Source organism: Leptopilina heterotoma, unplaced genomic scaffold, assembly GCF_015476425.1.
Source record: "Leptopilina heterotoma isolate Lh14 unplaced genomic scaffold, ASM1547642v1 Lhet_68, whole genome shotgun sequence".
In the NCBI taxonomy this organism is placed as follows: Eukaryota; Metazoa; Arthropoda; class Insecta; order Hymenoptera; family Figitidae; genus Leptopilina; species Leptopilina heterotoma.
This window is the reverse complement of record NW_025111157.1, coordinates 3181326-3313776: the sequence shown is the minus strand read 5'-3', so window position 1 is coordinate 3313776 and position 132451 is coordinate 3181326. Positions and strand designations below refer to the sequence as shown.

General features: G+C 24.6%; 10 protein-coding genes across 16 annotated transcripts in view; 6 read left to right on the top strand and 4 right to left on the bottom strand.

The window, feature by feature from the left end:
- The first annotated feature begins 6980 nt into the window (after nt 1–6980).
- Nucleotides 6981–8837, top strand: LOC122510299 (odorant receptor 67c-like). 2 transcript variants are annotated; one of them, XM_043624832.1, is made up of 4 exons: nt 6981–7310; nt 7539–7653; nt 7959–8114; nt 8411–8837. In XM_043624832.1, exons 1-4 carry the CDS (start codon nt 6988–6990, stop codon nt 8459–8461), a joined length of 645 nt encoding a protein of 214 aa, XP_043480767.1. In that variant the 5' UTR covers nt 6981–6987; the 3' UTR covers nt 8462–8837. The 2 variants fall into 2 exon arrangements, with proteins under 2 accessions (XP_043480767.1, XP_043480766.1); XM_043624831.1 differs by having other exon boundaries at nt 7449–7653; nt 8411–8834.
- A 2597-nt stretch (nt 8838–11434) lies between these two features.
- LOC122510249 lies at nt 11435–13893 on the top strand. The gene is made up of 5 exons (XM_043624744.1): nt 11435–11884; nt 11968–12169; nt 12257–12294; nt 12434–12510; nt 12922–13893. Exons 1-5 carry the CDS (start codon nt 11830–11832, stop codon nt 13093–13095), a joined length of 546 nt encoding a protein of 181 aa, XP_043480679.1. The 5' UTR covers nt 11435–11829; the 3' UTR covers nt 13096–13893.
- Nucleotides 13894–14963: 1070 nt separating this feature from the next.
- Nucleotides 14964–23597, bottom strand: LOC122510306. 3 transcript variants are annotated; one of them, XM_043624843.1, is made up of 9 exons: nt 23466–23597; nt 22622–22709; nt 21146–21303; nt 20350–20607; nt 20197–20252; nt 18685–19621; nt 17626–17788; nt 17376–17514; nt 14964–16974 (listed from the first exon to the last, which is right to left on the bottom strand). In XM_043624843.1, exons 2-9 carry the CDS (start codon nt 22700–22702, stop codon nt 16175–16177), a joined length of 2592 nt encoding a protein of 863 aa, XP_043480778.1. In that variant the 5' UTR covers nt 22703–22709; nt 23466–23597; the 3' UTR covers nt 14964–16174. The 3 variants fall into 3 exon arrangements, with proteins under 3 accessions (XP_043480778.1, XP_043480777.1, XP_043480779.1); XM_043624842.1 differs by having other exon boundaries at nt 22622–22714; nt 23466–23592; XM_043624844.1 differs by having other exon boundaries at nt 22622–22736; nt 23466–23505.
- Nucleotides 23598–23959: 362 nt separating this feature from the next.
- On the top strand, nt 23960–30119 carry LOC122510153 (centrosome-associated zinc finger protein CP190). Its single transcript, XM_043624596.1, has 5 exons — nt 23960–24146; nt 24573–24909; nt 24993–25132; nt 25202–25459; nt 28137–30119. The coding sequence occupies exons 2-5, from the start codon at nt 24727–24729 to the stop codon at nt 30049–30051; spliced, it is 2496 nt and encodes an 831-aa protein (XP_043480531.1). The 5' UTR covers nt 23960–24146; nt 24573–24726; the 3' UTR covers nt 30052–30119.
- A 1987-nt stretch (nt 30120–32106) lies between these two features.
- On the bottom strand, nt 32107–41061 carry LOC122510151 (tubulin-specific chaperone cofactor E-like protein). Its single transcript, XM_043624591.1, has 6 exons — nt 40726–41061; nt 37624–38643; nt 37366–37535; nt 34572–34680; nt 34385–34489; nt 32107–32646 (listed from the first exon to the last, which is right to left on the bottom strand). The coding sequence occupies exons 2-6, from the start codon at nt 38629–38631 to the stop codon at nt 32494–32496; spliced, it is 1545 nt and encodes a 514-aa protein (XP_043480526.1). The 5' UTR covers nt 38632–38643; nt 40726–41061; the 3' UTR covers nt 32107–32493.
- An 878-nt stretch (nt 41062–41939) lies between these two features.
- LOC122510152 (plasminogen activator inhibitor 1 RNA-binding protein-like) lies at nt 41940–53647 on the top strand. Of its 3 annotated transcripts, none has more exons than XM_043624595.1 (6): nt 41940–42320; nt 44395–44545; nt 45217–45489; nt 48373–48456; nt 48540–49050; nt 51958–53647. In XM_043624595.1, the coding sequence occupies exons 1-6, from the start codon at nt 42065–42067 to the stop codon at nt 52042–52044; spliced, it is 1362 nt and encodes a 453-aa protein (XP_043480530.1). In that variant the 5' UTR covers nt 41940–42064; the 3' UTR covers nt 52045–53647. The 3 variants fall into 3 exon arrangements, with proteins under 3 accessions (XP_043480530.1, XP_043480529.1, XP_043480528.1); XM_043624594.1 differs by having other exon boundaries at nt 41941–42320; nt 48385–48456; nt 48540–49062; XM_043624593.1 differs by having other exon boundaries at nt 41941–42320; nt 48540–49062.
- Nucleotides 53648–56352: 2705 nt separating this feature from the next.
- Nucleotides 56353–120606, top strand: LOC122510420 (plexin-B). The gene is made up of 8 exons (XM_043625053.1): nt 56353–56723; nt 100000–100602; nt 100676–101592; nt 104742–105145; nt 105835–106333; nt 109695–110924; nt 113635–116142; nt 119519–120606. The coding sequence occupies exons 2-8, from the start codon at nt 100194–100196 to the stop codon at nt 119624–119626; spliced, it is 6075 nt and encodes a 2024-aa protein (XP_043480988.1). The 5' UTR covers nt 56353–56723; nt 100000–100193; the 3' UTR covers nt 119627–120606.
- Nucleotides 62465–73717, bottom strand: LOC122510421. Its single transcript, XM_043625054.1, has 6 exons — nt 72906–73717; nt 70906–71109; nt 67102–67444; nt 66212–66409; nt 65397–65733; nt 62465–63651 (listed from the first exon to the last, which is right to left on the bottom strand). Exons 1-6 carry the CDS (start codon nt 72995–72997, stop codon nt 63419–63421), a joined length of 1407 nt encoding a protein of 468 aa, XP_043480989.1. The 5' UTR covers nt 72998–73717; the 3' UTR covers nt 62465–63418.
- On the top strand, nt 76214–90825 carry LOC122510422. 2 transcript variants are annotated; one of them, XM_043625057.1, is made up of 7 exons: nt 76214–76331; nt 77896–78102; nt 81270–81615; nt 85484–85681; nt 87458–87797; nt 90213–90524; nt 90664–90825. In XM_043625057.1, exons 3-7 carry the CDS (start codon nt 81319–81321, stop codon nt 90771–90773), a joined length of 1257 nt encoding a protein of 418 aa, XP_043480992.1. In that variant the 5' UTR covers nt 76214–76331; nt 77896–78102; nt 81270–81318; the 3' UTR covers nt 90774–90825. The 2 variants fall into 2 exon arrangements, with proteins under 2 accessions (XP_043480992.1, XP_043480990.1); XM_043625055.1 differs by lacking the exon at nt 76214–76331 and adding an exon at nt 76357–76417.
- A 9444-nt stretch (nt 120607–130050) lies between the features above and the next one.
- The window catches only part of LOC122510419 (integrator complex subunit 12-like), a 4443-nt gene continuing 2042 nt past the window's right edge, over nt 130051–132451 (bottom strand). Inside the window, exons 3-5 of the mRNA XM_043625052.1 lie at nt 131639–132001; nt 131400–131472; nt 130051–130800 (exon numbers count right to left, since the gene is read on the bottom strand). Coding sequence (XP_043480987.1) covers nt 130514–130800; nt 131400–131472; nt 131639–132001 — 723 coding nt within the window. The 3' untranslated portion in view covers nt 130051–130513. The remainder of the gene's footprint in view (nt 130801–131399; nt 131473–131638; nt 132002–132451) is intronic.

The following is a 132451-nucleotide window of genomic DNA, read 5'->3' as shown; positions in this document are numbered from 1 at the left end:
ATATATTGAGACTGTAATTGAATTTTCTTTTTATATATTCTCCTTTATTCTGACTTTCTCAAATTATTTCGAGAAATTATTAACTAACGAGAAATATGGCACAAGTTTCGCAAAGAAACTACGCAGAAATATTTAAAAAAAAAAAAGAAAAACTACGAGATCAAAATTATTCTGAACTGAATATTAAATAGAAGAAGCTCAAAGAGTTTAAAATATTTTTATTTAATTCGCCTCGCTCTGAAAGAGTAATTTATTTTTAAAAAATTTATATTCAAACTTTCTTTCAAAAATTTAATTTCTAAAAATTTTTTTCAACGTAAAGATTAATTTTTCTTTCCAATATAAGAAAGTTTAACTGTCCACAAGTATATATAATTGTTTACGGAAATGTTGGACGAAAATATAAAAGCAATTTACATCGGTGAATATTCGTTGAAACTTTTTGAAATTTCTGGTCTCTGGACACCAGTCGAGTGGACGGAAAATTGGAAATTATTCTTCTATCGAATTTATTCTATTTTTATGATAACCGTATTTTCAGTATTCACCTTTATAGTTTGTGTCCGTCTATTTCAAGAGCACGATAATATTCAATCATTATCGCACAGTTTGTTCTCTTGCACAATAGCAATAATGACAATTGTGAAAATAATACTTGTATGTAATAGACGTGAAATATTTATGAAAACACAAGAAATGCTCGCGTCTGATATATGTCAACCAGAAGATTTTTACGAGTATGAAATTTTAAATAGTTACTCTACAAAAGGAAGGTGATCTATTTTTTCTATTTTTTAAAAATATTTGCTTATTTATTTTTATGTTAATTTATACTGTATTATTTATTTATTTATTTATTTATTTTATTTCATTTCTTTATTGAGTTTATTTACTTTATTTTTAAGCTCATATAAATGTAATAAAATTCAAACTCAAAAGATTTAAATTATAATTTCTGCAAATATTTTAATTTTCATTCTTATGTTTCTAATAATGGTTGGGATACAGTTTTTCTAAATCGTATTTTCAAAAATATTTTTTTTTCTAATAAAGGTGAAGAATTTCTAAAAAACTTTTTTCTATAATAAAGGTGATTTTTAAATTTTCTGTCTTCTAATAAAGCTAATTTTCTAAAAATTTATTTTTCTAATAAAGGTAATTTTCAAAATTTTTCTTTTTTCTAACAATATTCTATTTTTGTAATCACGATCAATAAATACATAATTATATGATTAAAAAATAAAATTTACGAAAATTTGTTAATTCTTTAAAAAAAATACTTGATATTTCGTTAAAAAAAATTATAATAAAAAATAGAAATTAATGCAAATTACTTAACAAAATTTTTAAATATTTTTTATTTTTAAATTTTTAAATAATGTTGTATCAAACTGCTTATTTTAAACAATTTAAACTCCATTTTATTTTAAAAAATGTTTAAAGAAATAATTATTATTACCTAACAAAAAGTTTGAAATAATTAAAAGTGGAAAAAGTTAACAATTATAGAGAATTAAATTTTCATTTTATATTATTTTGAAACTTTAAAGTTTACAAAAAAAATTTAAGAACTTCGAACTTCTAATTTTTTTTAAATTCAAATACTTTCACTTAATGGTCTCAATTTAAATAGAATTTACATTACTGGACCTGAACTATGGCTAGACATGGTGGCCACTGGTCAGGGAAAAGTCAGGGAATTTTTTAATTAGTCAGGGAAATTGTAAAGATTATAAAAAGAAAAAAAAATTTATATAAGGGAGACTAGGGCTAAATATTAAACAGCCAAAACAGTCAAATTGCATTATCTTTCTAACGGAAATAGTTAGATATAAATATCAAATAATTTTTATTTATATCAAATATCCAATTAATTGAGTGAAATAAATAAATAAATTGTTTCAAATAACTAATTATTTGCATTAAATAAATTCGTTTATTAGAATCAATTAATTATTTAATTGATCCAATTAAGATTTATTTGAGTTAAACAAATGTGATTCAAATAATTCAAGTTATTTGAAGCAAATAAATATTTATTAGATCCAAATAAAATTTTTGCAAATAATTCGAATTAATTGAATCAAATAATTTTTTTCAGTGTATTTATGTCATTAGGCAAGTACACGGCCGAAAAACGAAACCGCCCACGACAATTAAACCCATAATTTTGTTTTTTATTTATAAATAAATTTTAGTTTATTAAATTTATAATTGTTAAATGTTACAAAATCAAAGTTTTGAAAAAAGAGCAAAACATTTATTTTACGCTAAAATATTAGAAGCTTTTTTATTAAATGTTGGTGAGGACAATTGGCCTATACAAGATTGATCTATTTATATATTTTTGCATCTAAACGGATTTATTGACTAAAAAACATCTTTTCAAAATTTAAGTTTTAGCCGCAGTCTCAGCTACTTTAAGATTAAAGATTTAATTTTAAAAATAAAGAATTTTATCTACTTCTACAAATTGATTCAAAAATCCTTAAAACATCCTTCTCAACTGTTTGAAATGAATAGTAGTTATTAATAATAATTTGAGAGATATATTTCTTATTTAAATTATTGTTCATTAGAAACCAAGTTAAAAACACCCAGAATATTGGTCAGGGAAAGTCGGGAAAAAGTCAGGGAAATTTTTTTACTGTTTTTAGTGGCCACCATGCTAGAAAAATTCCAATTAGTATCTGGGTCATAAAAATTAATTTAATTCACAATTAATAAAAAAATAGCCACAGCCGGTAACCAGCAGGAGGTGAAAAATTATTTTTTGAGCAAATTTTATCTTTTACATTGCTTATTTTAAACAATATAAAGCCATTTTAATTTAAATATACTTTTTAAAGTATTAATTGAAGCACTGAAAAATTTCGCTAATAAAGTGAAATCTGTAGTTTATCCAGGTAAATGTTTTTTGTCGTGCATAACGAAAAAATAATTAAATTAACATCAGATTTTCTAAATTCAAAATAACGAATTCAACATAGAAATTAATCATTTTAGAACTTTACCAAATTCACCCCAGAAATCACTGAGTCCGATAAATTAGAAGAAAGTCAGACAAATGGAAGTTCTATTTTGAATTTCTAAATTTTAATGTCATATTTAACGTATTAGAAACGAATTTTAAGTGAATCCTATAAATTTTGTTAAAATACTATTACTGCTGTTAAACTTTCATGTTGTACGAAGAAAATTGAATCTCGCAAAAATTGTTACATATTTTATACTTTTATTTTCAAAATAATTTTGATTACGAAAATTTTAATTACTCCAAAAATTAAAAAAATAATTATTCATTTAGCTTTTTAAACAAAAAATTCCGTATCTTTTGAAACTACCATAACTGCAAAAAATTAAATTAATTGAAAAATAATAAAGTTAACAACTTTTAATTCTAATTTCTTTGGAAAACAAAATATCTATAGTATAAATACAAACTATAACTTGCATTAATTATTTAATTACAAGATGTAATATAATATTATAATGAAGCATAAAAAAAATATTCTAAATTCGTTTTTAGAAACAAAGAAAAAAAAATTTCAGATAAATTTTAGGCGTATGATAGCCCCTACATTTTAATTCTATATATTGGTTGTTTAATTGAATTTTTAACTTTATAATTATTATTATTTACTCGGCAGGTATGTGTCCATAATTTAATGTTAACATTATTTAAATATTGGGAATAGATATTTGATGTAATATATTTTTAATTGAAAAAATTGACAATATATTTTCATTGATTTGTTGAATATTCTATAAATCACGTATTAATTAAAAACATATGAAAATTAAGACACGTTAAAAGTTCATAAAATAAACATGACATTAGACAATATTTTTATGTAATAAAAAATATAAATATAAAACTTGTATTAAATTACTATTTTATAAAATATACTTTGATAATTTAAATTTATGTTGTAGTCTTTAATAATATAGTAATTATTTTAAATTATTATGAAAATAATTAATAATTTTAAATTATGAAAAATAAATATTATATTTTTAACAATTACATTATTTAGAGTTTTGCAAGTTAAAAATTTATTAAAAAGTTAAAAAATTAAATATTCTGCATTAAGAAATTTATAAAAATAAAATTCAATTGAATGTAAATTATATCAAATAACTTTTTTCAATATATTGAAATAATGTTTAACATTAAATTATAGAAAAGTATTTACCTTTAGAGTAAATGATAGTTGTAAAGCTAAAAATTGAATCAAACACTATAACAGTACTGCCAGATGATTGAAACGACAAATCTTCAGAATTTTCTTATTTATCTTCAGAAATCTTTAAATTAATCAAAAAACTTTCTTCAGATTTTGGTTATAATTTTTTCTAGAATATGATAAAAGAAAATAAATTTCACAAAGAATTATAAAGAAATAAATTAATATTGCTGTGTTTGAATCTGTTCGCAATTTGAAAGTAAAAGTTTTCAATGTTTTTAATTTTAAAAATTAATGCACTGAAAATGACTAAAATCTTGCAAAGTTTTTATTGAAAAATTTGGAAATAATTAGTCATTTGATTTTTATAAAAATTTTTTTTTACATAATTAAATTCTTTCGAAAACTCTTATTAACATTTTTGAAAATAATAAACAAGAATAGTTAATTATGTAGTTAATCTGAAATTAAAAAATTAATGTTTATATTTGAAAATATAACATTTTTTGATTTGCAAAATAATAAATGGAACAGTAACAATTACTTTAGTAATTAATAATTATTACATTTATTATTATAATCATAAAAACGTAAAGACCAAAAATTATAATTTATCTTTAAAAAATGGTTTATTTATATTATTTAAATGTTTATAAATATTTTCATAATTACTTGATATATACACAGCCTTCACAACATTTTCAAACAATCTTCAAGTTTTTACTATATTTCTTCCAATCTGGCAGCACTGTACAATAATAACATAAACATTGAAAAATTTGACATTTAAAAATATAAAAAATGCTAATACTTAACCCACAAAAATTAATTTTCAAAACAAACGTATAAAAAACAAAAGAATAACCATAACTAACTTCAAGTGTGGACAGAGATCCGGAAATCTGGAATCACGACGATTATTATTAACAAATTATAGGGATTTTTTCCCTAAAGATATTTAAAATTTTCTAAAAAATTTTTTTATAAATATATTAACCTTGACAGTTCAGGGTTGCTACAATTTTTCTCGAATGAAATTCCCTGACTTTTCCAGGTTTTCCAGGTCTCAAACAATATTTTTCCATACACATTATAAGTGTGATTTATATAAAAAGTAATTAATTAAAAAGCAAAATTTATGCAAACATAGCATATTTTATTGTTATATTAATCACTTCTAGAAAAATAACTCGCAGTTTTAAACATTTTTTCATTGGCGAAAATAAAATATTTCAAAATTTTATGGTTTTCAGGGTGTTTATTATTTAAATCTACAAATGACTTTAAAATTTTTTTTTATTTTTTATGAATAATTAAATTCTTTTGACGAATTTCTTAAAATTTTTGAGAATAATGTTTTTTTAATAATTTTAATTGAAAATTTGGAAAATAATTAAGTTAGACAAAGAATTTTTTTAACTTTATAAAAAATAATCTTGTCTGTTTATAATTATAATTGAAAATTTTATTTTTCAATTTTATTAAAAAAATGTTTTTTTTAAATTCTATGAAAGAATTGAATAATTATTTTCAAAAATTTAATAAAATTGTTCGAATGAAATTAATTGTTTTAAATACAATTTTAATTAAATTTTTTTGAAATAATTCAATTTTTTTAAATTTTAATAACATTTTTTCTAAGAATTCAATTATTTACACAAATAATTTTTCGAAAGAATTCAATTATTAAAGATAAATAAAAAAATTACTCCCAAAAATTCAATATTATTTTGAGGTATTTTAATAAAATTTTTTTCAAAATTCAATTATTTTCATAAAGAACAATATTATTCATCACAATAATTCAATTATTTTTAAAAATAATAAATTTCTTTTCGAAAATTCCATTATTTTAAAAAGTTCTAGTAAATCGTTTGCAAGAATTAAATTATTTTCATAAATAATAAAATGTTTTTTAGAAATTTAATTATTTTCAACAAAATTTAATCAAATAAATTTGTCCTGAAAACATTGAAAATTTTTAAGGTCCTGAAAACATTCTAAGTTAAAAAAATTTAATAAAATTTTCCACAGACATTCAATTATTGACAAATTTTTTAATAAAATTCTTTGTAAAATTTAATTATCTTTAAACAATTTTCGCAATTCAATGATTTTAAATATCTACTATTTTCATAAAATTTCCAAATAGAATTCAATTATTTAAAAAATGGTTTGTAAAAATCCAATTCTTTTCATGAATAATAAAAATTTTCATCAATTCAATTATTTAAATTATTAAATTAGAATTTGCATAAAATTATTTGAAAGAAATGACTTATTTAAAAATTTTTATAAAATTCTTCGCAAGAATTAAATTATTTTAAATTTCATGAATAATAAAATTCGTAGCAGAAATTCAATTTATAAGCAGGATAAGAAAAAAGTAAATATTTTTGATGAAAATTAGGAAAAAGTCAGGAAAATAAAAAATATGAAATGGAAATTTTGTCAATTTTGTGAAGTGAATAAAACGAGTTTTTTTTCGTTTTTTTGACATTAAAAAAAATAAAAATAACCCACAAAAATTAATATTCAAAACAAATGAATGAATGCAGATAATTTGCTAACGGGAAGGAAACTTACGATTATTATAATGTATTGAGTTTAGTTATTTTATTTATTTTACTTATTTTATTGAATTAATGCTGATTAAATTTAAAATCAAATTTTCGGTATAAAAATTAATTGTATCAATATTATAAAAAAAAAGTTTGTTTTGAGATTAAATTGAATTATTTTCGTAAATTATAGGAAGTATTCTTTGTGTTTTTTTGTGGCAGTATGTATGACTGCAACAATGATCATTATAGCACCATTTGCATCAAAATCAACTAGAACATTACCATATCCAGCATGGACACCATTTTCTCTTGAATCTGATGTCGTATTCTGTTTACAATATTTACATGAAGGAATTAGTTTATTATTGATTGTGAAAGTTAACGTGGCACTTGAAACATTGGCAATAGCAGTTTTATTACAATTGTGCGGTCATTTGGAAATAGTGATGTACCGTTTGAATTTACTTTCGAAAATACCCGAAAATATTAATGAAGTGAAATACAATCAGGAACTTGAAATTTTGAAGCAATGTTTAAAAAAGCATCTTCATTTGCTTGCGTAAGTTATTATATAATTTATTTATTTATTTGTGAAACACTGAACAATTTAAGCCTTTTTTCTATATAATATAATATTTTTTATACAAAGAAGTAAATAGAAAAACAAAAAAAGGAAAAAAGAAAATATTTTTTACAGTATCGGCGACAATGTAAATAAACAATTTGGAATTTCGATTTTTATGCAATTTTTCGCCTCAACGATAAGTCTTTGTACAATTATTTTTAGCTTATCGAATATGAATTTAAATAGTCATCACAGTTGGTTAATGATATTTTGCGCAAATTCATATACAATACAAATTTTTATCTACTGTTATTTTGGTCAACAAATCACTGAAAAGGTATATAAAAAATGATCCACAAGTTTTGAACGTTCAAATGAACGAAACACTTTTTATTAGAAATGTTTTTATAATTTATTGTTTGCAATAAAAATTAAAAACTTAAATTTCACACTTAGAAACTTTATATTTCATTTATTTTATATCGACAAAAAATTATTGTAATAAATATTTAAATTAAAGAAGAAAATAAATAAATTTTGTTCATTTGAACGTTCAGAACTTTAGGATCATTATAAAAAAGGAGAAAAAATGACAAATTTTCCCCTCCTAATTAATAAAAAAAAATTTTATTTTGTGTTTAGAGTACGGAAATTGGGACAGCAGCATATTTTCTAAATTGGAATTCATTAACAATAAGAACAAAGAAAAGCTTGATTATTTTAATGATGCGAACTGTACAACCAATAAAATTGTCTGCTGCTTCTATTATCGTCATGTCATTAGAAACTTTCATGAAAGTGTGTATCAATTTTTTGTCAATTAATTTTTGCTTCAATTTAATTTGATAGAAAAAAAATTCAATTCGTATTTGTGAATATTATGTGAATATTAATATTTTTTTGAAAATAATAAAATTATTAATAACTTCTGTCAAACGATAAATAAATTAATTAAATAAATTTAATTTAAATAAGTATATAAAAGATATATTTTTATATATTAATTTTTCATTTTTTTAATTGATTTTTTCTGTAAAAATAATAATTTTGTAATATATTTTTACAAATTTTTGATATAATTCTTTTAATTTCAGATATTAAAAGCATCCTATTCGACATATAATTTATTGAAGAATAGTTCATAGATAAAGAATGGCTGAAAATAAATCGAAATATAATAGATATATATATATATATATATAGATATATATTAATAATAATAATAAATAAATAATTTTTTTGAGTAAAAATTATGTAAAGTGTACCGATAATTTTCTTAGAATATTATATCTTTCATTCGTCACATATTTTTATTTTAATTTCTCCTTTCAACAAAGTCGTATCTTATTCTTATACTAGTACTAATAAATTGTTAAATTTATAATAAATTTGTTAAATGAAGTTCAATCTAACTGATGTGATTTAAATGTATAGAGAATTAATACTACTATTTATAAGATATTTTAAATTTAAGTATTGCGGGAAAGTATATTGTAAAACTTATGTAAAGTGTACAATGGAGAAATAAAATTAAATTAAATTAAATTATTAAACTATTCACAAAATTTTTTAATAAAATCCTTCCTAAGAATTCATATATTTTTACAAAAATAATAAAATTTTTCCCATGCTTTCAATTATTTATTTTCATAGAAATAATACAATTTTTCATAGGATTTCAATTATTTTTAATACAATTTTTAAATAAATTCCTCAAAAAATTTAATTATCATCAAAAATTTCTTGGCAAGAATTCAATTACATTTCACAAATAATGAAATTATTTTAAAAGTTTACAGATAAAAAAAAACTTTAACAAAAATTTTAATATTAATTTCAAATTTGACATCAGATTTTCAAAATTGATAATAATTAAACTTTCTTGTACAAGGAAAATTGAATTTCCCAAAAATTGTTATTTGTTACAGAAAAAATAAAAAATAATCTTCAGTACGAAAATTTTAATTATTTTGAAGAATAGAGAAGGTAAAAAAATTATTATATATTCAATTTTTTGAACAAAGAATATAAATAATATTTTTTTTAGAGAATTTCCACTACTTTTAATTCGTTAATTTTCAAAAAAAAAATTTCGAAAAAATCAATTATTTTAGAAAATGTTATGCAATTTTTTTTTTTTAATAATTCAAATTACTTTTACTAATAATAAAATTTTTCATGAAAATACAATTTTTTTTAAAAAATTTTTTGATTAAATTCTATAAGCATAAGAATTTAATGATTTTCATGATTAATAAAGACTCATCGAAGAATTTCAATTATTTTTAAAACTATATATTATTATTAAATTAATTAATCGAAAAAGTCCAATTATTTTCACAAATAAAGTTTTCCACAAGAATTCAATTATTTAAAATAAAATTTCCATTAATATTTATTATATTTATAGACAAAAAAAATTAATTATTTATAACAATGCTCATAAAATTCATATATGAAAAATTTAATTACTTTCAAAAATAATAAAATTTTTCACAGAACTTCAATTAATTATTTTTAAACATTCTAATAAACGTTCAATTATTTTTAAAAATAATAAAATTCTTCTCTGTAATTTAATTATTTTTTTTTAAATTTTAATTAAATTTTTTCTATAAGAATTCAATTATTTACACAAATAATTTTTCGAAAAAATTCAATTATTAAAGATAAATAACAAAATTAATCACGAAAATTCAATTATTAAAGATAAATAACAAAATTAATCACGAAAATTCAATTATTTTGAGGTATTTTAATAAAATTCTTCTCAAAATTCAATTATTTTTATAAATAACAATATTCATCTCGATAATTCAATTATTTTTAAAAGTAATACATTTCTTCTTGAAAATTCCATTAATTTTAAAAAATTCTAATAAAATCTTTCGCAAGAATTCAATTATTTTCAAAAAATCAAGTATTTAAAAATTTTTTCATAAAATTTTTTGAAAGAATCTAATGATTTCTAAAATTTTAATATAATTCTTCGCAAAAATAAATTCTTGGAAATAATTCAATTACTTCTTTTACATTTTTTAATTAATTCAATTCAATTTCTTGAAAAAAAATTAAATTATTTTTAAAAGTTTTAAAATAAAACTTTCCTAAATAATTAAATTATTTTCCTCAAATTTTGATAAATTTTATTTTCAAGAATTTAATTATTATTTTAAATATAATTTAAAAAAAAAAAATTCTTCGAAACAATTTAATTATTATTTTTGAAAAACTTTTTAATACAATTTTTCTCAAAAATTCAATTATTTTCATAAATAATTAAAAATCTTGGCAAGAATTCAATTATTTTTATAAAGAATTGAATTCTTCGCAGAATTTTAATTACTTTTTAAAGTTTCAATAAAATTCTTCGAAGAAATTATAAATTATTTTTTAAATATAATTTCAATAAAATTTTTCGCAAAAATTTTTTAATAAAATTCTTAAAAAAAATTCAATTATTTTCGAAAATTATTGTATTAAAAATTCTTCGGAAAAATTCAATTATTTTAAATAGAATTTTTTGAATGAAAAAAATTCTTCTGAGGAATTCAATTATTTTCAATTTAATTCTTACAAATTTTCCTCGAAAGAATTTAATTTTTTTCAAAATTATTCAAAAACTTTCTTGAAGAAAATTCAATTATAATTTTTTAATTTTAAAAAAATTATTTCTAAGAATCTATAATTATTTACACAAATAATTTTTCGAAAGAATTCAATTATTAAAGATAAATAATAAAATTATTTCCGAAAATTCAATTATTTTGAGGTATTTTAATAAAATTCTTTTCAAAATTTAATTATTTTCATAAATAACAATATTCATCTCAATAATTCAATTATTTTTTAAAAGTAATACATTATTTCTTCTTGGAAATTCCATTATTTTAAAAAATTGTAATAAATCGTTCGCAAGAATTCAATTATTTTCAAAAAAAATTTAATAAAATTTCCCAAAGACATTTAATTATTGACAAATTTTTTCATTATTTATATTAAATCAGTATTTTATATTATAACAATTATTGTTACTGTAAATTTGAATTTTAGCGCTATTATCTGAGTAAAGGCGAATGCGCAGTCGCAAAAACTAGCAGAAGCTTTTATCTTAAAAGTTTATTGTTAAATATCTATTGGATCTATTGTTATCAAATTGTTGTCTTGTCCCCGTTATCCCTTTAATTAGTAGTTCCAAATTGGAACATTTTTCTTATTTTTTTTCTGTGAAACGGTGTTTTTCAAGAAAGTGAAGAAAGTTAATAAAAATATTCTAAAACATATATACGAGACTCGTAAAGTTTAATAATATCCAAAATAAACACACATGTATACTTACGTATTTATAAGACACTAATTATAAATTCAGTGTTTTGACATATTTACTCATGCGATAAAAAGTATTAATTAATATTTCAACATTTTGGATGATTTTGTTACATTTCTTGTAACTTGATAAATCTAATTAATATACATACGATACGTGGACAATTGTACAATTCTTATCGTCAACATGGGAATTAGTGAAATTAATTTATGGGTTTTAATTCGTAGATACGATCAACTTGGTAAGTTTACTGACAAAGAAAACATTACAATTTAAATTGAAAATTACAAATTACAAATTCAAGGCACATTAATTTATGTTCAGAATCTGAGGAAGATGTGACAGATTTAGAATCTACTTTACGTCGTGTTACATTGCCTTCTGGGTCAACATTAGATGAATTGAAATCGTCAATTTATTCCTGGATTGGTGTCGAGGAGGATTCAACTAGGGTTTTAAAAATTAGACGTCACGACAATAATCTTATTCCACTTTCCAGTTTACTTAGTGGATCATCAAAAGACAAGTTTGTATTTTCATTATGTTCATTATGTTTTTAATCACTTGTTCTTTGTTTAGAAAATTCGAAAATGATTTTTTTTTATTCTTCCAGGCCTTTTATTATTGACATTGTTCGTGTTCACCAATTTTGTAAGTATCCAACTCTTATTTTTCTCATTTTTTTTTATTTTCAGTTCTATTTATCCAAGTATTTAAAACAAAGACTAACGTAATGCAGATACAAATTTTTCGTTATTATCATCATCTATAGTTTCTATTTTCTCAACAGGTCCAGTGGAAAAGCGAACTATTCCACCAGGATATATTGATGCCTTGAAATCAAAATTGGCAAATTTAGAAAAAAGGGTAAGAAAAGAAAATTTATTCATTTGACATTTAGATGATTACTCTTCATAGAGAATGAAAATTATTTTCCGAATACAGGTAATACAAAACGATGCGAGAAAAAATTAATATTCAAAGTAACTAATTTGGATTTAAATAATTAAAATATAATTAAAGTTCAAAGAGTTTAGAATTTGGATAATTTTACCTTCGAATCGATTAATTTTCTAACAAATAAAAACGATAAATTTTTAGTTTAGTAGATTTAATTTCCATTAAAATTAAAATCAGTTGAAATTTAGATAAATTAAAATTTTGATGAACTTAAAAGTAACTAATTTGAATTTAAATAATTAAAATATAATAATTCAAAATGAATTCTAATTTTTAAGAGAATAAATGAAAAGAAAAAAAAATTGAAATATTTTTCAGGTAATGGCTGCTGAGTGCGCATTACCGGAAGTTGCTTCAGCTCATATTCAAGCAGTTGAGGAAGCTGCTTCTCAATTAGCAACGTGTGTAGGATTTTTAGATCGAAGATTAGACGAATTAGTGCCAGCCGATTGGAAATATCAAATTGGTACTGTTCATTCCGTTGCATCATAGAACTTAAAAAAATGGCGAATTTTTTTTAACTTCTGAGATCTGATTATATAATAAAACTTGTGCAATACTATAATCGGCAAGAGAGAAAAAAAATGAAAAAGAAAACAATATAAAATTTAGAAGAAAAATTTTAAGGCAGTATTATAGGTAATATAATTTATTTAATTATCTTACATATTTTATCGCTTAGGCACTGCCTCAACAACAACAACAAAATAAAATAATTTTAAAGTGTTAAAAACACTCGATATTTAAAATTTAATTCAATGCAGTATAGTCTATATATCAAGTTTCGAAAAGACTTTTTCCACTTTTTATATAAACAACACTAAATGCAATTATATTGTATTGAATCTCCCAAGCAAGTATGAATGACAGTGACAATTATTTCGAGAAAAGAAAAATTTAGATCTGTTTTATGTATTCAAAATGTTATTGTTATTACGTAAATTATTGTATTCGTAATAATCAGGTAAATTTACAGGAATCGTTAAATATTTAAAAATTATCAAATATTTATTATTTAGAAAAGTTTGATTAAAAAGAAAAGTGTATTTAAATTTTAAAAGTTAAATTTGTAATACTTTTTATTAACAATTGAAACAAATTTTAAATTTTACTCAAAAAGCCATTGTCTTTACAGGGTTTCTACAAATTTCTTCTTATAAAAGTCCATGATTTCCAGATGATAAATGATAAAATTTCCATGACACATTAAAACAAAATTTTTGTCAGTTAAGTCAGATAAATGTCATGAAAAAAAAATTTTGTCAGGGAAATTAAGAAAATTGAGGCTTTTTCGACTTATTTTCAAAAATTGTGACTTTTCTTCCCCACATTGCAACAAAATACCTCAATTTTTAGTAAAAAAGTGCAACTTATTTTGATTTTTATAAAGCGAAAAATAACTATAAACAAATCCTTCAAAAATTGTTTTTCAATAGTTAAAATTTTGTAAAATTTAATTGAAAAAAATTCATTTACTTCAAGTATTTTGTTACAATTTTTAAAAATCAACTTTTGAAGAATTTTAATTGCAAATTTTGTAAATAATTGAATTTTCAAAAATTTTAATGAAAAATCTTTTTAGGCAAACTAAAAAATGAAAATTCAATTATTTTTAAAAGATTTTAATTGTTTGGAAATTTTTCAAAATTGAAAAACTATTATCGTTCAAAAATTATTTCAAAATATTTTTAAAAAATTAATTGTAAGAATTTCTTTATTAAAATTTTTTGAAAATATTATACCTTAATAACTTAAAAAAAAACTATGGAGAGTCACAATTTATTATAAAAAATTTAGTCTTTGTATTTAAATAATTGAATTCTAGAAGAACTTTTGGAAAATTATTTAAATTAATTGATTCAGAGATGAAGTTCAGTTGAAAATTGTAGAAAATAATTAAATTCAGGAAGAATTATAATTGTAATTTTTAGAAATTATTTAAATTTACAAATTTTACTCATTTTCCGTAAAAATTAATATTTTCCTCTGTAAAAAGAATTTCGTTAGGGAAAGTAATTTTAATGTCAGTAAATTGTCAGGGAAATTGATAAATTTCCAGATTTTCCATGACTTGTAGAAACCCTGCTTTAATTTCTAGGCAAATGAATAAACTAATTAAAAGCCAAATTCTAAAAAATTGATTTTGTTCTCTTTATGTTTTAACAATGAATTACGCAAGCCAAAGTTAAACCAAACTTGTAAAATACATTCAAATAAAAACTTAATTCCACTAAAACATTTGTAAATTATTTCCAAAATAGACCACAAAAAAAGAAATTTATTGATTTTTCAGAAATTATTTTTAATTTGTCTTTTTTAAAGATATTTTTTTTTCAAATTCACATTTTTTTCACAAAAGAAATAGAAGTAATTTTTTTTTACAATAAGTACGGGAAATATATCATTGAAAATAAATAATTTTCAAAACATATTTCATTACGCAGAATACAATTTGTCCACTCTTAAAAAGTAATAAAAGACATATAATTGTAATTTGTTCGTGAAATCAATTAAATATACAACGAATTTTCTCTTTTTTTTGGTTAAATATTTTTGTTTTCTTAACTTTAATTTTTTCATTAAATAATTTTTTTTGTCTTCTGAAAGTTTTACAGGTATTCAAAAATATATAAGTTATTTCTGTACAAAATGGAGTACAATTTTATATAGAAAATAAAAATTATGTATATCACGAATTTTCTGGTAATTTGTTTTTTATCTACATTTTAAATAATCTATTTAAAACTAATTAACTTGTGCAAATACAATTTTTCGGTCTATAACTCCTGTGTTTCATGCATAAAATTGACATTAAATTATTTTTCACCTTTTACAATAATATATGAAAAATTATATGATTATTAAGAAGTAAAATTATATAATTATTTATCACTTCTATTGGAATTAATAAAGTATTATTATTCGATACAATTAGGTAAAATTTTCTACAATTATTAAATTATAGTCAATTACTTAAAAATTTTAAAAAAATCGAAATAGAATTAAAAAATATTCTAGTATTTTAATGTTCAACATCTTTATTTTCTTTGGTAATTTACGTATTTTTGTTACATAACTTTTTTTTTAATTTGTATTAAATTAAATATTTATCTTTTTTAATAAATTAGAATAGTTGACGAAAATGTTGAAACATTAAAAATTCTATTTTTCATATCGAATAATAAACTTTGGACAATAGTGATAAAAAAATTAATTTATAATAATTAATGAAAAAGTGCATTCTAATTTCTAACACATGAATTAAAAAATAAATATAAAGACGAAAAGAAATGCCTAACGTGTATATATTAAATATAATTTTGTACTTATAAAGTACTTAACTTTTTTTTTGTCTAAAGACGTGCATTTTTAAATTTGTGTTAATTACCGGGAGAAAAATTCACCATGAATCACAATATTTTCGTTTTTAAAGATTTGTTTTTTTTTGTCATAAATAGTATGACACAACCGCGAGATAAATAATTTTTTATATATCAAGTATTATAAACTGTACATGATATCGGTATCACTATTTTCTTTTTTTTTAAAGCACGTTGAAATTAAATATTTCTCATGCTAAATGTTTAGAAGATTTTTTCTTTTTCGATCTCGATACTTCGGGTGTTTCACAAGAGATTTCATGTCGAGTTAAATCATTATTAAGAAGTGTTAATTGAATATCGGTGTTTTTCTCACTTGTCTTAATATCGACATTATAAGTATTTGCTAATTGTAATGCAGCTGAAAAATAACGTGCAGCTTCACCGGGCGATTGATCAACAATCAATTGTTCAAAAGGAATTTCACGTTCCATTGTTTCCTCCAATTTTTTGATAATTAAATCACTGTATTCGTGAATATTAAATTGTGGTCTTCTCTCAATTTCCTCGAGTTTTGGCCTAATCATTTCATGCCATCGAGCAACATTCTGCTCTAAATCAGTTCTCACGTCGAATTCTTGATGTATTTCCTTCATTCGCGATTCAATGATTTTTTGATAATTCAATGTTGAATGGAGAGGCGATTCTTCATCGAGGTCAAAATTTTCAGTCTCAAATGTTTCGGCCTCGTATGTTTCTGAGACGCGTGGCGAATCGGGTGGTGTATTTGTTGTGTCGAAAATAACAATTTCCGGCGATGATGGACGTGGTGAGAAACCAGCATCACTGCCACTTGTTGAGATATGCTCGGGTGTTGGTGCAAGTGTTTTGAAGCCCGTTGTATGTAAGAGGGGATCTTTTTTTGTGAATGTTGGAAAAAAACCGAGAAGATCCATTGTAATTGTTGTTGCCGCCTCGTAATGAAAGACATCGTAACATTGTCTACTCTTGAAACAGTCTTCGAATGATTTTTGAAAATCACTCAATTCCTCTGTAATTAAAATTAAAATAATTATTGATTTCTTTCAAATTAATTTCTAAACTTTATTTTTACAGATCTTGTAACTTTTTCAACTCTAAATTTCATATCCAAACAGAAGATAAAATAAATTTTAAGTATCTTATAATTAATTTATAATTTATAATAATTAAATTTAATTTCGTATCCAAACAAAAGATAAATTAAATTTTAATTTTGTTTGGATATGAAATTTAAAATGTATTTTCTAATTAAAAATTTCATTATTTCAAAGAATTTCAAAATATTAACAGAGTTACCACAAAAAATTATTTTGCATTCCTCTGACTTTTCCCTGATTTTCAAACAGAATTTTTGACTTTTGCCCTGATTTCTAAAATGTAAATTAAATAAAAAATTAGTGATCCCCTTACCTGTCTTTAGAGGCATAAATGGTCTCGATGGTGAATACATATTCAATTTTTTTAACGGCGATTCGGGAGATTCGTTTGTCAAAAATCCCAATAAATTCCGTTTCCTCTTCTTTTCCTCGGTTGGAAGCTTTCGCTTACGCTGCAGTAAAAAATTTCTCATTATTTTAAATTGAATTAAAAAATTGCATCTACAGTCAAAAATATTGAATTATTTAAAATACTTTTCAAAATTATTTATTTGTAAACTCACCGAATTTGGTTTCGATTTTAACAGAGATATATGACAGGGAAGTTTGAATTTTGTTCTGGACTTTGGTAATTTCTGTGGAATACCTTGATCGAAAGGTATTGGCTTCCAGACATTTTCATTTAAATCCTTAGCGACACAAACCATATTCTCAGTTCGTTTACTCCTGAAAATTATAAAATTTCTGTAATATTTATAAAAGAAAAAGAAAAAATTTATTAAAAAAATCTTTAACGTTCGAGTTGATTTTATAACAAAATTTTTCACAGAAATTCAATTCTTTTTAAACTTTTTAATAAAATTTTTCGCAATAATTCAATTATTTTCATAAATAATAAAATTCTTCTCAGGAATTCAATTATTTTTGAAAATTTTAATAAAATACTTTGCAACTATTCAATTATTTTCATAAATACTAGAAATCATCGCAGGATTTCAATTATTTTGAATATAATTTTACTTTGTAAAATTTAATTATTTTTAAAAACTTTTCGTAATTCAATGATTTTCAATATCTACTATTTTCATAGAATTTCCAAACAGAATTCAATTATTTAACAAATTTTTTGTAAAAATCTTCGCAAGAATTTAATTCTTTTCATGAATAATAAAAATTTCTCAGGAATTCAATTATTTAAATTAGAATTTGCATAAAATTAGTTGAAAGAAATCAATTATTCCCAATTTTTTTATAAATAAATTCTTCGCAAGAATTAAATTATTTTTATAAATATTTAAATTATTTCATGAATATAATAAAATTCGTTGCAGAAATTCAATTTATTAGCATTTTTGATGAAAATTAGAAAAAAAATCAGGAAAATAAAATATAAAATGTAATTTTTGTCAGTTTTGTAAAGTTTCTAAATCGAGTTTTTTTTTGGTCGTCAAGTTTAATTTTTTTAATAACTACTTTTTTAGTTTGAAAACTACTTTTTGCTACTTTTTTAAAATACTTATCGAGTGCGAAGTCTGCAAAGATTTTCCGAGTAGTCATAAGAAAATAGCGTTTGTAAGATTCGATAGTGAGTGAATTCATTTTTTATTAAATTATTAAAATACCTTCTGCGTGGAATCTCGAAATCTTCTGATTCACCCGAACGATAACCAGAATCAGTTTCATTACTTTCAATTAACTCTTTTTGATTTTCTTCGGTTAATTTTGATTTTTCATTTGAACATTCAGTCCGAGTTTTACCGTTCTCCAATTTTTCGGAATTTCCCACTTCTTCATTAACATCGTCTTCATCATCATCGCGATCCATTTCGGCATCATCAAAATGAGATGGTTCATCAGACAAATCTTCAGTGCGATCCACTTCCATATTTGTCTCTGTATTCTCTTGAACAGTTTCTAAAATATCCTTGTTCGTTTTTAATTTTTCGCTTAGTTCAATTGTACTTTCTTCATTTCGGGTAGTGTTCAAAGTTTCTGACAGTGTTTCACTAGTTTCCTGTGATTTTTCTTGTTCAATTTCTGTTACAGTTTCATTCTCCTGAATAGTTGAAGAAACTTCTTCGCTTGATTCCTGCTGAATTGTTGATTCATTCTGAATTGTTGATTCCTCTTGAACAGCAGATTCATTTACAGCAGTTTCATTACTCCCTTGAAGATTAGTGGAACATTCATTTGCAGTTTCTTCATTTCGAGTCTCCTCGATGGTTTCGGAAAATGTTGCGGACAATTCATGGGATTTATTCTGTTCGTCTGCTGCTATTTCTGTTTGATTCTCTTGAATATTTTCTGATATTTCTTGAATTGATTCGAGCGTTGTGTTTCTCTCAATTACGGAAGTTTCATGATTGTCAAGAAGAGAATTTTGAATATCACTTTGATCATTGCTTGTACTGTTAATTAGTGAAAAGTAGCCAGTGTCTTCTTGGGTACTTTCATTCACTTGGGTTGTTATATCAGGTAAACTCAAATCTGAAACTTCAATTTGAAGCGTCGGCGTACTACGAGCCAAATCAGAAATACGTACAATCTCCGTATCAAAATCTGTAAATAAAATAAATAAAATTGTAAAATTTCTCAAAATTCTTCATTTATTGAAATAAAATCAGGTTTGCCACAAAAATTTAATTTTCTTTTTCCCTGTTTTCCAGACAAAATTTTGACTATTTCCCTGACCCAAAAGAATATTCTGATTCACTCTAGAAATTATTATAGAGTCAAAAAAATGTTCTATTACATTTATTTACGAATTTCTTGTAAAATTATTCGAAAACATCAAAAACTTCTTTTTTAAATAAATATTTAACTCAAGAATAAAGCTATTTAAAAAGAAATTATTATCAGAAATAGAAAAAATTGAAGGTTTTGTATTAGAATTCGTATTAAATTCATAGTTTATAAGGCAAACAAAAAAGGCTAAAAAATTCAGAATTTTCTTATAAATTCTATAGATTAAATTTTTTCCAGTACTTTTAATACAATTTCCTAACTCTTCCCTCATTCCCTGACCAATTTTATTTTTCCTGACACTTTTCCCTGAATTCCCTGACTTGTGACAACCCTGAAAATAGAATTTATAATTAATTTTTATTTTTCTGTTCGGGAATTTGAATACTCACCACTAGGTGTGCATTCATCCACTAACATTCCATTTATAGTTAATTGTTGATTACATCTAAAAATTAAATTAAAATTAAAAATTGTTTTTAAACTCTAAATCTTTACTCTTTCAAAAAAAAAGAAAAGAAAAAATATGTAAACAATGTATTCACCGGAAGTCGTATTTTTTCCCTATAATTTCTCCATGAACATCGTAAATATCAACAGGATTTTGAAGTTGTGTCGTCGCTATTTCCAACTGTGGAAATCTTCGATTCAACAATTTCACTGGTTTCTGTGAGGAAGGCTTTAAATTAATATTCTTTCCAATTTCCTTATGAAAATCAATAAGTTCAAAGTTGTCGAAATTAATAGCAGTTTTTCTACTTCTTCTTTCTTTGCTTTTCAACTTGGATTTTTCTTCTTCAGCTCTATTAATGGAAATTAATTATTAACATACATATTAATTTACCAATTTGTCATCACATTACCTATTTTCCCGTATTAAAATAGGTAAAAAAATTTCTGCCAAATAAAATTAATTGGAAATAATCACAAAATGAGAATTGAATATATTTGTAATTTTTCCAAAATTAGTAAAAAAAAAAAATATAAATTATTAATATGTCGATATAGAAAATTTAAGAATTTTTAATAATACATATCAGAAAAATTACTATAGAAATATTTCACATTCTCATTTATAATAGGAATTTATGAAATTTTGCTTTGAATTGTTTTCAATTCAAATTAATTTGTTTGCCAAATAAGAAAAAAGTTGCAAAAAAGACGAGGAATCTTCGAAATAGGTGGGGAAATCTAAAATAGAAGAAAAATAAATTAATGGATAATATGTGATGACTCAATTAAATAAAAACAGTAAAAATTAATAAATAAAAGATAAAATAAAAAAAAAGATAAATAAAAGAAAAGCAGTAAATTAACAAATAAAATCATTAAATATCTTACTCATGTTGTAGGAAATTTTCACTGAGAACACAAACTTCTTTTCCTAAACAATCAACTCTTTTCGTAAATACTTCCGTGGAATTCTGCACAACATACGCGGCTTCTCCGTAATTAATCTCTCCAGGATTCTCCAATAGGGCATAATACTTTCCCAATATCTAAAACGATTGTAATTATTTATTATTTTAATTATTCAGTGAATGATAAATCAAAAATAATTGAATTACATTAGTAATTGGCAAAATTTACCAAAAAAAACACAAATTTCAAAATTTGGTTGCTTTTAGTGTTAAAAAGTAATTAATAATCAATTATTAATTAACTTTATTAATCTTCATATTCTTTTATTTTGGGAAAAAAAACATTACATATTTCCGTTTCTTAATATTTTTGTAGAAAATTTTCAATTTTCATAAGGAAATAATTTACATCATTTCTATTTCTTAATTACAATTGTTTTAATAAAATTCAAAGTTTTTTAAAAATAAAGGAATAATTCTACTCCAAAAAAATGTTCTGTTACATTTATTTACAAATTTCTTTAATTGCGAAATTATTCAAAAACATAAATAACATCATTTTTAAATAAATTGTTTTATTAAAAAAATAACTCGGATTTATCGCTTTCTTCATTTTTTATAATAAAAAATTGAATTTTTAAAATTGAACTCTCATTTAAATAATTTTATCAACAAATTTTTAAAGACAGGTCATTAAAATTCTTTTGACGAATTTCAATAAAATTTTTAAGAATAATTTCATTTTTTGAGAAATTAGATTAAAATTGTATTAAAAATAATTGACATTCTGCGATGAGTTTTATTATATTTATGAAAATAATTAAATTATTTGCGTACAATTTTATTAAAATTGATTTTAATTAAATGAATTTTTCTTGGTAATTTTATTAAAATAGTAGATTGTATTAAAATTGAAAATCATAGACAAGAATTTTATTAAAACTTTTGAAAATAATTGAATTTTGAAGAATTTTTTTATTTATAAAGATAATAATTGGAATTTTGTTGAGATTTTTTTGTAAATTTTAAACGTAATTGAATTTTGTGATTAGAATTTTATTACCTACTTTTTAAAATAATTGAATTTCTGCAATCATTTGCAACATCTTCAAAATTCAATTTTTTTGAGTGTTTTTAACTAAAATTCTTTTATAAATCCATTATTTTTAATAATTAATTTAATATACCTATATTGACAAATTTAACTAATTTTAGAAGATTTTAAATTATTAAAATTTTTCAAAAATTTAAATTTTATAAAATTTTAAATCAAAACCTTTTGGAGTTCAATTATTTATGAAAATTGTAAACGCAACTCTTTTAAAACTGAATTAATTAGTTGCTAGTTTTTGCTAGTTAATGAAATTAATATTAATAATAATAATAATAATAATTGAATTATAATTTATTACAATTTACATATAATTTTGAATTAATTTACAAAAAAATTAATTACCTCAGACAATGGGTACTCCCAGTCTGCGAGTTCTTTCACGGGTTTCATTAGCTGATTAGTCACTTCTTCCAATGAAGACATATTTATTCTGATCTTACAAAAAGAAAAACCAAATCTAGATTTTGGACAAAATACTTTTGTTATTTCAATTTGTTAATAAAAGAAAAAAATAAAATAGGAAACTTAGTGTGATTGTCAACAACGTTGGATGATTATTTTTTTCTCAATTAAACCTCAAAAACAAATTTTTATCTTTTTTAGTTAATTAGTCAAAATTTTCTTAATTTTCGATAAGAGGACAGGTGAATATTATAATATAATTAATACTGTCGATCGTTACAATTATAAGTTGATATTCGCAAATTCTTGAAAGTGATGACAACGTCAATTCTAAAAACAAGTCTTTTGTAAACATAAGAAGGAGCCACTTGGCAACAGCACATTACTTTTTTTACGCAATCATAAAAATATTACATGAACGATAACAATTTTGCGAAAAAAAAGATTAATATAAAGTGCAAGCATATGTATTGAGGGTAAAGATGAAAGTATACACAACAATAAGATAAATATCAACAAAGGGTAAAATTCAATTCAATTTTACAAAAAACGGTTATGATTGAAAACAACTACTAAATTTCAATGAAAAAAAATTAAATAATTCGCCAAATTAAAATTTCTACTGTTGACAAGAGTTGTAAAAAAATTTCTAGATTTTTTATTTATTAGAAAACGTGCGTAACTCATGAAATTAGAAAGGCAACGCTAAATTGCAAATATTATCACTTAATACAAAAGTAATTTAATACAACGACTAATGGAAATTTTAGAAAAATATTCTTACCTATTGTACACAATAGATTTATTGTACAACGATAATAGGATATTATATGAAATCGAAGAAAATTAAATTGTTTAGCATTGTCGCCATTTTCTCGCTTTTATTATCAACAAGGCTCGAAGGAATGAACGCAATTTCGATAGAAGGTCATGTACTCGTTTTAAGTGTTCGCCTTGAGGATTAAATTGTCTCATGAAAATTCACCCTAACGTTTGCTAAAAGAGATTCGAAATTAATTTAAATAAATTTTAAATTAATTTAATTTAAAATTAATTAAAAATTAAATTAAATTTTTCAAATTTTTAACCATTTGACGTTTTGTTCATTCGATTATTTGTCCTTTTCTTTTTAGGGAAAAGCATGCGTCTCGTTTTCTTTTGCAAATTGTGAACTCGACCTAAGCACCTTTATCCTAAGGTTCAGTTCACAATAGACAAGTTACACCTACAGTTAAGTTAACGAACTATTACTCACAAATTGCAATGTCACATCTTATTTGTTGTTATGTCTATGTTGATTTACAGTGAGGTTAGTTGTGTATGTAAGACTTTAATTAATTAATTAATAAAGTTTAATTATTAGCGTCAATCATTTGTATGTGTGAAAAATTAGTGAATATTTTTGAAAAAGAAATTTTACCAAAATGGAAGAATGTGTTTTTTCACTGTATAAATTAAATGTATGGTAAGTATATACATAAAATTGAATACCCGCTTGGACTTATTTAACGATATTTAACGATATTTTTTAAAGAAATTCACTATTTATGCTACAATTTTTAAAATTGATAATACCTACTTAATTTTCATTAAAAATTTGTAATTTTATTACTTTATTCTAATAATGATTGAAAAAAGATTCTAAACTTCTAATGAAAGTTATTTTTTCTAATTTGGTTATTGGGGCGTCTAGAAATAGAAAGTATAATTCGTATAATTTATAGTTTTTTTAAAATAAAATACAATTCTTTTTTTAAACAACCTTTTCTTGAAAATTAGTTGATTTTTCACTTTTATGTAATCGATAATTCTTTCCAATCGAACAGGAAGTTTAAATCTTGAATTTCTTCTTTTTATAACAAATAATTAAAAATATTTGATATTTTTTCAGAAATACCAAGAAAATTAAGTTTGACGAGATTTCAAACCAGTTTTGGTTTTATTTATGAGAAAATGACACTCTCGTACATAATGTTCTAGTTTAGGACAAAAGAAGAGAAAAAAAAATTGAAGTTGCTTAATTGTTTGAAATAATAAAAGCGTACATGAAGTTATTCAAAATGCAATCAGAAAGTCATCTCATTAAAGAAATTCCCCAACCAGGATTGAAGCAAGTTAAAGTTGACAATTGGGGAACATTTTTTCTTCAGAGACTTCAACAATTATATTTCGAGGAACAATTACTTGATCTTACTATTAAATTTCCCACCAGTGATATCACAGTACAAGTAAATATATTTGGCTTCTTTTCCTCTTCATTGTAAATAGTTTCAAGTATTTACAATTTTTATCATATTTTAAATATTCACAGGCTCATCGACTTGTAATCACAACATGTACAGACTACTTTACACTACTTGAACAGCAACAAATACAAAATAATCCATCGTATGATGGCGTTCTTATAATGCCGCCAGACATGCCATACGAATGCGTAAAATCAATTATAAGGTAAATATTTGAATATTTACTGAGGGCAATAAATAGATAAATAATAATTAATAAAAAATGTTTTCTCAGTTTTATGTATACTGGACAATTGGAGTACTGGACTTCAGAACAAAATGCACTATATCGCACTGCCCAGAAAATGAAAATGACAGTTCTGACGAAATTACTTGACGCACAATCATATTCGAGCAATTCACAAACAAATGTACAAACAAATGAAAGTACAAGTCCAGTTAGTGGATCTTATAAAGAAAGTCCACGCGTAAAAAAATCTAAGTCTGAAATTAATAACTCTTCATTACCAACTCAAGTTTTACCTGGAAGAAAGTAAGTTGAATTATTTTAATTGTAAAAGTAATTACCGGATTGCTACATGTCAGGAAAACCAGGGAAAAGTCAGGAAATTTTATCAAAAGTACTGGAAAAAAATGAAATATTAATTCAGGGTGTCTACTATTTTCGTTTGACAAAATTCCCGGCTTTGGCATAATTTTCTCGGTTTTCTTCTCTTTTCAAATTTAAATTTATTTGATTTCGAACATAAATAAATCTACAAATGGCTTTCAAATTTTTCATTAAAGTTTTTATGAATAATTTAATTCTTTTGACGAGTTTCTTTAAATCTTTGGAAAATGTTTTTTTAATAATTTTAATTAAAAATTTGGAAAATAATTGAATTGAACAAAGAATTTTTTCAATTTTTCAAAATAATCTTGTCTCTTTATAATTGTAATTGAAAATTTGATGAATTCAATTGTATTAAAATGTAATGATACTAATTGAATTTCTACAAAGAATTTTACTATTTATAAAAGTAATTGAATCCATCCAAAGAATGTTATTATTTATGAAAATAATTAAATGTTTGTGTAGAACTTTATTAAAAGTTTTGATAAGAATTGAATTCTAGAGAACAATTTAATTATTTATAAAGATAATTGAAATTTCGAGGAGAATTTAAAAATAATTTTTAACCATAATTGAATTTCTGCGAAAAATTTTATTACTTTCGAAAATAATTGAATTGTTTTTTAGAATTTTATGGAAATTTATGAAAATATTTAAATTCTTGTAAAGAATTTTTTTTAAAAATAATATTCAAAAGAATTTAGTAAATCTAAAAAATTTTGCTATTTATAGAAATAATTGAATTCTTGAGAAAAATTTTTATTACAGTTTCTAGAAATAATTGAATTCTTTCGACGAATTTTAATAAAATTTTTAAGAATAATTACATTTCATTAATTTTCGAGGAATTTGATTAAAATTGTATTCAAAATAATTGAAATTCTGCAATGAGTTTTACTATTTATAAAAATAATTGAATATATTGCAAAGAAATTTTTAAAAATAAAATTATAATTACGGTGACTAACTTCCCTTGATTATTTTCAAAAAATTGAAATAAAATTCTTTAAAAAAATTTAATTATTTTTTAGATAATTCAAATTTAGAGAACAGTATAAATATCTATAAAAATGGAAATAGAAAGCGATTTTTTAAAAACAAATTAAAATAATAAAACTTTTTTAATTCGCTAAAAAAACCATAATTAATTTTTTAATATAATTCAATTATTTTAAAAGTTTCAACGCAATTATCTTGATAAATAACAAAATTCTTCTCAGAAATTCAATTATTTTCAAGAATTTTAATAAAATTATTTTCGAAATTCAATTATTTTTAGAGATTTTAATAAAATTCTTTACCAAATTCAATTATTTTCAGGGATTATTAATAAAATTCTTTACCAAATTGAATTATTTTCAGGAATTCTAATAAAATTCTTTGCCAAATTCAATTATTTTCAGGAATTTTAATAAAATTCTTTACCAAATTAAATTATTTTCATGGATTTTAATAATATTCTTTACAAAATCAAATTATTTACAGGAATTTTAATTAAATTCTTTACAAAATTCAATTATTTACAGGAATTTTAATTAAATTCATTGCAAAATCCAATTATTTTCAGGAATTTCCATAAAATTCTTTTCAAAGTTCATTTGTTTTCAGGAACATTAATAAAATTCTTTGCAAAATTCTATTATTTTCATGAATAATAATATTCATCGCAGGAATTCAATTATTTTCAAAAATTTTAAAGAAAATCTCGTGAAGAATTCAATTATCTTTTTATATAGCAAAATTCTTCGCTAAAATTCAATTATTTTGAAAAGTTTTTCGTAATTCAATGATTTTCAATATCTACTATTTTAATAAAATTACCCAAAAGAATTCAATTAGTTAAAAAAAATGTTCATAAAATTCTACGCAAACATTTAATTTTTTTCATAAATAACAAAAATTCCACAGAAATTCAATTATTTAAAATAAGATTTACATACAATGTTTCAAATTTAATCATTTATTAAAAAAATCCTTATAAAATTCTTCGCAAGAATTTAATTATTTGCACAATAGGTATTAAAACTTCTCACTCGAATTCAATTATTTTTATCGTAGAATTTTAAATATTTTAAATACAATTTTTAATAAATTCCTCGAATTTATGAATGAATTTTTTGATGAATTTTAATTAAAAATTTTGAACATTATTGTTTTCTCCTAAATTTCAATTAAATTTTACAAAATTTTAACTATTCAAAAACAATTTTTGAAATATTTGTTTATAATTATTTTTTGCATTGTAAAAATCAAAATAAGTTGCACTTTTTTTTACTAAAAATTGTGGTATTTTGTTGCAATGTTTGGAAGAAAAGTCGAAAAAGTCTCAATTTTCTTAATTTCCCTGATAAAAAATTTTTTTCATGACATTTACCTGACTTAACTGACAAAAATTTTGTTTTAATGTATCATTGAAATTTTATTATTTATCTCTTGGAAATCATGGAAAAATCATGAAATTTTATAAGGAGAAATTTTGTAGAAACCCTGATTTGTGGCAACCCTGAATTATATATTTTAATTATAATTATTTAAAGTATTTAATTATATCTTTTAATTATAAAAGTAATTGTAATCAAATTAATGAAATTTTTAGACTTCCAATTTGGAAAAGAAAATTAGACACAAGTCCAGAATTAATGCAAACGAATTATGATTTGGGATCGTTTCGCGGAACGTCATTGAGTCATCCAATTGAAACAACATCCGGTCCATCGAGATTCGATCTTCCAGAAGTTGAGGACTATGCTCTCGGTGTATTCTCTTCATTCGACGACATCACATACGATACAAAACCAATAGTTCAAGCTCCCGAAAATAGTAATCACACGAATTCAAATATACACGACATAGACGATGATCGTAGGAATTCAATTGTCAGTGAAATGATACACAAACAACGAAATTCAAATGATTTTTCCGACGACGAATGGACAGGACCAAAGTCAATAATGAAACATCAAGACGACGAATCATCGTCGTCATCGAAAAAAGTGCGTTTTGACTTTGAGGAAAAGGAGAATATCGAAAAAACGGCAAATCCACCGGAATCAATGGACAATCATGCGAAAATAATAAAAGAAGTTTTAAAAAAATATCCTCATTTAGTGAAGAATAACAAGAATATTCGTTTGAAAATAATGCAAAAAGAATCAAAATCATCGAAGCAACCAAGTGTTTCGGCAAAGACAAAAGTTTCGTACGTTGTTTTAAAGTCGGATAATTTAATAACAAATCCCGACGAATCGAGATCGGTGAATTCCGATGGCGCCGCAATTGGTCCATGGAAATGCAGTAAATGCGATCTCGAGGAGGAATATACAAATTATTACATGTACAGAAGGCACATGCAAGATGTGCACGAGCAAAAATTTGATCCTCGTGTTTGCGAGCATTGCGGCTATAAAGCGACGAAACGTAATATTTTAATGTATCATCTCTACACAAAACATAATGTGCCTCCACCGAAGAATATGTGCTTTCCCAAATGTCCCGGTTGTTCATACGTTGCACTCTCCGAGACACTATTAGTGAAACATCAAATAAATCACAAACATCGTCCATCATCATCATCATCATCATCTGTCCATCAATCATCGTCATCATCGACCAACGAAGGCAGCATTCACTGTATGCAATGCTCACAAACATTTAAAGACGTCGCCGAACTCGCGAGTCATGAAATCAGTACCGGACACGGTACAAATAACGACAAAGAAAAAACACACCGTTGTCCCCATTGTGGAAAAACATTCGTTCGCATGACAAATTTACACGTTCATCTCGATTGTGCTCATAAGGAGTTACGCGATTCAACCACGACCCAATCGCTGATTACTTTGAAACCATCGACCGAAGCCGAAGCTCTGAGCAATGTTGTCAGTGGTATTGCCACGTCACTAGGCGTCAATGATCAGGAACAATCGCAATTGGTCGTGAGAACCGAGGGCAATGAATATATTGTACCCGAAATGTCGAATGCCAACTCGCAGAGTTTTCAGGAACAGGAGATGTTGATGTTGATCGATGGCGATACTTATGAGCAAGAAGAAGAAGAGGAGGAGGAAGAAATAGAAGAAGAAGAGGAGGATAATCGTCAACAGAATACAGATGGCGATATGATTGTCTACATTCAGGAGAATGATGTCCATCATGAGAAACTTGGTTACACGACGTATCATTCGATGGAAATGGTTCCGTGTCAGGAAGAAATTGTCGAGGAGGTTGTTGAGGAACTGGAAGAATTGGAGGAGGAAGTAATTGAAGGTAATTCGAATATCCTTAATGAACAAAGTGATAGTCACATGGAGGATGAAATACAATATGTTGAGGAGGAAACAGAAATTGTTGAATATAATGAGGATAATGCTCCAAATAGCGATAATATTGATTCACAAGAAGCAATTATGATAATTGAGGAGGAACAATTAGATGAGGAGATTGATAGTAATGCAAAGTACAATGATAAAAATATTGCTTCTGAATGGAACGTTGATAAACGAATTGTATGAAATAGCCTTTTTTTTCTTCTAAATGTATAAAAAAAAAAATGAGAAAAGGGATTTTTATCAATCATTTACACGTTGTTTTTTTACATTCGGGAATTATCAATCTATTAAATTCCTTTTATCGTATTTGGAAAAACAGTCACTTTTCCTTTTGGTGCAATTATTTCCCATAAAGAATTCTTCTTCTTCTTCTTCTTTTGCTTCTTCATGAAGAAAACAACTTCTTTTGCTTTTCATTCATAATTTTTACTGACAGTCGCATGAAATTGCAGAAAAAAATTTTTACTCTTTTTTTTCTTACAAAAAAGTAAAACGTACTTTTTTTTTCTTTTTCCGAGATAAAAATTCGAAAGTTGTGATTATTACCGAGAATAAATTGTGTAAATGATAATTTTTCCGTATTTTCGTTCATCACAAATCCTTCAATAATTAATTACTTTTTTTTTTATTTTATTGATTGTCAAAAAATTTATGTTTATTCTAATTTATACTTCAGTAGAATTATAAATAGAGAATAGAACTAAAATTATTAAATAAAACTTCTATGAAATTAAAAATTTAAATCTTCAGTATTATGGAATTGCTTTCAATTATTTAATTTCTAGATATTAGAATATTTAAATTGTATTTTTAAATATTAAAATATTTGAAATCAATTTTTCGATCGTGAAATTAATTGTATAGTTTAAAAAGTGCATTTAGTCTTTAAAAGTTATAAATTATCGATGGATGGAATTTTCATTATTAAAAAAATTTCTTATAAACTAAGATTAAAAATTAAAACAGTTAATTCAATAAACAAAATTACTAAGTTATTAATTTTAATTTACAAAATTAGAATAATTAAAAATAAATAATAAACATCACATTGAAGAGAAAAATATGTCAGTTGATAGAAATTAAAAATTGAAATATAATCTGATTTATTGGATTTTTTTTAAAAAGAAAATGTGTTGGGTGAAAATTCGGAAAAATTCACTTTATTTGTCCCGGGACAAAGTATGTATCGCGAGCGGAAAATAACTTTTTTAAGTCTTTAGAAAAAAATTCTTTATATTGAGAATTTTCTTATACAAATTTATATTTCCGTTTCATATTCATGCAAATGTTTATAAATTATAAATTGAAAATTTTTAAAAATATCGTAAAGATAAAAAAGAAAAATTGACCAAATCGAGTGATTTTTTAATGTTTTAACTTGCCACGTTTAATTAAATTGTAAAATGTAGAATGCTCGACTAGTTAAAAAAAAACTGGTAAAAATTTTAAAAATATTTTTCCTTTTACAAACTTTTGTTTATTCTATTAACAAATAATTTTGTCTATTTGTAATTTTTTTCCTTAAATTAACAGTATTTAAATATTATTATAAAAAAAGACAATATTTCTACAAGCAAAATAAAAAAAAAAAACAAAAAAGGTCAATTTTTTAAATTATTTGTTACTTAAGGCGACTTTCCTAAAAAAAAAATTAAAAAATTATAATACTTTTTTTTAAATAAATTGACAATTATACAGGAGAATGTGTTTCGGAAAATATTTTTTTTTCTCGAATAAAAGAAATAAATGAATAAAATTTTATTTACTTAGTTAATAATTTTGAATTTTCTGCATAATTTAAGCCTTGTGTGTATAATTATTAGTAGAAACATTTACTGTACGCAATATTTCAATTATTTTTATGAAATTATTATTGTAAGCTTTCTATTGTAAACTTTTTATTTTATTTTGTCTTATAAAATATTATATTCACAAAAAGAAATTAATTTTCTTCTATGTGAATTTATTCGCGAAACATATGTTTCCTGTACATGTAAAATTAGCCTTCGTGACAGAGAAATAAAATTTAAAAATGAAAACTACAAATAAAATAATTTATTTTCAAAGTTGTTTTTTTGCAATATTTGCATAAAATTAATAAATTGAAAAATTGGAATTATATTCTAATTAAGATAATTGATTTTTTTGCGTTTGTTAATATGATAAAAAGGTTTAAAAAAATTCATTTGTATAAAAAATATAGTAATTATAATTAAGGGATAAAATAATGAAAGCATCTTATTAAAAACTGTATTTTAATTGAATTCATAGTTATTAATTGGATGGGTTAGTATAATGTAGTAAGTAAATTTATGGCGTATAATCTATAGAGATTCGACGAACGTCAAAGCCGTATACATATATAATAATATATGCATTAATATTATTTTCTTTTTTCTTTAAAACAATAAAATTAATGTTAAATTAATGATTTTTAAACTTAAATTCCTTAATTAATAATTTTTTTTTAAAGATTTCTCTAAATCTGTATTTATAATTATTAGTTTGATCCATCAAAAATGATTGTGCATTTTGAAAGTTCAGACTAAGCCATTTGAATTAAATTCCATGGTCTTCGGAATCTTTTTTTTTAATCACCTCTGGCGTTATTTTTGTTTTCTCTTTTTAAGAACGAACAGAACACGTACTTGAGGTTGACGATGTAAAGCGATTTAATTTGCTATCAATAATAATCTCATCTCCATTTCTGATGTTGTATCGATAAAGTTGTTTGTTTGGAAAGAGCATTTCTTCCGGGCCGTGTTGTGTTTTCATCACCTAAAAATTGAAAGGTATTTTATTACATTATTAGCCTCATTCAATTTTAGTTTAATTTAATTTAATTTTAATAGTTATTAAAAAATATTAATTTTATTATCTATCTTCTATATTAATAATCATTATAATCTGTTCGCATTTTAAAATTAGTTGCTGTTTTCTTTTTTGTTTTCTAACTTTTTAATCATAATTATTCTTTTAAAAAATTTTCAAATTTAAAATAATGTACTGAAAATCATTGAATTCTTGTACAGTATTTTTAAATAATTGATTTCATTTCAAGAGTTTTATCAACATTTTTTCAATAATTAAATTCTTTCGAGAAAATGTAATTAAATATGAAATATAAATGAAAATAATTTAATTCATAGCAAGATTTTTATTAAAATTCTTTAAAATAAATTGAATTAATTTGAAGAATTTATTACAATATTCTTGAAAATAGTGGGTTTTTTTTAAATAATTTTTACTAAAAGTTTTGAAAGTAATTAAATTTTATGAAGAATTGAATTATTTTTAATAATTGTAATAAAATTCTTTGCAAAAAGTCAATTTATAAATAAAAATTTGTATTTTTTAAAGTAATTTTAATTAAAAATTTTGAAAATAATTGAATTGAATAATTTTTAAAAATAATTGAACCTGTTAGAGAAATTTTATTAAAATTATCTTGAATATAATTGAATTATTATTATTATGCAAATTACAAAATTTTTTATTTTTAAGTATTAATTTTTTGAATACATAATTTCAGATTCAAAATTTAAAAAAATTCAATTATTAACTAATTTTCTAATTAATTATTCATATTTATTAATTTCAAAAATTTTAATAAAATTCTTCGCAAGAATTCAATTATTTTCATGAATAATAACATTCTTCCTAAGCATCCAATTATTTTTATGAATAGTAAAATTTTTTGCAAAAATTCAATTATTTTTAAACAAAATTTTAATAAAATTTCACGAACGAATACAATTTCTTTCTAAAATTTTAATAAATTCTTCGAAACAATTTAATTATTTTTTTAAATAGTAAAATCTTTGCAAAATATAATTATTTTTAAAAACAATTTCACGAATCAATTCAATTTTTTTTCTTAATTCGTTATAAAATTTTTGAAAAGAATTCAATTATTTTCTAAAATTTTAATAAATTCTTCAAAAAAATTCTATTATTTTTAATACAATTTTAATTAAATTTCATGAAAGAATTCAATTTTTTTAATTCGTTATAAAATTTTTCAAAAGAATTTAATTATTTTCTAAAATTTTAATAGAATTCAATAATTAAATGTTTACTTTCAATTATTAACAAAAACGATTATTTTAAGAACTTGAAAGAAATTATTCATAAAATTCAAGTACTCTGAAAATTTCCAATTAAAATTATTAAAGAAACTCCATTATTTAAAAAAAATCAAAGTAATTCTTTAAAATAAAAGAATTTAATTGGAATTTTCAAAAATTTTAACAAAATTCTTCGCGAGAAATTGTATTGAAAATAATTGAATTCCACCGAAACATTTTCTTATTTATGAAAATTGTTGAAACTGAATTGAATTTATATTAAAATTCTTGAAAATAGTCGAATTTGATTAATATTTATTTATTTAATTAATTTAATTAATTAATAATTGGCAATTTTGTCGAAGGCGTCAAATGTTTCGGAAAAAAATTAAATTTCTGGGCAAAAGTATTTTGGTAAAGAAAAAGTAGAATTATTTGAAGGATTTTACTTGGTCAACATAGAAAAGTCTCATTTTGTTTGCTGATATTTTCACCATAGATTCGAGTTTTGTTTTCAACTCGAAAACGGTTCGGTAGACGTCCACAGATCGAACCTGAAAAGAAATAAATTCGATTTAAAGAAATTACCGTTTTTTTGAAAATACAAATGGTAATAAATATTTAAAGACTGTTTACCTCAACAAGATCTCCGTATATAAAAGTAACTTTCACTCTTTTTTCCGGTGTTAAGTCAACTTGCACCAGTGGATCTAACTTCCCGTGAATGCCGATGAGTTCAGCGTACCTAAAATAGGAAAGCAATATTAGATGTCTATTTTCGTTTTTTAATTTTTTTAAAAAAACCTAGAAAATAATTGTGTATTTTATTAGGTTGAATTAAAAAGTTGTCTTTCTATTTTTGATAAAACCATTTTCTTTCTCTCTACATTTGTAGTTCTTTTTCTGCATCACAATTTTGCGCCTGGTTAGAATCGCCTAGTCACTTTATACTATGATGCAAATTTATCTGCGTGCGAAAGGTGTCTTCGATTCAGTCAAACGATTGAAACTGAACCAAAGTAACCGCGACACTTGGCGTGAAAAATATTTTGCCGGAAATGATCTCTACGGTCTTTATTGTATATTTTTTCCAAAAGACCGCAAAGCGTTCTTGACTGATCCTTCGGCATAATTCCAAATATACCAAGAATTGACCTACCCCCGGAAATTTTTGATCCTCTGCTACCGGTAGACGCAAACTCCGATCTTCTCAATTTTCACAAACTTAAACACCGAGTGAACGATCGGATTTATTTTATACCTTCTTTTTTTTAGTAAACATTCAGCAGAAAAAAGCCGTCCTCTCTATCTAAATTAGTATTTATTTTATTTTCAATAAGAAAAAATTCTGTAAAACTATAAACAAAATTATATATTCAATTACGTAATTAGAAAATTTTGAATAAAATTCTTTTCAAACTTGTAAAAGTTTGATTCATAAAAGAAAAATCATTATATAAAAAAATAATCATAATATAAGAAAAATAATTAAACAAGGTTGCCACAAAAATTTAATTTTATGTTTCCCTAATTTGTAGAAAGAATTTTGACCATAACGAAAATTTTATTTTACTCTAAAAATAATTACAGAAAAAAATGTACGCAATACATTTATTTCCGAATTATTCAAAATATCAATAGTTTTTTTTTTACTCTACACCATTCTTTAAAATTATTTTCAACATTTCAATTCAATCGTTTTTTCGAATTTTTAAATAAAATTCTTCTATAAATTATTTTGTAAAAAATTTTGAGAAAGTTCCTTGAGATTTCAATAATAATTTATTCAATAAAAAAAAGTTTAAATGAATTATTTCTGAAATCCACTTATTTACGATTCAATTTAATGAAATTTCAAAACAATTTGAAATTCTTTTTATTAAATATGCGTATTCAAAATTTCAACTACCTAATTTCAAAAAAATAAACAAATTTTTCAAAAAACTAACATCTTCAAAATTTTTAATTAAAATTAAAATTTTCTAGAACTTTAGTCTCAAACCATTTAAATTTTTTATATTACTCTTTGTAAATTTTTTTTATAATCTTGAATGAAAAATAATTTAATTCTTGCATTGAATTTTATCAAAATTAAAAATTTTTGAAAATAATTAAATTGTTTTGAAGAATTTTATGTAAATTTTCATAAATAAGTAAATTCTTTCAAACAATTTAATTATAATTATATTGACAATAATTGAATTCTTATAAAAAATTTTCTAAAAGTTTTTTTTTAATAATTGAAAATTCCTCTGAAGAATTTTATTATTTATGAAAAAAATAATTGACTAATTGTAATTTTTTTTGACAAATTTAATTAAAATTGCTTTAAAAATAATTCAATTTTGGTATAAAATTTTATTAAACTTTTTGAAAATAATTCAATTCCTGCAAAGAATTTTATTAAAATTATATTCAAAATAATTGAATTCATCTGAAGAATTTAATATTATTAACAAAAATATTTTAATTTTTACAAAGAATTTAGTAAAATTTGAAAAGAAAATTAAATTCTTTCCAAAAATTTTATTATAATTAAATTTTTGTGAAGACTTTTATTATTTATGAAAATAATTGACTTTTTGCAATTTTTTTTTGACAAATTTAATTAAAATTGTTTTAAAAATAATTCAATTTTTGTATAAAATTTTATTAAAGTTTTTGAAAATAATTGAATTTTTTTAAGGAATTTTGTGCAAATTTTCATAAATAATTCAATTCTTTTGAGCAATTCAATTTTAATTGTATCTATAGTTGAATTTTTATATAGAATTTTATAAAAAATTATTGAATATAATTGAATATTCCTGCGAAGAATTTTATTATTTATGAGAATAATTGAATTCCTGCAAAGAATTTTATTAAAATTATATTCAAATTAATTGAATTCATCTGAAGAATTTAATATTATTAACAAAAATATTTTAATTTTTACAAAGAATTTATTAAAATTTGAAAAAAATATTAAATTCTTTCGAGAAATTTTATTAATAATTGAATTTTTGCGAAGACTTTTATTATTTATGAAAATAATTTACTTTTTTTGCAAATTTCTTCCAAGAATTTAATTAAAATTGTAAACGCAAATTTTATAAAGTTCAATTATTTTTTGAATTTTGAATAAAATAATTCGCTAATTATATAATTAGTTTATGATAGTTCTTTAAGAACTAAATTATTTAAAAGAAAATCAATATTAATTCTGTAAATTTTAATTTTTTGTTAAAAATAGAAAGAATTTAAAGTTGAATTGAACATTATTTTTTTTTAATGCTTTTGGACAATGAAATTGGGAATTTTCTTACGAATTCTAGAAATTTAATATGTTTCCAGTGCTTTTGATAAAATTTTCTCACATTTCACTGTGGCAACCCTGTTAAAGTTGAAAAAAGGGAAAATAAAGTTGAATTTTGAAAAATAAAAAGTCTACCTTTCCGGTCGATCAGCTTCCGGTTTTTCCATATAATATCTAATGAACGCTCTTTCCGCATCTTCGCGCTCTTGAGATGAAATCACTCCACCTCCATTTAGTGTTTCGACATTTGGCAATCTCGCGATCAACAATTGTCTTCTTTCATGTTCCGTGTACTCTTGAGGACTCTAAGATTTACAGAAAATTAAAAAATTACAAACATTTTCTAATTTAATTATTAAATTCAATGTTGGAAAAAATTAAGAGATTTAATACCTCGAACAGAGGACAATTTTGCATTCTGAGAGATTTGAGTGCGGGAAATTTGGCTAATTTCTCAACGTCATTCCACGTGGCGAGAAGAGTATTATTGACATTAAGAAATTTTAGCATTCTAAAAGAATCATGAGATGCTTTATCGAGAGAACTAAAATTTCTCTCCTGCTCAATATTATTATATGTTGAATTTTGAACAAACGGCGCATTCTCCAATAAATATTGTTGATTATAGTCTGATTTTGCCGATTGATTCATATTTGTTTCATCTTCACTGACATCGAGAACCGGTTGCTCTTGTTTGGAACTATTTTTCTCATCAATTAAATTACAACATTCGTGTGATATATTTAATGACGCAATTGGACATTCGGCTAGGACAAGACTCTCTAAATGTGGAAAGCTATAGCCGAGTTTCAATATTTCCGACCAATGTTCAATTGGATTACCGGTGAAATGTAATTTTTTCACTAATGAATTTTGATTCTCTTGATTGTCATGTTCGAGATGGACATTTTTATATTCATTTAGTGATAAATGGAGTTCTTCTAAATTTTTCAGGAGTTTAATAAGGCCTTGAACTGTGGTCCAAGATGCGCGTGTTCCATTGAGAACGAGATTTTTCAAATGCTCATAATTACCGTCTTTGATTTCTAATTCTTTTGATAAATAGTTGAAACTCAAATTGACGAATTTTATTTTCGGCATGTGTTGTAATATTCCAAAGACTTCGTTCCATTGGGAGAATTTATTTTGAGCGAGGTCAAGTTCTTCGACATTTTTACATTTATTGCGTAGCTTTTCATCATCATTGCCGGCAGATTCAATATCGCAATCTTGCAATACCAATAGAGCAGGCACCGTATGACGTGGTGATTTTTTTGGAATAAAAATACTGACGGAGAGTGCAGTTTTCGGCGAACCAGATTCCGCCTCTTCGTCTGTCAATGAACATTCTGCCGTTGAACTACCGTATTTCAGTTCCAGTGCCTCTAGTAATGACGGCATGTTCAGGACATTCTGCAAAAAAGAAAATTACTATTAATATTTTGCTTTATTATTCAAATTAAATTTAATTCTTGTAAAGAATTTTATTAAAAATTTTTAAATAATTGAATTCTTTGACGAATTTTAATAACATTATGATAATTCGATAATTTCGTCGAAAGACAACAAAATTAAAAAGAAAATTCGTCCAAAACAAACAATTAAAGCAGATTGATAAAAAAAAAGAGTAACTTTTGGATAAATTTATTTAATAGAACGCGAATAAATGTTTCTTATTGTTTAGAGGAAACGATTTTTTTAAGAAATAAATTTAACAATAATTTTTCCTGTCAATCTGATAATTGTATAAAAATGACATGCGGATGAGGAAAAGCGAACCCGATTTCCTATAAATCTAAATAAAGAATGGGGTCATGTGACGTCTCAAGGTGGATCCAATGTCTTATGTGAAACTATTTCGAAAAAAGATACATTTTTTTCTATGACCGATTTTGCAGATAATAGTAAATTGTAAATAATTAAAAAAAACTATGCTCTCAGTTCAATCACAAATTACATAATTAGTTCACAAAAATCTCCGACGAATTCCCAACCCTGAAAAACAATAATTAATTTTAAAAAATTAATTTAATATTATAATAAAAAATTAGAATGTAATAAATAGTTAATTGTTGAATTAATTCAATTGCTAAAAAAGAAAACAAACAAAATAAATAAAAGCAAACAAAACTGAATGAATAAAAAATTAAATAAAAAAAAAATAACTCGTAAAAAACAGGAAAAATGTGACAGAAATATTGATTTCTCTCGTCGATAAAAATAAACAAAATTTCGACAAATTTAATGCGTATTTTTCCAATGATAAAATGAATAATAATATAATAAAGGGAATTGAATTGTATAGCTTTATACGCATTCTATAGAGAAAAGGTCTACCTTTCAAGGTCATAGCTCATGACCTGATGGGGGTTACAACATTACTTTTACAATTTACGTGAAATTAAGTCTATTGCATTTTCCATTGTCAATAATTATCACTTGGAAGGAAAACCGGTTTTATTATTTAGAAGGACGTTTTATAAACATTCAAACAAAAATTTTTGTGATTTCTTTTTGCGCACAATTTTATTCATTGACACTTTCCTACACGTTAGATACTTTTTTCCTTTTATTCTTTTTTTTTCAAAACAAAAATATCATAACAAAACATCTATAATTTATTTCTAAAAAATGGGTCAAAATCACTTACACAACTTGTTGCTTAAGTTTGAATATTTTTCCACTATTAATTAGAAGAAAAAAGAAGAAGAGGAGAAATGAAAATCAAAATTGAATCATCGTTTAATTATAATTGAAAAAAGTGTGAATAGAAAAAGAATTTAAATAAAAATATTCTTCAATTTCAAAGAAATTCGCCCAAATTAAAAAAAAAGAGAAAATAGAAATAAATTTGATAAACTAAATAAATTTCTATAAAAAGTAATTAAATATTTCAAGTTAAATACAAGATACAAATTTGCATTCATTTTCGAATTCGACAAGTAAAAAAATATAATTTATAATTAGATAAAAAATTAGTATGACGACAAACTGAATCTATAATTTTTAAATGTCAAATTTCGGATGTTGACATATAGTAATTATTAATTATGAAAGTTTTATTATTGTTTGCAAGAATTTTTACAAATGTTGAAATTCGTTATTTGATATCTAATCTCTATTACGTGAAATATTTATAGTGACTTTCTTTGTGCACATGACAGGTTTAATTTAAAATTATGTAATATAGCTATATTCACACACACACACACACACACAACACAACAATATAGAAATAAAGTATTTTTATAACAATAGATTGTAATAATTGATTCAACATTATTTCGTATCTTGTGAAGGAAAAACACTTGATGATTTCAAGGTATGTTATAAACGAGATCAATGACTTTATACTTTTATTCTGACAAAAAAAATGTGTAAACACTCATAGGTGCGCGTACCTGTTTCTTGCGAATATTGCTCGCGCCTTTTATAATAAATTTTACGATATGACATTAATTCTTTGTGATTGAAATTTATAAATAAATTACTTACTGCTGTGATTTAAATGAAAGAATTCCTTTTTTGCACTCCGAAATTTTCGTTATAAAATCATTCGTTAAAAATACACACTCTAGTAGAGAAAACTAGCAGATGGATAAATGGAAGTAAAATATTGTTCTCTTTGCGCATTGACATTTATCAAAATAACTTATAATATTATTCAGAAACAATGTCAATTGAAATTCATTTATTTCTAATGAATAAATCTGAATAAGATGGAAAAGATTGACAATTATTTTTTCTGGTACTGTGTACACGTCGTGAACGTTTTACAACATAATGAACGAACACCAGCTCGTCTAAATACTGACTGGTTTCTTTGTTTGGTAAACAGAATCAGCTGTGTGGCTGTGTGTCTGTGAGATAAACAAGAGAGCTATCTTATCTTTTGCCGATTGAAAATTTTTAATTTCATTACTCGATACTTTTATTTACTTAACGAAATTGTTTTCTCTTTTGCTACTTATCGAGAAATTTCACAAATTCCAATAATGTAATTGACCAAAATTGAGTCACTTTTTCTTGAAAATTATTTGAATTCGAAAAATATTTAAATCTAAATATTTTAATTAAAGTAATTGGATTTGATATTTTAAACGTTTAAAACGTTTTAAACAAATTCGTTAGACAAATTTTCTATTTTGGAAAAAAATACTTTTAGGAGAAAATCGAAAAAAATAAAAATCTTTTTTGCGAAATTTAAAAGTAGCGGAAGTTCATTATCATTTTCCCGCTCTTTATCTTGACGCTGATTGGCTAGTTATTTTGTGTCCAGATGGCGCTGGTGTATTAAGGAAAAAAGCCGCTTTATATTCAATAATTTCTCTTTATTTATGTTTTGATTGTCTTTAATTATCAATTTTCTTGAATTATTATATGTCACTATAATTCCCGAAGGTTTATAAAATAAATTTAATTTGATGCACCTTTGGAAATCGCGCATTCGACAAACAAAGAATCGCTTTACAAAAAGCCTTCCGGATGTTCGTCTTCCTAGCTAACTTTAAAAATAAAGTAATAATTCAAGAAAATTGTTAATTATTTTGAAAAATTAACCTGGGGAAAAATTCTGATCGATTTTATTAATTCGAATTATCATCGAATTGTAGTTAATTTTCATAAGGGTGATTGGAATTGAAAAATAAAAAGTGGGGAATGATCGCTGGGTGCAAGACGATTACGCGGTACCTCCCTGAGCGCCGACCTCGTGGTGGACGAAGTATCATCGACTCAGCCATATTGGATTATTGGATGTCTCTGTTACACAAGGGCTCAAAAGTAGCCGTGAAATTTTCTCATAATCCTCGACGAAAAGAGGATACAGGACGCAATGGAGGCCACGTATAGTATCACTGTTCATAATAAGTACAGCTTGGCCCTGGATGAGGATGAAGATCCCCTAGAAGTGCTGAAAATTCGCGAAGCAGAAAAGGAGGCGAAGAAAAAGGAGAAGCTCTCTGAAAAGGAGAATAAGTCGAAGCAACCTGAGACCCAGAAGAGTGCCGGCACCAAGACTCAGAAAATTCGCGTTATTAAAGATGTTCAGCAACAAGCTCCGAAAATCCAGGAAACCAAGAAGGACCAAGGTTGGTGGAATTTTTTTTTTCTCTTTTCTACTGATGAAAAACTCATGCGCTTTATTATGGCCGACCAAGTCGACCTCGTGCTTCATTCCCGCTTCTTGATAGCTATTTTATCCATTTATCTTTATATTCCAATCGTTTTTTTTTTCATTGTTTCGCATAATTTTACAGATATAGATTCTTGTATTATAGTTGGGAATTTGCGTTGTTTTTTTGTTGAATTTCGAGTATTGCAAGTGTGCATTGTCGAAAAAGCACGTTTCCACGCGGTCAATTTGCGAATTTCACTTTGGGTCCGATTCTTTTGCAGTTTGGGGGAATTTTCATTGAAATATGAGAAGTACTTTTATTGTTTAACAAGTAGGGGTATTTTTGATAATCAAATAATGAAAATTTCATTATATTAACTGAGTAGCGTCTTTTATCTCTAATAAATTATTGACTGGTATCGATTTTTGCGAGGCTTTCCTCGTGTTAGTCATTATGTTATCAGATGTTAGATTTTAATTGGGTATTTTTTTTGTATATAAATAATTTTTTTCCGAAAATGTTGAACAATGATAAATCGATGTCATGTGCTAACCTAATATGTCTGCTGGAAAGCATGATAAAAATAACATCCCATGGCCAAGCATGGTAATAGTCAAAACCATTTAGAATACTTTTTTAAGAGTTTCACACTTGAAATACAAGTGTGTTTATCATTCGGGTTTCTTGGTGTTAACCAAAGGAATTTTCCACTTTATTGTAATTAGGAGTTTCTTTTTTTTTATTTCTTTGTTACTTTTTTCTTTCTTTGTTACATTTTTTTGATAAATTAAGAATCTATAATTCAAGTTGGTATATGAATTTTTCGTTTACTTCACAATAGATGTATCTCTTATCTTATCCAACGCAAGTAATTAGAGAAGTCGAGAAATGAATTTGAGAATTGATTGTTTTTTAACGACATAAACACTTTGCGGGGCATAAAATTTATCTACTTTATTAATGTAGAAAAAAAGCAATATTTCTATCTAAAATAATATAATTTCTTTTATTCTTTGTAATCAAGTCAGTTTTTTTAATAATCAAGAGAAAATTATTTACAGGGTTGCCACGCAACCTGGAAAACCTGGAAATGTCAGGGAATTTTTATAAACATTGAAAAAACCTGGAAAAGTCAGGGAATTTTGATTGGAATCCTGGAAAATTATTGTTTTCTAAAGTTATTGTGCTTATTCTTGAAATTTAATTTTTCTTTATTTTATATTTTAATTTTCTTAATTCAATTTTAAAATACATTATTTACACTTTTTTTTTTTTTTTTATTATTTACACTTTTTCTTCGCAATAATTCAATTATTTTCATAAATAATAAAACTCATCGTCGAAATTTCAATTATCTTTATAAATATTAAAATTTTTCTCTAAAATTCAATTATTTTCAAAAATTTCAATAAAATACTTGGCAATATTTTAATTATTTAAAAAAATTTTAATAAAATTCTTGACAAATTTTCAATTATTTTCAAAAACTTTTCTCAATTCAATGTAATTTTTTTTACAGAGATTCAATTATTTGTAATACATTTTTAATCTAATTTCTCGAAAAATGAAATTGTTCTTAAAAATTTTATTGAAATTCGTCAAAAGAATTTTAATAACCTTTTTAAAAATTTGTTGATAAAATTCTTTAAATGAGAGTTGAATTTTAAAAAACATTCAATTCTTCAATCAATAAATTATTTTTTTTTGTATTTAAATAATTGAATTGTCGTAGAATTTTCTAATAATAATTGATTCAAATATGAATTTCAGTTAAAACTTTAGATAATAATTGAGTTTTGAAAAGCAGGTCTCAATTTATAATCTTTGAATGTTTGAATTTTTCATACTTTTAACTTAAAATTGTGTAGGTTTAATTTTTTTGTAAAAGTTGAATTGAATTTTTTTGAAGTTATTTCAAGTTTTTATTTTCTAAAAAGCGTGGCAACCCTGATTTACTTTTTTTTTAAATATATAAAGAATATGATAATTTTGGGTGAATATGGCAATTTTTTGCGGTAAATTGCATTGCAAAAATTATAATTTACAGCTGAAAAGAAGCCTTCTCAACCGAGAACCGGAGGCGATCGTAACTTGAAGTCCTCTGGTGAATCGAGAGAAGAGCGCAACAACAGGCGTAATCGTGAAGATGGTGAAAGACCACAGCGCAATCAAATGGACAATAGACGTGGACCTCCTGGGTGAGTTTGCTTTAATCTTGACAATTTTATTTATAAATAAAAGAACTAAAGTTCATTTCCTTATTTTTAAATTAAAATTTAATTTACAAAGTTATTATTAAAAGATAATTTTTTTTTATTTTTTTTTATAATTATTTATTTATGAACAATTTCAGGATGGTCATTTACATTATTTTTGCAGACAAAATTCTTCTTACAGGAAAATATAAAAGTTTACTGAAAAATGAGAAAAATTTATGAATTTTAATAATTTCTAAAAATTACAATTATAACCCTTCCTGAATTAAATTATTTTCTATATTTTTCAACTAAACTTCATCTAAAAATCAATTATTTTAAATAATTTTCCAAAAGTACTTCTTTAAAGATTTTTCATTAAAATTTTTGATAATTCAATTATTTTCAAAAGGACGACGCACAAAATGTACATAAATTGGTTCCCGGTCAAATTTATTAATATTTATTAATTATATTTGTTCCAAATTACTTTAACTCAAACATAAATCCAAAACAAATTTCACCGGGAACCAAATTATGTACTTTTTGTGCGGGGTCCTTTGCAATTAAAATTCTTCAAAAGTTGATTTCCAAAAATTCTAACAAAATACTTTTAAAAAAAATGAATTATTTTCATTAAAATTTATAAATATTTGTTGGTGTTTTTTTTACAGCGAACATCGTGAGCCGCGTGAACAACGCGAGTTCCGTGAGCCTCGCGAACCGCGCGAACCACGCGAACCACGTGAACCACGTGAGCCTCGTGAATTTCGTGGTCCTGGAGATCATTCGCGCCCTGATTTTGGTGACCGTCGCGGAGGACGAGGAGGAGGCGGTTCTCGTGGAAGTGGAATGAATCGCGGACGCGGAGGATCACGTGGAGGACGTGGTGGCTTCGACAATCGCGGTAAACGAGAATTCGATCGGCAATCTGGTTCAGACAAAACGTATGTATAATTCATAGTTTACTTTTAATACACATTATTACATATTCAGAAAAAAAAGACATTTCGTGTTACGAATTACCTTTCTCTGTAGCAAGTTAATAAGGGCTTTTTTTTTATTTCACATTCACTGTAATTAATAATTAATAATTACTCAACTTTGAATTATTTTTGCAATTTTTTTCTCCGAAACCATATTTAGATTTTTTTTTAGTCAATTTATTGAATGAAAACGATTAAAACAATTTGCAATAGGTAAATTTATAATTTTTTACAGTTATCTAAGAACACAACGTGAGACTAACAATTTTATTTTATTTTTTGTCAATGCCCATAAACAGGCTGCCGAGGTAAGGATTTTGACTTGTAACACATTTCGCTTTTTTATTTATTGCGCACATTTGTCTATTATTTTATCATCGCTTTCAAAATCAAGTTTCAATTTTTCAAGTTTGACAAAAATTCTTTTTTCTATTTCTTTCTTCTAACAAGTAAATTTTAATTAAATCGAAACTTAATCAGGGTTGCTACGCAACATGGAAAACCTGAAAATGTCAGGGAATTTTATAAACCTTGAAAAAACTTGGAAAAGTCAGGGAATTTTGATCGAAATCCTGGAAAATTGTTGTTTTCTAAAGTTATTGTGTTTATTCTTGAAATCTAATTTCACTTAAATATTTCAAAATTAATTCAATTTTAAAAGAATTGCGTTTACAATTTTCATAAGTAGGTGAACTTTAAAAGATTTTTATTTAAAATTTTGTAAAATTTCAATTTTAAATGAATTTAATTAGAAATATATAAAAAAAAATTTTTAATTTAAAAAAAAAATGTAAAACTATTCTTCTGAAATTAGTTAAATTTGTTAATACATATTTAACCAGTTTTATTAAAAATAATGGATTTATAGAAGAATTTTAGTTAAAAACACTAAAACAACTTGAATTTTGAAGCAATTACAAATTATTGGAGAAACTCAATTATTTTCAAAAGCAGTAAAATTCTTCTCAGAAATTCAATTATTTTCAAAAATTTTAATAAAATTCTTGGCAAAATTTTAATTATTTTCAAAAACTCCTAAAAAGAATTCAATTAGTTAACAAAAATTTTAATAAAATTCTATGCAAAAATTTTATTATTTTCCAAAATAATAAAAATTTCACATGAATTAAATTATTTACAAATTATTTTCATTTTTTATTCAATTATTTTTATAAATAATAACATTTTTTACAGGGATTCAATTATTTTCATAAATAATAAAACTCAATGCTGAATTTCAATTATTTTTAATACAATTTTAATGGAATTCCTCAAAAAAAAGTTATTCTTAAAATTTTTATTAAAATTTATCAAAGAAATTTAATTATTTTAATAACTTTTGCTATAATTTATTTATTAGAATTCAAGTATTATTTTCAATACATTTTTAATTAAATTTCTTTAAAGAATAAAATTATTTTCAAAAATTTCATAAAATTCTTCGCAGAAATTCAATTATTTTCAACACTTTCAAATAAAGTTCTTGGAAAGAATTCAATTATCTTTTCATAAATAACAGAATTCTTCCCAAAAATTCAATTCTTTTTAAAAAATAACATTTTAAGCAGAAATTCAATAATTTTTTTAAAATTTCTATAAAATTCTTCGCAGAAATTCAATTATTTTTAAAACTTTCAAATAAAGAGTTCTTGACAGGAATTCAATTTTTTTTTGCAAATAACAAAATTCTTCGTAAGAATTCAATTATTTCTATAAAGGACAAAATTCTTCGTAGAAATTCAATTATTTTTATAATTTCATAATTATAATTTCCTTCGCAGATATTCAATTATTATAGAAAAATGTAATACAATTCTAGGCAAGAATTCAATTATCATTATAAATAACAAAATTCTTTGCAAAAATTCAATTATTTTCAAAAATAACGAATTTTTTAGTAGGAATTCAAAAATTTCAAAAAATTCATAAAATCCTTCGTAGAAATTCAATTATTTTCAAAACTTTTAATAAAATTCTTGGCAGAATTTCAATTATTTTTAATACAATTTTCATCAAATTTCTCGAAAAATACAATTATTCTTAAAAATTTTATTAAAATTTGTTGATAAAATTCTTTATGAAAATTCAATTGTTTAATAAAATATTTATTTTTATAGTTAAATAATTGAATTTTCGTAGAATTTTCTAATAAATATTGATTTAAAAATGAATTTCAAATTAAAATCTTTGAAAATTTGAACTTTTCATATTTTTAATTGAGAATTCTATAGAATTAATTTTTCTCAATAAGTTTAATGGAATTTTTTTTGAATTATTTCAAGTTTTTATTTTCTAATACATATTTAAAGAATTTCTGAATAATCGATGGAATTTCCTAAAACTGAATTATAAACAAATGGATTTGAAAATTCTCAAAGAACTTTTTAAAAAATTATTAAAAAACAATTGACTTAAAGAAGAATTTTAGTTATATGTTATTGAATTTGAAATTTTTGAATATCTTAATTTTTATAAAAAAAATAATGGTTAAATAATTATTTAAAAATGAAGATATTGATGTTTTCGAATAATTTTAGTTTTAAAAACCTGGAAAAATTCCGTTTTTTAACCTGAAAAACCTGGAAAAGTCAGGGAATTTAAAGAGAGCAAAAGCGTTTCAACCCTGTTTCTTCTAACAAGTGAATTTTAGCTTATTCTAATTTAATTAAATTGAAACTTAATTTATCGAAATTGAAATTTTGAAACATGATTTTTTTTATTATATATGTGTTTATTATTAATATAATAATTACCTGCACAAAAAATTTTAATTTTTGGGTAACACGTAACTTTTACGTTAAAAAGAAAAAAAAAAGTTTAATTACTAGTAACTAATGAAAGTAGGTATGGTTACAGTGGAGTGAAACCAGTTGACAAGAAGGATGGCGCTGGCAGCCATAACTGGGGAACCCATAATGATGAAATTGAGTAAGTTGAGAATTTGCCTTTTTTAATGACAAATTAGGTAGAGAAAATTTTTATTTAATTTTTTTTCCTTCTCTTTTTTTCAGAGAAAGTTTGAACCAGGAAACAAACCAAGATTGGGATACTGATAAGCCGGAAATTGATTTGTCCACCCCGGCCACTGAAGCTGGCAAGGAGGGTGAAGTTGCTAATACCTCGACAGAGGAAAAACCAGTTGAGGAGGAATCACGGGAAATTACATTGGACGAATGGAAAGCGAAACAAGGAACACGTGCCAAGCCACAATACAATTTGCGTAAAGCTGGTGAAGGTGAGGATTTGACACGCTGGAAGAAAATGTATGCTCTCGAGAAAAAGAAGGAAGGCGAGGAGGAGGACGAAGACGACGAGGAGTATGATGCTACTGATTATCCGCAACGAGTTGGCAGGCAGAAACGCGTTTTTGATATTGACATCCAATTCAGTGATAATCGACGTGGTGGCAGTGGAGGTCGTGGTCGCGGAGGTCGTGGAGGACGAAGCGATCGTGCCAATGGTCGTGGTTTTGGTAATCGCGGCGGAGCTCCAAGAGACAACGCTGACACTCGAGCTCCAGTTGTAAGTTTCGAGGTATTCAAAGCGTTCTTCTTTTTTGGTTTTTTAGTTTCTCCCCTTGATTCTATTTTTGTATTTTGTTTTTTTTTTTTAATTCTTTTTTTTTGCTTTGAAATTACAGTGGCCGCTCGATAACTTTTGCCCACCCTACAGCAATTAAACACTTTACGAAAAGTTTTGTATTTTGTTTATTATTGAAGTTAAAAAGCTCAGAAAGGTCTAATTTAAAAGATCATATCCTGAGGTTTATCTGACCTGGAAATGTCAGGGAATTTTATAAACCTTGAAAACACCTGGAAAAGTCAGGGAATTCTGATCGAAATCCTGGAAAATTGTTGTTTTCTAAAGTTATTGTGCTTATTCTTGAAATCTAATTTTTCTTAAATATTTCAAAATTAATTCGATTTTAAAAGAGTTGCGTTTACAATTTTCTTAAGTACAAATGAACTTCAAAAGATTTTAGTTTGAAATTTTGTAAAATTTTAATTTTCAATGAATTTAATTAGAATTCTTAAAGAACGTAGATTTTTGAAAAGATTAATAATTCAACTTCTTCTGAAATTAGTTAAATTTTTTTAATATAAATTTAATTGATAATTAAAAATAATGAATTTACAGAAAAATTTTAGTAAAAAAACACTAAAAGAAATTGAATTTAATTACAAATGATTGCAGAAATTCAATTATTTTCAAAAGTAGTGAAATTTTTCTCAGAAATTCAATTATTTTAAAAACCTTTAATAAAATTCTTGTCAAAATTTCAATTATTTTCAAAAACTTTTCTCAACTCAATGATTTTTAATATCTACTACTTTAATAAAATTTCACAAAAGAATTCAATTTTTTAAAAAAAAATTTATAAAAATTCTACGCAAACATTTAATTATTTTCATAAATAATTAAAATTTCACATGCATTGAATTATTTTCAAAAACTCTTATAAAATTTTTTGGCTAAATTCAATTATTTTTAATACAATTTTAATTAAATTTCTGGAAAAATGAAATTATTCTTCACAAGAATTCATTTATTTTCATAAAATTCTAAAAAACAATTCAATTATGGTTAAAAAATTTTTTAAATTCTCTTCAAAATTCCAATTATTTTCAAAAACACTTATAAATTTTTTTGGATAAGTTCAATTATTTTTTATACAATTTTAATCAAATTTCTTGAAAAATGAAATTATTTTACAAAATTTTATTAAAACTTGTCACGGTAATTCAATTATTTAAAATTTTATTGAGAAATTCCAAATTATTATTTATTTAAAATTTCATTTATAAAATTCTTTATGATAATTCAATTTTTAGAAACATTCAAATATTTAATAAAACCTTTATTTTTGTATTTAAATAATTGAATTCTCGTACATTTTTCTAATAAATATTGATTTAAAAATGAATTTCAGTTAAAATTTTTAATTATAATATTAAATATTAAAAGCATTATAGCATTCTGTTAATGTTTAAATAATGATACTGCAAAACATAGTTTTTCATTTTTACATGCAGAATAAAAAAATATATATAAAATTTTTTAAACATTTGAATAAATTTTTTTTTACATTTTTTGTATTTTTAAGTTTTAATTGTAGAAATCCGCAATTCAATACTCACTACAACAAACAAGAAAATTTTATATCCTATTTATTCAATTATTTTCAATAATTTTAACTCAGCAATTATTTTCATTTAAATAACTTTTGATAATAATAATTAAATTTATTGCTTGTAAACTGATCAAAAGTTAATTAAATATTTGCTGAGTTAAAGTTATTGAAAATAATTAAATAAATACGATATTAAATTTTTTTTTGTTGTAGTGAGTAAAAATTGCGAATCTCTACGATTAAAACTTAAAAATATGAAAAATATAAAAAATAAAATTTTTTCTAATTCTGCATGTAAAAATGGAACAATTCATGTTCTCAAAAAAAAATTGTTTTTAACGAATTATTTTTGAGTTAACAATTTAGAAAAATGGCTAATATTTTAAACAAATGACTATATTATTCTTAAAAATTAACGTACAAAAATTTTAAAAAATGCGTTTTAAAGGTGATAAAATTATTTATGAAAATAATTAAATGTTTGCGTAGAATTTTATTAAAATTTTTGTTAAATAATTGAATTCTATTGTGTAATTTTATTAAAGTACTAGATATTAAAAATCATTGAGTTGAGGAAAGTTTTTGAGAATAATTGAAATTTTGACAAGAATTTTATTAAAGGTTTTGAAAATAATTGAATTTCTGCAATCATTTGTAATTAAATTCAATTTCTTTTAGTGTTTTTAACTAAAAATTCTTCTGTAAATCCATTATTTTTAATAACCAATTAAATTTATATTAAAAAAATTTAACTAATTTCAGAAGAATTTGAATTATTAATCTTTTCAAAAATCTACGTTCTTTAAGATTTCTAATAAAATTCATTGAAAATTGAAATTTTACAAAATTTTAAATCAAAATCTTTTCTTAAATCAAAACCTTTTGAAGAAATCTTTTTCACTGTACTTATGAAAATTGTAAACGCAATTATTTTAAAATTGAATTAATTATGAAATATTAAGTAAAATTAGATTTCAAGAATAAGCACAATAACTTTAGAAAACAACAATTTTTCCGCATTTCTCAGGATAGGATATAATATGAGCTTTTAAAGACCTTTCTGAGCTTTTTAACTTTAATAATAAACAAAATAGGAAACTTTTCGTGAAATGTTTAATTGAGGCTCCGAATCTTAAAAGTGCACTTTTACCATTTAAAAATCAATGCTGAAAGTGCCCTTTTAAGATCCGGAGCCTCAATTATTGCTGAAAGGTGGGCACAAGTTATTGATCGGTTATTTTCTTAGGAATAAAATTTGAGAAGATGGGAAAAATTAACAATTTTTTTTTTATTTTTAGGCTCCTCAAGCGGAACAACGATCGCCTCGTGGACGTCAAAATGCTCCAAAAGTCGATGACGAGCATGACTTCCCATCATTGGGATAAGGTTCTCCTTCAAAGTCCATGAGCAGTTATGTCATTAAAAACATTGCAAGATCTTGAAACTACTATTATTGCTACAGCTCTACTATTCCTCCCACTGCTACTATCGACGGTTTCACATTCATAACATCGTTATTAATGCATAATACAGTACACTTTTCGCAGAATGAGATACGTAAAATTGGCCTCGTTTACACCCCCCACCCCCCCCCCCCCCCCTCCCCCAAGTCCCCCTTTTGTCATCAATTCGAGATAGAATTGAGTTTCTTACCAATTTAATATGTATAAAGAATCGCTGTACGTCATTAATTAACATTTGACATCTGCTCAAAAGCGCCATCTTTGATCTCTTGTACTCTCTGAGTCAGAAAAAAAAGAAGAAAAACCGTTTTGTGCAAACTGTATCTTGCGAGTAAATTACGTCTTCGTCTTGTCATTTCTTCCGAGATAGAAACAACGATAACGGAAAAAATAGAGACAACACTCTGTCCTGTATTGACATTTTTTTTTTTTTCCTTTTTTTTTAAATACAGCTTTATAGAACAGTTGGTGTTGTTTTCTCGGAAATTTGCCTACTCTACGATTTTTTTTTAGCGAAACAAATCAGAAAATTATTTTTTTTTTGTTTCAAACGGAAAACAGAAACTCTGAGTTTAATTTCAGTCCTAGGAGAGAGAGGCCTTTTTTTAATTTACACGCGCATCGTGTACATAAAACAAGAATAATGTCACCTAGGAATTTTATCAGTTTTTTTTTTTTTTTGCTTCCATTCTTTCAATTAATTTTTACGGAATTCTCAATTCTTACATTGAAATTAAGATTCAATTTCAATTTTTTTTTACAAATTCTTTTTAATTGAATTCTTAGAAGAAGCTTTAAAAAAATGTGTTTTACGCGATTTTTTGGGTTTTTTAGAAAAAAAATTCACTTTTTTTTTAAAAAAAATTAAGTGAAAAAAGAAGATTTTCGTAAAGTTGAAACTATTTTTACTCGCGTGTTGTTGAATCTGCTCACGTGAGTTTTTACAAATATATTCGAAAAAAAAAGAAATGAAAACTGAAATCTTTGGAAATTCTTAGATATACTAAGTTTTTTCGGCTTGTATTATATGAATACAATTTTTGTTAGGGACTTTATATTATTTTTTTCCTCTCGAGATTTAACTTTGAGAAAATTCACATCTGTTGTATGTGCACGAATAAAAAACGAACCATTGACTTAGTTTTACATTTTTACAGATTCTTAAATAAAAAAAAAAAAATTTAATCCGATGAGGAACAGAGAGAAATAAGGAGAAAGAGAGAGAAAGAGTGTGTGAGAGAGAAGGAGAGTAAGAGAGAGAGAGAGAGTGAGAAAGACATCCAACAATATTGAAACATGTACATTGTGCATCGATGGTCATATTCTTGATTATGAGCTACTTTCTTAGTTATTTACTATGATTGTTATTTTTTAAAGTAAAAAAAAAAAAAAAGAAACGTAAAAAAGAAAACCACCAAAAATTTTCACGCCTTCATCATAAAAAGGATGATGTTACGATATTTGAAACTTAGGTATATGTGTAAATAACATATTTACAGTAATAAATTGTGACAAGACTAGCTAATTCGAGTTGACTTTTAATCGAACGTCCGTCAGGAGGCAAGAATAATAATTTTTACTCATTATTTCTTGTGTAGATTTTTTGTGATTCACGATAGAAAGAGAGATTGAGTATGAGAGATGAAGTAAGAAAGAACAAAAAAAAAAAAAAAAAAAGAATGAATGTGTGTGTATATGTGTACAACTCGTATTAATTATAAAAATCTTGCTTGAATGAACTTGTACCTGAGAGACACAAGTTAACAGAAATTAAATTTAGAGCTCCTACCTTTTCTACTTTGAAATCAATAATGAAGCCAGATGATACGAATTAGCAGCTAAAACGATGTAAACGATCATTATTTTATATAAACGTTCCCTCAATAAATGAAAGACACGCAGAAAACAAAATTTTTTCGGTTTTTGCCTTTAAAAATTATTTTTAAAAATTCTAAGATCGTATTTTTCAATTTTTTTCCATAGGCAGGGCTCGAACTAGGTCCGTAACTTTGCTTGAAGTCGGTGAAAGTCCGTTTCTTTGAAAAAAAGGTCCGTAAATTCCGTAATTTAATTCAAAAAGGGATGAAAAGTTCGTAAATTGTACGATATAATTTGGAGAATTTTATAGAAATTACAAATAATTGAAGAAATTCAATTATTTTCAGAAATAATAAAATTCTTCGCAGAAATTCAATTATGTTTAAAAATTTAAAAATAATTAAATTTCGGAGAAGAATTTAATTATTTCTAAAGATAATTGAAATTTTGATGAGAATTTTTTCAAATTTTTGAACATTATTGAATTTTCGTGAAGAATTTTATTACTTTGGAAAATAATAGGTATCTACTATTCTAATAAAATTATCCAAAAAAATTTAGTAAAGTTCTACACAAAACTTTCAAAAATTTGAAAATAATTGAATTTCAGAGAAGAATTTAATTATTTCTAAAGATAATTGAAATTTTAATAAGGATTTTTTCAAATTTTTGAACATAATTGAATTTTTGTGAAGAATTATATTAATTTTGGAAATAATAGGTATCTACTATTCTAATAAAATTATCCAAAAGAATTCAATTATTTAAAAAACAATTTAATAAAAATCTACACAAACCTTTAATTATTTTCAAAAAATAATAAAAATTTCACTGAAATTTCCTTATTTATAAATGGTTTTATAAATTTCTTCTCAATTCAATTATTTTCATAAATAATAAAATTTTTACAGGGATTCAATTATTTTCGTAAATAATAAAATTCTTTTTAGGAATTCAATAAAATATTTTCATAAATAAATAAAACTCATTACAGAGTTTCAATTATTTAAAAAAAATATTCAATTGTTTTTCTCGAAAAAATTCTTAAAAATTCTATTGAAATTCGTCAAAAAAATTCAATTATTTAAAAATTTATTGACAAAATTCTTCATGAGAATTCAATTTTAAGAAACATGCAATTATTCAAAAATTATTTTTGTATTCAAATAATTGAATTCTAGTAGAATTTTCTCATAAAAATTGATTTAAAAATGGATTTCAATTAAAATTTTAGATAATAATTGAATATGAAAAGAATTGTAGCGTGAATGTTTAGAAAAAATTGACTTTTAAAATTAATTTTTTTGAAAAAGTTTAATTGAATTTTTTCAATATTATTTAAAATTTTTATTTTTTAATATTTATTCAATTGAAAAATTTACGAATAATTGAAATTTCGTAAAATTGAATATTGTAAACAAATGGATTTAAAAATTGTCAAAGAACTTTTTCGAAAATTATTTAAAAAAATTTTTGTCACTAATTGGTCCGTAAATGGTCCGTAATTTTTCATTTTTGGTCCGTAAAGTCCGTATTTTTAAATACTTTCACTGATTCGAGCCCTGTCCATAGGAAATGCATGTATCAAAAATTATAAAATTTAAATACGGAAAATACAAAAAAAAAAAAAATTAAAAGAAAATGGAGCCGTAGAAAAGTGGAAAAGAATATCTCGTTCATTCGGAAGGCCATACTGTAAAAGACCCCGCAGGATTAAAAAGAGCGAATTAAAATGTTTTGCTATTCTTGCTAATATTTTAAACAACAAATCAAGATTCTATTTTTCATCAAATAAATTATTAAATTCACGTACATACGCACAATTTACTATAATAATGACAGTTTTCTTTTAAACTTCATCTTTCATTGTTTTTACTAAAAATGCTACTTAAAATCATTGTGTATTAGCTTTTACTTAAAAATCTAAAAACTTATGAGAGAAAAAAAATTCTAGATCTATTTTTCACTTTATCCTTAAAACTTAAAATAAGATTTCTTAAAAGTTTTTTTTTTATTTTGCTCAAATATTGTTTTTTTTTGGCGTTGAAATCGTGTTAAAAAAAATAAAATACCACACAGAAGTTGAGAAAGTGTGTTTAAACACAAATATGTGACGATTGTACATAGAAAATAATTCTGTGTCTTGTGGAAAAATAAAGAAAATTTCCAAAATAGAATGATTTTTAAATATTCTCGTTTCCAATTTGCATTTTTTTTTCTTATAAGAAGATGTTATAATTTATTATTTTATTATTAAAATAAAATTATAAAATTACAATTTTTAAATTTGAGGAATTCAAGATGGCGTTCCCGCGGTAAGTAAAGGACTCTCGTTTGCACATGCGCAATGGAGGGTGAGTCTTGGAAAAGAGGGGAGGATCGAAAGAGTGAGGAGGAGTGACTCATGAGTGTAGGTGAAAGAGAGAAAGGTGCACGCCATAACTGCGTTTCCCCTCTGTTCCCCCTACCTCTCGTGTGCACAAGTCGTCAGTCGAATTGTCGAATTTTAATGGCGGCCGATCCTAACTCCCCGCGTAGTGTTATTGTAAAATTGACGGAAGTGTGGTGCCCTATGTACGTTTTTTAAGTGATATCTTTACGGATTATAGTGCAATAATAGTGGAACATCATCAAACCATTGCCTTTTTCTTTTTGTGAGCTCTAATTTTGCTTTAAAGAAAGGGTCATGGTAGGGTATTCCAGCGATGGGTCGTAGGGACTCACCCGTTTTCACCCGTGTATTCATCTTTGCCCTCTTTAACTCTACACCTTCATTTATAAAGGTAAATAAAATTATATTCTCCAAATTAAAATTATGCCTCGCGCGAGTGAGGCATTCTTTGAAAACAAAGAAAGCAAGTTACATTTGAAGCAAATGGTCCTTTGATAGAAGAGACATTCCAAAGTGGTCCTCTCATCTCGGCTGTACTTCCTCCCCTCAGTACGTCGACCCTCTTGTCGTTTTTACTTGTATATATATTTACGCTCAAGCTATGGGGATCAATTTTTTTTTCGTTCCTCTATTCGAATCTATAATTTTGCTCGCGTAATTGTCTCTCATTGGGGAAAAAATATGAAAATATTCTGACAGATGGAATGAAATATGTGCGAATAGAATGTCCCCTGCCTTTGTGCTGTGAAGAGGACCCGAGCTGTCAAAACTTGTTCTAGCGCGCATCAACTCGATAGTTTTTTCCATCAAACCCGGATTATTAACAATATACTCGCTAACAATAGCGTCTCAACTGTTTCATTATTTTCGAAGGAATGAAAAAAAAAATTTTTTTTTTTAATACCTCGTGTTATTGTTTTAAATAAATGACCTTTTTTTTACCCCGAGCTTCACGGAATGGATAAAAAAAATGGTGTAATCACAAAAGTCGAAAATTTAACACAAACTGTTGAATATCCTTTAACTTTACAATTTTGGCAAATTTATTATCCGTTTCTTTTAATTTAGTGTTTTATTTTCAAGAAACAATTACTTTTTTCCATGAAACAAGTATTAATAATTTTTATTTTTTTATAATTACTATGATTTTTATTCCATTTATTAAATATTTCTAAATTTTTATTTACACGATTTACACCAATTTTTCGCGAAAGAAAAGTTTTTATGTAAAAATTGGAGTAAAATACAATCGTTATTGCAATTTTCATTTTAATCTTATCTGAAATAAAATTTGCTCTCTGTAAACGAGTTTCTATTCATAATATTTTGTTTAATCGTTTCAAGTTGCATGTAGTTTGGCATTCCACAAGAAAAAACATCTGTTAAGGATGATTAATTTAATCATACAGAAAAGGATTTGTTGTCTTGTCGGGGGCGCATGATTATTCCCCAAATGTCATTTTTGCGAAATGTCATTTTTGCGAACTGCACTTTTGCGAAATGTCATTTTTCCGAAATGTCATTTTTGCGAAAAGTCAATTTTGCGAAATGTCATTTTTACGAATTGTCATTTTTGCGAAAAGTCATTTTTGCGAAAAGTCATTTTAGCGAAAAGTCAATTTTGCGAAATGTCATTTTTACGAATTGTCATTTTTGCGAAAAGTCATTTTTACGAAATGTCATTTTTGCGAAAAGTCAATTTTGCGAAATGTCATTTTTACGAATTGTCATTTTTGCGAAAAGTCATTTTTACGAAATGTCATTTTTGCGAAATGTCATTTTTACGAATTGTCATTTTTGCGAAAAGTCATTTTTGCGAAATGTCATTTTTACGAAAAGTTATTTTTGCGAAAAGTCATTTTTACGAATTGTCATTTTTGCGAAAAGTCATTTTTACGAAATGTCATTTTTGCGAAATGTCATTTTTGCGAAAAGTCATTTTTGCGAAATATCATTTTTGCGAAAAGTCATTTTTACGAAATGTCATTTTTGCGAAATGTCATTTTTACGAATTGTCATTTTTGCGAAAAGTCATTTTTGCGAAATCTCATTTTTACGAAAAGTTATTTTTGCGAAAAGTCATTTTTGCGAAATGTCATTTTTACGAATTGTCATTGTTGCGAAAAGCCGTTTTTGCGAAATGTCATTTTTGCGAAATGTCATTTTTACGAAAAGTCATTTTAGCGAAAAGTCAATTTTGCGAAATGTCATTTTTACGAATTGTCATTTTTGCGAAAAGTCATTTTTACGAAATGTCATTTTTGCGAAAAGTCAATTTTGCGAAATGTCATTTTTACGAAAAGTCATTTTTGCGAAAAGTCACTTTTGCGAATCGCCATTTTTACGAATTGTCACTTTTGCGAATCGACATTTTTACGAAATGTCATTTTTACGAATTGTCATTTTTTGCGAAATATCATTTTTCCGAAATATCATTTTTGCGAAAAGTCATTTTTACGAAAAGTCATTTTTGCGAATAGTCATTTTTGCGAAAAGTCAATTTTGCGAAATGTCATTTTTGCGAATTGTCATTTTTGCGAAATGTCATTTTTGCGAAAAGTCAATTTTGCGAAATGTCATTTTTGCGAAAAGCCATTCTTGCGAATAGCCATTTTTGCGAAATGTTATTTTTGCGAATTGTCATTTTTGCGAAATGACATTTTTCCGAAATGTCATTTTTGCGAAAAGTCATTTTTACGAAAAGTCATTTTTGCGAAAAGTCAATTTTGCGAAATGTCATTTTTACGAATTGTCATTTTTGCGAAAAGTCATTTTTACGAAATGTCATTTTTGCGAAAAGTCAATTTTGCGAATCGACATTTTTACGAATTGTCATTTTTGCGAAATGTCATTTTTCCGAAATGTCATTTTTGCGAAAAGTCATTTTTCCGAAAAGTCATTTTTTCGAAAAGTCATTTTTACGAAAAGTCAATTTTGCGAAATGTCAATTTTGCGAAATGTCATTTTTACGAATTGTCATTTTTGCGAAAAGTCATTTTTGCGAAATGTCATTTTTGCGAAAAGTCATTTTTGCGAAATGTCATTTTTACGAAAAGTTATTTTTGCGAAAAGTCATTTTTGCGAAATGTCATTTTTACGAATTGTCATTGTTGCGAAAAGCCGTTTTTGCGAAATGTCATTTTTGCGAAATGTCATTTTTACGAAAAGTCATTTTAGCGAAAAGTCAATTTTGCGAAATGTCATTTTTACGAATTGTCATTTTTGCGAAAAGTCATTTTTACGAAATGTCATTTTTGCGAAAAGTCAATTTTGCGAAATGTCATTTTTACGAATTGTCATTTTTGCGAAATGTCATTTTTGCGAAATGTCATTTTTGCGAAATGTCATTTTTCCGAAAAGTCATTTTTGCGAAAAGTCATTTTTACGAAAAGTCATTTTTGCGAAAAGTCATTTTTGCGAAAAGTCAATTTTGCGAAATGTCAATTTTGCGAAATGTCATTTTTACGAATTGTCATTTTTTCGAAAAGACATTTTTGCGAAATGTCATTTTTACGAATTGTCATTTTTCCGAAAATTCATTCTTGCGAATTTTCAATTTTGCGAAATGTCATTTTTGCGAAAAGGCATTTTTACGAAAAAATTTTTATAATATTTTATGAGTGAGTGTACACTCTATATGGATATAGTTGATGACATAGATGGCATTCAATACAATTCTTAGTTGTTTTGTGCGCGAAATTCAAATCCTTTTTTTGATATTTTAAGCTGTTAATAAGTTTGTGGTGCTAAATTCAACATTTTTTTTCTCGAGTTCTACTTGACGGATTTAAAAATCGAAAAATGCGTTTTTTTCGTCTTTTATTACACAATTTGGAAATATTTTTTGTTTTTTAATTTTTTATATTATGTGTTTATTAAATGTTAATAAACAAATTTATTTTTTACAATTTTCTGTTCAAAATGGTCTAGAGCCTACAAATTTTATCGGATTTGAATATTGTTGGTTTTAAATTAAAAGGAATAAAATTTCTAAGGGATTCCTTTGATACCGTTTTTAAATTTTTAATTGTTAATATTTTTTTTTACTTCAGGATAACAATTTACAATATATTTGTAATGAATCATGTTTATTTCTTTATGTTTCCATTGCACATAATTAAAATGAATGTAAATTACTCCAATATAATAATAATACAACCAGATAAATAATAATGCATAATACAACTTATTTAAATTATTTCAAACAATGTTAATTAATAATTAGATAGCTTTGATCAGTCTTAATAAGAAAAAATTGTTTTTACAGACAAATTTATGTTCATTTAAATACTCTATATTTTTTTAGTAGAAAATGGTTTTAAAGTTAATAATCATCATTGTTATTTTATTAGCAATAATTATTTATTATTTCTGAAAAAAATTATATTGTAAATTGTTAACATTGAGTAACAAAAAAATATAAACAATTAAATATTAAAACAATGGTTTCAAGGGATCTCTTAGAAATTTTATTCCCTTTAATTTAAAATTAAGAATATGTCAATCCGATAAAATTTTTAGGCTCTAAACAATTTTAAATAGTACCACGCTTTTGCTCTTTTCAAATCCCCTGACTTTTACAGGTTTCCCAAGTTAAAAAACGGAATTTTTCCAGGTTTTTAATACGAAAATTATTCGAAAATATCAATAACTTCATTTTTAAATAAATATTTAATCATTATTTTTTTTTATAGAAATTAAGATATTCAAAAATTTGAAATTCAATCACTTATAATAATTCAAACTTACTACTTTGTTACTTCAAAAATTATTTTCAATCATTACCATGATTCATTTCTAGAATTTTTAACTAAAATTCTTCTTTAGGTCAATTTTTTAAAATAATTTTTGAAAAAGTTCTTTAAGAATTTTCAAATTCTCGTTTTTACAATTTAATTTTATGAAATTTCAATTATTCTGACATTCCTCAATTAAATGTATATTAGAAATTAAAAACCATAGATAGTTAAAAAAATTCCATTAAACATTTTGAAAAAAATTAATTCTACAGAATTCTTAATTAAAAGTATGAAAAGTTCAAATTTTCAAAGATTTAAATTTGAAATTATTCAAATTAAATTATTTATAAAAATCCACGTTATAATAATGCTTTCAATATTCAATTATAATTTTAAATTTTAACTGAAATTCATTTTTAAAACAATATATATTAGAAAATTCTACGAGATTTTCAAAATGGAATTTTTATAAGGAAAATTATAAAAAAATTTGTAAATAGTTGAATTCTTGTGAAATTTTTATTATTCATAAAAATAATTACTTAAATGTTTGCATAGAATTTTATCAAAACTTTTTTTAAATAATTCTATTCTTTTAAAAATTTTTATTAAAATTATATTAAAAATCATTAAAATAAGGAAATTTTTTTAAAAATAATTGAATTTCTGAGACGAATTTTATTAAAATTTCTTTTTAAATAATTGAATTATTTTGTAAAATTTTATTGAAATAGTAGACATTGAAAATAATTGAATTTTGACCATTTTTTTAAATTAATTAAATTTCTACGAAGTATTTTATGAAGATTATTTTGAAAAAAATGTTATTGTTACAAAGAATTTCATTATTTATGAAAATAATCCAATTTTTTTAAGAAATTTAATTAAAAATTTATTAAAAATTAAAAATAATTGAAAGTCTGCGATGATTTTTTTATTATATACTCATATAAATTATTTGGATCCCTGTAAAAAAATGTTATTATTTATAAAAATCATTGAATAATAATTTTAAATTAAAATTTTGTTAAAAATTTTTAAAAACAGGTAAAATTCCAGAAATTTTTTTAAATACTATTCTATTTTCAGTTTTTCCATAGTTATCCTTTTCTAAATTCCATACTTTTTCCAGGATAACCATGTATAAACCATGTATAAACATATAATATAAAAAGTTAGAAAAATTTTAAAACAAATTTGTTTTCCAATACTACTATTCAAGACGAAAAAAACAATTTGGATTTAATTTTTAAATCCGTTAACTGGAACAAAAAAAATAATTTTTCTTAATTTAGCACTATTAAAAAATTCAATTTGTTAATTTATTAAGTTTTACAAAAAAAAAATTTTTTTATTTATTTTTTTCTAGGATTTTTTAGAACCACATTGAGAAACAAAAAGTTATTTTTTTTATAAAAATTTATTCAGTTTAACCTGATCCGTTTGGAAAATTCTGACCCATTTTCTTATATCATTATATATTATTAAAGTTTAGGTATATTGCGTTTTAAAATTTTTTTTCTCCTAAATCTGAAGTGTTTGTAAATTTCTAATTTAGCTTAAATTAAAACTTAAATCCTACACTACAAAACCCACATCCGTAAGACTCTAAGAGAATTACATTTTTTTTTCAAAAAATGGACTTCAAGTGACCAAAAAACTTTTTTCTTCGGCACTTTCAAAAAAAACTTTTCAAAAGGTTTTGAAATTTAATTTAAAGTATTACGGATATGGGTATTGTAGTGTGTGATTGAAGTTTTAAATTAAGCTTATTTAGAAGTTTCTAGCACGTCAGATTTAGAAGAAAAAAATTATTGGAAACCCCTAAAAACTTGTTTTTTGGTGGCTTTAACTGCTTTAAGTCTGTTTTTTGACTGTAATTTTTTTCAGTTTTACGGATATGAGTTCTGTAGTGTACAATTTAAGCTTTAAATTATGCCTAATTAGAAGTCTCCAGCACGTCAGGTTTAGGAGAACAAAAATAATGATAACCCTGAAAAACACGTTTTTTGAAACGTGTTTGAAACCAAACTTTTCTCAAAATTCTCACGTGATACGCAATTTTGGAACCCCGGATCATATTCAGCGCACACAAATACATCGGAAACTACTCCGATATCATATAAAAAAATCTTGTATACCTGTATTAGTCTTGTTTCTAAACAAGATTTTGCGGACGCCATGGTTAAGTTTATCAAGTCCTTTTTTATTTTAAACATTTAGGTTTATTAACAAAAATTTTTAATATTATTATAAATGAATAAAAAAAAAAGTATTGAAGGACATAAATGGTATAATATGTACTTGATGACAACCTTTTCTCTTATTTTAATTTTTAAACAATTTATTACACATGGAAAGTGTTGAAGTATTCCAATACGGGATTAATGCAAATTGCAATAACTTCATTCAAAAATTCAAATGATGTAGGACGATTCTCTTTACTGAGTTTGTCCCAAGCGATTCTTAAAAGTTCTTCTTTTTTTCTGTCATGAACTTTTTTGACCCTGCTAACTCTGTGTCCACGTTGTAGAGACACGAAATCATATCTCAAGCTTTGTTGCAGATGGACAAGATTTCCTAAAAAAAAAATTAAAGTCTTAACATTTGATTAACGTAACATTTGATTGAATAGAAGAAACCGCCGTTTAGCTAAATTCCTAGGCGGTTAGCTAACCGCCTAAGACGTTTTAAGCCAATAGACGAAATCATAACTTCAACTTGTTTAGAACAAATAATTTCCTTTCTTACAAAAAACTATTTCTGTTGAATTGTCATTCAATCGAATAGACATTGGATCAAATATATTTTAGATTAAATAGACATTCTATCGAATAGGCATTTGATGGAATAGACATTTTATGGAAACAGTTTTAAACCATGCAGCAACATTTTTATCATTGTAGCAAGGTTTTAAAGGTTTCTTTAAGGTTTAAAATCGTTTCGACCAAATGTCTATTCGATCGAGTGTGTACTTGTTCAAATGTCTATTCGACAAATATAGACAAAAATAGACAAATATAGACAAAATAGACGAATATCTTTTTGATTAAATGCCTATTCGAAAGAATGCCGTTCGTCCGAATGTCGATTTAGTAGAATTTTATTTGGGAAGAATATTTATACGCCTAGGTTTTGTAACTTTTTCAGCTCTAAAATCGGAAGAATTAAAAAAAAATTTTTCTAACAAGTTTTAAAATAAAATTTATCAAAACTTTGTACATGTCATCGTGTATGTTAGAAAGTCTTAAAAAAAAATTCAGATTTAAAGAGGGCGCTTTGGCCATTGGTAAAAATTATTTTCAATTACGGTTGTCATTGTAGCTCATCGAAGAATCGTTTAAAGTAAAAAAATTAATTATAATTTCAAAATAGACGACTTAACACCGGTTCTAAACCTCGAAATACTTAAAAACTTTAAAAATTAAGAAAATGGAACATTTCATCAATTACATTTTAAAACTTATGAGAAATTTTTTTTTAAACTTTCGATTTTAAGGCTTAAAAATGTTTGACCCCTTAAAACTTAGTAATATTATTACTAAGTTACTATTATTATTTATTAGTCTGAAGTTTCAGAAAATACACTTTTTTCAGCCTTGTTAATAAAATTAAATGACTTAAAGTTAAAAATATTCCTAAGTTATAGTATTTTTAAAATAAAAAAGTAATATATTCAACACATAAACTCACTCAATATTTAAATGATTATTAATATTTGGGCTTACTCAGAACTATCGTAGTCAGCCACAGCAGCTACTTATCTAATTATAAAATAGCTGTAAAAATATTAAGAATGATTTAAATTAATATTGAGTGAGTTTATGTGTTGCAATTATATTTTATTTTCTTTTATTAAAGAGTCGAATGCAAAAAACAAAACTTGTTTATTTTTATTCGTTTAAAGATATGAGTAATTGTTATACCTTATAAATAAATAAGAATTATTATTTTAACGAATTCAAATTTACCAGAAGTCTTATTTAACTGAATTATAAATAAGCTGATTTTTTAAATGTCAGAATTATTATTTTTCTGAATTTTCATTTTCGTCAATGATCATTTGTAAGAATTATGAAAACGCCAAATGCTCACATGAACGAAATTATAAATGATCGAAATTTTTCAGCGCGAATTTTAAAGTTTACCAATAGGAATCTATTAAAAATTTGTGATAATATATAATATAATATATAATAAAATAATTTGAAAACTCGCGCTGAAATATTTCGTCCATTTTCTATTGTTTTTATCAAATTTTAGAGTTTCATATTGCATATTTAATTGATAACTTTTATTTAATTTTAAGTATTATGTGAACTTACTCGTAAATTTCCAAATTTGTGGGTGAATTCCTATTTTCTGCTGCAGCGTACGATTGTAGGACTCTAGGACATTATTTGTCCTTCTAATCAGTTGATAAACGCAGAAAAGATCAGGGGTTACTTTCTGTAACCACTCTTTTTTGTAGTACTTCAAAAATTCTTTCATCTTCTGTCGTATTCGCGGAGGCAATGAGTCAACAATTTCGTGAAATGTAGCAATTATTTCATTCGACGGTAAAAATGCCAACGCCATAAGTTGGCGTAACAAGAATTTAGCTTCATTATTTTGACGTAAAAATACTTTGAACCCAAGCTTGATAGCTTTTCTATACAGCGCCTACAAGTAATAAATAATTAATAATTTATTTAAATTAGTTACACTACCGGTCATCAAACATGTGATTCTTTAAAGGCTGATAACTTTGTTAAACAAAAACGTATAAAATTTTTTAAGGCATCTCTGGAAAGATTATAAAATTTGCCCTTAAATTATCCTATGCTCAAGACCTTCGGAATTTTTGACAATTTTTTAGAAGAAAAGATAAATACAAATTATCATTAAAAAATAAATGTTTAAATAGAAAAATATAAATTTATTCATTTTTTCAATATTAATTTGTATACGATTGTTTTTTCTCAAAAAATATCAAACTTTTTATTAAATGAAAAATAATATTTTAAAGCTAGTTTTTTTATTAATTGGACTAAAGATCTATGCATTTACATTTTGACATAACATTTCGCTTAATTTTATCAATTGAAGTTGACGGATTCAATAATTTTTTTAAAAATATATAAACGATAATCATTATTACCTGACAATAATGAAAATGACATCCATAAATGATTACTCCTGGAAATACCAGCCTTAGAGCATTACGTAAAGCTGCTTCAAAGTCTATCATGGCTTCACTGATTCGAAATCCAGGCAATAAATTTCTTAATTTTTCAAAAGCTGCTACATATGCCTGAGTGGTTTTTCTTTCCATTAAAATCCAAGCAAAAGGGATTGCCTAAAATTAGAAGCTATTAATGGGATGCTGAGATATTTTCAATATAAATCAGTTGATTCATTTATTTCTTCCAGGCATACTCTAAATTGTATAAAAATATTATTACTATAGTTTTTTGTATTAGAGAAAAACAAAGTTCGAATATGATTTAGTCTAAACCAAGATGTTTTCCTGCATACCTTCCAGTGCTCATAGGGAAGTTTATAACATAAATTAAAATGTTAAATGGCCTTAAGCATAAAAATGCCATAACATATTCGCAGATCGATTATTTCCAAAACCAAACAACACTACATAACTGAGAGATTCCACGGGAAGTGATCAAGGTAAGAAAAAATTTTTTTCAAATCGTGCTCGACAGTCCGCAGCGCTCCGGTCAGTAGAAAACTCTTTTTTTCAGTGTTTAAACATTGTGGGCCTATTTTTTAATATGTATGTCCTTTTAAGGAAAAATCTGATTTCGATTGAAAAAAAATTGTGTTTTTTTAAATGCTTACTTTTAATCGAAAGAACATGAAAAAATCTATCGAAACTGAACCTTGACAAATTATTTTATTTAATTGTTTAAGAGTCAAAAATTATCAAAATAACCATTGTACCGTAATACCCCTTGATCACTTCACATGGAAACGATCAACTACATTTTATTATTGAAAATTAAAAAAAAACATCATTTTTCCAAAACAACTTACATGGTTGTATCGAATTGTAATTAGCGTAATTAATTGTAACCCGTTAATCAGACAGGGTACACTCTTAAATGTGCCATCCAGAAAAACAAATCCATTTATGCCCAAATGTTGAACAAACTCGGGATCAACAATCACTATAGATTTTGACAAATCATTAGTAGTGGCCAAAGAAACATTTAATGAACCCGTGTCATAATCTTTTAAATGTTTCCATTCATTTGAGTTGATAACGTTTACGTAATCGGAAAAACAATTTACTGGCTGCGGACTATTTTTTTGTCTCCATTTGTACATGGTATTTTCACACCTTGCAAAAGGCCAGTTTCTTGCTCCTTCGGGATGACTGAAAAAGTTTTTAAATATTAACATGAGATAAAATGTAATGTATTTTAATTTTTTAAAACTCATATATTGCACGACAAAATTATAGTGGGACGTATACGTAAACTTGGAAATTAATTAGTTAGTAAATTATAATTGACTATAATTTATTTAAAGGTCTCAGAATAAGCCATACTATTATTACATATCTGCCTTTAGAAACATGTAACTGTTAGATTTTCAATGTTTATTTGGCAACCATTTTTCTCTTAATACATTGAATAAATTGAGCTGATATTTTGTGAGGAAGTCTTAAATATAATCAAGAAAGGCATTGATGAGCTAAAGTTTTAACATTTTTAAAAATTATATCACGGTTATAAAAATGGCTATAACTTTTTTTGCATATTTTTCTTTAATTATTTCGGAAAAGTTTATGATACTAAAGAACATTTTAAAGCAAAAAAGTAAAAGTCGATTTATTGAAATTTTTTATCAGAAAGTCCCCTTAATGCAATAGCATTTTTTATTCAGGATGGTCACAAGTATCAGTTTATCAATTTACCTGACAATAAAAATAAATAAAAATAATAATAAAATTTATGAAATTTAATAATTTCTAAAAACTACAATCATAACACTTCATGAAATCAATTATTTTCTATAATTTGTTATATTAAACAATTATATTTTAATAAAATAAACTATAATTTTTTCTATAAAACAATTTTAAGGAGTGACCGCGGCTTGAACTAACGAAATGTTTTAACATCAAATTACTCCACATTATTTATTTTTTTCGCCACTTTTTCGACAAATTATTGTCAAAATGGAAATTACCCCCCTGCATAATTAGGGTTGCCACAAAAATTTAATTTTATTTTTCCCTGATTTACAAACATAATTTTGACTTTTTCCCTGACATTAAAGAATATTTTTATTCTCTCTAAAAATGATTAGAAACTTTTGAAATTTAATAACTTAAAAGAATATTATTATAAATATGAAGAAGGCAATCACTCCGAGATTTCAACTCAGTGTAATTGATTTCTTCATGTTTTTATAATAATTAACGATAAATAAATAATTTATTTAAATTCAATTATTATTTTCTACAATTTTTAGCTACAATTCTTCTTTAACTCAATCATTATTTAAAAGAACGAGAAATTTAGATTTCCAAAGATTTTAATTTGAAACCTTTTCAAAATTCAATTATTTTTAAAAACAAAAATAAATAATTATTTCAATTTCAATAATTTAATGGTTATTAAAATTATTGACGAGTATTTAAAAAAAATTTTGAAAATAATTTAATTTCTGCAGAGTATTTTATTACTTTTCAAAATAATTCAATTCTTGTGATAAATTTTGATATTTATGAAAATAATTAAATTTTGGAAAAGAATTTTAATAAAATTCCTTAAAATAATTGATTTTATGAGGAGAAATTTGTTGTTTAACAAGATAATTGATTTCTTATGCAGAATTTACTTAAAATTTTTTTAAAATAATTTATTTTCTAAAACGAATTAAAAGTTATATTTATGAAAATAATAATTGAATCATTGCAACGAATTTTATTATTTTATTGAATAATTGAATGTTTTTTAAATTTGAATTGTTTCATCAAGTTTAAATAAAATTTTTAACAATAATTGAATTTTTCGAGGAATTTATTTGAAATTGATAAAAAATTCAATTCTTGTTATAAATAATAAAATTCTTTGAAGGAATTTAATTTTTTTTTAATATGATTTTAATAAAATTTTCAAAAGAATTAAATTATTTTCATAAAAAATATAATTCACAAAAAATGTTTTATTTTTCAAGTTTATTAAAAATTTATGAAAGTGATTAAATTCTTTCAAGAAATTTTATTCAATTCATTAAAAATAATTGAATTCTTAGGAAAAATTTTATTATTTAAGAAAATAATTTAATTCTTATAAAGAATCGTATTCACATTTTTGAAAAAAATTGAATACTTTTGACGAATTTTATAAACATTTTTTTTGGGAATTTAATATAAATTGTATTGAAAATAATTAAATTCTTTCGAAGAATTTTATTATCTATCACAAGAATTGAATTTTTAAGAAAACTGTTATTAAAATGTTTGAAAATAATTTAATTCCTTAGAAGATTTTTATTATTTATAAAAATAATTGTATCATTGCAACGAATTTTAATATTTTATTATTGAATTATTCAATGTTTTTTAAATTTGAATTTTTCAGTCGAGTTTTAATAAAATTTTTAAGAATAATTGCATTTTTGGATGAATTTATTAAAAATTGTATTAAAAATATTTGAAATTCTGCTATAAAAATAATTAAATTCCCAAATGAAATTTTATTCTTGTGATAAATATTGTTATTTATAAAAATAATTGAATTTTGCAAAGAATTTTTTTAAAATTACTAAAAATAACTGAATCTTTGTGAACAGTTTTGTTATTTAATAAGATAATTGCATTAAAACTTTAGAAATTATTAAATATTATTTAAAAAATTCATTTTGATAAGAAACAGAAACAAATTTAAAAGGTATTATATTAGAATTCGCGGTAGTTTTATAGTTTATGGTGCAAACAAAAAAATACAAAAATTCAGAATTTTCTTATAAATTTCAAAAATTTAATTTTTTTCAGTACTTTTAATAAAAATTCCTGACTTTTCCCTGAATTCCCTGACCTGTGGCAACCCTGATTAATAATACTCTCCTCTATCATTCCGAATAAATTTTACCTCGAAATATTGTATTTAAACAACGAATAGTGTATTCTATAAAAGCCCTTTTTCGCTCAAAACCGAATGTTTCAACAATTTTTTTAAAAGTCATTTATCAAAATTATGCAAAATACCGAGATGTCCCCTATGCAGGCTCCCTTTCCACTATTATTTTCAAAAAATTCAAACCCGAAATATTCTTTTCTTTTTAAATCAATTCTACGAGATTCTACGAAACCACTATTTTTTCCCGCATGACCTTAAAGATTTTTTATTAAAATTTTTGATAATTCATTAAAAATTTGGAATTAAAATTCCGTAAAAGTTAATTCTCAAAAATTCTAACAAAATACTTGAAAAAATTAATTATTTTTAATTACATTTTACTAAATTTCAATCATTCAAAATCTTTTCAATTGTATATTTCGAAAATTTAAATAGAAAAATGATTTTTAAATAATTTTTAAAACATTTGTTTATAGTTATTTTTTCCACTACAAAAATCGAAATGAGTTACATTTATCCAAAAAATATGATATTTCATTGCAATATTTGGTAGAAAATTGGAGAAAGTCGCAATTTTTGAAAATAAGTCGAAAAAAGTCTCAATCTTCTAAATTTCCCTGACAACATTTTTTTTCATGGCATTTCCCTGACTTTACTGCAAAAAATTTTATTTTATAACATTTCCCTGACTTTACTTACATAGGTCCACCCTGATATTGCTTTACATACTTTATTTAATACTTACGATAGTCGAACTTCGTCATAAATTTGTCTATAATTGCCATCTCGCGTTGATACATTAACATATAAGTTTTGTTTAAACAATCTCTCTTTTAGTTCGCCTCTATTTGGTCGATGATTATGTGCTGTGGTTACTTCAAATTCATCGTTCTTTTTCACGCCTCTTCCGGGACATGTACCATTTTTATAGTTTATGCATACATAGTATCTACAGAAAATTAAAAAAACTATTACTGTCTATAACGATTGCTGAAAAACTGTCCTTAACATTACTTCAGAAATGAGAAGTTAATTTTATCGTTAGTTGCAAAAAAGTTAATGTAGTATTTATTGTAAATAAATAAATAAAAATAAATAAATTTTTCTTCACTTGGTCAGTCCCAAATCAAACAAGATTAAAATATCAAAAAAGCTCTTTTTAGCAATTTTTTAAGAATTGAATTTGCTTGAAATTTCTTATATAACGGTTTCTGAGATCGTTAATAATATATCGATAATTAGATTGAAGAAATTCAAAATGGCGGATTTCAAAATTCCATAATCAGTCATTTTAGACGCCATTTTAAATTCACCATTCTGAATATTTAAATCTAATCTTTGGCTTAGAAATAAAAAACCTCAGAAACCTTTATCTAACAAAATGCAAGTAAATCTAGTCACATGGATATCGATTTTTGCCATAGAATGCTTATTCCATTTATTTTGACAATTTGAGATTGCAACTTCTTAATAAAAATAGGTTCGGCGTAATTGTCAATCATTATTCAATTTTGAGCTTTAAAGTTGATAATTTAAATTTTTATTTGAGCTTCTTCAAAGATTTTTATCATATTGCGTTTTTGTTTTAGAATGCTTCAAAAAGTTTTAAACATGCGATTTTTTTTAGGTACAATTTAATCTCATTTTTCATGGAACTGACGGAATGCAAACATTTCTTTTCCTTCTTCTTGTTCAGTGCCACCTAAAGTTTAAAAAAAATACAAAAATTTTTAAATAACTTTTTACATTCATAAATAACATGAAGTAGAAGTAGGAAAAGAAACAATTTTTCATGATTTGTTTTGGAAAAATGAACAAAGGAATAGGATTTCTTTGTTTTTTGTTTCAAGACTTAGACTTTTCAAAAAACTATTCCGGTCGTAAAAAAATAGTCGATTTTGAATATGAAATTTCCTGACGACATTTTATTATACAATTTTAAAAGAAAATTTTTTTCCACACTTTGATATGTATTTAATAAACCCTCCAAAAAGAAATCCAATTTCATTTTTCATTTTCTCAAAAAAAATCATCAACGATTGGTCTCTTTTTCTGCCTCTCTTTTTCTATTACACCTTAAGGTTTACAACACAATACAAAAAATTTCTAATTGAACGATATATATTTACAATCAATTGGATCCAGGTGAAAATGATTCGTACGTCTTACGTTTGCAATTTGTTTAGAATTCGCCCAAAACTCGTGTTAAATTACAAGAAGGACTTTGTCTGGCGTTTTAAAACAGTTTTCGCCTGAATTCCATTTGGAAAAACGAATACAGAATTGGAAAATACTTTCAGCATGTAAGTCCGAATGGAATTCTGGCCGTAATATGTACGGGAATTTTTTGTAAAAATTTCACACATGTACATTGCTGTACATTTTTTTAATTACTCTAAATTTTTTAAAAATAATTTTTAGCAATTATATTAAATGAACTTATTACTAGATTCCTAGCGGAATTTTAACATAACAATTCGCTCGAATTTTGTACAAAATTCGTTCGGAAAAGTAGTAAGAACTTATTTTCAAAAAATGTTCAGCAATGATTATTGTGTGTATTTACTACCGAATTCCTAAAGTGTTTTTATAAAAGTTACTGTAGTAACTATTTTGAAGAAAAACGAAAAATAAAACTAAAAGTTATGTAGTTTTAAAATACAAATTAAAATATTTTTATATATACATGTATTTTTGTCTCTTAGAAAAATATATAAATTTAATAAATTTGTTAAAATTACTTACGTAGCGGTGGCTGTGTGGCTATGAATATCATACCGGTAATCATCCCATATATGGTTACGAAATGCCCGGCACTGTGTATTATTGTTATTCATTTCTTTTTAAATATAGCACTGCAATGTTGTACATTGAACGTAAATATAGGATCCAAGACAATAATATGTCTATATTTTGGCCCAAGATGCGGAGGAAAGCGAAATATTGAATTTATAGGTTAATTCGAGGTTAACTATTTAGAACTCTTAAATTGAATTAGGAAATTTCGGGAAGATTTCACTTTTCTTTCGGCGACGTGTTTTGAGCCACTTAAAGACTGCAAAATATTTCCAATCGGCTTTTCGAAACTGCAGTGTTTATTATAGCGATGTTTTGAAATCTTTAAAATATCACATTCAGTGATGTTTGACCTTCACAATTCTAAACGCGTTTCCAAAGAACTCAGTTAAAGGTCTAAGCACAATATCTTCGAGTACGTAATACCTAACCACAATAAACACTAGAACTTCGACTAATTAAATCAACTTTACAATTGTAAGGTTGAGTCCACAATAGCACTCTTGAACGGAACTTAAACGTAACGTAAGTCTCGTTAACTGACATATTTTAACGCCGACGCTTCAACGCTTTGACGTTTTTCGCCGACATGGGACTGGCCTTTAAGGGTAGAGTGTGAGATATTTTGCCCAAAGCAAAGTAAAATAATAATCGTTAACGTAAGCATGTGATAGAAAAGAAAAATATCTTCTGTCTTTTTTCATCTCATTCTTGCGTCCCGTTCCCGTTTTATTCTGCTCAGGGCTTGTATTTGCAATGTATTGTAGGAACACCTTTATAGTTGAATTGAATGAGATCGACATTTTTAAATGCCTACTGTGGTTATTGGGATAACGGCATAGACAGAAATTTCTTTCAAAATAATGGAACATAATCATCAAGAATTATCAAAGACACACAGTTATAATGGATATTTATACACCATTATTAAAAAAACAGAAGAAAGATTGTAAGTACATATATTACATTTGTACATTTTGTTTGTCAGTTTTTGTGTAAATGTGTATAATTTTGTTAATAACTTTTTTTAAGAACATTGTTTGACAGATAATTGCTATTTATTGTTCAAAAATTTTTAGTTTCTTATTGTAGAAATTTTTTTATAAATTTTATTTTTAATCACAATATTGGAAATAATTATATTTTGTTTTGAAATTAATGGAAAAAATTGGCATAATTTCTAGTTCACAATTACAGTTTTTGTACAAAATTCTGTATCACGTATAAGTTATATATATTTAAAAAGAAAATTGACTTTTGGGAAATTGTTTTTTAAAGAAAAAATTAGAAGAACCAATTTTTTATAAAACTTTTTTTTACTTACTAGGTATCTTGTCTGCAAATTGAGAAAACAACTACACTGCAATGCTCGTGCAGTTTATAAAATGCAGAATCGTCAATTCGAGATGATAAGAGAACACGTACATCCACCAAAGTAAAAATTGTTAAAAAAAATTTGAAATTGCATAAATTTTTGCTTTCTCATTTAATTATAAATTTTACTAATAAATTGTAATTTTAAGTAATTAAAAGATTATTATAAATAAGAATTAAAGAAATTAAAAATTAAATGAAGTTATAAAATTGAATTATTATTAAATTAAACTAATTTACTAAATAAAAGAATGTAACGTAATTTGAATTTTCTGACTCTCTTACTCTTTTACATTACCCTGACAACCTGCGAACGTGAAGCATGAGATAGAAAAAGATACATATATCTGTCCTTTTCTAACTCATGCTTTGCATCCGCGAACGACATTTGCCTTTAGAAAGAGTAAAAAACAAATGGAGGGAGAGAATACGTCAAAGTCACTAGATTGTTACTAGATCGCCGTTGACAATTGATCTCGCTAAAGGAAAAGTTGTCTATTGTGGACTCAACCTTAAAAGTTAAAAATTTCATTCACCAGGGTTGGACAGTTGACGCAAATAGAACACTGCCCAAATCAGGCATCTGGTACTTTACCTGAAAATTTACTTAGTGTAATGTGAATTAAACTGTTTTCATTAAAAAAGTGGATATGGCAAATCGACGGAATAATCGAGCTAGTGGTCCGTATTTTAATATTGAGACCTATGATGGTTATGATTACTACACAAATAAAACAACAGCAACAATGAAGTAAGTAAATTTGTTTTGCAATTGTCTTTTTTCATTTTGTTTAGAGATTTATTTACTTTTCTTTGAAAATGCTCTTTGTTATATCTTATATATGTGACGCGACACGAGAAAGAGACCTATTGTTAAAAAATCGATTTTGAGATTATGATGTTGATAGATTTTCCTTTGCTATTTTACGTGAAAAAATTAAAAGTTGAAAAACTTAAATAGTTTTAATAATATAAAGCCCGAAAGTTAAGCATTTGTGCGTAAATAGACAGGTTTTCTGCGCATGGCGTCGCTTTAGACGCTTCCCCTGTAGAGTTGTATCTACATAGCGAAAAAAGTGAGAAACGCGAGACGCAGACGCGAAAAATTGGCATGTATTTTTCTCGCGTTTGCGACACGCATTTCTCACTTTTTTTATATGTAGATGCAGCTTTAATGATGAATCCACACTTCGATCTAAGGGGCCAGTACCATGTTTGACGTTTTCACGCGACATGGGACGCGTGAAAAACGCTCATTCTGGCCGTTCCAGAATGAGCCAAAACGCAACGAAGACGCGACGCGTCCCAATGCTAATCAAATGGGGACGCGTCGCGTCTGCGTTTGCGTCGAGTCCATTCTGGAACCAACCTTTAGGGCAGGTTCTACAATTAGAAAGTAAGACGCGAAACGCGAGAAATTGCCATGTATTTTTCTCGCGTTTCGCGTTTGCGTCGCGCGTTTCTCACTTTTTTTTCGTATTGTAGGCTTGTTCCACAATGAGCCAAAACGCAACGCAGACGCGACGCGTCCCAATGCTAATCAAATGGGGATGCGTCGCGTCTGCGTTGCGTTTTGGCTCATTGTGGAACTAGCCGTAGAGGCAGGTTAGGGTGGAGTCCCATGACAGCGTTTTGCGTTGCGTCGTAATGTGAGAGAAAAAGATGCAAATATACGTTTGCTGCATTCTCTCTCATTACAACACAACGCAAAACACTGCCATGGGACTGTGGCCTTAAGATGCATATCATAGAAAGCACCACGAAAAAACGTCCCGCTTAGCTTCTTAGATCGAAGTGTGGATTCCCCATAAAATTCTCTTTTGCGACGATGGGTCCCTTTTCTCGTGTCGCGTCACATTATTATATTCGAAGCTTGATTCGAAGTATGGTTAAACTTGTATTGTTTTTAACTGTGTGTTGTTCTGACAGTTCGCTTCAATTATTTACAATTTTTTTAGCAATAATTCAATTACTTTAAATAAATAGTAGAATTCTTTTTAGGTATTCAATTTATTTCATAAATAATAATATTCATTGCAGGATTTAAATTATTTTTAATACAATTTTAATGGAATTCCTCGAAAAAGGTTATTATTCTCAAAAATTTTATTAAAATTTATCAAAAAAATGTAATTACTTTAGTAATCTTCGCTACAATATATTTATTGGAATTAAATATTATTTTCAATACATTTTTAATTAAATTTCTTTAAAGAATAAAATGATTTTCAAAAATTTTAACAATTCAATTTTTTTCAAAATAATTTTACTGAAATTCTTCGCAGAAATCCAATTATGTTTAAAAATTCACAAAAACTGTCGTCAAAATTTCAATTATCTTTATAAATAATACAATTTTTTTCCAAAATGAAATTATTTTCAAAACTTTTAATTAAATTCTTGGCAGAATTTCAATTATTTTTAATACAATTTTAATCAAATTGCTCGAAAAATATTCTTAAAAATTTTATTAAAATTTGTCAAGAGAATTCAATTATTTAAAAATTTGTTGATAAAATTCTTTATGAAACTTCAATTTTAATAAACATTCAATTGTTTAATAAAATATTTATTTTTGTAGTTAAATAATTCAATTCTCGTAGAATTTTCTAATAAATATTGATTTAAAAATGAATTTCAAATTGAAATCTTTGAAAATTTTAACTTTTCATACTTTTAATTAAGAATTCTGTATAGAATTTTTTCTTAATGGAATTTTTTTTAATTATTTGAAGTTTTTAATTTCTAATATATTTAATTGAATAATGTCAGAATAATTGAAATTTCGTAAAATTAAATTGTAAACAAAAGTATTTGAAAATTCACAAAAAAGTTTGTCGAAAATAAAACACGGTTTTAATTATTATTAAACATGATAAGAAAGCGATCACTCTGAGTCGAAGACTTGAAGTGATCGACATCTTCATATTTTTATAATTAGTATTCGCTTATATGTTATTGAATTTCAAATTTTTAAATATTTTAATTTCTATTAAAAAAATAATGATTAAATATTTACTTAAAAATGAAGTTAATGAAGTTATTATTATTTCGAAGAATTTTCGTTTTAAAAACCTGAAAAAATTCCGTTTTTTAACCTGGAAAACATGGAAAAGTCAGTGAATTTGAAAAGAGCAAAAGCGTGGCAACCCTATTCCAATTCTTTAATTATAAAATATAAAATTTTAACATATATTACAGTTTTCATGAAATGTTCCACAGATATTTTCTGCATTTTATTAAACGTATACTGTCATTCTGAAAAAAAATACTTTAAATTATTCAATGTAAAAAAAATATTCACATTCTGTGCCATGAAATAATGTATTTTTAATTAATTTTTTTTTTATTTTCTCAACTTAGAAAAATAATTATAAAAGAAGTGTTTGTAAATGTTGTAAAACATACTGATATTTTTGTTACAAATATAAAGTTAAATTATTCATAACTAATATATTTATTTAATTACCTATTATTATATAAGGTTATATTATATTACTGTTCCCCATTTTAAATATCTGTTCATAGTTTGTTTGGTTATTTTTTCTTTCTCTTCTGTTTTTAGATATCTTGTTTGTATAAAGAAAAGAATCCTGCATTGTCCTGGAAAAGGACAAGTAAACAGAGGAAACGTTTTCGTACTGACGGAAGCGCATAACCATCGGCCGAATTTACTAGATGGAGAAAAAAGGGTTTTTAGAGAAGAGCTATGTAATAGCATACGATCCCAGCCTAGTACCGTAAAAGAAACTTACAACCACATAAGTGAATTGTAAGTTTACATTATATTTCTAATATTTTTCTGTGGTACAGATTTCAATAAAGATTCTCGGTAGAAGTAAATGTAATATTTTCTTGTAGGGTTCAGTTAGACACTTTCGTGTTTTTTTCAAATAAATAATAATGCATTGTGCTAATTACAGGCTTCGCACTTTTTATAGATTTCACACACTAAAAGCTACTATTTCTATTTTTTAAGAATTTCCACTTCATTGAATTCGCTAATACTAGAAATCAAAAAACTATTATCAAAAATTATAATAAAATTGATGAAATTCATCCAAAATTCAATTATTTTAATAAATAATAAAATTTCCAAAGAAATTCAATTAATTTAGAATAGCATTATTTTCAAAAAAATTTCGAAAAAATCAATTATTTAACAAAATTTGTATACAATTCTTCAAAATAATTCAATTACTTTCACTAACAATAACATTTTTCATGGAAATTTTATTATTTTAAAAGATTTTTGATAAAATTGTAAGTAAGAATTCAAATATTTTCATAAATAATAAAACTCATCTAAGAATTTTAATTATTTTTAATACTATTTTAAATTAATTAATCGAAAAATTCAATTACTTTAACAAATAAAGTTTTCCACAAGAATTCAATTATTTAAAATAAAATTTTTCGCAAGAATTAAATTATTTTTATAAATATAAATATTTAAATAAAAAAATATGGAATGGAGTTTTTGTCCGTTTTGTGAAGTGTCTAAAACGAGTTTTTTTGGTCGTCAAGTTTAATTTTTCGATTGCTATTTTTTCACTACTTTTTTTAGTTTCACATTTTTCAGTTTTCTGATACACGCGGATGGGAACACTGGCTATTAAAAGTTTATTAAAAATATTCGCAATGGTCACAATTTAAAAAGCAATAAATAATCCCTCTTTAATTTCAGACAAAGAAAAAAATTTGGTCAAAAATTGTCCCAGTTACGAATTTTTTTTTACTTTTCAAATTTTTCGGTTTTTCTAATACGAGCGGGTGGAAACGCTGGCTAATAAAAGTTTATAAAAAAAATTCGCAATGGTCACCATTTCAAGAGCATTAATTTCTCCTTAAATTCTGACATTAAGAAAAATGTGGTTGAGAATTCTTCGAGTTATTAATTTTTTTGAACTTTTTCAAATTTTGCGGTTTTTCTAATACGAGCGGGTGTAAACGCTAGATATTAAAAGTTTATTACAAAAATTCACAATGGTCAAATTTTAAAAAGCAATAATTCTTCTTTAATTTCTGACAAAGAAAAAAAAATTTGGTAGAAAATTATTCGTGTTATCAATTTTTTTGGACTTTTTTCGAAACCAAATATTTCCAATCAAATTTTTTTTCTTGGTAAGAAATTAAGTAGGGATTATTGCTCTTTAAATTGTGCCCATTACGAATTCTTTTTATAACTTTTTAATAGTCAGTGTTCCCACTTTTTTTATCAGAAAACCGAAAATTCAAAAAAAGTAAAAAAACATTCATATCTCGAACAATTTTTGACCAAATTTTTTTTCTTGGTCAGAAATTGAAAGAGTATTATTGCTTTTCAAATTATGACCATTGCTAATTTTTTTAAATAAACTTTTAATAGCCAGCGTTCTCACCCGCCCTTTTCAGAAAACCGAAAAATGTGAAAAAGTCAAAAAAAATTGTCTGAAATTAAAGAAGGATTATTGCTTTTCAAATTATGACCATTGCTAATTTTTTTAAATAAACTTTTAATAGCCAGCGTTCTCACCCGCCCTTTTCAGAAAACCGAAAAATGTGAAAAAGTCAAAAAAAATTGTCTGAAATTAAAGAAGGATTATTGCTTTTTAAATTGTGACCATTGCGAATATTTTTAATAAACTTTTAATAGCCAGTGTTCCCACTCGTCCGTATCAGAAAACAGAAAAAGGTGAAAATTAAAAAAAAATAATAGGGGAGAGTCTCCAGTTGTGAGACGGGTTTCATTTTTGACCCGTAAATTGTAAACGGGTAAACAAAATTGTAAATAAAATACACCGTTCGAAAGGTAACAGAAATACGCAACTTTTATTAAAAGAAAGTGTAGTGTTTCGATGAACTCAGAAAATTTTACGATACATTTTCCGAGCACATCGCTTTTTTCAAAAAAAAAAAAAAAATGTCTCCAGTTGTGAGACACTCATTAAAAAGTGCTAAAATTTAATAAGTTTGGCATAAAACGTTATGTTTAGTAGAAATAATTAAATATATTAATAATATATATTATTATATACTAAATAATAATATTTATTCGCCAAAATATGTCTATCAAATAAACATCATTTAATAGCTTCAACAAGAGCAATAAAATTGATTTCTTCTGAATCAATTGACTTTTTTCCACTTGACATGCCCAAAAATACTAGAAAAAGAAATGAAAACAACATTTAAATAGTATGCCTGCAAAGTCGTATTTTTTATGCTGCCCAGATGGGTGTTGACACCGTCTCACAACTGGTGATATGCTGTGTCTCACGCCCAGAAATTGGCGCTATTTTGAAAAAGGAAAATTAAATTATTTTCAACCGTAGATTGGAACAATGCAATATTGCATCACAAAATATAAGGAAAACACTAAAAGAAAATGCATTACATTTACCTTTTCCAATTAATTAACTTGGAAAAAAGTACTTTACATTTATTGAAAAAACGCTTTTTAGTCGATTATCACACACAGTGTTGGTATTTAACAAAAACAGTTTATATATCCGCTTCGGCGTACACGAAAAAGTTGGCTCATATAAAAAGAAATGTTTTTATATAAACCAATCGTCTTTTTAATATTGCATGTTAAAAAAAATTGACTGTCTCACAACTGGAGGTGTCTCACAACTGGAGACTCTCCCCTAATACTTTAATTTAATGAATGATTATTAATTGAATTTTATAAAGAGTCACATTCTAATGTATTCATATTTCTTAGGGCGAAGGATAATAATTAAAATTTTCATTACTTAATTTAAAAAAAGATACACTTAAAAGTTTTTTAAAATTTATATTGAATTGTCGCAGTTTTTTTTAACTTATGAAAAATAAGATTTTTGAAATTTTTTAATTCTATTGTTTCAAGATAATTGAATTTTTATAAACAAACAATTGCAAACTTTTTGAATAATTGAAATTTCCTTACATTGTATTGAAAACTATATTTTTCAGTCATGAAGAGGCAGCAATCAGTGTGCAGTTCAAGTCGGTAGAGAGGTCGATGTACAGGTGGCGAAATACTCACAGGCCACCAAATCCAAATTCCATTGAACAATTTATGGAATTAATCAACAGTGATCAGTGGAATAGCGTAAAAAGATATCAGGATGGCGATGTTATGTTTAGATGCATTACAGGGCGGGATTTCTGCAAATCTATCATAATGATGGACCATCATTTTGCAGGACAACTGCTACGGGGAGATAGCGTTGTATTTTTACACACATCACAAACAGTGATACCAGCTGTACTCCCTTTTCACCAGCTGGTATCATTTATGTGTTTAAAAGACAAATATGTAAGTATAGTTGTATACCGATTCACTCCAAAAATTATTAGATACTCAAAAAAATGTTCTATTACATTTATTTACGAATTTGTTTAACTGTAAAATTATTCGAAAACAGCAATAACTTTTTTTTAAATATTTAATCATTATTATTTTTCCATAGGAATTAAGATTTTCAAAACATTCAAATTCAAATCTTTTTGAAATTCCACAATTTATAATAATTAAAGATGCTAGTGATAAGATCATTATTTTCTACTATAAAAAATATTTTTACTGTAACTTCTTTAAAATTATTTTCATAATTTTAATTCAATTATTATTTTCTCGAATTTTGAACTAAAATTCTTCTTTAAATCAATTATTTACAATAATTTTTAAACTTTTTTAAAATTCAATTATTTCTAATAATTTAAGCTATAATGCTTTTAAAATTCAATTATTATGTCAAATTTTAAATAAAATTAATGTTTAAACCATTTTTCATTAGAAAATTATACGAGAATTCATTTATTTACATACAGAAATAAATAATAAATTTATATTGAATAATTGAATGTTTTTAAATATTGAATTCTCATAAAGAATTTTGATACAAATTTTTTTAAATAATTAAATTCTTTTAGAAATTTTTATTTAAAATAGTAGATATTGAATATCATTGAATTTTGGAAAATTCTTGCAAATAATTGAAATCTTTAAAAGAATTTTATTAAAATTTTTGAAAATAATTGAATTTCGAAGAAGAATTTTATTATTTATAAAGAAAATTAGAATTTTGACGAGAAGTTCTTTAAATTTTTTAATAAAATTGAATTTCTGCGAAGAATTTTGTAAGTTTTGAAAGTAATTGAATGTTTGCAATTATTTGAAACTTCTCCAAAATTAAATTTTTTTTTAGTGTTTTTAACCAAAATTCCTCGTTAATTTCTTTATTTTTAATAATTAATTAAATATAGGTATATATTAAAAAATTTAACTAATTTCAGAATAATTGAATTTCTGCAATAATTTGTAGGTGTTGTAATTTGTATTTTGTAATTTTTTAATAATTTTTCAAAAAGTTTTTTGAGAATTTTCAAATTTATTTGTTTACAATTCAATGTTTACAAAATTTCAATTATTCTGAAAAACTTCAATTTTTTATAAGAAAATAAAAACTTCAAATAATTTCAAAAGAAATTTAATGAAACTTTCTCAAAAAAAAGTAATTCCACAGAATTGTTAGTTAAAAATATGAAAAATTCAGATTTTCAAAGATTTTAATATGAAACCTTTTTAATTCACTTTAAAGAATAATTGCATGTTTCTTAAAATTGAAATCTTTTGACAAATTTTAGTAAAAATTTTAAGAATAATTATATTTTTCGAGGAATTCGATTAAAATTGTATTAAAAATAAATGAAATTGAATCCCTGTAAAAATTTTATTATTTATGAAAATAATTCAATGATTGCGAATAAATTTATAAAATTTTTTTTATTATTTTATGAAAATATTGAAAGGTTTGCTTAGAATTTTATTAATTTTTTTTTTAAATAATCGAATTCTTTTGGAGATTTTTTGTTAAAATAGTAGATATTAAAAAATATTGAATTGAGGACAATTTTTAAAAATTATTGAAATTTTGCCATGAATTTTATTAAAATTTTTGAAAATAATTGAGTTTCGAAGAAGAATTTTATTATTTACAAAGAGAATTAAAATTTTGACGAGAATTTCTTTGAATTTTTGAATATAATTAAATTTTTGCGAAGAATTTTATTATTTTTGAAAATAATTGAAATTTTATTAAATTTAAGATTAAAATCCTTTCAAGTTCATCTATTTAATATAAAAAATAAATAAAATTATTCATTAAATAATTTCTAAGTTATAATTTTTAATGATGGTTTTTCGAGAATTAAGTTATTTAAATAGAAATTATTGTCAGAAATGGAAAAAAATGAAGGTTTTGGATTACAATTTTTGTTTTTTCTAGAAAAAAATATTAATAATAATTCTATAACATTGAGTCTAAATTTTTTTATTACACTTTGAAAAATATTTCAAAAAAAGAAAATCTCGTTTATTTTTTATTAGAAAAAGGTGAAAAAGGGGACAAATCAGCAAAAAAGGGGAAAAAGGTGACATATCGTCAAAAAATGCGATAAAATTGAAATAAGGGGACAAAAAGAGGAAAAGGGGATTAACTGTGATGCCTGAAATAATTATTTATATTTTTGTATTTAAGTAATTGAATTCTCGTAGAACTTTCAAACAAGAATTGATTTAAAAAATAAATTTCAGATAAAATTGTAAATAATAATTAAACATTATTGTTTAAATGTTAATAATAATTTACAGAATAATTGAATTCTCGTAGAACTTTCTAACAAGAATCGAATTAAAAATAAATTTTAGATAGAAATTAATTAAATTTCAAAAGATTTTAAATTGTCCATCTTTGAAAGTTTTAATTGTTGTAAAACTGTAAGAATATTTAAATATATTTAGTTTAAAAAATTCTTATTTTACTATTTTCCTAAAAAATGATTAAAGTTTTAAACAATTTTATTAAAAAATTCAACAACGCAGAGATATTATCCAGGTATTGAAATTTGGAAATTATGAAAAAGAATTAGTCGTTTGAAAAATTAAAATTAACATTTTTTGATGATTGTTAAATTCCTGTAAATAAATTGAAAAGATTAAATTGAATTTCAAGTTAAAGTTTCAGTCAAATTTAATTTTTCGATAGATACTTTTTACTACTTTTTTCATTCATAAAGCTACTTTTTGATACTTTTTTTAAATTTACAATCGAGTGTAAAGCCTGAAATATAAATTTTTCGTACTTTTAACTACTAATTGATTTAAATAAGAGTATTTTAGTTAAAAATTCTATATTCAGGGGAACATATCTTCGGCAGACACCCTGCCAGGGATATCCAAATTGCCGCAAACAAATAAATTTCTCAGGATGTCCCTGTGATATCTTGAATATCTCGGTGTTGTAAAGGGACCTTAAACACTACTTCCAAAGAGAATTTATTGAACTTTTAATTGGTGTCTATAATTTTCTAAATTTCCTTAAAAACTTGTTCTTTGAAATGAAACAATTCTGACATCTCAAAACATCTACAATAAAATAAAAAAAATTGTTTTGCAAATTTTGTGAAAAAAATACTTATCTTTTCACGTTTTTTGTTTCTTACGTTATAATAAACATTTTAAATAATTTCAAAATAAAAATGTATCTTTTTTTGAAAAATTTGCCTCGTTTAGAAAAAGTGATAATAAAATTTATCATAGCAGAATTTTTTTAAGGAATAGAGAAAAAGTTATATAAATATTAGAGATGTGCAGAAAGCTCGAAAGGTCGAGCCGAGCCGAGCCGAAATTTTTTCGAGCCGAGCCAAGCCCAAGCCGGCTCGATGTATCGAGTACTCGATTAAATTCGAGTACTCGAATGGATTCGAGCTTTTAAGTTACTGAAAAAACTATTAATAAGTAGAAAATTTCGAATTAATTCGAACAACTGAATCAATAAAGTAAATAAAACTTCAATTTGAAAGTGTATTTCTATTTGCTAATTATAATACATATATGCGAAAATTATATGAATTTTCTCTAGAACTCGAATTTACTCAAGAGCCCGAAAAAATTCGAGTGCTCGAAAAATTCACTTGAGTACTCGAAACTATTCGAGATTTTTATACAGCTCGGCTCGAACTCGGCTCGAGCTCGAACTGATTAGGCTCGGCTCGGGTCGAAAAATGAAAAGCTCGATCGAGCTTCGAGCTTTTTGCACACCTCTAATAAATATAAAGAGTATTTAAAAGTTCATTAAATAACTGATCACAAACATATTTTTAATTATTATAATATTATATAGGTCATTCCATGCGCTTGGGCGTTAATGGAAGACGACACGGAGGAGTCATTCGTTGCCGTATTTGAAGAAATGAAAACGCTTTTACCAAGAATGGTAATCACAGAAATTTTTGCAACGTTTGGAAAGGACTTACACAGCAGCCTTAGAGCACAATTTCCAGATGCTGTCATTCATGGTAGTTTCTACTACTATTTGCAAGTATGACATTATTATTAATAAAAACAATTCTCCAATTTAATGACAATTAAATTAACTCAGGGTTGCCACAAAAATTTAACTTTGTTTTTCCCAGACTTTTCTTTGATTTCCATAAAGAATTTTGACTGTTTCCCTGACCCTAAAGAATATTCTGATTCCCTCTAAAAATTATTAGATAAACTAAGAAAAATGTTCTAATATATTTATTTAAGAATTCCTTTTATTAAAAAATTATTCGAAAACATCAATAACTTTAATTTTAAATAAATATTTCATTATTATTTTTCCGTAGGAATTAAAATTTTTCAAAACATTCAAATTCAAATCTTCTTTAAATTGAACATATAAGAATTTTATTATAAACAAGAAGAAGTCAATCACGATTTCTTGATGATCGATTTCTTCATGCTTTTATAATAATTAAAGATAACCCAGTGATAAAATTATTATTTTATAATAATGCTCTTAATATTAATATTTGAAAACATTTAATTTTTTAAGGAAGTTAATTAAAATTTACTGATATTTATTATATTAAAAAATATTAAAACTATTATTGAAAGTAATTGAAAACTTTTTGAAGAATTTTATTAAAATTTGAAAAAATAATTGAATTCATGCGAAGAATAAAGTTTTGTTTAAATAATTGAAATTTTGCCAAGATTATTATAAAAATTTTTGCCAATAATTGAATTCTTGAGAAGAATTTAGCTACGTATTAATAAAGATAATTTAATTGATATTTATCAAAATAATTAAATTTTGGAAAAGAATTTTATTATAATTCAATTAAATAATTTATATTATAAGGAGAATTTTGTTGTTTATCAAAATAGTTAAATTCTTTTGCAGAATTATTTAAAAAAAATTTTAAATAATTGATTTCCTGCGAAGAATTAAAAGTTATATATGAAAATAATTGAATTATTGCAATGCATTTTATTATTTTATTGAATAATTGAATGTTTCTTAAAATTAAATTCTTTCGTCAAGTTCTAATAAATTTTTTAAGAATATTTGCATTTTTCGATGGAATTTATTTAAAATTGTATGAAAATAATTGCATTCCTACATGAAATTTTATTATTTATAAAAAGAATTAAATGTTATCATAGAATTGTATCAAAATTTTCAATAATTAAATCTTTTGTTAAAAATAGTAATATTGAAAAACATTGAATTGCGAAAAACTTTTGAAATTTTGCAAAGAAGTTTATTTAAAATTTTTAAAATAATTTAATTTTTGGCGGAAAATTTTGCGAGTTGTAATTAAATATAATTGAATTCTTGACGAGATATTCGTTAAAATTTTTTTAAATAATTTAATTTTTGTGAAGAATTTTGTTATCTTACAATGCAATTGCGTTGAAACATTTGAAATAATTAAATAATATTAAAAAATTCATTTTAGTTTGAAATAGAAAAAAATTTTGAAGGTTTTGTATTAGAATTCATGGTGGTTTCATAGTTTATGGGACAAACCAGGTTTTTAGAATTATTCTAAAAATTTAATTTTTTACAGTACTTTTAATAAAAATCCCTGACTCTTCCCTGATTTCCATGACCAATTCTGCTTTCCTAGACTTTTCCCTGAATTCCCAGACCCATGGCAACCCTGTAATTATAAAAAGGACCAACATTTTGTTTATTTCATGCGTACTTATGGCAACAGGAGCATTTCAAAAATATAAACTTTTTTATTAGAATTTTTAGGTTGACTGCTTTGCGTATGATGCGCAATTTCAAACACTTATTTTATGTAATTTCTTTTTCAAGGAACTTTACAAAGTCATCATGGATTTAAATTTAGACTCTAGACTTCACGAGGAACATGACGAAGTAAAAGATCTTCTGCTTCTTGTAATGTCATTGCCTTTGCTTCCAGAAGAAGACATAGAAGAAGCATATATTGAAATTGGTTCAAATGTTGATCCACAAATTTTAACATTAGTTGAGAACTTCACCAACTACTTTGAAGATGCGTGGATCGAAGGCGTCAGGCCACCTTCCTTCTCAATGTACAGAGATCAGAAGGGATTAAGTGATGCATTCATGGCTTATGAAAGCAGAATAAACACAAAAATTGGCGGTAACACCAATGTTTGGGCTTTCACCAGTAAGTAACTTCTTTTAGTTTGATAACCTTTAAAAAAATTTTAATTAAATGAACGTTATATGTGACGCTCCCCTAGAAAAGGAGCCTTATTTACTCTAGTAATAAGGTCCCATTTCTCGTAGAGCATCACATATATTAAAATTCATTGAAATAATTAAAACATTTTCATAAATAATAAAAAGTTTCCGAGCAAATTAATAATTCTCAATTTCATTAAATTTTTCGCAAAAAAAACAATTATTTTTAAAAATATTATTTAAATTTAATTATTTTCAAGAGTTTTAATAAAAATTCTTGTCAAAAATTGAATTATTTTCATAAACAATACAATGTTTCGGAGAAATTCAATTATTAACAATACAATTTTAGTTAAATTTCTCGAAAAAATACAATTGTTTTTAAAAATATTATTTAAATTTTGCTAATTAGTCGATTTTTGGAAGAAAGGTGAATAAAACACATTCACTTTTTTAACGACGATGTGTCGGAGGCACGGTTAGCCACCATCATCAGGTCACTTTATTAAAATCTGAACCAATTCAAAACAAATAAAAAAAAACAGAAAAAACTACAGAAAATTTTTAAAAAAATTAACAAATTATAAAAAATTAAATTTTAATATCTACCTAATTAAAAGTGATTGCACTAAACATTACGTCAAAGACTGAAAATTAAAAAAATTAATTTTGAATTTTTAAAATTAAAATTAAAAATCACGAACATGGTAATTGTAAGTGATTAGTCAAACTGAATGTCGCGGTGACAATTTTCGTATTATATACAGAAACGCAGGTGAATGAACTTTCATCGAAATATTATGAATATAATCATTGTTTCAATTTATTTAGTAAAGGAAAATACGCATTACTGAGGAATTGTACATCTTCCTTCTTGTTATTTGTTAATAGTAAATTCATTGCTTTTAATATGAATCATTTCTGAAATTAATCTTTTTTTATATGAACATTTTCCTAATGTTTAGTGCAACCACTTTTAATTAGGTAGATATTAAAATTTAATTATTTATAATTTGTTAATTTTTTAAAAATATTCTCTGTAGTTTTTTTTGTTTATTTCGTATTTGTTTAGAATTTGTTCAAATTTTAATAAAGTGACCTGATAATGGTGGCTAACCGTGCCTCCGAAACGTCGTCGTTAAAAAAGTGAATGTGTTTTATTCACCTTTCTTCCAAAAATCGACTAATTAACAAATGATATAAATATATATGGAAGAAAAAAATACTCTTTAATTAAAATTATTTAAATTTAATTATTTTCAAGAGTTTTAATAAAAATTCAATTATTTTTAACAGTATTAATAGAATTCATAGAAAAATTTAAATTTCTTTGTAAAGAATAAAATTCTTGGAAAAAATTAAATTATTTTTATTAAGAACAAAATTCTTGACAAAAACTGATGTATTTTCATAAAATTTAAAATTCTTGTCAAAAATTGAATTATTTCCATAAACAATACAATGTTTCTGAGAAATTTAATTATTAACAATATTAATTATTAACAATACAATTTTAGTTAAATTTCTCGAAAAAATACAAATGTTTTTAAAAGTATTATTTAAATTTAATTATTTTAAAGAGTTTTAATAAAAATTCAATTATTTTTAACAATTCAGTAATATAATGCATAGAAAAATTAAAATTACTTTGTAAAGAGTAAAATTCTTGGCAAAAACTGATGTATTTTTGTAAAATTTTAAATGTTTGGCAAAAATTTAATTATTTTTATAAGCAATAATAATCTTTTGAGCAATTCAAATATTTTTAGTACAATTTTGATTAAATTTTTCGAAAAAGTACAATTATTCTTAAAAATATTATTTAAATTTAATTATTTCCAAGAGTTTTAATAAAAATTCAATTATTGTCAACAATTTGTAATGATCAAAATTTTTAGCAAAAACTAATGTGTTTTTGTAAAATTTAAAATTCTTGTTAGAAATTAAATTATTTTTATAAGCAATAAATATCTTTTGAGCAATTCAATTATTTTTAATACAATTTTAATTAAATTTCTCGATAAAATACAATTGTTTTTATAAATATTATTAAATTTAATTTTTTCAAGAGTTTTAATTAAAATTCAGTTATTTTCAACAATTCAGTAATAAAATTCATAGAAAAATTAAAATTACTTTGTAAAAATCAAAATTCTTGGCAAAAACTCAATTACTTTTATAAAAAACAACATTCTCTTTAAAAATTTAATCATGTTTGTAAAAAATGAAATTCTTTTGAGAAATTCAATTGTTTCTAATATTTTTAATAATAATTCAATTATTTTAAACAATTTAGTGATTTTATAATTTTATCAAATAATACATTTTATAAATAAATAATTTATCCCTATCCATATGGTGACAACACCCGTTTCTACTATAACATTATTATTTACAGAATCCATCGTTAAGCTTCAAAAACAAATCTATAATGATCATTCTCGAAGGAATGAGGGTTTATCAAGTAATATTCAAACCCCCAGGATTGTTACAAAAAGCATGTCAGCCAGCATTAGAAGAATTTGGAATGATTATGACGATCAATACTTGTCAGTGCCTGAATTTTTGTTGAATGTTGCTCACATTTGTGTCATCTCAACGATTAATTATTTATCAGTTAGTTTAGAATACAGAAGAGGGGCAGCTGATTTAACAAGACTGGTTCGAGCTCGTATTGTTCAACAGGAACAAGGCTTCTTGGATGAGGATGGTAATTTTATTTTAGAAATTTTAATCTTTTGGTGGTGGTAAAAATGTAGCAGAAACACGTCACAATAATTTAGACGGTTTAAAATTTGTCATTAATAATTGTTTAAATAATCTTAGTTAAAATATATTTAATTGTTTAGGAAATGAAGATATAATGGTGGATGCTCCTCCACCTGATGATGCTGTCGACCCACTAAATGTTGCAGTTGCTCCTGAAAACGACGAAAACAACAACAATAACAACGATTAGTTTCTTAATAACTCGAGGAACACAAGTTCTGATGCAAGCAATTAATTAGACGGATTTTTTTTCGTCTTGAATTGTACCATTTGAAAACAAATTTTTTAAATTTTTATAATTTTTATAATATATGTTTATAAAATGTTAATAAACAAATATGTCCTTCACGTCGTAAACGCTTGGGACAAACTCAGTAAAGAGAATCATCCTACATCATTTGAATTTTTGAATGAAGTTATTGCAATTTGCATTAATCCCGTATTGGAATACTTCAACAGTTTCCATGTGTAATAAATTGTTTAAAAATTAAAATAAGAGAAAAGGTTGTCATCAAGTACATATTATACCATTTATGTCCTTCAATACTTTTTTTTTTATTCATTTATAATAATATTAAAAATTTTTGTTAATAAACCTAAATGTTTAAAATAAAAAAGGACTTGATAAACTTAACCATGGCGTCCGCAAAATCTTGTTTAGAAACAAGACTAATACAGGTATACAAGATTTTTTTATATGATATCGGAGTAGTTTCCGATGTATTTGTGTGCGCTGAATATGATCCGGGGTTCCAAAATTGCGTATCACGTGAGAATTTTGAGAAAAGTTTGGTTTCAAACACGTTTCAAAAAACGTGTTTTTCAGGGTTATCATTATTTTTGTTCTCCTAAACCTGACGTGCTGGAGACTTCTAATTAGGCATAATTTAAAGCTTAAATTGTACACTACAGAACTCATATCCGTAAAACTGAAAAAAATTACAGTCAAAAAACAGACTTAAAGCAGTTAAAGCCACCAAAAAACAAGTTTTTAGGGGTTTCCAATAATTTTTTTCTTCTAAATCTGACGTGCTAGAAACTTCTAAATAAGCTTAATTTAAAACTTCAATCACACACTACAATACCCATATCCGTAATACTTTAAATTAAATTTCAAAACCTTTTGAAAAGTTTTTTTTGAAAGTGCCGAAGAAAAAAGTTTTTTGGTCACTTGAAGTCCATTTTTTGAAAAAAAAATGTAATTCTCTTAGAGTCTTACGGATGTGGGTTTTGTAGTGTAGGATTTAAGTTTTAATTTAAGCTAAATTAGAAATTTACAAACACTTCAGATTTAGGAGAAAAAAAATTTTAAAACGCAATATACCTAAACTTTAATAATATATAATGATATAAGAAAATGGGTCAGAATTTTCCAAACGGATCAGGTTAAACTGAATAAATTTTTATAAAAAAAATAACTTTTTGTTTCTCAATGTGGTTCTAAAAAATCCTAGAAAAAAATAAATAAAAAAATTTTTTTTTTGTAAAACTTAATAAATTAACAAATTGAATTTTTTAATAGTGCTAAATTAAGAAAAATTATTTTTTTTGTTCCAGTTAACGGATTTAAAAATTAAATCCAAATTGTTTTTTTCGTCTTGAATAGTAGTATTGGAAAACAAATTTGTTTTAAAATTTTTCTAACTTTTTATATTATATGTTTATACATGGTTTATACATGGTTATCCTGGAAAAAGTATGGAATTTAGAAAAGGATAACTATGGAAAAACTGAAAATAGAATAGTATTTAAAAAAATTTCTGGAATTTTACCTGTTTTTAAAAATTTTTAACAAAATTTTAATTTAAAATTATTATTCAATGATTTTTATAAATAATAACATTTTTTTACAGGGATCCAAATAATTTATATGAGTATATAATAAAAAAATCATCGCAGACTTTCAATTATTTTTAATTTTTAATAAATTTTTAATTAAATTTCTTAAAAAAATTGGATTATTTTCATAAATAATGAAATTCTTTGTAACAATAACATTTTTTTCAAAATAATCTTCATAAAATACTTCGTAGAAATTTAATTAATTTAAAAAAATGGTCAAAATTCAATTATTTTCAATGTCTACTATTTCAATAAAATTTTACAAAATAATTCAATTATTTAAAAAGAAATTTTAATAAAATTCGTCTCAGAAATTCAATTATTTTTAAAAAAATTTCCTTATTTTAATGATTTTTAATATAATTTTAATAAAAATTTTTAAAAGAATAGAATTATTTAAAAAAAGTTTTGATAAAATTCTATGCAAACATTTAAGTAATTATTTTTATGAATAATAAAAATTTCACAAGAATTCAACTATTTACAAATTTTTTTATAATTTTCCTTATAAAAATTCCATTTTGAAAATCTCGTAGAATTTTCTAATATATATTGTTTTAAAAATGAATTTCAGTTAAAATTTAAAATTATAATTGAATATTGAAAGCATTATTATAACGTGGATTTTTATAAATAATTTAATTTGAATAATTTCAAATTTAAATCTTTGAAAATTTGAACTTTTCATACTTTTAATTAAGAATTCTGTAGAATTAATTTTTTTCAAAATGTTTAATGGAATTTTTTTAACTATCTATGGTTTTTAATTTCTAATATACATTTAATTGAGGAATGTCAGAATAATTGAAATTTCATAAAATTAAATTGTAAAAACGAGAATTTGAAAATTCTTAAAGAACTTTTTCAAAAATTATTTTAAAAAATTGACCTAAAGAAGAATTTTAGTTAAAAATTCTAGAAATGAATCATGGTAATGATTGAAAATAATTTTTGAAGTAACAAAGTAGTAAGTTTGAATTATTATAAGTGATTGAATTTCAAATTTTTGAATATCTTAATTTCTATAAAAAAAAATAATGATTAAATATTTATTTAAAAATGAAGTTATTGATATTTTCGAATAATTTTCGTATTAAAAACCTGGAAAAATTCCGTTTTTTAACTTGGGAAACCTGTAAAAGTCAGGGGATTTGAAAAGAGCAAAAGCGTGGTACTATTTAAAATTGTTTAGAGCCTAAAAATTTTATCGGATTGACATATTCTTAATTTTAAATTAAAGGGAATAAAATTTCTAAGAGATCCCTTGAAACCATTGTTTTAATATTTAATTGTTTATATTTTTTTGTTACTCAATGTTAACAATTTACAATATAATTTTTTTCAGAAATAATAAATAATTATTGCTAATAAAATAACAATGATGATTATTAACTTTAAAACCATTTTCTACTAAAAAAATATAGAGTATTTAAATGAACATAAATTTGTCTGTAAAAACAATTTTTTCTTATTAAGACTGATCAAAGCTATCTAATTATTAATTAACATTGTTTGAAATAATTTAAATAAGTTGTATTATGCATTATTATTTATCTGGTTGTATTATTATTATATTGGAGTAATTTACATTCATTTTAATTATGTGCAATGGAAACATAAAGAAATAAACATGATTCATTACAAATATATTGTAAATTGTTATCCTGAAGTAAAAAAAAATATTAACAATTAAAAATTTAAAAACGGTATCAAAGGAATCCCTTAGAAATTTTATTCCTTTTAATTTAAAACCAACAATATTCAAATCCGATAAAATTTGTAGGCTCTAGACCATTTTGAACAGAAAATTGTAAAAAATAAATTTGTTTATTAACATTTAATAAACACATAATATAAAAAATTAAAAAACAAAAAATATTTCCAAATTGTGTAATAAAAGACGAAAAAAACGCATTTTTCGATTTTTAAATCCGTCAAGTAGAACTCGAGAAAAAAAATGTTGAATTTAGCACCACAAACTTATTAACAGCTTAAAATATCAAAAAAAGGATTTGAATTTCGCGCACAAAACAACTAAGAATTGTATTGAATGCCATCTATGTCATCAACTATATCCATATAGAGTGTACACTCACTCATAAAATATTATAAAAATTTTTTCGTAAAAATGCCTTTTCGCAAAAATGACATTTCGCAAAATTGAAAATTCGCAAGAATGAATTTTCGGAAAAATGACAATTCGTAAAAATGACATTTCGCAAAAATGTCTTTTCGAAAAAATGACAATTCGTAAAAATGACATTTCGCAAAATTGACATTTCGCAAAATTGACTTTTCGCAAAAATGACTTTTCGCAAAAATGACTTTTCGTAAAAATGACTTTTCGCAAAAATGACTTTTCGGAAAAATGACATTTCGCAAAAATGACATTTCGCAAAAATGACATTTCGCAAAAATGACAATTCGTAAAAATGACATTTCGCAAAATTGACTTTTCGCAAAAATGACATTTCGTAAAAATGACTTTTCGCAAAAATGACAATTCGTAAAAATGACATTTCGCAAAATTGACTTTTCGCTAAAATGACTTTTCGTAAAAATGACATTTCGCAAAAATGACATTTCGCAAAAACGGCTTTTCGCAACAATGACAATTCGTAAAAATGACATTTCGCAAAAATGACTTTTCGCAAAAATAACTTTTCGTAAAAATGACATTTCGCAAAAATGACTTTTCGCAAAAATGACATTTCGCAAAAATGACTTTTCGCAAAAATGACAATTCGTAAAAATGACATTTCGCAAAATTGACATTTCGCAAAATTGACTTTTCGTAAAAATGACTTTTCGAAAAAATGACTTTTCGGAAAAATGACTTTTCGCAAAAATGACATTTCGGAAAAATGACATTTCGCAAAAATGACAATTCGTAAAAATGTCGATTCGCAAAATTGACTTTTCGCAAAAATGACATTTCGTAAAAATGACTTTTCGCAAAAATGACAATTCGTAAAAATGACATTTCGCAAAATTGACTTTTCGCAAAAATGACTTTTCGTAAAAATGACTTTTCGCAAAAATGACATTTCGGAAAAATGTCATTTCGCAAAAATGACAATTCGCAAAAATAACATTTCGCAAAAATGGCTATTCGCAAGAATGGCTTTTCGCAAAAATGACATTTCGCAAAATTGACTTTTCGCAAAAATGACATTTCGCAAAAATGACAATTCGCAAAAATGACATTTCGCAAAATTGACTTTTCGCAAAAATGACTATTCGCAAAAATGACTTTTCGTAAAAATGACTTTTCGCAAAAATGATATTTCGGAAAAATGATATTTCGCAAAAAATGACAATTCGTAAAAATGACATTTCGTAAAAATGTCGATTCGCAAAAGTGACAATTCGTAAAAATGGCGATTCGCAAAAGTGACTTTTCGCAAAAATGACTTTTCGTAAAAATGACATTTCGCAAAATTGACTTTTCGCAAAAATGACATTTCGTAAAAATGACTTTTCGCAAAAATGACAATTCGTAAAAATGACATTTCGCAAAATTGACTTTTCGCTAAAATGACTTTTCGTAAAAATGACATTTCGCAAAAATGACATTTCGCAAAAACGGCTTTTCGCAACAATGACAATTCGTAAAAATGACATTTCGCAAAAATGACTTTTCGCAAAAATAACTTTTCGTAAAAATGAGATTTCGCAAAAATGACTTTTCGCAAAAATGACAATTCGTAAAAATGACATTTCGCAAAAATGACATTTCGTAAAAATGACTTTTCGCAAAAATGATATTTCGCAAAAATGACTTTTCGCAAAAATGACATTTCGCAAAAATGACATTTCGTAAAAATGACTTTTCGCAAAAATGACAATTCGTAAAAATGACTTTTCGCAAAAATAACTTTTCGTAAAAATGACATTTCGCAAAAATGACTTTTCGCAAAAATGACAATTCGTAAAAATGACATTTCGCAAAAATGACATTTCGTAAAAATGACTTTTCGCAAAAATGACAATTCGTAAAAATGACATTTCGCAAAATTGACTTTTCGCAAAAATGACATTTCGTAAAAATGACTTTTCGCAAAAATGACAATTCGTAAAAATGACATTTCGCAAAATTGACTTTTCGCTAAAATGACTTTTCGCAAAAATGACTTTTCGCAAAAATGACAATTCGTAAAAATGACATTTCGCAAAATTGACTTTTCGCAAAAATGACATTTCGGAAAAATGACATTTCGCAAAAGTGCAGTTCGCAAAAATGACATTTCGCAAAAATGACATTTGGGGAATAATCATGCGCCCCTCTTGTCGAGCTGTTTGTGCACGGGTCATGTTACTATTAGAGGTCAACATCCGTTTAAAATAATAATGTGACACACTTGATTGTTTTTAATTTTATTCAACTAAAGCTGTATAATACCTGATAATCATGCTCTTGTCAAAAAATTACTCTCAAGTGTAACAAAGTATTTTTTAATCTGATAATTGGACCTTTTTACTTTATATAAAATCTTGTCTTTATTTTTAGATTTTTATCAATATATAATATAACTATTTTAGTCTCTATAAAATAATTTTAGTCTTTTATAAACAAATATAATTTTCTTCTTCTATTATAATTTTTCTTATTCTCTATTTTTATACTTATATATTTGGAAGAGATTTTTTTTTTCGTCTGAAAATGTTACAATTCAAAATGATAAAATACAGAATTGCGCTTCACATGAATGTTCAATTGTGGGGAAAATTATCTGTTTTACTGATATAAGAAACAATTAAAAATTCAATAGTCGGTGGTAATTGTTTTTTTTCACGATAAATGATGAAAATTACATAAACATTTCATTGACCCTTTATTTATCAGAATAATTTTTTTTTAAACAAGATTTTGTAATTTTGTTAAGATATTTAATATTTTTATTCCCAAACGGAATTTTATTATAAAAAAAATTATTTATAAAGTTTTAAGTGTAAAATCTAAGCTTTTAATTTTTATTGCGAACAGTAATTTATAAAAATATTTCTAATAAAAAAGGTTTCGTTCATTTGAACGTTCAAAACTTGTGGATCATCATAATTTCGAATTTTAAAAGAAAAGGTCAAATAAAATTTTAAATTCCTTTTTGTATTTTCAGGTATTTTAATTATTTTTAGGAATTTAAAAAAAATTTTTGCAAAATTCAATTATTTTCGCATAAATAGCAATATTTATCACAAGAATTCAATTATTTTCAAAAGTAATAAAATTCTTCAAAGAAATTCAATTGTTATTGAAAATTTTAAAGAATATGTCTTCAAGAATTCAATTATCTTGATAAATACAAAAATTCTTCTCCAAAAATTCAATTATTTTCAAAATTTTAAATAAAATCCTTTGCAAAATTTCAATTATTTTGAAAAGTTTTTCGCAATTCAATGATTTTCAATATTTACTATTTTCATAAAATTTATCAAATAATTTTTTATGCAATTCTACGTAAACATTGAATTATTTTCATAAATGATAAAATTTCATATTTAGGAATTCAATTATTTTCATCGCAGAATTTCCAATATTTTTAATAAAATTTTAAATAAATTCCTCGAAAAATAAAATTATTCTTAAAAATTTTATTTAAACTTGATGAAAGAATTCAATTTTTAGTAACATTCCATTATTCACTATAAATAATAAAATTCGTTGCAATAATTCAATTATTTTCATAAATAACTGGAAATTAATTATTTTCAAAACTTTCTAAGTAATTCTGCAAAAGAATTCAATTATCTTGATAAACAACAAAGTTTCCCCCATAAAATAAATTATTTTAAGGAATTTTAATAAAATTCTTTTCCAAAATTCAATTATTTCGATAAATATCAAAGTTCATCAGAAGAATTCAATTCTTTTGAAAACTAATAAAATACTTTGCAAAAATTAAATTATTTAAAATTTTTTTAAAAAACTTACCATTAAGAATGAAATTATCTTTATAAATAGATAGCGAAATTCTTCTCAAGAATGAAATTATTGTCAAAAATTTTAATAACATTCTTGGCAAAATTTCAATTATTTAAACGAAATTTAATCAAAATTTTTCGCATGAATTCAATTATTTTCATAAATAATAATATTTTTCTCCGGAATTCAATTATTTTCATAAATAATAATATTTTTCTCCGGAATTCAAATATTTTCATAAACAATAATATTTATCTCCGGAATTCAATTATTTTCACAAATAAAATTCTTCACAGGAAATTCTTCTTATAGGGATTTAATTATTTTTACAAATAATAAAACTCATCGCAGAATTTCAATTATTTTTAATACAATTTTAATCGAATTCTTCAATTCAATTATTCTTAAAATTTTTTATTAAAATCGTCGAAAGAATTTAATTATTTAAAAATTTGTTGATAAAATTCTTTATGAGAATTCAATATTGAGAAACATTCAATTATTCAACATAAATTATTTTTTTTTTTATTTAAATAATTTAATTTTCGTAGAATTTTCTAATAAAAATTGATTTAAAAATGGATTTCAATTAAAATTTTAGATAATTGAATATTAAAAGCATTAGGGGGGAATATTTAGAAATAATTAAATTTTAAAAAGGTTTCGAATCCAAATCTTTGAAAATTAGAATTTTTCGTACTTTTAACTAATAATTCTGCGTAGAATTAATTTTATTTTATTATTAATTCACTGAGTTATTGTTAATTATTTTAAAAACATGAAGAAATCGATTGCTCCGAGTCGAAGACTCGGAGTGATCGATTTCTTCATGTTTTATAATAAATATTCTTTTAAATTGTTGAATTTCAAAAATGTTTGATTTTGAATCTTTTGAAGAATTTTAATTTCTATGAAAAAATAATAATGATTAAATATTTTTATTTAAAAAAGAAGTTGTTAATGTTTTCGAATAATTTTACTTTTAGAGAAATTTGCAAATAAAATTTAGTATTAGAACATTTTTTTGAGTATCTAATAAGCAGAGAATTTTCTTTTCGGGTCAGGGAAAAAGTGAAAATTTTCTCTGGAAATCGGGAAAACGAAATTAAATTTTTCTGGCAATTATGATTTTGAACAATAATTTAAAGTTATATTTGTAAAAAAAATTACAATTTTTTTGTCAATAATAAATGATTTAAGTAACATAAACGAAAATTTAACAAATGTTCTTTATTGACTTGTAATTTTTGTTCAAAATGCAATTTTTAAATTATCCCCAAGTTTTGAACTTTCAAAAAATTGAAAAAACTGAAATTTTACTTTTAGATACTCAGTAATAAATTTTTTGGATAGTGGAGCAAAATAATTTATATAAAAATTTAATTTGTAGAAGAAATAAATAAATTTCGTTCAATTGAATGTTCAGAACTTTGGATTCGATTTAAATGTTCAAAATAAATTTCTTGACCTTTCCACTAAAAGGGAATTTAAAATTTATTTTGTCTTTTTCTTTTAAATTGGGAAATAATGACATTGGAGTAACTTTTGTTTTGACTGTCGGTCAGATTCCTTAATTTGTTTTTTGCTAATTAATTTATTGATTTTTGAAAAAATGCAGTGAATAATGTGAAAAAATTTGTATTTGTTTCAGAGGTGTGGATGAATGAACGTGATGCAGATACCTGGACATATATGTTGCTGGTAGTGCCAACTTGAAGCTGGCCAACTACCAGCTGGGCACGTGTGTTCCTCCAGTTGAAACCTTTAAATTCTCCTGTCCAATCCTGTGTGCGCTCGCCCGTTCGCGAGTGCGTCTCTCAGCCTTGCTATCATCGTCCACGCACCATGAGATTCTCAGGACAATCGTCCTTTCCCGTTCGTCCTCTCGTGCCGCCACCACCCCGATTGCCATCATCACGTCCATCATTGGATCCCTTGTCGTCGTTCTCGTCGTCATCGTCCTTCACGTGCATTGCCATTTGGTTCCTCTTGATAATGACGACCGTGGCCATCGATACACCCGCAAATCTACCCAATCACGAGGCACAATCGCCCCACGTCGTAGTACAATTCCCCGTAGTAGGCGATCAACGCCAAGGTCTCATTCCCACACATCTCAATGCATCCAGAGAGAATTCTCTCATTTTCAATCATTTTACATTCGATCCGAATAGTGGACGTCTCTACGCTGGCGCTGTTAACCGATTATTCCAATTGGACTCAAATTTACGTCTCGAAGAATTTGTCGCAACTGGTAAGAAAAAATTTGTATCTAATCGAAAATACAAACTATGAGATCCTTAATACCTTTTTTTTTTAATTTTCAGGACCTAGATTAGATAATCCACAGTGCCATGCGACGGGATGTACTTCCAGTGACATGACCACATCACTGATGAACAACATCAATAAACTGCTCGTGGCCGACCTCGAATCAAAGACACTGATCGTTTGTGGCTCTCTGCTTCAAGGCGCCTGTGAAAAGTACAAAATGTCGAACATATCCCTGAAACCCGAGTTCATTCCCCACAGTGTTGCAGCGAACGACGAAAATTCATCGACCTACGCCTTCATTGGTCCTGAGCGTTATAATCCTTGGGGCCGGACAAATATCCTCTACGTTGGCACAACATTCACAAATAATGGCGAATATCGTCACGATGTACCAGCGATATCGAGTAGAAATCTTTATTCACTTGAATTTGCCGAGTACACATTTAATAAGCAATCAATTTTACATATTGACGTCAAGTATCGTGATCATTTTTTGGTGAAATATGTCTATGGTTTTAATGCAAGCGATTATGCTTATTTTGTACTTGTACAAAAGCAATCCTATCTACCTGAACAAGAGGAATTGGGTTATGTCTCGCGTCTAGCACGCAGCTGTATAAGCGATGCAAATTACGATAGTTATACGGAAGTGACACTTCAATGTAGCGTCGATGGACGAGCTGATGTTTTTAATTTGGTACAAGATGCAAAAGTCGCTGCTGCTGGAAGTGATTTGGCAATGCAATTGGGAATATCGATTGGTGATCCTATTTTTGTTGCCGTCTTCTCGCCAAGTAAAGGAATTACGAATGACGCACTGCCAAAATCTGCACTATGCGTTTATAGTCTACAGGACATCGAAACAAAATTCAACGAAAACATTCACATGTGTTTTAATGGAAGTATCAAGTATAGAAATATGGGATATGTCAGTGGACCTATTCAGGATGGAAAGTGTCCTGCGGCTGGGGTGAGAATTTCTTCTTCTTTCTTTCTTTTTACAGGGTTGCCACAGACCTGGACAATCTGGAATTGTCATAGAAGTTTTTTTCAGTCTTGGAAAACCTGGAATTGTCAGGGAATTTTATAGTCTGATTCTAAAAGCAGCCTTCACACTCATCTACTAAAACCTACTATTTACTACTTTTTCTAACTTTTACTACTATTTGGCTACTTTTTTTAGATTTCAGCTACTAAAAGCTACTATTTTTGTTTTTTTTTCTTTTGGAATTTCCACTACTTTAAATATAAATAAATTATTACTTAATTATACTAGGAATCAAAAAACTATTCTCAAAAATTATACACTGAGAAAACGATTTATTTGATTCAAACATATTTTATTTAAATCTAACTTAAAATATCTTTGCTATACAGTCAAACATATTTTAAGTTTAATTGAAACATATTTTTTGGTTCATTTAAAGAAATAATATATTTAATTCAAACATAAGTTATGGTTGATTTTAAATTATTTATAATCAACTTTTAAGTTTGAATTAAAGATAAAATTTTTGTTAACTATAAATATAATTTAATATAATAATTAATATAATTTTGTTCATAAGTTTTATTTATATCAAAATAGAAAATATATATTTAAATTAAACATAATTATTGAAACAAATAATATTTTTTAAATCAAAGCAGTAGAAATTTTCTATATATATTGGCATTAAGCTTACAAACTAATTTCAATTAAACAAAATCACTATTAAAATTATTTTTCTATTTGAATGAAGTATAATGTTTTCTCAGTGTAATCAAATTCTTTAAAACGATTCAATTATTTTCGAAAAAATAATCGAAATTCAATTATTTTCAATATTTAGTATTTTCATAAAATTTCACAAAAGAATTCAATTATTGAAAAAAAAAATTGATAAAATTCATCCAAAATTCAATTATTTTCATAAATAAAAAATTTCCACAAGAATTCAATTAAATTAGAATTAGCATTTTCGAAAAAAATATCGAAAAAACCAATTATTTAACAAAATTTGTATACAATTTTTCACAATAATTCAATTACTTTCACTAATAATAACATTTTTCATGGAAATTCAATTATTTAAATAATTTTTTGATAAAATTCTAAGCAAGAATAATTCAATTATTTTCTCAGAAATAATAAAACTCAACGAAGAATTTCAATTATTTTTAATACTATTTTAAATTAATTAATCGAAAAATTCAATTACTTTCACAAATATAGTTTTCCACAAGAATTCAATTATTTAAAATAACATTTTTATAATATTTATTATATTTCGAGAAAATTAATTATTTAAAACAACGTTTATAAAATTCTTATGAAGAATATAATTAGGAATTCAAATATTTTTAATAAAATTCTTTACAACTAGGTTCAATTATTTTCATAAATAATAAAATTCATAGCAGGATTTCAATTATTTTTACAAATATTTAACAGGAATTGCTTAAATAATGTCTGCTCACACTGAAAATATTTTTAAAAATTTAATTTCAATTCCTCGAAAAATCAATTATTTAAAAAAATGTTTTTTTTAAATCCTTTGGAAGAATTCAATTATTTACAAAAATATTAGAATTTTTCACAAGAATTCAATTATTTTTAAACATTTTAATAAAATTGTTCAAAAGAAACAATTATTTTAAATACAATTTTAATACAATTTTATCGCAATAATTAAATTATTTTCATAAATATACTAAAATTCTTCTCAGAAATTCAAATATTTTTAAAAATTTTAATAAAATTCTAAGCAACTATTCAAAATTATTTCCATAAATAATAAAATTCATCGCAAGATTTCAATTATTTTTAATAAAATTTTACAGGAATTTCTCAAAAAATGTAATTACTTTTTAAAAATTTAGTTTCAAATCCTCGAAAAAATCAATTATTATTAAAAAAATATTTTTTTAAAATTGTTTGAAAGAATTCAATTATTTACAAAAATATTAGAATTTTTCACAGGAATTTAATTATTTTCAAATATTTTAATAAAATTGTTCGAAAGAAATCAATTATTCTTTTAGATTTTAATAAAAATTGTTTCCTGAATTCAATTATTTTTAAAAGTAATTCTTCTCAAGAATTCAATTATGTGAATAAATAGCAAAATTATTCCTGAAAATTCAATTATTTTGAGGCATTTTAATAAAATTCTTTGCAAAATTCAATTATTTTGAAAAGTATTAAATTTCTTCTTGGAAATTAAATTATTTGAAAAAATTCTAATAAAATCGTTCGCAAGAATTCAATTATTTTCATAAATAATAAAATGCTTTTTAGAAATTCAATAATTTTTTTTTATGAATATTAAAAATTTCTCAGGAATTCAATTATTTAAATTAGAATTTGCATAAAAATAAGTCGAGAGAAATCAATTATTTAAACATTTTTATAAAATTCTTCGCAAGAATTAAATTATTTTTATAAATAGTTAAATTCTTTCATGAATAATAAAATTCGTTGCAGGAATTCAAAATTTATTAGCATTATTATTTTTTTACTATTTGAATCCTAAAAATTTCAAGTTTTCAAGTTGACATTATACATTTCTAAATTTTATTTTCTTTTGCATTTTCTTCCTTTGCATAATTTTAAAATTAATACATTAAAATTTATTTTAGAAAAATAAAAAAATGTTACGAAACTGAAGTTACCAACATTTATTCAATAAAAATTTTTTTTTTTTGCTTTTTGTTTTTTAATGTAAGAAGCCCTTTAAAAAAATTGCAAGAGTATCCATGTCGGGGTATTAAGAAATAAACAATTAAGAAAAGAAAAAAAATTTTTTCCGAAGTGAGGAAATAATAATTTAGTTGAAATTTCGGGATATTTGGAAAATCCATGACAAAAAAATTAAAAATCACTGATTTCCCCGCCTTTGAATCCTCTTACAATTAATTTTTTTAAATGACTTCTGACATTAAAATAAATAATTAGTAAAAGACCAAAATTGCTTATGAGGCGAGAAAATAATAATTTTGTTGAAATACCTGGATTTTTGGTTATGGAATTTTAAAATCCATGTTTTGTGGTAACCCTGATTTTATATTGCTTCCGATTAGAGAAAGGATTCTATTTTTTATGTATGTTTACTAAATGCTTTATTTCATAATTTGCAGACCACTGGGAATATATTGAATTTCTGTGAAGTGGGCCTGAAAATTTCCGGTGTCTCGCCAATTGTTGGGCAAAATATTGTTAATTTTCCTGATACTTACGTGACGTCTATTAGTATAGCAACAACTGAAAGTCATACAGTGGCCTTCTTAGGAACCAGCGAAGGAACATTGAAGAAAGTTTTACTGTCAGGAATGGATGCGTCGGTCTACGAGACAATTGTCGTTGATAAGGGACAGAAAATATTGGCGGACACTGCCATTGCACCTAGTGGTGAACATTTATACGTTTTATCACTGTCGAAAATTTCGAAAGTCAAAGTGGAGCACTGCAGTAGTTATACGAATTGCACTAGCTGTTTAGAAGCGAGAGATCCTTACTGTGGTTGGTGTTCACTGGAGAAAAGGTAACGTATATTTTTTATAACTTTATTTCAAAGAATAAATCTATATTAATAATCGATTATTTTTAATACAATTTTAATCGAATTCCTCGAAAAATGTAATTATTCTTAACAATTTTATTAAAATTCGTCAAAATAATTAAATTATTTCCAGAAACTGAAAAAAAATCTTCATTATTAAAAATAATGGATTTATAGAAGAATTTTAATTAAAAACACTAAAAAGAAATTGAATTTTGAAGCAATTACAAATGATTGCATAAATTCAATTATTTTCAAAATTAGTAAAATTCCAATTATTTTCAAAAACTTTTCTCAATTAAATGATTTTTAATAAATCTACTATACTGTAATACAATTTGTCAAAAGAATTCAATTATTTAAAAAAAATTTTTTTAATTCTACGCAAACATTTCATTATTTTTATAAATAATAAAACTCTCATCTCAGACTTTCAATTAATTTTAATACAATTTTAATGAAATTCCTCGAAAAATGAAATTATTCTTAAAAATTTTATTAAAATTCATCAAAGAAATTAAATTGTTTAAAAAACATTTTAAGAAAATTCGTCTCAAGAATTCAATATTATTTTCAAAAGTAATATAATATTCTTCGCAGAAATTTTATTGAACCAAAATAGTAAACACCCTGATTGTATACATTTAATTTGAATGAGATATTTTTTTTAGATGCACCGTGAGGAAAGCTTGTCAAAAAGCAAGTCGAAGCAGTCCGAGATGGCTGTCGTTGGGAACAGGACAACAGTGCATTGACTTTGAACAAGTGCTTCCCGATAGAATTCCAATTAATCAAATGACAACGGTTCAATTAACGATTAGAACACTGCCTGAATTGCCAACTGGCACAACATATAAATGTGTATTTGGCATTGCCGAGCCAATTGATGCATCAATGACAGGCTTTGGACTCTCTTGTCCAACTCCAATGACATCATCGAGACCAAATATTCCCGAAGGCACTGATCATATTTTAGTTCCACTCTCAGTGCGATCCAGTGAAACCAACAAGGACTTTGTGTCGCGGAACTTTGCCTACTTTGATTGTTCCAGGCATACTGTTTGCTCAGATTGCGTTAAATCTCAATGGGCTTGCAGCTGGTGTGTCTATGACAACAAATGCACACATAATACCAGTGGATGTCAGGGAAACATCATTTCTGGCGAGAATGTAAGTTTACTTTCATCTCAATTTGTCGTCAGGTTATTTTTGACAATAAAAAATAAATTCAACGATTTTTTTTTTATTTTCGTTTATTTTTGTATTTAACGCAATTGAATAATTGAATGCTACTTATATTTATAGAGTATTGAATATGACTTTTATGTCTAATTGAAGTAAGAATTTTTATTTCAATTTTAAAAATTGGTGGTAATGTAATAGAATTTTTTATTGATTTTGAATTAATAATGAGGGTTTTTTAAAGCAATTTTAATTAACTTTTTCATACGTAGGTATAATCAATTTGAGAAAGTACATTTTTAGCACTTTTTCTAAAATTACAACGTATTGACTGTTAATTAAGGAGAATTTATTTTCTTCTGAACCAACTAATAAATATTCTGGCACAAGATCCTATAAATGACAATTGTATTTTCTCAATAATAACTTTTTCTATTTTTAACAATAACTAGAGTGAAAAAATTAAATTTTTAGAATTTATAAGAAAATTCTGAATTTTTGTGTGTTCTTTGTTTGCATTATAAATTCAGGGTTTCTACAAGTCATGGAAATCATGGAATTATCATGAGATTTCATTTTGATTCATTGAATCATCGAAATCTCATGGAATTTCTAATCTGATCATGGAATTTTTTTTAGTTTTTTTTGTAAACCCGTGTGATGGAAATTCGAGCTCCTTTATTACTCAGGGTGGTCACAAGTTTCAGTTTATCAATTTCCCTGACAATTTACTGACATTAAAATAACTTTCCCTAACAAAATTATTTTTACAGTAGGAAAATATTAATGTTTACGGAAAATGAGAAATTCTTACAGTTAATTTTTTGAAAATATTTTAAAATAATTTTTCAACGATAATAGTTTTTTAATTTTGAAAAATTTCCAAACAATTAAAATTTGGTAAAATCTTTTTAAAATAATTGAATTTTTGAAAAGTATAAATAAAAATGATCAAATTTTTGAAGAATTTTAATTATAAACAGGTCCATGATTTCTCAAAAATTTTAATAAGTCCAAAAAGTAAATTTTGAATCTTAAAAAATTATTACAAAACAATTCTAATAATTAGTTTTTAAAAATATTTTATTTATTAATGTAATTTTTCGAAAATAATTGTATTTCTTAAGAGAATTTTTGTATAATTTAAAAAAATTAAAGAATTTGTTGATGAATTTTAATTAAAAATTTTGAACATTATTGTTTTCTCTAAATTGTTAAAAATAATTCTAAAATGTTATTTTTGGAAATATGTAATTGAAAATATTAAAAATATTGAATTTTAAAAAGTTAGAAGCTAATTTTCATTTTCATGCTTACCTTTTAAGATTTTTCATTAAAAATTTTGATAATTCAATTATTTACAAAATTTGCAATTAAAATTCTTCAAAAGTTGATTTTTAAAAATTGTAACAAAATACTTGAAATAAATTAATTATTTTCAATTAAATTTTACAAAATTTCAACTATTCAAAAACAATTTTTGAAAGATTTGTTTATAGTTATTTTTTGCATTATACTATTTTAATAAAATTTTCCAAAAGATTTCAGTTATTTAAAAAACAAGTTGTTCATTTCATGATCATTAAGCTTCCTCAATATAATATATACCAATTGTTTAATTTTTTATTTTAGAATAATTATTTTAAAGTGTTATGATAAAATGTCAAAAAATACAAAATTTCAATTTTTTGTGAAAAATTAAAATATTTATTAATTCTATAAATTTTGATAAAATATATACTTTATATACATGAATCGATTCGTTTTTATGTCAGGAATGCAATTTTGACAACAATTAATAAAAATTTTAATATAGAAGAAAGTTATTTCAAAAAATCCAAAAATTAATTTTTTCAAAAATTAAAAAATTGTTGAAAAAAAATTTTTTTTTAGATATTTTTGAAAATCCTTCTGTCTGATTTTTGGTATTCATGACCGTAATACACCTACAAAATTTTATCAAAATCCATCAAGACGTGTAAGAGAAAATTTGTCCACAAGAATCGGTGACATACACACACACACACACACATACATACACACATACATCCGGACATTTGTTCCTCTCGACGAATTATATATACTACACTTGAAAATTTGTAAAAATAATTGACTCAAAAAAATTCGGAAATCGACATCACTATAAGGCTTCCTTTATGAGGAAGCAAAAATTAATTAAATTCTATGCAAACATTTAATTATTTTCATAAATAAAAATCTCACAGAAATAAACGAATTTTAATAAAATCTTTTGCAAAATTCAATTATTTTCATAAATTTTAATAAAAATCTTCGAAAAATTCAATTATTTTAAGGAATTATACTAAAATTACAAAAATTCATTTTTTTTCAGGAATTTCATTAGAATTCATTTCAAAATTCAATTATTTTCATGAATTTTAATACAACTTTTTGCAAAATTCAATTATTTTAAGAAATTTTATTAAAACTCTGCAAAATTGAATGATTTTCATGAATTTTAATCAAACTCTTTGAAAAATTAAATTATTTTCAAGAATTTTAATTAAATGCTTATTTAAATTCAATTATTTTTATGAATTTTAATAAAACTCTTCAAAATTATATAATTATTATGAATTTTAAAGAAATTAATTGCAAAATTCGATTATTTTCAGGAATTTCAATAGAATTTTTTTGCAAAATTCATTTATTTTTTGGAATTTTAATAAAATTCTCAGCAAAATTCAATTATTTTTATAAAACAATATTAATTTCAAGAATTCAATTATTTACAAGAATTTTAATGAAATTGATTGCAAATATAAATTATTTTTAGGAATTTTATTAAAATTCTTTGCAAAATTCAATTATTTTCATAAATATCAATATTCATCACAAGAATTCAATTAATTTTAAAAGTATTAACATTCTTTGAAGAAATACAATTATTTACGTCACTAAAGTTTTAGACGCTCAAATGAACGATAATTTTGTTTTACTTATTTTAATTTGTTTTTTTTTTATAAAAAAAATTATTTTGTATAATTGAGAAATTGTTTCTTAACTGAGTTAATATTTAATTTTAACTATTTTTCTTTTTTTATAGTAATTGTTGAGAAAATATTCAAACGAAAACAAAATTTTATTCATTTGAACTTTGAATGAATTAAATTATTTTTAAAAATTGTAATAAAATTCTGGGAGGAATTTAATAATTTTTTTAAAATTTTAATAAAATTCAATGACCTGGAAGTCATGGAAAAAAAATGGAATTTTATAAGGAGAAATTTGTTGAAACCCTGAGACAGGGAAAAGTGAGGGAAAAAGAAAATTGAATTTTTGTGACAATCCTGAAAGAAGAGGAATTAATGGAAAACCTTTGTTTCAGAATCAAGCGAATCTTGCCGCCCATGGAGTGCAATACTGTCCTCGTTTCGTTCATCGAGATTCACGTCTCATGTTGCCGAATAATGTGCCGAAAGAAATTGCACTCGAAGTGGAGAATTTACCGCATCCACAAGTTGGACACACGGGTTTCCAGTGCATTGTGACAATTGAGGGAGCAAATTTACGTGTACAAGCGCGCGTTGACAGTAGTCGATTCATCGTTTGTGATAAAACAATCTACTCGTACGAGGCACTTTCCGGTGAATATGAAGCGGCAGTGACAGTTGTTTGGAATACGAATCATCACGTGGATCAGACGACGATTGTTCTTTACAAATGCGAAGTGCTTGGATCACATCGTGAGCACGCTGATTGTTCTCTATGTGTCACGAGGGATAAACGTTACGAATGCACTTGGTGTGGAAATAGTTGCGTCTACCGACACTCGTGTCTTCATTCGCCATTTTCCGAATGTCCAAAGCCAAGAATTGACATGATTAAACCGCTGAGTGGGCCAATTGAGGGCGGAACTTTAGTCACCATCGAGGGTAGTAATCTTGGTTTGAAGGAGACGGATGTCGAGGGTAAAATTCACATTGGCAATACTCCGTGTGTTTTGGTTGACTATGAAGTGTCGGTGAGGATTGTTTGTCGAACGGGTCGTCATGAGGCGACGGACACGGCGACCGTTGTCGTGGGCAATGTCGCTGGTTACACCGAGAGTGCAGTGCTGTTCAACTACAAGGACATAAGACTCACCGGTGTCTATCCATCGGTGGGACCACAGAGCGGAGGAACGAGACTTGCCATCACTGGATCTTATCTGAACATTGGAAGCAAAATTGCCGCCTATTTGGATGAACTGCCTTGTCATGTGAACGCGACACAGGCGAGTAGCACACGACTCACTTGTATCTCGAGTAAGGCGAGTCACGTCAGGAAAATACGTCGACTCACGCTGAGCATTGACGGCGCGAATAGAACACTCGAGGGAAATCCTTATAATTACACTCACGATCCAACAATCATGGAAATAAAACCATTGAGAAGTTTTGCATCCGGTGGACGAATGATCACTGTTCACGGTACAAATTTGGACACAATTCAGAAACCTGAAATGGAAGTTTACGTGGAAAATGAATCGAAAGCTGTCAATAGAACTGTCTGCACTGTTTTGAATCCAACACAAATGGAATGTCCGAGTCCAAGTGTCGCTGGTAGATTTAGAGCGGTGAGTTTTTTTTAAATATATTAAGTTTTGAAGAAGTTAAAAATAATATAATAGCAATTTTTAGAAATACTTTAATTTTAAAAAGGTTTCAAATTCAAATCTTTGGAAAAAATAAATTTCCAATCATTTTAAACAATAATTCTGTAGATTTAATTTTTTTATTGAAAATTTTAATCATTTTCAAAGATTTTAATAAAATTCTATGAAAAATTTAATTATTTTCTGGCATTTTAATAAAATTCTTTGCAAAATTCAATTATTTTTCTGAAACCATATTAATTACGAGAATTCAATTATTTTTAGGAATTTTAATGAAATTTATTGCAAAATTCAATTATTTTCAGGAATTTTATTAAAAAATTCATTTCAAAATTCAATTATTTTTAGGAATTTTAATAAAATTCTTTGCAAAATTCAATTATTTTCATAAAACAATATTAATTACAAGAATTAAATTATTTTTAGAAATTTTAATAAAATCCATTGAAAAATTCAATTATTATCAGAAATTTTATTAGAATTCTTTCCAAAATTCAATTAATTTCAGGAATTTTAATAAAATCTTTTGCAAAATTCAATTTTCAGGAATTTTAATATAATTCATTGCAAAATTCAATTATTTTCATAAAACAATATTAATTACAAGAATTCAATTATTTTTAGAGATTTTAATAAAATCCATTAAAAAATTCAATTATTTTCAAAAATTTCATTAAAATTCTTTGCAAAATTCAATCATTTTCAAGAATTTGAATAACATTCATTGCAAAATTCAATTATTTTTAGGAATTTTAATGAAATTCATTGCAAAATTTAATTATTTTCAGAAATTTCATTAAAAGTCTTTGCAAAATTCAATCATCTTTATGAATTTTAATAAAATTCAATTATTTTCAGAAATTTTATTAGAATTCATTGCAAAATTCAATTAATTTCAGGAATTTTAATAAAATGCTTTGCAAAATTCAATTAATTTCAGGAATTTTAATAAAATCTTTTGAAACATTTAATTTTCAGGAATTTTATTAAAAAATTTATTTCACAATTCAATTGATTTTAGGAATTTTCATAAAATCTTTTGCAAAATTTAATTTTCAGGAATTCTGATCAAATTTTTTGCAAAATTCAATTATTCTTATGAATTTTAATCCAAATCTTCGCATTATTCAATTATTTTCAGGAATTTTATTAAAATTCATTGCAAAATTCAATAATTTCATGAATTTTTTTACAACTCTTTGCATAATTAAATTATTTTTAATAATTTTAATAAATTGCTTTTCCAAATTCGATTATTTTCAGGAATTTTAATAGAATTTTTTTGCAAAATTCATTTATTTTCTGGAATTTTAATAAAATTCTCAGCAAAATTCAATTATTTTTATAAAACAATATTAATTACAAGAATTCAATTATTTACAAGAATTTTAATGAAATTGATTGCAAATATCAATTATTTTTTACGAATTTTATTAAAATTCTTTGCAAAATTAAATTATTTTCATAAATAACAATATTCATCATAAGAATTTAATTATTTTTAAAAATAATGAAATTCTTTGGAGAAATACAATTATTTACGTCACTAAAGTTTTAGACGTTTAAATAGACGATAATTTTGTTTTAATTATTTTAATTTGTCTTTTTTTATATAAAAATTATTTTGTATAATTGAGAAATTGTTTTAAATAACTAAGTTAATATTTAATTTGAACTATTTTTCTTTTTTTTTATAGTAATTGTTGAGAAAATATTCAAACAGAAACAAATTTAATTCATTTGAATGTTCTAAACTTTAGAAAAATAATTATTTTCAATAAATTTTAATAAAATTCTTGTCAAAATTCCAATTATTTAAAAAAATTTCCTCATTTTAATGACTTTGAATATCTACTATTTTAATAAAATTACCTAAAAGAATTCAATTTTTTAAAAACAATTTAAATAAAATTGTACGCAAACAATTCATTATTTTCATGATTAATAAAAATTTCACAGGAATTCAAATATTTACAAATTTTTTATAAGTTTCTTCTGAGTAATTATATTATATTCAGAAATAATAAAACTCACCTCAGAATTTCAATTATTTTGAATACAATTTTAATCAAATTCCTTAAAAAATGTAACTATTCTAAAAAATTTTATTAAAATTTCGTCAAAAGAATTCAATTATTTAAAAATTTGTTAATAAAATTCTTTATGAGAATTAAATTTTAAGAAACATTCAATTATTCAATAAATAATTTACTTTTGTATTTAAATAATTGAATTCTTGTAGAATTTTCTAATAAAAATTGATTTAAAAATGAATTTTAGTTTAAATTTTAGATAATAATTGAATATGAAAGTAATTTTTAATTATTTTAATTTAATTTAATTTATTTTTAATTTAATTTTTTTAATTTATTTTTTAAGTTACAGTAACAATATTCTTATAATATAAAATAATGATTTTATCATTCTGTTATCTTAAATTTATTATAAAACATGAAGAAATCGATCACTCCGAGTTATCGATATCTTCATGTTTTTTAATAATATTTCTACAAGTTGTTGAATTTCAAAAAGATTTTGAATTTTTTTGAAAATCTTAATTTTTAAGGAAAAATAATAATAATAATAATGAAATATTTATTTTAAGTAAAACTATTCTAATTATAGTAATATTTTGATGCAAAATCTGATTAACATTTTATTTTTGTTACAGTTGAGCATGATTAGGAAACGGAATAAGAGAACAACGCAGAGAAAGGAAACGCAATTGGCCCTAAAAATTGGCTTTATCATGGACAATGTAGAAACGGTTCGCGATTTAGAGAAACACTTTCAAAATATGAGAAATCGTCTTCTGTACGTTGAAGATCCGAAATTCTTTCCATTCCCACGTGATGTGAAACTTTACAAAGGTGATACACTTGTCATTGAGGGTGAGAATTTAATTTACGCAAGTGATGAGTCCGATGTGAATGTAACTGTCGGTACTTTGCCCTGTAACGTCACTTCACTTGCTTTGACACAATTGGTCTGCATACCACCGGATCAGCAACCTGCCGATACAGACGAACTTGGAGCAAAGACAGATCGTGGTTTACCTCTTGTTGTCGTTCGAATCGGTCGTAGTCTTCGTTTTCCAATTGGCTATCTACATTATGACGTGATTAAGTCGTATCCAATTCCACCGGAAGCAATAGCGGGCATCGCCGCTGGCACTCTTGGACTCGTGTTTCTCTTCGCACTAGTCTTGGTGATTTACAGAAGGAAGAGTACACAGGCCGAGAGGGAGTATAAGAGAATTCAGATTCAAATGGACACTTTGGAGAGTAACGTGAGAATGGAATGTAAGCAGGCGTTTGCTGAATTGCAAACTGATATGACGGACCTGACGGCTGATTTGGAGTCGTCGGGGATACCGACATTGGATCATAAGAATTATATAATGAAAGTCTTCTTTCCCGGGGTTATAGATCATCCGATTTTGAACGATCCGAGGAGTAAATCGACATTGACAAGGACAAATTACGATGCGGCGATGGTGCAGTTTGATCAATTGGTTAATAACAAGTGTTTTATTCTGACATTCATTGAAACTTTGGAAGCACAGAAGGACTTTAATATCAGGGACAAGGTGAACGTTGCTTCTCTTCTTATGATCGTTCTCATGAGTAAAATGGAATACGCCACCGATATTTTGATGAATCTTCTATTGCGACTCATTGACAAATCAGTGGATACGAAACATCCGCAATTAATGTTGAGACGAACAGAATCGGTTGTGGAGAAAATGCTGACAAATTGGATGGCGTTGTGTATGTACAACTACTTGAAGGACTACGCGGGTTCGTCGCTCTTTCTCCTCTTCAAGGCAATTAAGCATCAGATTGAGAAAGGACCGGTCGATGTTATAACACACGATGCAAGGTACTCCCTGTCTGAGGAGCGTCTCCTTCGGGAGCAAATCGATCACTCGGTTGTCACACTCCACGTCGTGCAGGACGATCTCGACGAGAAGATTCAATGCAAAGTGCTCGATTGCGACACGATAAGTCAAGTGAAGTCGAAAATTCTGGACGCGTTGTATAAAAATACACCCTTTTCTCTCCGACCCTCCGTCCATGAGGTTGATCTCGAATGGAGGCATGGACGCGGTGGTCATCTCACTCTCCAGGACGAGGATTTAACCACAAAGTGCAATGGCGATTGGAAGAAGATCAACACTCTCGCTCACTATGGAGTGAAAGAATCTGCTGTCATGTCGTTAATTCCCAGACAGAATGACGGCTTCTCAGTTGCTTGTAAACAACCCTGTCACAATTGCAAACCATCCCATCAACATCTTCTACCCCAGCAGCATCTTCATCAACAGCACTACAATAGACACATTAATCATTGTTCAACATTGCACTTACCAACAACGCCAAATCATGGATTGATCAGTCCCACATTGTACTCACATCCGCCAGGTGGTGGTATTTATTTCGATCCTCAACATTCGCCGCCGATGATCACGGCGAATGGCGATATTGAAAGTGGTCACGGTGGCAATCAGAGACTTTATCATCTCGTGAGGCCATTGGATGAAGTTCACTACGGCCCGGGAATGGGCTACGCAAGTAGTAAGCAACATCACAATCCGGAACGAACACATAAAGCAATACCTGAGATATTCCTCACTCGTTTATTATCAACGAAGGGAACTGTACAGAAATTTGTTGACGATTTCTTGAATACAATTCTCACGGCAAATGACGCATTGCCGAGTGCTGTCAAATGGTTATTTGATCTATTGGATGAGGCTGCCAAGAGGCATGGAATTGTTGATCCCGAAGTACCTCATGCATGGAAATCGAATAGTTTACCATTGAGATTTTGGGTGAATTTTATCAAAAATCCTGATTTTATGTTTGATATTAATAAAACAACAACTGTTGATTCAAGTCTGTCGGTGATTGCGCAAACATTCATGGACGCGTGTTCAACGACTGAACATCGACTCGGCAAGGATTCGCCATCGAATAAATTGTTATTCGCCAAGGATATACCTCACTATAGAGAAAAGGTCGGACGCTTTTATTTGGATGTACAGAGACTACCGCAAATCACTGATCAGGAAATGTCGAGTGCCATGCAACAACTCAGTGCGTCACATGCTAATGAGTTTGATGTGATCGCAGCACTTAAGGAGTTGTATATCTATGTCAGTAAATACTACGAACAAGTGAGTACTCTTTATTCAATTACTTTATTCTTATTTCAGAGAAATATTATTTTTCTTATTCATTAAAAATCGAAACATTATTTCAGGCCTCGGATATTATGACTTTTTCGACTTTTCTTCCACTATTTTCAAATAATGCGACTTTTTCGACTTTTCTTCTAAATTTTGCGACAAAATACCATATTTTTAGTATAAAATGCAACTTTTTTTCAATTTTTACAGTATAAAAAATGGCTGTAGATAAATAGTTTCAAAAATTATTTTTGAATAATTTTTCTAATTAAATTTTTGAAATATACAATTAAAAAGATTTTGAATAATTGAAATTTTGTTACAGGCTTCGCACTCATCTACTAAAACCTACTATTTTAATACTATTTTAAATTAATTAAACGAAAAATTCGAATATATTTTTCTAAATAAAGTTTTCCACAAGAATTCAATTATTTTAAAAAATAACAAAATTTCCCACAGAAATTCAATTCTTTTCAAACATTTTAATAATAAAATTCATCGCAGGATTTCAATTATTTTTAATACAATTTTAAAGGAATTGATCGAGAAATGTAATTATTCTTAAAATTTAATTTCAATTCCTCGAAAAAATCAATTATTTAAAAGAATGTTTGTTTTAAATTCTTTGAAAGAATTCAATTATTTACAAAAATTCAATTATTTAAAAATATTATAATAAAATTGTTCGAAAGAAATCAATTATTTTAAATTCAATTTTAATTAAATTTTTTTCTTAAAATAATTTAATTATTCTTTTAGATAAATTAAAACAAAATTATTCCCGAAAATTCAATTATTTTGAGGCATTTTGTTTTGTAAAGTTTTTAAAACGAGTTTTTTTGGTCGTCAAGTTTAATTTTTCGATAGCTACTTTTTTACAATTTTTTTTTAGTTTGAAAGCTACTTTTTGCTACTTTTTTAAAATTAATTACCGAGTGCGAAGTCTGTTTGTAAAATTTAATTGAAAATAATTATTTATTTTCTACAAGTATTTTATTACAATTTTCGAAAATTTACTTTTAAACAATTTTAATTAAAACTTTTGGAAATAATTGAATTCTCAAAAATTTTAATGAATAATCTTCAAGTGTAAATTCAATAAAAATGAAAATTAATGAAAATTAGGTTCTAAAAATTATTAAATTAATAAATTATTTTTTTTTTAAATTAAAATTACAAAAATTCTTCAATTATTTTCGAAAAATTACATTACAATATTTATAAAAATCTAATTCTCAGAATTGTTTTATAATATTTTTTTAAGATTGAATAACCTTCGAACAAAGTAGATTAAAATTTTTAAAAATGTACTATTTTAGAATCTTTGAGAAATCATTTATAATTAAAATTCTTCGAAAAATTTGATTATTTTTGGAAGGGTTGTAGATTATAATTTTTAGAAATGATCAAATTTCAGAAATTGAAATTTTTAAATATTTTATTTCCTTTGAAAACAAAAATAATAAGTATTTAAATATTTATTTAGCAAAATTATACAAGTTTTGATTAATTGAATTTAAAAATCAAGGAAATACAAAATAAAATTTTTGTGACAACACTAAATTAAATAAACGACTTTTTCGACTTTTTTTCAGTTTTTAATCGAGGCCTGTGTTTTCATTTTTCTGAAATAAACAAAAAGTTTTAAACGTTTAGAAAAATATTTTCATAAATTACTGTTTAGAATTAAAATTAAAAACTCAAATTTTACGTTTAGAAACTTTATATAATTAATTTGTTTGATAGTGACACGCAAAATTAAAGTAAGAAAAATTTTATTTGAAGAAGAAATGAGTAAATTTTGTTCATTTGAACGTTCGAAACATGAGGATAATTTTCTGAAAACAAACAGATTTTTTCCAAATAGTAAAATGCACACTGAAAAAAAATTGAATTCAATTCAAATAGCCGGTTATTTGTCTATTATCAAATAAATATTTATTTGAATAAAATAATTTTTAATTGAATCAATTAAATGGTTCAATTCATATTTACTTAAAGTACTGAAATAATTGATTCAAATAAAAATGATTTGATTCAAGTAAATATTAATTTGATAATATTCAAGTGATGAGTTATTTGAATTCAAATAACATTTTTTTTCAGTGTAAAGAATTTTTGAATCTGAATGTAAATTAAATTTTTCTTGATTTGCAGATTTTGATTGTTGTTTCTTTTTTCTTAATTAGGAGTATTGTTGAATTTATAGCATTCTAAACTCTAATAAAATCGAAATTACTCCTCTCGGAAATTCTGTGTGTGATGCAAAGTAAGAACGTATATAAATTTCACGAAACAATTTAGAGAGAAAAGGGTCTTTGGAGTGCAACACTTTAGCCACTTTACTCTCACATATCCTCTTATTTATTATTCATTTCCATCGTCTGCTTGAAAATAAGGCTTAAGTGCAAAAGCACTAATGAAATTTTCTATTGTGGAAAATTAATAATATAACAATTTTAAGTATGTCGTCCGGAATTTAAATTTCTTTTTTTTCCTCTACTTTAATTGAGTGGAAATTTCTTATTTTGCAGAGCAAAGTTTCTCTAATCAATAAATTTAATGAAAAATTATATGTGAGCTCCAAGACAGTTTTTTGGAGTAAAAATAAAAAAAACAAGATCACTTGTTACGAATTATTAGAGTATTTTAAAGTTTAACGCAATTCTTTACAAGAATTCAATTATCTTGCTGAAAATAAAAATTCTTTGTAGAAATTCAATTATTTTCACGAATTTAAAAAATATTCTTTAAAAAATTCAATTATTTTTAAAAATTTTAATAAAATTCTTTACGAAATTCAATTATTTTCATAATAACAATATTCAATTATTTAAAAGAATTTAAAAAAATTCTTTGCCAAATTCAATTTTAAGGAATTTTAATAAAATTATTTACAAAATTCAATTATTTTCAGAAATTTTATTAGAATTCTTTGCAAAATTGAATTTTTAAGAATTTTAATAAAATGTTTTACAAAATTCAATTGTTTTCAGGGATTTTAATAAAATTCTTTTCAAAATTTAATTATTTTCAGGAATTTTAAAAAAATTCAATGCAAAATTCAATTTTTAGAAATTTTCATAAAATTTTTGGAAAAATTCAATTATTTTAAGGAATTTTAAGAAAATTCTTTGCAAAATTCAATTTTAAGGAATTTTAATAATATTATTTACAAAATTCAATTATTTTCACGAATTTAAAAAATATTCTTTGCTAAATCAAAGAAAAATCATAATTAAATTGAAATTATAACAAATACCTATTACCTAAAAATCTTGAAAGCTAAGATTTTTTTTGTCGCGGAGCGTCACAGTTTAAATAAATAAATATATAAAAAATAATAATTTTTTTAATTCAGATTCTCGAGGCCTTGGAGACAGATGCTGGCTGTCGCAAGTTACATCTAGCACATAGATTGGAAAATGTGGCGTGCACACTCGAGGGAGAAGAGACTAGTGCCTGCTGACACAACCTTTCATCAATTATTGTGGAACCCGTCGATTTCTCCAGAAATACTGATTAGTGCCTCCACTTGAAAGCATCAGGATACACCTCGTTACATATGTACAAATTTACCAAGCCCACGCGACTTGACGAGAGAGGAACTCCACACAAATTTGTTCAACGGATTAAACTTTTTCACAATTTTTAATTCGACAATATTTGCGGTTTCTCCCCCCCAATTATCGCCCGGCACACAACAGTTTTCTTTTAAGCGATTTTCAAAAAAAGAAAAACACCCTCGCACGAACTCTCACAGAATTAATCCAAAAAAGAAAGAAAGAAAAAAAAACTATATTGAAGAGAGGAGAGGAGAGAAAACTACCCTTACCGTCCATTAAATGATGACGAAAAAGAAAAATCCCTCACTAAAACATCGACACCTTCTTCTGTCAAAGTTCGTGTAAGGTAACTAACAAGATTTTTAAAATAGACTTTGTTAAAGGGATAACAAAAAAAAAATGCAAGTGAGAAAGCCATAGTGTCCACCAGACTGTTTGTATACATAATTCTTTTGTATACAGCAGCGAGTAGTCTGTGATCCGAGCACACGAGTGGCTATGCCTATTATCTTCATTATTATTATTATTGATGATATGTTATATAATTAAAAAAAAATTACATAAGATATATATAAAAATATACATATATATAAATAAATATATATATGAGAAGCAAGAAATCACTCAACAGACGCGGATTGTAGTGAGCTAGCTAGAGAGGGACTATATATGTGTAAAATAAAGGGATGAAGGAAGAGCACGAAAGAAAACAAAAGATATTAAATTTCTATAAATGGTAACTAAGGTTAAAGGGAAAATAAAAAAAAACAAAACAAAATGAATTAGGGTCGGGGGGAATAATGAAGTCAAGAGAGCAGCTCAGTCTACTCTAGGCCTAGCTACGTATTTCCAAGTACGTAAATTTCTTATTTTTGCTTTGTTTTTAATTTTTTATTTTAACACTTTTTTTTAAACTCTGATTAAATAATCAATTATTGACATTCATAAAATAATGCTATTTTTGCACAAATAGTAATTGATTGTTTGTCAATATTATTGTTATACAATAGTACACTCTCGTTGGGAATTCGATCATCTGTTTTCTCATTAAAAATGAATTTGTTAAAAAAAAAAAAATATTCAATTATTATAATTGAAAAAATTAAAACTCAGTTATTGAAACTGAAAAAATAAAAATTTTCGGTTATTGAAACTGAAAGTGTAACTGAAAGTGAAACTAAAAGTAAAACTGAAAGTCAAACTGAAAGTCAAACTGACAGTTTGATTCAAATTTGATTTTAAAATTTGACATTTGGTGAATTACACTCGCCGAGAAAAATAAAAAGTTAAAAAATTTAGATAATTTTTAATGGAAAAAAAAATTCGGTTGCTATTGTTAATAAATTAATTTCAGGAGAGGGTTCGGCTACATTTTTAACTATATGGAGAAAAATTCAATAGGCGGAAAATAATTTCAGACCCTTTTTGAATGTTCATTTTTCACAAAAATTGAATTTTTTGAATTCATCCCTACTTTTGTAGAAAATGTGTTTTTGTATAAAAAAAATTTTCAAATGAAAAATAGATTTTTATTTTGAAAATTTTTTTTTAAAACGTTTTTAGGTCAAAAATGATCAAAAATAATATTTTTTTTTCGATTTTTTATGATGAAATTCATTTGTTTATGTCTCTAACTACATTTCAAGTCAATTTTATCATTTTCTACATTTATATTTTTAAAAATTATGAATTAAAATTAAAAATCAATAAATGAATTTCCGCATAAAAAATTGAAAAAATACTATTTTTTGGCATTTTCAACCTAAAAACTATTTTTAAAAAATGCTTCGAAAATAAGTAAAGATCAATTTTTTCGTTTAGCAATTTTTTTGTGGATACAAAAACATTTTCTACAAAATTGCGAATGGATTTTAAAATCTGTGAATTGAAAAAAAATTCAAGAAATTTCTTATTTTGCAAGAAAAAATTTTCTCTAATCAACAAAATTAATAAAAATTTATATTTAACGCTCTGCGGCAGTTTTTTTTGGAGTAAAAATAAAAATAAATGATCAAATTATTACGAATTATTAATATTTAAAAATTCAATGCAATTCTTCCAAAGAATTCAATTATTTTGATGAATATGAAAATTCTTTGTAGAAATTCAATTATTTTCAGGGATTTAAAAAAAATTCTTTAGAAAATTAAATTTTCAGGATTTTTAATAAAATTCTTTGAAAAATTCAATTATTTTCAGGAATTTTAAAAAAATTCTTTGCAAAATTCAATTTTCAGGAATTTTAATAAAATTCTTTGAAAAATTTAATTTTTTTCAAGAATTTAAAAAAAAAATCTTTGCAAAATTGAATTTTCAAGAATTTAAAAAAAATTCTTTGCAAAATTGAATTTTCAGGAATTTTAATAAAATTCTTTCCAAAATTCAATTATTTTCGTCAATTTTTTTGTGGTTACAAAAACATTTTCGAAAAAGTTGCGGATGGATTTTAAAATCTGTGAATTGAAAAAAAATTCAAAATTGTGGAAATATTTTCCGAACTTTTTATTTCCTCTCAAAAAAATACTATAAAAATGATTTGCATTGAAGATTTGCATCCATCATTTTTTTTAAATCGTTAAAAATATAGCTAAATTCTCTCTTTTTGAAAAATAAAATAAAAACTTATGGAAATTAAAAAAAAACTATAAAATAAAACAGATTTAAAACGAGAAAAAAAAAGATTTTTTACAAAACCGAATTTATTTTCTCATGAGAAAAAAGTTTGCCACAATTCCCATTAGTGTATTTATCAATACTATTATTAGACAATGGTTATTGATAATTACTAATTTTGTTTCTGAAAATTACGTTTAAGTATAAAATGAAAACAAAATATATTAATAATATTAATATTCCGTTTTCTTTGATGAAATTGTCGAAAAAATTTCGACTACTTTTTTCCTTTTTTTTTTTGTACAAAGACTTACTTTTGTTTTGTAATATTTACTTGTACTAATCAATTTTATTATACATTTAGAGGAACATATTTTTTTTATCCTCAAGGAACGTATACTGCTATCATGTTTATAACATCATGTTTCTCTTTAAAAAAAAAGTCATCATTGTCATAAAACAAAAAAAAAACGATCATCAATCAATCTCTCATTGTCATCACTGTCATTCCCAAAACTTTGATTATTATAATTGTAAATTGTCGTAAGCGTAGGTCTTTAAAAAAAAAACTTTTTATACCAGTGCCCGAGGCCATTCGGTATCCATAGGTTTAATAATGTGACAAGATTTAATGTTAAATCACGAGTGCGCCAACCATTCCGCTCTTTTTCGCCCTTCGAACTTTTCTTTTGTTTCTCGTCCTATTTTTATTAAACTTTGATCAAAGTAGAAAAAAAATCGACAAATGTTTATAAAATAGAAAATATCAAAATTAAATACAAAGAAGAATTTAAATTTAAATTTTAATTGAAAACTTAGTAAAATATAATATTAGGGAAAAATCTCAAAGTGAATTTTGCAAAAAAGGACGAGAAACAAAAGTGGGTTCTTTTCGTCATTCATGAAATGGATCATATCGGATCGATGACGATGATAAAAATAATACTCCTTCCAGTGCATTTACACTTGACTGTGTTTTTTTTTTTAATAATTTTTTGCATTTTTCGTGTCTCGGGCAGAAAATGCGTTATTTTGTAAGACTCAGCGCGCGCACTGCCAAGGCTCTCTATGCGCAATGAACAAATGTTTATGATTAATTATTATAATTGATAATTATAATTATTATTGATAATTATAATTATTATTCTTATTATTATTATTATTAATATTATTATTAATATTATTGTAATGTATAAGTCGATGCTATGTTATATCTGCCAAGATCCGAGCGATGTACGGACGTGAAGTGTTTGTGTTGATCCCTGGTAATCAGAAATTTGAAAGAAAAATTTTTTTAAAAAAAATATTCAAATATGGAAAAATCACTCTTTCTCTCTTGTACTTAAATACTCATTAGTTTCTCAATTTTTTGGTTTCCAGGAATCAAGGACCCTATGTATCTCTCTATATGTACTGTATTTATTTAGGTAATATTACGAACAAACTAGCTTTATAAAAAAAAAAAAAAAACCCACGTCTTGTGTACGGCGATCGGTACGATCTCTAAAAATGTGTCGCGGTTCGTACGTCAATCTGCGTTGATTGTAATTTTTAATACGGTCTTCCGGGCTCGGAATCGCCTTCTCTGAAAGCATCTCCGAGTCTCGAAAAATAAGAGAGAGAGAAAAAGAAAAAGGGTCATTCGATTATTATATTTCGATCATAGGAAATTTATATCGCAATTTATGAAAATTGGTGCAAAAAAATTATGATACTTTAATAGTATATTTCGTAACGAGTGCGAGCAGTTGTCAATTTTTGAATGAGCACTTTTTTTGGAACAAACTGTAGGCGAAGCGAAGCTTCGCCTACAGTTTGTTCCAGAAAAAGTGCTCGTTTAAAAATTGGCAACTGCTAGCACTAGTTACGAACGATATTTTTCATAACAAGGTGCAAAAAAGTGCCCTTTTTTGCACCGCGTTATGAAAAAGAATAATTATATTTTTTGTACTTAGTTTTCACTATTTTTCTGTGGATATCAAATTGAGACAAAAAACGTTCGTTCTTTTGTCGAAATTAATTGTATTTTGCAAAGAATTTCATTAAAATTCATGAAAATTCAATTTTGAAAAAATTTTTTGTTAAATTTTTGAAAATATTTGAATTTTGCAAAGAATTTTTTTTAAATCCTTGAAAATAATTGAATTTTGCAAATAATTTTTGTTAAATTCTTGAAAATAATTGAATTTTGCAAAGAATTAAAATTTTTTGCAAAACTAAAATTCCTGAGAATTTAATTTTTCAAACAATTTTTTTTAAATTCCTGAAAATAATTGAATTTTGCAAAGAATTTTTTTTAAATTCTTGAAAATAATTTAATTTTGCAAAGAATTTTATTAAAATTCCTGAAAATTTAATTTTGCAAAGAATTTTATTTAAATTCAATTATTTTCAAGAATTTTAAAAAAATTCTTTGCAAAATTATATTTTTCAAAGAATTTAACAAAAATTCTTTGCAAAATTTAATTATTATTAAGAATTTAAAAAAAATTCTATGCAACATTGAATTTTCAAAAATTTTAATAAAATTCTTTGCAAAATTCAATTATTTTCAAGAATTTAAAAAAAATTCTTTGGAAAATTAAACTTTCAGAAATCTTAGTAAAATTCTTTGCAAAATTCAATTATTTTCAGGAATTTAAAAACAAATTCTTTGAATAATTCAATTATTGTCAAAAATTTTAATAAAATTCTTTGCGAAATTCAATTATTCTTAAGAATTTAAATAAAATTTCTTTGCAAAATTGAATTTTCAGAAATTTTATTAAAATTCTTTGCAAAATTTAATTATTTTCAGGAATTTATTAAATTCTTAATAATAATTGAATTTTGCAAAAATTTGATATCTGCAGAAAAATAGTGAAAAGAAATATTTAATTTCTCCACTGTTTATATTTGTCAATAGAAATTCAAACAAATTTTCACCCGAAGTATCATAATTTTTTTGTTCTTTTCAAAAACAATTGAATTTTATTAGAAAAAAGCTAATGGACTGAGAATCTGGAAAATGGAAAACGTAGATTGTGTTTTTGAAATTAAAAAGAAAAAAAATTGTGCAATCCGGTTCAGGCTTCTGACGGTGATAAGCGTTGACTGTACAGAACAAAAAAATGGAATTGTCAGATTTAAAGAATTTTCTACTCTAGAAAAATAGCTAAATTTCCCGATTAAATGAACAGTAGATTTTTATACACACTTGTAATCGATCAAAAAATAGACTCAATATTAATTGCATTCTTTTTCAAATTTTTTTTTTACTTATAAAAGTAAACTTTACAATTTTTCACTATTTTTTTCTACCTTCTCATAAAAAATTGAGAATGTATTTTATTTATGAAAGAAAATTTATATTTACAATAATTTTCCACAAGTTTCATTCTTAAGAATGGAAATAAATGAAAATAGACTTTTTAAACCTCAGAAGCAATGGACGATTATTTTTTTATAAAAAAAAAACTGTTTCCGTACATGTAAAAGATGTAAAGACTCGTTTGTTAACATAATTTTTTGTTGCAACGCACAGATTGACTTTTCTCACGCTAATAGCTGTAATTAAAAAAAAAAAGGATATAAAGAAAGATGGGAGAGAAAAAAGTGAATATTGCGGCGGAAAGTTCGCATCGAAATGTTCGAAAACGTCCGGATTATACTTCGATGTAATTTAATAAGCCCATTGACCGTTTTTTAAGTCCATCCAAGTTTGAGGAAAAATAATTTGAAGATTGTCAATTGTGCGTGTAACGTAAATACAATTCGAAGTGTAAGAACGGTCGCTCGCAGGACCGTGATTAAAAGTAGGATTATACATTTCTCTAGATTAAGGGAGAGTTAAAACAGACTAAAAAAAAGAATCGACGTTAATTAATTATGTTTTCATTTCGTCTCTTTATCGATTTTCGGTTTAACATTTACGCTCGCATTTATGCAAAAATTTTACATTTATTGAAAAGAGAAAAAAAAAACTTATGTAGAATTTCTAATATTTATTCTGTTAAAACGATTTTTTCCGATTTTTCTAATTCTGTGTAAAACTTTAGTCAATCTAGATATTGTATTTTTTCCTCATGGAAATTTTTTTTGGAAATTTCAAATTTTTGATTTGGGAATTTTTTAATCATTTAAAATGTGGAGCATTTTGTTATTCAGAAATTTATTAATTTTGAGAATTCAAGTAATTAGTAGAAAATTTTGAATAATTTAAAAAAAAACAGAATTGTTTCGGATTGACTAAAGTTTCTTTTTTTCATTTTCCTTCTGGATTATCGAGCGGAGAAAACTTTTTTGCACTTTAAAGAGTGAAATAATAGTGTTCTATTGGCCGAATGGAGGTGAATGTACTCTACTACTTATAAATAAACACAAGTGGCGTATATATGTAAAATTGAGCGCGTATGCATGGTTTACAAGTTACGAGATTTATATACCTATGTATATATGTGTGTGTATTTATTAATACACGCGAAACTGTGTTTAACATATACATATATATAGATATGTAGAGTAAAGAAACATGAGTGTTTGTATGTGTGTACGAATGTATGTTGCGAATGCTAATGTAATCCACATGACCCGTTGTAAATATGTTCCCACCCTCGTACCCTTCACCCGAAAAGAAAAAAAAAATGAAACTTAGCTAATAAGTTACACTCGAGAAACGAAATGACTCTTGCCAAATTTTCAATGGGACGTAGGGATTAAAAAACTTGAAATTAAAAATCGCAAAAATATATTGGTATTATAAATGAACCGTAAAATTTTCCTCATTCGCCCATAATTTCTTCGTTTAATTATCCCGATACGGAATCTATTTTCAAATCATTTTTATCTATCATGAAAAGTATTAATTTGATAAATTAACTTTTTAATAATAAAAATAATTAATTATTTAATTAATTTAATTAATTAGATTAATTTGATTAATTTAATTAATTTATTATTTTTATTAATTTATTATTTAAATACTTCCTCTATGAGGAAGCAATAATCGATAAAACTAAATAATAATTAATGAAACTAGTAATTAATTATCTGAATAATTCAATTTCAGTTTAATGAATTAAATTTACACAATTTTGTATATTAACTTTTTTGATGTCTTGGATTTTTTTTGTTCTTCAAATACGCCTTCTTTCAGCTTTATAAGTTTTATAACAATTAATTGTGGCAGTTTATCTAAATATGTACAAAATTACGCAGTATAGAAGTCTGATTTTGCAGAAAAGAAACAAGAATCGATGAAAAGGATAAAATCAAAAATATTTGTTCTGCATTATTGTAAAAGTAGATTTGTATAAAAATTATGACCTAAATAATTCTATGAGAGTACTTTATGAAAAAAGAACAATAATATCTTAAAGTAGTTTGTTACAGTTTGTCAAGGAAAAATAATTGATTTTTAATTTACGAATTTCTTCAATTGCAATATTATTCGAAAACATTAATAGTTTTAATTAAAATAAATATTTAATCATAATTTTTCCATTGGAATTGAGATTTTTAAACATACTTGTTCAAAATTATTTTCATCATTTCAATAAATTGAATTATTATTTTCTAGAATTTTCAAACAAAATTATTCTTTAAATTAATTATTTTTAATAATTTTTTAACAATGTTCTTTGAGAATTTTCAAATCCATTTGTTTTCAATATTCAATTTTATGAAATTTCATCGATTATTCGGAAAATTCAATTATTATCTAAAATTTCAACTGAAATTCAGTTTTAAATCAATTTTTATTAGAAAATTCTACGAGAATTCAATTATTTAAATAAAGAAATTAATAGTTTATTGAATAATTGAATTCTTGCAACGAATTTTATTAAAATAATTGAATTTCGTTTGTAAAATTTTATTATTTATGAAAATAATTGAATTTCATGTGAAGAATTTTATTATTTATGAAAATAATTGAATTTCGTGTGAATAATTTTATTATTTATGAAAACAATTGAATTTCTATAACAATTTTATTATTTATGAAAATAATTGAATTCCTAAACGAATATTATTATTTATGAAAATAAGGAAATCATTATGTAGAAATTTATAAAAAATTTTGTAAATATTTGAATTCCTGGAAAATTTCAATTATTTATGAAAAAAAATTAAATGCTTCCGTAGAATTTTATCAAAAATTTTTTTAAACAATTGAATACTTTTGGGAAATTTTATTAAAATAGTAAATATGTATTGAAAATCATTGAATTGAGGAAAAATTTCGTAAATAATTGAAATTTTGACAACAATTTTATTTAAATTATTCAAAATAATTGAATTTCGTAGAAGAATTTTATTTAAATTGTTCAAAATAATTGAATTTCGTAGAAGAATTTTATTATTTATATAAAGACAATTGAAATTTTGACAAGAATTTTTTTTAATTTTTGAAAAGAATTGAATTTTTGCGAAGAATTTTATTTTCTTTTGAAAATAATTGAATTTCTCCAATCATTTGTAACTTCTTCAGAATTCAATTTCTTTAAGGTGTTTTTAACTAAAATTCTTCTATAAATTCATTATTTTCAATAATTAATTAAATAAAAGAAATTATTTGCTTTTCAGTTTTTTTTTAATTTCCAAATTAGGAAAGTAAAATCAGTAAGTAAGTAAACTACCTTAAGGAAGAATTTGATTTACATAAAAGTTGTTCTAACTTCGAATTTTCGTGTTTTTAAAAACAAAAGAATAATCTTTAATTAATTAAAAATATTTTTTAAATAAAATTCTTCATTCTGTTACTTTAAATTGTTAAAAATTGCATTTGAATTTAAATTTTGTTATAGTAACATCTTTTATTTGAAAAAAACTAAAATGTGCTCTCCAAATCTGAATAAGTGAAAATTCACTGAGTATACGTTAAAACACGTCAACGTAAGAAAACTTTTTTTTTTCCCACTAACTTTTTGAGTGAAAAGCACTTTCCAGGGTTTCTACAAATTTTTCCCCAAAAAAAATAACTAAACAAATCTTTCAAAAATTGTTTTTGAATAGTTAAAATTTTGTAAAATTTAATTGAAAATAATTTATTTATTTCAAGTATTTTGTTACAATTTCTGAAAATTAACTTTTGAAGAATTTTAATTGCAAATTTTGAATATAATTGAATTATCAAAAATTTTAATAAAAAATCTTTAAAGGTAAATTTAAAAATGAAAATAAGCTTCTAATTTTTTAAAATTCAATATTTTTAATATTTTCAATTACATATTTCCAAAAATAATAACATTTTAGAATTATTTTTAACATATTGGAGAAAACAATAATGTTCAAAATTTTTAATTAAAATTCATTAGTTTTTTAAATTATACAAAAATTCTTTTAAGAAATACAATTATTTTCGTAAAATGGCATTAATAAAATATTTTTAAAAAGTAATTATTAGAATTGTTTTCTAATAATTTTTTAAGATTCAAAATTAACTTTTTTGACTTATTAAAATTTTTGAGAAATCATGGTCATGTTTATAATTAAAATTCTTCAAAAATTTGATAATCAATTATTTTTAAAAGATTTTTATCGTTCAAAAATTATTTTTAAATATTTTTAAAATACTAATTGTATGAATTTCCTTATCATAATTTTTTGAAAATATTATACCTTAATAACTTAAGAAAAAACTATGAAGAGTCAGAATGATTATAAAAAATTGAGTTTATGTATTTAAATAATTGAATTCTAGAAGAATTTTTGGAAAATTATTTAAATTAATTGATTCCGAGATGAAGTTTAGTTGAAAATTGTAGAAAATAATTAAAGTCAGGAAGAGTTATAATTCTAAGTTTTAGAAATTATTAAAATTCATAAAGTTTACTCATTTTCCATAAACATTAATATTTTCCTCTGTAAAAAGAATTTTTTTAGGGAAAGTAATTTAAATGTCTAAATTGTCAGGGAAGTTGATAAATTGAAACTTGTGATCACCCTGAATAGTAGAAACCCTGCTTTCCTCTCGTCGACGACTTCACATTCAAAGTGAATTTTCACTTAAATTCAAATTCGCAGAGTGAAGTTGAACCTAATTTTGTTTTAATTCACAGTTAAAAAAAACTTACGATCTAAATATAAAAGTACTTGAATACAAGTACTTTCTCAAAAAAAAATTATGCAATATATAATTAAATAAATTGATTGTAAATATTAATAACTCTATATATGTATAAGAATGAAATTCAATTTCATTCAGAACCTGATTTCATTTTATAAAGTAGTGATTTTTCGTGTGAAGATTTTGAGGAAGAACTTGAAGAATGCTTACTGCTGCTGGATGAACTTCGTTTATCATTTTTCGCTTTTTTCATCATGTCACGCAGTCGTTTATCACCGCTAATTATTTGAATATTGGGCATTGGTACATTTTTCGATGATGAACTACTTGAATTTGATGAACTACCACTACTACTGACATTTATCGATTGCGATTGACTAAGGCCACTTGAAGATTTATATTTATCGTGCTTCGAACCTGGAAAAATGGAAAAATTATGAGTTTCTTATTCGGAGAAAGGGGTAATTTTTATTTTTTCTTTCGAAAATAAGCACCCAGGGTTAATGCAAAATGTGTGTATTTTTAATGTATGTTAAGGACAATGTTTTCGATCGACTTTTTTATTCATTAGTTTTTATTCTTTATTTATTTGCCAAATTTAAATTCAAATTCAGTTTTTAAATTTTACAGGAAAAATTACTTTTTATGAATAAAAAATTGATTTTTTAAAATTAAGAATTGAAAATTAAATTCGAAATGAAACTACAATGATAAGAACAATTTGGATGTGATGAAAATGCTTTGATTAATTTTCAAACTAGATACTTGCAGATTACTATGCATTTTACACACATCAAAAGAAGCGTCACATGCAGTTGGATAATAGAATCACGATCGACTTTCTCTTCTGAGATTAAGAGGATAAAGCATGCCTGGAACATACTCAAAAACAAAAAAGATGAAATTTTCCACTTACTTACGATGAAAACGTTTTCGAAGGCCAAACTTCTTTTGGTGTGTGCTTTTTATATTCTTTAAAAAAAAAGTAAAAACCTAATAATTTTTAAACTACTCACTCGATGATCTGCTTTTCTCTTTTTTAGATTTCGATTCTGTTACAGCTTTTGGTGATGTGCCCTCCTTCGAGGTCTGAATAAAGTAAAAAATACTTTAGTATAAAAACTAATTATTTATTTTTTCTTTTCTATACATAATTTTCAGAAATTTAATTTTTCTTCTCAGAGCAAAAATTGATAATTAGCTGATTATTTTGATATACAAATGAGATGGGTACAAATTTTGTATGTGATGCTACCTGTTGACTGTTGGTGCACAAAAAGCAGTGCCAAACAACTCCTGGTCCATCGATTTGAGAATCCAGAATTGGCGACACGTGACATTCTTGATGATAGAGAAAATGACAAACTGCACATTCGACGAGTCTGTTCCTTGCGCCAACATCCATTCCCTTACACACAACACATGTCAAGTCGTCCTCCAAAATTTCCAGTGCCAAATTATCATCAGATTGCATTACATCCGGAGGTGTATCACGAGCTGGCACATTTACTGGTGAACTATTTTTACTTGATTTACTCGAATGTTTAGATGATGAACTTTTACTTTTTTTACTACTTCCACTACTGTGATCACTTAAAACTGGCTCCTCCATAGTGTACTGAAATTTTTTTTTGCAATTATTAATAACAGGGATTCTACAAATTTCTCCTTATAAAATTCCATGATTTCCAGGTGATAAATAATAAAATTTTCATGACACATTAAAACAAAATTTTTGTTACTTAAGTCAGGTAAATATCGTGAAAAAAGTTTATTGTCAGGAAAATTAAGAAAATTGTGACTTTTTTGACTTATTTTTAAAAATTGCGACTTTTTCCAATTTTTATCCAAACATTGCAAAAAAATACCACAATTTTTAGTAAAAAAAAGTGCAACTTATTTTGATTTTTATAATGCGAAAAATAATTACAGACAAATCTTTCAAAAATTGTTTTTGAATAGTTAAAATTTTGTAAAATTTAATTGAAAATAATTAATTTATTACAAGTATTTTGTTACAATTTTTAAAAATCAATTTTTGAAGAAATTTAATTGCAAATTTTGAAAA

Excerpts from the sequence above, each read along its gene's own strand:
- LOC122510422 (XM_043625057.1), top strand. The coding sequence starts at position 81,319 with ATGTACAGGTGGCGAAATACTCACAGGCCACCAAATCCAAATTCCATT. Across the intron at positions 81,616-85,483 it reads TGTGTTTAAAAGACAAATAT|GTCATTCCATGCGCTTGGGC; the intron begins GTAAGTATAGTT and ends AATATTATATAG. Across the intron at positions 90,525-90,663 it reads AGGCTTCTTGGATGAGGATG|GAAATGAAGATATAATGGTG; the intron begins GTAATTTTATTT and ends TTAATTGTTTAG.
- LOC122510421 (XM_043625054.1), bottom strand. The coding sequence starts at position 72,997 with ATGAATAACAATAATACACAGTGCCGGGCATTTCGTAACCATATATGG. Across the intron at positions 71,110-72,905 it reads AGCCACACAGCCACCGCTAC|ATACTATGTATGCATAAACT; the intron begins GTAAGTAATTTT and ends AATTTTCTGTAG. Across the intron at positions 65,734-66,211 it reads GTCATTTTCATTATTGTCAG|GCGCTGTATAGAAAAGCTAT; the intron begins GTAATAATGATT and ends TATTACTTGTAG.
- LOC122510152 (XM_043624593.1), top strand. The coding sequence starts at position 42,065 with ATGGAGGCCACGTATAGTATCACTGTTCATAATAAGTACAGCTTGGCC. Across the intron at positions 42,321-44,394 it reads GGAAACCAAGAAGGACCAAG|CTGAAAAGAAGCCTTCTCAA; the intron begins GTTGGTGGAATT and ends TATAATTTACAG. Across the intron at positions 49,063-51,957 it reads CTCCAGTTGTAAGTTTCGAG|GCTCCTCAAGCGGAACAACG; the intron begins GTATTCAAAGCG and ends TTTTATTTTTAG.
- LOC122510420 (XM_043625053.1), top strand. The coding sequence starts at position 100,194 with ATGAGATTCTCAGGACAATCGTCCTTTCCCGTTCGTCCTCTCGTGCCG. Across the intron at positions 100,603-100,675 it reads CGAAGAATTTGTCGCAACTG|GACCTAGATTAGATAATCCA; the intron begins GTAAGAAAAAAT and ends TTTAATTTTCAG. Across the intron at positions 105,146-105,834 it reads TGGTGTTCACTGGAGAAAAG|ATGCACCGTGAGGAAAGCTT; the intron begins GTAACGTATATT and ends TATTTTTTTTAG.
- LOC122510153 (XM_043624596.1), top strand. The coding sequence starts at position 24,727 with ATGAAGTTATTCAAAATGCAATCAGAAAGTCATCTCATTAAAGAAATT. Across the intron at positions 25,133-25,201 it reads TGCGTAAAATCAATTATAAG|TTTTATGTATACTGGACAAT; the intron begins GTAAATATTTGA and ends ATGTTTTCTCAG. Across the intron at positions 25,460-28,136 it reads CAAGTTTTACCTGGAAGAAA|ACTTCCAATTTGGAAAAGAA; the intron begins GTAAGTTGAATT and ends TGAAATTTTTAG.
- LOC122510299 (XM_043624831.1), top strand. The coding sequence starts at position 6,988 with ATGATCATTATAGCACCATTTGCATCAAAATCAACTAGAACATTACCA. Across the intron at positions 7,311-7,448 it reads AAGCATCTTCATTTGCTTGC|TATCGGCGACAATGTAAATA; the intron begins GTAAGTTATTAT and ends TATTTTTTACAG. Across the intron at positions 7,654-7,958 it reads GTCAACAAATCACTGAAAAG|AGTACGGAAATTGGGACAGC; the intron begins GTATATAAAAAA and ends TTTTGTGTTTAG.
- LOC122510249 (XM_043624744.1), top strand. The coding sequence starts at position 11,830 with ATGGGAATTAGTGAAATTAATTTATGGGTTTTAATTCGTAGATACGAT. Across the intron at positions 11,885-11,967 it reads TCGTAGATACGATCAACTTG|AATCTGAGGAAGATGTGACA; the intron begins GTAAGTTTACTG and ends ATTTATGTTCAG. Across the intron at positions 12,295-12,433 it reads TGTTCGTGTTCACCAATTTT|GTCCAGTGGAAAAGCGAACT; the intron begins GTAAGTATCCAA and ends TTTTCTCAACAG.
- LOC122510151 (XM_043624591.1), bottom strand. The coding sequence starts at position 38,631 with ATGCCGTCATTACTAGAGGCACTGGAACTGAAATACGGTAGTTCAACG. Across the intron at positions 37,536-37,623 it reads AAAATTGTCCTCTGTTCGAG|AGTCCTCAAGAGTACACGGA; the intron begins GTATTAAATCTC and ends TGTAAATCTTAG. Across the intron at positions 32,647-34,384 it reads GACTTTTCTATGTTGACCAA|GTGATGAAAACACAACACGG; the intron begins GTAAAATCCTTC and ends TTCAATTTTTAG.
- LOC122510306 (XM_043624843.1), bottom strand. The coding sequence starts at position 22,702 with ATGTCTTCATTGGAAGAAGTGACTAATCAGCTAATGAAACCCGTGAAA. Across the intron at positions 19,622-20,196 it reads GGATGAATGCACACCTAGTG|ATTTTGATACGGAGATTGTA; the intron begins GTGAGTATTCAA and ends TTTTATTTACAG. Across the intron at positions 16,975-17,375 it reads ATTTATGCCTCTAAAGACAG|AGGAATTGAGTGATTTTCAA; the intron begins GTAAGGGGATCA and ends TTTTAATTACAG.